The sequence below is a fragment of the Micromys minutus genome, assembly GCF_963924665.1.
Source record: "Micromys minutus genome assembly, chromosome: 9".
In the NCBI taxonomy this organism is placed as follows: Eukaryota; Metazoa; Chordata; class Mammalia; order Rodentia; family Muridae; genus Micromys; species Micromys minutus.
In genome coordinates this window covers 38,142,774-38,285,861 of record NC_137978.1, presented here as the reverse complement: position 1 = coordinate 38,285,861, position 143,088 = coordinate 38,142,774, and the positions used below count along the sequence as shown (strand labels likewise).

The 143,088-nt window shown below is 47.6% G+C and overlaps 4 protein-coding genes across 7 annotated transcripts in view; all 4 read right to left on the bottom strand.

The window, feature by feature from the left end:
* Positions 1-12,744, bottom strand: part of PABPC4 (poly(A) binding protein cytoplasmic 4) — a 14,948-nt gene extending 2,204 nt beyond the window's left edge. Inside the window, exons 1-12 of one of the 3 annotated variants that reach the window (XM_080921391.1) lie at positions 12,548-12,744; positions 9,395-9,588; positions 7,422-7,537; positions 6,198-6,337; positions 5,760-5,854; positions 4,872-5,009; positions 4,004-4,099; positions 2,430-2,702; positions 2,082-2,169; positions 1,838-1,957; positions 1,348-1,434; positions 1,127-1,254 (exon numbers count right to left, since the gene is read on the bottom strand). In XM_080921391.1, coding sequence (XP_080777517.1) covers positions 1,127-1,254; positions 1,348-1,434; positions 1,838-1,957; positions 2,082-2,169; positions 2,430-2,702; positions 4,004-4,099; positions 4,872-5,009; positions 5,760-5,854; positions 6,198-6,337; positions 7,422-7,537; positions 9,395-9,588; positions 12,548-12,740 — 1,668 coding nt within the window. In that variant the 5' untranslated portion in view covers positions 12,741-12,744. The remainder of the gene's footprint in view (positions 1-1,126; positions 1,255-1,347; positions 1,435-1,837; positions 1,958-2,081; positions 2,170-2,429; positions 2,703-4,003; positions 4,100-4,871; positions 5,010-5,759; positions 5,855-6,197; positions 6,338-7,421; positions 7,538-9,394; positions 9,589-12,547) is intronic. The other 2 variants (XM_080921392.1, XM_080921393.1) reach the window with 2 other exon arrangements.
* A 28,354-nt stretch (positions 12,745-41,098) lies between these two features.
* HEYL (hes related family bHLH transcription factor with YRPW motif like) lies at positions 41,099-57,104 on the bottom strand. Its single transcript, XM_080920823.1, has 5 exons — positions 56,981-57,104; positions 50,763-50,829; positions 49,605-49,688; positions 47,769-47,850; positions 41,099-44,952 (listed from the first exon to the last, which is right to left on the bottom strand). The coding sequence occupies exons 1-5, from the start codon at positions 57,058-57,060 to the stop codon at positions 44,288-44,290; spliced, it is 978 nt and encodes a 325-aa protein (XP_080776949.1). The 5' UTR covers positions 57,061-57,104; the 3' UTR covers positions 41,099-44,287.
* A 4,763-nt stretch (positions 57,105-61,867) lies between these two features.
* Positions 61,868-90,999, bottom strand: NT5C1A (5'-nucleotidase, cytosolic IA; the record flags this gene model as incomplete). Its single annotated transcript, XM_080921241.1, is given in 11 exon segments — positions 61,868-62,072; positions 74,389-74,479; positions 75,594-75,628; positions 77,414-77,487; positions 78,074-78,222; positions 78,225-78,549; positions 80,137-80,321; positions 81,983-82,105; positions 84,937-85,066; positions 85,434-85,601; positions 90,874-90,999. Coding segments are annotated over 11 exon segments (1,611 nt in total).
* Positions 91,000-101,265: 10,266 nt separating this feature from the next.
* HPCAL4 (hippocalcin like 4) lies at positions 101,266-104,094 on the bottom strand (the record flags this gene model as incomplete). Of its 2 annotated transcripts, XM_080921837.1 has the most annotated exons (4): positions 101,266-101,463; positions 103,240-103,455; positions 103,625-103,793; positions 104,066-104,094. In XM_080921837.1, the coding sequence occupies 4 exons, from the start codon at positions 104,092-104,094 to the stop codon at positions 101,266-101,268; spliced, it is 612 nt and encodes a 203-aa protein (XP_080777963.1). The 2 variants fall into 2 exon arrangements, with proteins under 2 accessions (XP_080777963.1, XP_080777964.1); XM_080921838.1 differs by lacking the exons at positions 103,240-103,455; positions 104,066-104,094 and having other exon boundaries at positions 103,625-103,786.
* Positions 104,095-143,088: the final 38,994 nt, after the last annotated feature.

Sequence of the window (143,088 nt, the reverse complement as noted above, 5' to 3'; positions counted from 1 at the left end):
TAACAAGTTCCAAGAAACCCCCACTGGAGAGAAGGTAGACAAGACCCCAAGGAATAATTCCCAATGCAGCTTAGTTAGACGCCTTAAGTTTTCTGGGCTACCAAGCTCTGAAACTGGTTGTGCTTTGGCTCACTTAAGCTCTGAACAATCTGTGAAGCCTTTCCTTTTGGGTGTTTGTGTGTATTTGACTACGTAGGGGAGGTCAACCTTGGGGCTTGTTCTTCAAGCACCACGGCACTAGCCTTTCTTAAGGGAGCATCTCTATGGTCTGGAATCTAGCCAGTAGGCAGGCTGGCTGGCCAGCACGTCTCAGGGATCCCTGTTTTTGCCTCCAATACTGACAAAGGTGCTTCCTGCTCCGTGTGTGGCATGTGTGCAGGTGTAGGCCAGGACAGCAGGTGTCTTCCTCTAACACTGCTTTTTTTTTTTTTTTTTTAATTTATGTAGGCTAGAAGTATATAAATAGAGTAATCCTCTCTATTTAGTCACTTCTCCTAGCCAGTTTCAATGTCCCAAAGCTTAATTAACAGAACAAGGAAGCTGCCCTGAACTGAACTCAACACTTTGGGTGGCATCTTCTTTTCTAAGACTTGGTCTCTCTCATGGGACCTAGAGCTCAGTCCTCCAGCCCCACTGGCCAGCCTGTCAACCCAAGGTTGTCTGTCTCTGGCCCCACAATACCAGCTCTTAAGGCGTGCTTCTGACCTGAACTCAGGTCTCTATGCTTACAGAACACGCACTTTATCCACTGCTCACTTCCCCGGCTCCCTTCACACAGGTTATGGGGATCCAAGTCTGAGCCTTTTACGGAGCCAGTCCCTAGGCCTGAGTCTTAGAAAGGCGAGGCTACCAAATGCCTGCAAAACAATTAACATCAATTAGGTCACTGGATGTGACACCAGAGTAAGCCCGGGAGTCAAAGGGATGAGAAGCCCCTGCTTCTCGATATTTCTGAACTGCTACTAATCAATCAGGCTTTTTAAGCCTGTTGCCCTCAGGGACAGTGCCCGAATCACCAAACAGAAGGGCAGGCATGTAACACCTGTTAAAAGAGGAATGGAAACAAGGCATCCTGAAATCCGAGCAGAGATCGGACAAAGGCCTTCACAGTTGCGGCGTGCCTCACCTGCAGCGGCTGAATGGCAGGGTGAGGGCTGCGGACACTGGAGGCATACTTGTACGGAGCCACAGCCCTCGGAGCGGATGCGGCAACTGTAGCCCGAGGCGCGAGGTTTGGCACAGCTGTGGGGACACCTTGGAGAGAACAAGTGTAATTTAAGCGCATTAGCCTGGGTAAAGGCCCGTCAAAACCCCAGCTTTCCCCCTTCTGTGTGCATCCAATACCACCTCCAGACTGGCAGCTGTCAGTCAGCCCTTGCTGGGCGGCACCAGCCCCACCAAAGTCCATAGCCAAGCGGTCCGGGCACTCAGACCCTACAACAGACCAGCAAACACACATCAGTGTTGGCAGCAGATGCCCAACTGGCCACGTCCCATGGAAGAATTCCAACACATGATCACACGTCCCTCACCGGGCCAAAGGACACCACAGAAGTCTTTGCACATTTAGAACCGCACATTCCAAAAGTTTCCATGTCCCCCACCCTCAACAGCGTGTTATCCAGACAGAATACTTCCAGTTGACCTTTCACACTGACACCAGATAAGCAAACAGTGTAACCAACACACCAGGACCCATATCATCACTGCTCCTGAACCTACTAAGAGCCTACTACCTAAGCACACAGCTAAGGACTCAGGAAAACCAGACCGACCAAGCCAGGCAGAGCTAGTCATCTGGATTGCCCCTCCCCGGCATACAGGCCAGTTTGCTCACCGACTCTCTGAGCGGTAGTAGGAAGGCCACGAGAGGCCGGAGCATTACCAGTTGGAGCCAGATGTCGAAGAGCTGGACGAGGCCCAGATTGCCGCAGGGCACTTGGCATTCCTTGGAAGCCTAGCAAAGAGACACGGGCGCTCATCACGGATAAGCCGGGATGGATCAGGTATTGGGCTGCAGAAGCAGGTGGAACCGGGACAGGCATAGCCTGGTGAGCGGAGCTCTGCTTCCTGCTACCTACCTTGAGGTCTCCCGCCTTGCTGCCAACGTGGATTAGGCCTCATCTGTGCTAACTGGTTAGGTGTGTAATATGGAGGTCTTCCCTGAGCCTGTGGGGGGGGGGGAAACACAAGTCTTAAGTACCTGAACCCAGAGTCTTATCATCCTCACCTCACCACTAGGTTAATTATTTGGGCAAGAGGTACTCAAAAGTCAAAGGATTGGTCAATGGACAGCTTACTCCACCTCGTTGACCATGTCAGGTGAATGATCACAGGCTAACCCATCCCTCTTACTTGAACACAAGTAGAATCCACCATCCCCCAACCCCCCCCCATCTCAGCTGTCACAATCACCCAAGCAAACCCACCTGCGGAACTGCAGGCACAAAGTAGCCACCAGCTGCAGGCTGGAACTGATTTAGAATGGCATTGGCAGGGAGGGCTCTCATCCCAGCCACACGCTGCATGTACTGGTTAGTCAGGTGAGCCTTCCGCTCCTCCTTCCTCTGGGCCAGGGCAACGTACAGCGGCTTGGAGCCCACGATGCGTCCGTTCATCTCCGTGACAGCTTTGGTTGCCTCTTCAGGAGAGGAGAAACAGACAAAGCCAAACCCTTTGCTTCTCCCGTCTTCTAGCATCACCTACAAAAACAGACCAGCTGCTAAGATCTGTGGTGAGGCAGGCACACCACTGAGAGCTAAAGCAAAAGCAAACAAAACCCGCTGGGCTAGGTCAGCGCTCAGGGGGCAGAGGGGCAGGAGGCTCCACTCAAGACCAGCTATGAAACCCACTGATTCTAATCATGGTCTAACCAGCCCTGAGCCCCAGTTCCCACATTCTGTAAGACAAGTCTGAATACATCCCAGCTGCCGATCCTCGTGGTCTTCTGAAGGGTTACTTCCTGCTTTCCTGTGACTTGTGTGTGTTGACCCCTTTAGCCCACACCCGGTCAGTGTGTTACTAGGTCAACAGTGTTTTTACCCATGGAACAGTGCCCTACCATCTGCTTGAAAATGGCACCTGGGACTTTAAGGTAATGACACCAATAGGGCCAGTTAAGTGGGTGGCACCAAGAGGAACCAGGAAGTTTGCTAGGGCTGTAAATAGAGTTACATATCACACCTCCACGGCCATTCTGGCTCCGCTCCCCAGGGTTTTTTGCCAGCACCCCAAAAGGTTTAAATAAAACACCCCACAGTAGGGCAGTGGCACACACCATCTTGCCAGCCATCCAGGAGGCAAGTAGATCTGAATTTTTAGGCCAACCTGGTTTACACAGTGAGTCCTAAAACAGTAGTAAGACCCTGCATGAAAAATACAACCAACGAAAAGCCCACACTAATACAATGGTAACAACACCTTACGCAGGTCTTCAAACCCTACCTAGCCTTTCTCACTACCTAAAGGCCTCTTGGTAGCTGCTGCATGCCCTGCCAAGCAGTAAATTGTGTAAGGTCATGACCCACTACTTCTAGACACCCATCTGTCACACTCCCTAAGTGCCAAGGACCTGCTGCAGACCATGTCCACATAACCACAGCTGCCCAGCCAAACCTTCCTGTCAAAGGCCCATTAAATCTTAAACAGACCAAACCCTCATTCTTATTCGAGTGTGGCAGAGTTGTAGAGACAGGACGCAGGACAGAAAGAAGCGACCCGTCTGGATTTCCTCTGCTCTACTATAGCACTGCCTGTCCCCAGACAGGCACCAAGCAGCAGGTCTGGGAAAGATTTGAGTGCTGAGAGAAACTGGCCAGACTCTGGCTCCAGTGTAAGTGGTCAACACATCACAAACCTGCTCTTCCAGAGCATGACTCTCAGGCATCTGAAGAGGGAGGAACATGCTAGGACAATCTTGTACTCTGGACCAAACACAATTAACCACCGCCATTAACCCAAACAAAAAATTGTTTCCAAACCCCACACTGGCACATGCTGTTACCTTCGCACTGGTGATTGATCCAAAAGGAGAAAACTCTTTCCTTAACTTCTCATCGTCAATGGTGTCATCCAAGTTTTTAATGTAGAGATTCACTCCCTGGAGAGAGGATTGCTGTTAATTACATCTCTATACAGTCACTTCCCAGCACATCTAGGAACCTGTCAAGTTACAACTCTTGCCAGGCAGTGGTTGGTGCACAAGTTTAATCCCAGCACTTGGGAGGCAGAGATAGGTGGATCTGTGAGTTTGAGGCCAGCCAGAGCTACACAGAAAAACCAAAACAAAAAACTCTTGCCTATAACCCCTGTACTCAGGAGGTGAAAGCAGGGGACTGTTGAGTGAGGCCAGACTAGGTTACAGAGCAAGACTCTACCTTAAAAACACAAAACCCAAACCCGTAGCACCAGAGTTGAGGGCCCCAACCTGTTTTGAGTAAGGTTGTTGAGAGTTCTAGGTCAGCTAAGGTACATAGCCTTCAGGCCACCCTTAATAGTAAAACTCTGCCTCAAAACAGAAAACACCCCACCACCCCCGTGCAGGATTCTGATGCACGCCCAAGGTGAGAAACTCCTGCCCTAAAGTCCTCAGAACAATGGAGGAAGCCACGTGTCATCTTTTCCATAAGTGCTCTGGCCAACTACTCAATCTACAGGATTCTTTTAGCTGCTACTCCTAATGGGGCATCAGTTCAGAGAAAATGAACCCACACAGAAAAGAGCAGTTAAGTGGACACTTTCAGAACACAGAAGCCGGAATCACTGTCCCTACACTGTAATGATTTGGTAGGTGACAACCTTTAAACCCGACAAGCTGCCCAGCCCCACCGAAGTCTACAATACCACATCCTCTAGAAGGCAGCCCACCTTACCTGGTACCGACTAATCCTCTCCTGCTTCAGCTGCTCAAATTTCCGCTTTAACTCAGCCTGACGCTCTACTTTTTTTTGTGCACGCCCTACAAATATGGCTTTCCCACTCATCTCTTTTCCATTCATTTCTTCCACAGCCTAGGGAGAAAAATGGAGACATATGTAATGGTTGTCTTCTGGAGCAGAGTCCAGTGCACCACGAAAAACATTCCTCACTGGACGGATGATCTGCTTTATCTGACCCCTGAAGCCTGCTACACTATAATCCCACATTCATGTGGTTAGCATCTAAGTGAGTTATTGGTCCAGACACATCTTTTGTTCTTAATTCCCACCCCTAGCTTCAGCATCTTCAAAACACCCTCATTCTCAGAGTGTGGCAGAGTTGTAGAGACAGGCCGCAGGACAGAAGAAGGAAGCTACCCGTCTGGATTTCCTCTGCTCTACTATAGCACTGCCTGTCCCCAGACAGGCACCAAGCAGCAGGCCTGGGAAAGATTTGAGTGCTGAGGGTGTGCAGGGTGTGTGTGTGTGGTGGTGGGGTGTGGGAGTGGTGGTCTCCAAGCCCAGTATTTATTTGTATCAATTTAGGCAAGGGCCATGAGTCTTGACTGATGATCTGGCAATGCTCAACTTTTCAGGTCCCTTTCTTTGTTAAGGGTCCAGCACATTGTTGTACCCAGTCAAAAGGACTCAGCGCAAGAATCTTCCAACAGTATCTGAGGTGACAGTTAACAGATACATTAACTGGACTGGCATTAGTGGTGATGCTGGGCAGAGCTGCACCACCACTACCCAGCCCGCTCTAGAGCTGCTCCTCCATGCACCAGGTACCCCCCACCCCGCACCCCCCACCCCGCCAGGTTCTTCCTGACCCACATCGCTCACCTTATTGGCATCCTCGTGTTTCTCGTAACTTACGAAGCCAAAGCCTTTGGATTTCCCGCTGGAGTCTCTCATCACCTTGACACTTAAGGTCTTACCTATCACCAAAGAATAGGACAGTTAGTCACGCCACGCCTACCACAGCTCAAGAGGACATCTCACTACTAACTCAGCTGAGACAAATCTCCCGCTGAGCCCAGATGGGTCTGAGACAGAAAGATACCACATCTGATTTAAAAAACTAACCAAATGTTTGGGATAACCTTACAAAGAAAAAAGCTAAAATAAAGCCACACACACACACACACACACACACACACACACACACACAGAGTTCCAACCATGAGGTTAAATGCCCTTGTTTCTTAAATAAAATAGATTATGTCTTAAAATGATGGGTCAGTGCAAGAGTAGACACTTGGGCTCCAGACCTCAACTTACCAAATTGGCTGAATAACTCTTTCAGATTCTCATCGTCCACCTCTTCTCCGAAGTTTTTGATATAAACATTGGTGAATTCCTTGGCCTTGGCTCCAAGCTCAGCTTCCCGCTCTTTGCGAGACTTAAATCTGCCCACAAACCTACAAAGAAACCAGGAATAACGGTGATTATTCCTCAGAAGGAACAAAACTCGATTTCCAGGAATGCAGATCAAAGACTGACAGGAGAGGTTAAAACATACAAAGGACCCCATCCACCACGAGAACAAGCTCAGATGCCCCAAGTCCCCAGCAGAAAAAGGAAAGAGGCAGGGACTGTCCTGCAAGGACCAGTCCCAGGGCTCCTGGGTCAGACCAGGGCCTCTCCTACCACATCACACTGCTTTCGTGAAGAAACCTGACGACCATGTTTTTAAAAGTTCATTTCTGTGCATCTATGTAAATGCATAGAAAACGTCTGGAAGGATACAAGCCAAACTGTTAACAGTGGTTAGTCCAGCAGCAAGCTGGCTGCAGTCAGGTAACCTTTGCTTCCCCGTCTAACATTTGGTAACCTCAACAGGAAAATATCTCCACATACCCGACACACAGACATAAAACACAGCCCTGCCTTCCACACCCCAAAGGACAGAAACGATTGTCGCTTGTAATAGACAAAACGCCTTTCCCCACATGGCTCTGCTATGTTCTGTCCCCAACCCCACAGTAGTGTCTCCATAAAGGGATGAACGTCTCACTGTACGACAGTGAAATGTCGCAGCTCAGAGGAAAGAAGAAACCAGGACAATTTGGTGCCAAAAACTAGCAAGAGCCCCACGGGCAGGAATGAGTCAAAGGAAAGCTGAGGTTATGTAGCTAAGATCCAGCTCCTGGTCAGCCCAGGGCCTCTCCACTCTGCCACTGGCCAAGACCCCTGCTCAGGGTGGGCTCAGAGCTGTCTTCTAGCCAGCCCCACTTGCTGATGCTCACAAAACCCACAGATGAATGCCTTAAGGGAGAGGCAGCAGGCAGGCCATGGCTCGGGCAGGGAGCCAACTGTGGCAAGTCAAAAGGGCTGCCATGGCTCGGGCAGGGAGACTCACCAGCCCTGGAGTGGAGAGGTAGGAGCAGGCCACACTTGGGCCGAGAGAACCAGTAGCCAGCCGCCTTGTGTGTGCCAGTTAATACCGAGGTGGGGCCATGGCTGGCTCATGCGATGGCTGTCGCTCCAGACTGGGACACTCACACTTTGCGGTCATTGAGGAGCATGCCATTCATCTTCTCGATGGCCTTGTCGGCAGCCTCTTGGGTCTCGAAGTGGACAAAAGCATAACCCTTAGAGCCATTCTCATCACAAACCACCTGTTGAAGAAAAGGCAGACCACCTGGGTGCCACCGGCCAGATGTACCAAATGGGACATCACACAGCACCTAGCACTACCAAGTACCCCAATGATTTCAAATGGCTGTCACAGTTTCTGTTTCTAGGTGGTGTTTTTGATACAGGTTTTCTCTAGACTGACAAACAAGCCCCAGGAATCCTGTTTCCTCTGCCTCCCCAACACTGGTATCATGCATGCATGGTCCCCATGCTGTCTTTAACGTGGATTCTAGGAATCGAACTCAGATCCTTTCCTGTGCAGCAAACACTTTACCAAATGAATTTCCTGCCTAACCCAGGGTTTTTGTTTTCAAAATGCTCTTTCATTAAAAAAAAAAAAAAATCTGGCTAAATTGGTGACAAGCTTGTAATACCAGCACTTGGGACAGGCAACAGCTTGTGATTTGAGGTTATCCACACAAGTGACATTTGAGGCCAGCCCAATAAGATCCTGCCTAAAGTGTTGTGTGTGTGTGTGTGTGTGTGTGTGTGTGTGTGTGTGTGTGTGTGTGTTGGTTAGGGGAAAGATGGTTCAATGAGTAAGTGTTTGTCTCCAAGCTCCAGGTTCATTTCCCGTGACCCACAGGCACACGGAGATACAATCTGTTCATAAATAAAAACTTAGTAAAAGAGAGGGAGCAAAGACGGGAGACTGTAGCCTAGTATTAGAGCATCTTCACAGCACTAGCAATGCCTTGGGTTCAATGTCAGCAAATAGGGAAAAACCAAACCCAGGAAAGAACAGGGTGCAGACTAAGGTGCTCAGAAGTGCTTTCCAAGAATTAAGAGTGGTGAATCTGTAAAACAGCCACCAAGCGAAGGCTACAGAGCACAGTTAACAAGATGGTTGAGTAAGGTTCCTGGAAACAATGAGCCTCTCCCTCCACCCTCCCCAATCCCAAATGAAAACTGTTCAAGCTTCCAGAAGCAGGTAACATGAAAGCACACAGAACACCTTACAATAGCTGAAGGTCATCTGGCAGACTGCTTGCCTGGAATGAAAACCCCGGGCTCAACCCCTGTACCATACAACCTGGGGATGGTAGCTCATCTGTAATCTTAGCATTTGGTAGCTAGAAGCACAAACATCAGAAGGTCTAAGTCACCTGGCATGGGGTCATGGAATCACACTTTAACCCCAGAGACAGGCCATCTGCGTGAATTGTGGGCTAGCACCACCTGCAGAGGTGGTTCTAGGACAACCAAGGCTACACAAAGAAACCTTGTCTGGAACACCCCCCAAAACAAACAAAAACAAAAAACCCCACTGGTTACACACAGGACCATGGCTACGTGTTCTGTGATGATTTCATCCCCAGAAATTAGTGAGTGAGTGAGCTAGTAACAGTTACTCAGGATGCTGAGACTTGGGACAAACACAAGTTCAAGGCACCTTGGTGAGATGTCTCAAAAGTAGAGAGGGCTTGGGGTAAAGCTCACTGAATCTCAGAGGCTTTACATAGCAATGGGGGAGGGGCTGTAAACACCCCTAATGAAATGCACTGGGTCAGGCACACAGACATACCATAATGAAACCACTATCACCAAAATGCTGATAGAAAACACTAGAACCAAGGCAAAGCACCCTCAGTGGTAGAATATTTGCCCAACACGCATGGGGCTGTGTTCACTCCCCAGGACTAAAAGAAAAAGAATTCATTTCCAGAATTTAAAAAGTTATCACACCCAATTGTCTCCCTTAGGTACTCTCCCCAGGCTGGCCTTGAACTCCCTAGATAGCTCCTATCTAGGCAGCCTTAAGAACTCACCACACCCAGTTACAGCAACTTATCTTGTTTTCAAGATGCAGTAATCTTTCCTACATGAAGCTCTCTTACCTTGCAGGACAGGATGTTTCCAAAGGCTGAGAAAGTGTCATACAGTGCCTTGTTGTCTATAGATTTGTCCAGGTTCTTGATGAAGACATTTCCCACACCAGACTTTCTCAAAGAGGGATCCCTCTGAGACCACATGATCCGGATTGGCTTTCCCTTAATCACGTCAAAGTTCATGGTGTCCAAGGCCCTCTCAGCTGTCAAGGAGGAACACACGTTAATTAAGAATGCCATTCTCAAGACAGATTGCTGAAGTATCAAGATGGCCTCAGGGAACCAAGATCTTCACCAAGGACTAAGTTCACCAACAGCTAGTTAGTACATAGGAACTAACTAGAGATCCCATCCCAAATTTTTAATCTCAGGTCTCTCTATAGCTTGTCCTAGAACCTATATTTAGACCACATTGGCCTTGAACTCAGGGCTCCTGCCTTTCAAACAGCCACACCTTTATCCCCAGGGCTCAGGCCTATGGCCCTGAGGGTCCTAGGCCTTTCAGAGGTTTAATTAGAATTCTTTGGAATCCTAGGAATTCAGCTACCTTTTCCTTCCAGTAGGTTGGGTTGCTCCTTGACTGCCCAACCAAGCCCACCAGGCACCAGAGACACTGTGAAGGACTAAGATTCCTGGTGCCACAATGACACACTTCATTTCAACAAAGATGTGACCAGTGACTTCACTGAAGCAATGAATGTCATGACCCAAGCACCCTCTATTGACAGTAAAACAGGTCAAAGGTACAGTGTGACACAAGCTTAAAACCACAGCACAGTTAGATTATAAGAGATGGTTCAGTGGTTAAGAGCACTAACTGCTCTTCCAGAGGTCCTGAGTTCAAATCCCAGAAACCACATGGTGGCTCACAACCATCTGTAATAAGATCTGATGCCCTCTTCTGGTGTGTCTGAAGACAGCTACAATGTACTTAAATATATATAAAAAATGGTCAGCTTGGGTGAGGTGACTGTCCAAAAAAAAAAAAAAAAAAAAAAATCAGACAGCTGGGCATGGGGCTCCTAATCCCATCATTGTGGTATAAACTTCCCAAGTTAAAACATTCCATCCTGAAGAAAGCTCCTTATTAAGCAGTAAGATAAAAACTGAAATCAGGAAGTTCCCGAAACTGACCAGATTCACTAGGGCCATCCCTGCTGATAGCCCCCTCAGAGGGAAGGAAACTGAGTTGCCAAGACTCTTGGGAGAAAAGCTGTTAAGACCAGAGCAGCCTTCCTGGAAAATGCAGAAAGGAGCCAAGCGACCTGGAAGAGAACTGAGGCACCTGGAAAGGTCACTCTCTAATCTGCTGAGTGGCCTGCAGCTGTGCACAGTGCTCCAGGTTTCCCAGCTTTCTGTAAGCAACCCCTCACCCACACTACGGCAAGTAACCCCAAATAAAACGCATTGGTTAATAAAGCTGGACTTTTGGTGGTGTCTGTCCTTTGGTCCATCATGGGCTCCATCTGCGATGAGTAGACATGTTGCATGTTGTATCTTCCTGAAGTTCTGTCATAGACAAGCCTAGGCAGGTAGATCTGAGTTCGAGGCCAGCCTGGTCTACTTTACATAGTGAGCAGCCAGTTACAAAGAGACCTTGTCTCAAAAAAACAAAACAAAACAAAAAAAAAAAAAAAAAACAAACAAAAAAAACACCAAAGTAGGTGTGCCTCATACCACAGTACTGCAGAGAGAGGGACAAGGACCAGCATATGCCTAGTATCAAGGTTAATAATTGCCCAATGTGCCTGAGACCCTGGGTTTAATCCCTAGCACTGCCAAGAAAGAAAAAAAAAGGCTCCCTAAAACTGCTCAAATTCAACTATCCAATCAGCCATGAGAATTTACACCCAACCTTTCCCATAGCACGGACGTGTGAGACACTGGCTAGGCAGAAGGGATGACAAGACAGATCAGGGAGAACCAGGTAGGAGCTTGCCTTTAAGTGGCAACAGGAGACAGTCTGCAAACTCTAACCAAACTATCCCATCCCATTAGCAGGAAGGAGCTCATCCCAACATAATTCCTGATCTATTTCAGACAGCATCAGAGTCAGCTTGGCTTGACAAACCAGGCCGCACTTATTTATAGCAGGGAGAAGTCTTACAGAGGTATGCGTTGGCAGACACACTGCCCAATAGCTTCTGCTATCTCTAAGAAGTCAAGAGAGCAGGCAACAGCTAAGGGACTCCATTGCACCCCTCTTATACCCTGGTGGCAAATACAACTAGGCTCTAAGTGCAGAACACCCAGCATCAACTAGACCAACTCTGGGCTGAGCCACAACTTGGGCAATAAGTAAGCTTCTGTCTCACGGAGAGTTAGTGAAGTGGGGACAGAGGCAGGGGACTAGAGAGACTTTGCTTGTGTCCTGCCCCCACCCTACAGTTTTTACAATTGGTCCCTTTTAATCTGGAGTCACGTGCAGCCCCCGGCTGGGTTTCTGCTGGGCAGGACGGCAGAACACTACTTGGCAGCCCAATCTGATGTAGTTCTTCGTCCTTCAAATGGGGTTTTGACAAGCACAGGTGAGCCAAATAACTGCCCAACATGTTTCAAGTGACACCTTCCTAGGCATCCTGAGTACAGTTCTGAGTTTCATGCAGTTGAGCATGTCAAAGCAACATAGCAAACTCCCTAGCCAAGGGCATAGGAGATGGGGGTTTGGAAGAAGCTGCTAGTTACACTAGCAACTCCCTCCAAGGCCACTACTGCATGAAATCGCTCTCCTTGCTTCCCACTGTCCTAAAGCCATCCCAAATCAACAGTCAGTCTAGGTTAGGGCAGTTTTGCAACCTACACTTTTGGAGGGTGTTGTTTCAATCCAGTTCATGCCAGGGTCTACAACACTTCTACTTGAATGGGGCTAGACACACTAGAATAGCCACGTTACTTTATTCGGATCCCAATTTACAGTCTTTTTGGAACCCCTGCTCCACCCCACCCCCACCCAGTAGCCCAAGGTCATCGGGTTAGCCAGCGGTGGACGACTGAAGCCGGGGTCATGACCACACGCCTGGCTCTCAACCTCTACATCTTACTTCCATCCAGGGCTTCTCTGGAAACACAGTTATGTTCCTCAGCCCTGGCAGTTTGGCCTCCGCCTACAGTACTCAAGGTCCCCAGAAATCTCCTAAACGTGTGCACACCGCTCCTACTCACCGTCAGCTGGCTGCTGGAAGTTGACGTAGGCATAACCCAGAGAGCGGCGGGTGATCATATCGCGGCAGACCCGGATGGACAGCACAGGCCCCGCAGGGCTGAACTTTTCATACAGCATGGCTTCGGTGACGTCCGAGTGCAGATCGCCCACGTATAAGGAGGCCATGGGGTAGCTGCTGGCCGCAGCGTTCATCTCCCCACCCCCCACCACCCCGAGCCCCGCCAGGAGGACTTCTTACAGGGCCTACTGCAGGACAAAAGGGGCTCCGAGGAGCCGTGGCACGCGCCGCAGCGCACAGGTGGCACCAGCGACGCCGGGAGAGGCTGGAGCTGGGAGGCTCCGAGGCGGGACCGGAGTGCGGGGCGACTTACACGGGACCGCAGAAGCCCCAAGACAAAAGGCTCTCAAAAAAACGAAAAACAAAAAACCCAATATGGCCCTCTCCTGGAGTTTGTAGTCTCCAGCTGTCCTGGCTTGGAGCTTTAAAAAAAAAAATTGAAGTAGGAAATCCCCTTGCAAAGGGGGCAAAAATTTTTTTTCAAGAGGCAGCCAGATGCTGCGCTCGCAGCGGCCTTGGAGACACGCGTTTGGCGATAAATATAGGCCCCGGGCTCCCGGCGGTTTACGATTACAGCGGCCCGGGAAGGGGGAAACCAAATCTTTGCGGGTGCCGGCAAAGGGCAGTGCGGACACGTGGTGTGGCCAGCCGGGCGCGGGGCTGCCACGCGGCGCAGAGGCGTGCAGGGGCGGGCCGGGCCTGGGGGGGACGGCTCACCACCGGACGGACGGACAGACAGACACGGACGGACAGGCAGGCCGGAAGCTGTGAAAGTCACTTCCCCGCAGGCTCCCAGCACAAGCTGTCTCGTTCTTTTTCTTCTTTCCCTTTTTCTTTTCTTTTTTTTTCCCCTCTTTTCTTCTTTTCCTTTTTTTTTTTAAGGTTTTTGAGGCTTTTTTGTATTTTTTTTAAGCTTTTTGTCTTTTTTGCTTCAGGCTTGCTGAGCCCAAACGCAGCACTAGCAACTGCGACCCGGGGCGGAGAGAGGCGGCTGAAGCAGCCACCGCTCCATTTATACCCTCCCGCCCCGGGCGCTGCTGGTCGAAGGGCGCCTCGCGACCTGGGCGCAGTCGTGCCCGCCCACTCTGCCCGGGGGCCCAAGGCGGGGCAGCCACGCGAGAGTGACCTGGAGCGGCTGCAAGGTGTCACAGCGACCCCTTGCGTTTGGAGGACTGACCGCTCGCACCTGTATGATTCTCCGCAATGTATGGATCGATCCCAACACCCACACACAGGTATAATGTTTAAAACATCCATGAAATGCCTACATCGACACAAAGCGATGCTAAACTACAGCCAACAGGTGGACCAATACATGGTTGAGCCGAATACGCAAGAGATATGAAAGTTTTAAGAACATGCAACCTTGAGGCTTGTGGAGGTTATTAGAAATGGTGGTATGTTGGGTGATGAGATTTTTCTGAAAAGATGAACACGTCTTGGCAAAGCTTTGATAAAACAAAACTCGACCATCCCCTCCGGTTTTGTTCTGGTGGCGCTCCTACAGCTTAGTTTGTGCTTTGCGTACGAAAGGAGGAGGAAGAGGGAAAGAATGGTGCCTTTGGGCTCAGGGTTCTTGTCTAAGGGAGCTCCATTTAGTGATGTCCTTACTGGGCATCTCATGGTAACTCGTGGCAAAACACAAAGACAATGCATCTGTGCATGTGTGTATGCATGTGAAACAATGTTTTTGTTACTATGTAAACACTGGTTAAGAGTTTAGGCTTAGATAAGGAAGGGTGACCCTTGACTTTTCACTCAAATGAAGGTTTCACTGATTGATCATTTGAAAGTCATGTCATGGGATTAAAGTGGAGTTGTGGCAGTATTTCCCTACCCCATAAGTGCCAGGAACCACTTCTTCTATCCTTATATCCATTCGAACCAGAAATTAGCAAAAGGTAGACAGATACCCACCTACTGGTTGAAGTAAAAAAAAATTGAGGGAGTATATGCATTTATTTATCAGTTCATTCCAATAAATGGCTAATCAGAGATTTCCCTGAACAGGTGTCATGGTTACCATGGTATAGAAGAAAGACTCCCTCCCTGCCTCACAGAGTAGCTTCGGGTGACTATATCAAATAAAGAAGCCGTGCTAGGCATATAGCGCCTCACACCTTTAGTCTCAGCACTTGGGAGATGGAGGCTCCCTCTGTGAATTTGCGGCCAACCAAATCTATATACCAAGTTCCAAGCCAACCTGGGATACAGAGTGGGACCCTGTCTTTAAAAAAACAAAAAAAAAAACAAAAACAAAAACAAAACTGGGTGGTGGTGGTGGTACAAACCTCCAATCCCAGCACTTGGGAGGCAAAGGCAGGAGGATTGTTACAAATTTGAAGTCAGCCACAGCTGGGTGCTGGTGGTGGCGGCTCATGCCTTTAATCCCAGCACTTGGGAGTCAAAGGCGGATGGGTCTATGAGTTTGAACCAGCCTGGTCTATAGATCTAGTTTTAGGACAGCCAGAAATACACAGAAAAACCATCTCCCCAAACCAAAAAAAAAAAAAAAAAAAAAAAACCAAAGTGTTTCTGTAGAATTTGACCCCCTCCTCAGAGACATCTTCCCAGACCACCCAGTCTCTGTGTAGCTTGCCAACGTTCAATCACATTTGAGTCATTCTATTTTCATTTCAGAGCGTTTATTATACCTAAGAATACACTGTCCAAACAAGTGCTGAGCGTCCAAAAGAATCCATGATCCCAAAAGTCCAAACTCTCCAGGTGTGGTGACACAGGACTATGCACAGGAGTGTGAGGCAGGAGGATTGAGAGTTTGAGAGTAGTGTGAGCTGAAGAAGGATTCTGTCGTGTGTGTGTGTGTGTGTGTGTGTGTGTGTGTGTGTGTGTGTGTGTGTGAAACTGGGAACCTCAGTCTGGATGTAGCTGTGTCTCACATGCATGAAGTTATTAAGTTAGAACTTCATACAAATGGGCATAGCGGCCATCATGGGTTATATATGAAATTTTAAAAAAATATAGAAAATGTAAGTGAATTTTTCATTAAGATTTGGGCTTTGGGGCTGGAGAAATGGCTCAGTTAAAAGCACTGTCTGCTCTTCCAGAGGTCCTGAGTTCAATTCCCAGCAACTACGTGGTGGCTCACAACCATCTGTAATGGATTCTGATTCCCTCTTTTGGTGTGTCTGAAGACAGCTGCAGTGTATTTATATACATAAAATAAATAAACAGTTCTTTAAAAAAAAATTGTGCTTTATCGCTAAGATATCTGCAAACATTCCCAAATCTAAAGAAGGGGAGTGAGGATTCAAAACCCTCTAGTCTCAAGAATTTTGCCTGTTTCTTCATTTAGTGTCTATCTCTCCTATACACAAGCTTCATGAGAACAAGAACTTAAAACGTCATCTATGATAACACAGGCTAAATGCTTAACACATGTTTGTTAAATAAAACACATGAATTCAAGGCATAGATAAGCCAAAGCCACATGCTTTTATGCTTATGACTGTCTAGTTAAGAGTTTCCTGCCTTCACAACTGTCACCAAGCTATTTTACATCTCTGAATTTTAATCTATAAGTAGCCTAATGAAGTCTATTAACACAAAGGAATGTAGAGATAGCTCAGGGGTCAAGAACACTTGCTGCTCTTACAGAGAAACTGGGTTTGATTCCCAGCATCCATGTGGCAGATCATAATCCCTTACAACTACAGATCCAGGAAATCTGATTCTCTCTTCAGGCCTTTGAAGGCACCAGGCAGAACTTAGTGCATATACATATGTATGTCTAAATGCACATAAAATAATTCTAAAAAATTCCTTTTTTTTTTTTTTTTTTTTTTTTTGCACGGGTATATAGGGTGTGGAGTTGTTGAGAAGCAGAAAAAGGATTTCTGGACGTTCAAGATCAGCCTAGTGTGGTTTTAAACCAGCTGGGTGTGGTGGTGCACACCTTTAATCCCAGCGCTCCCTTGGCAGAAGCAGGCTTATCTCTGCAAGGTCCAGGCCAGCCTGGTCTACATAGCAAGCGTCAGGGCAGGTAGGACTACATAGAGAGACCTCCATTGTTGGTCCCCCTGCAAATGTTTCAAATCACCCAGGACTATATAACTATATAGTGAGATCTTGTCTCAGGGGAAAATAAGTAAATAAACAAACAAACACATAAAAACACATAAATACTTGGCTAAAGAAATAGCTTGTCAGTTAGAAGCACGTGCTGTTCTTGCAGACGACCTGGGTTCAGTTCCTGGCACCTACATGGTACTAACAATCTTCTATAACTCCAGCTCCAAGAAATCTGACACCTTCTTTGGCTTCCTAAGCACTAGACACAATGTAGGCAAACGCCCATACCCATGAAATAAAAGACAAATTGATCTTTAACAAATAAGTAAATAAAAGTTATCACTATGAGGCTAAGCAAAGGGGAGAGTTCTAGAGCTAAGGAGCATCACATACAAGTAACTGGGCTCCTGCTGAGCCTATGGGACAGATGGCACTTGCTCTGTAAAGGCAGGATGAAATGGGGTACCTTGAACTTTATCCCCAAGATAGCTAAGGATTATTATATCATGGCTAAAACCATGTTAAGTGAAAGATAAAACAAGCAAGCTCTGACTTTGGAATGGAAAGGGTAGAGGATTAGAATTAGGGGTAGGTGACCCCTGAGAAACCAGGGAGATGATTTCCGTTTCATAGCTGCTGGTGGTGACAGTAATAGTGATGGTCTTTCTCCCTCCCTTTGTCCCTCCTCCCCCTTCCTCCCTCTGCCACCCCCCTTTATCCTCTCTCCCTCCCTTTCTCCTGGGTATTTAGTATATTTTTGTGTTCCCATATACACATGGAGCTCAGAGGTTAACATTAGGCATCTTCCTTGTTCTCTTTCTGCCTTTTAAAAAAATATTTATCTAGTTATGTGGGCACCACTGATGTTAGATCAAAGAACATCTTGCAGTTCTTTTGAACATCATCAATTCTTTCCTTCTACCATGTGGGGCTCAAGGACTGAACTCAGGGTTGGTGGCAAGTGCTTTTTCCTGATGAGCCTATGGCCTCATTTCTTTTGAGACAAGGTCTCTCCTTGAATCTGAAGCTTATAGATTTAGCTAGACTGGCTAGCTAGTGAGTTTCAGGGGTCTTAGGGACCAGAACACAGATCCTCAGATTTGCATTTTTGTAGCCACTTTGCCACTTGAGCCATTTCCCCTAGTCTCTTGAAATGTCATGATTAAAGATACACTTAAGCCAGGTCCGGCAGCTGTGTTCTCAGTGCTTGGGAAGCTGAAGCAGACAGACCCTCATGAGTTCAAGGTCAACTTGAAGTAAAAAGCAAGACTCTATTCTTTCTTTTTTTTCTTTTTGTAAAGATAATGTTTAGAGAATATAATTTGTGATTAATTTGCTCGTAGAAGAGAGGGAAGACTTAAGGATGGCTCCCAAGTTTATGAGAAATCTGAAAAGTTCAGATTCACTTATCTAAAAATATAGGATATCAGCTGGGTGTGGTGGTTTATATACCTTTATTCCAAGTCCTTGGGAAGCAGAGAAAGGATGATCTGTGCATCTGAGGTCAGCTTCATCTATATAGAGTGAATTCCAAGACTGGGAGGACTAGAGAGAGACCCTGCCTTAAAAAACAAAAATAAGATGGGTGTTGTCCCAGTACTTGGAAGGCAAAGGCAGGCAGATCTCTATTCTTGCTGAGTTCAAGGCCAGCCAGGTCTACAGACTGAGTTCCAGGCCTGTCAGAGCTACACAGAAAAATCCTGTCTTAAAAAAACAAACAAAAACAAAAAACAAAAAACAAAACAAACAAACAAAAAAAAAAAAAAAACCAAACAGCTAGAGAGATGGCTCAGTGGTTAAGAGCACTGATTGCTCTTCCAGAGGTCCTGAGTTCAATTCCCAGCAACACATGGTGGTTCACACCCATCTGCCTTCTTTTGGTGTGTCTGAAGTGTACTCCTATACATAAAATAAATAAATTAATCTTTAAAATAAAAAAAGCCCAAACAAGAAACCACAAGCTATCAATTAGTCAATTGGCTTTGAGGGGAGGGTGTGTGCCCCTATGATACTAGGTATGGCTTCATAAGAGTGGCAGGGACACTCAGGCTGCAAAAGAGAGGTAGGAAGAGACTGAATGAAGTACCAGGCCAGGGATCTGAAGGGAAGCCTGTGTACTTTCGTACAAATCTGTGGCTCTTACTGCGTTGGGAACAGGTTCTTTTTTTATTTGAGGCAGAACTCACATTTAGTGGATCTGTCCTTTACAGACAGTGCTGGTATATCTAAGAGAATATGTTCATGGATAAGAGAAGAGGGGGTTGGCTATATTCGGACCTTTGTGGGTGATGACTTTACGCAGAGAAGTATAAAGGCTTGGCCTTCTGGATTCATATGCTCATTTAGTCAACAGATTTTATGTGAAGCCTCTGTGCCGAGTGCGAGGCAAGAGCTTGAGCTGAACACTACTCACAGGGCAGCGTGCCTCCTGAGACAGAAGAAACAAGAACACGTGTGTATTCACATGTGCCGAGGATGCTAAGGATGCCTTCCTTCTGGAGAGCTCCAGACAGTGAGAGCCGCTAGCACTGCCTGCAGAAACCTTTGCTACCTGCAAAAGCTCCATTTCCTGTGGGCAACGATGGTTTTACCCATGGCCTGACTTTTGGAGATCCTCCAGGTTGGGTTCAGGCCGCACAGCTTTGGAGCATGTCACTAAGCTTCCTATCTATAGGACAGGCTCAGTTAGTCTCGGGAAGGTCCCTCCTCAGGAGAAGATGCTTCTCTTCTCGTCCTTCCTTCTGAGACCTGTGAATCTACTCGGCTTCTTGCTAGCCTTCCCAGTTAGAAAGTGCTTAGGAATGATCCATTTATTTTTCAGATCTGAAACTCAGATTAAATGTGGAGTATCACCAAGAACCAGACTATACATTTTTTTTTCTTTCTTTTCTATTTTTATTTTTTGAGACAGGGTTTCTCCCTGTAGTTGGCTATCCTGGAACTCAATCTGTAGACCAGGCTGGTCTTGAACTCACAGAGATCTGCCTCTACCTCCCAAGTGCTAGGATTAAAGACATGACCCGCCACTAGAACTGGACTATTAAAAGCTAGAACTAGTCTACAAAACCCAGCACGTATAGAGATCAAGGGTATAATGTAAAGGGACTCATTCATAACTGTTTTCCTGATGGAAGAGACCCAGGCTGGATCTAGACTATCCAAACAGATAAAACCATCACCCTTTCCTGGGAACACAATCTAGTGACAACAATATTGATCTGTCACCAAGGCTTATGGAATTAAGTGCCACAGATTGGGCCCTCTGGTAAAGGAAGGAGCAATCTACCCAGAAGTCATGACTGGAATAGGCTTCTCAGAAGAGGTGGTACCATAGCTGTACTTTCATGATTAAAATGTTTGTTTTATCAAAGGATCTCTTGTAGCCCAGGCTGGCCTTGAACTCATCATGCAGCCAAGGCTGGCCCTGTATTCTTGGATCTCCCTTTTATGCTGGAATTCCACAGGTCTGCACCATCACAACCACTTTTATTTACGCTAGAAACACAGCTCCACTATGAAAGCTCTTTCTAGTGGGTAGGAGGCTCTGGATGCACTTCAACATCATTAAAAAGTAATAAAACAAAGACATAAATAAAAGAAGAAATAAAAGGCTTAGCAGAGAGTGCTTGGCATGCAAACCTAATGACCTGAGTTAAATCCCTAGAGCCCACGGAAAGCTGGAAGGAAAGAACTAACTCCACAAAGCTGTCCTCTGACCTCCACACATGTGTGTACCCCCAATATACATCAATCATACAATGATGAATAACAATTCATAAATAATAAATGAAATAATTAAAATAAAGGAAAGCAGTATTTTAGGAGATAGAAATGAAGTGAGGGGTTGGAGCAGGGGATTAGTAGTTAAGAGCACTTGCTGCTCTTCCAAGAGACTGGGGTTCAATTCCCAGCATTCACATGGCTGCTCAAAACCATCTGTAACTCCAGTTCCAGGAGATCCCATATCCTCTTCTGACCACATGTAGGCAAAACCACTTGTGCATATGAAATGAGTAAATCTAAAAGAGGAAATGCCTATTAGGGCAATGAATTCTCCAAACAGATGTCTAGAGGAAACCTTGAAGCCATGTACAAACAGTGTAAGCCACTCCCTAGTTCTTGGCCTTGATTTCCTCAACAGTAAAGTGGAAATAAGATAAGAGACTATGGAAAAACCTCCACACGGTCCTGACAGCACACAGTAAGCATTCCTAGGACAGTGGTTGATGTTGGGTTATTACAATGTAACATTTTCAAGGATGCTGTGAGCAGAGAAATGAGCCTGGAACTTAGATGAGTCTGAGAGAGAACAGTGTGTGCCTCTGTATGTGTGTACAGACTGGCTGTGTATGTAGCGTTGTATGCCTGTGTGTGTGTGTGTTCCTATGTTGCAACAGAAAACTGCAAAGCAGAATTGAGACTTCATTGAGATCCTGGGACACCAGAAATCTAGTTACTATTACTTGAAAATAAGGACACAAATCTGTTACACAGTATAGTGCTGCTCACATGCTGAGCACTATTCTCAGTCTGGAACTTCACAGGCCAAGATCATCAGGAAAGCCAGCAAGAGTGGGCTGGGACTCAACTGTCTCCTTGCTCTCACTGTCAGGCTGCCTCCAGTGATGCTAACAATAACCATCACTGACATGTATCGAGCTTGTATGTATCACTTCCCTGGGCCCTCTCAACATGCACAGTGTGCTTAGTGACATCACTGCTGTGGGGGAGGTCTGGGTGCATGGGGTGGGGGTATAACTGGCCACAGATGGAAACTTGGCAGCACACTGCTCCTAATCCTTGTAAGATAACTTGCCACGGGCAGTGAACTTGATTGACAGCTGTCATTCCTTTTTGAGGACTGGCTGTGTCCTTGCTGAGGTTATACTTTCCCCCAGCCTGCTCCAGCCCATGCTGGAGTATAGTAGAGATAGGGATGGGGCTATTTCTTTACAGAATGGATCTCTTCTAAAGCTGTGCTCCCTTGTGGATTCCACATCTACCTAGCAGCAGTCTCAAGATCCAGTTAGATTTGGATGGACCCGATCCTTTCTTCCTGTTGTCTTGCTTAGCTCTCGGGTCTATATCAAGGTCATGATTTGAAGGCTCTCTGTCAACTTTCCTCTCCCTCCAGTCTCCATCCCTCCCAGCCATTTCTCCAAACAAATCTCATACATATCTAATCCTACCTGACTGACCAGCACACATGCCACATGCTGTGTGCTATGGTTTTAGCCATTCTGCTGCAACTGGACAGCCTTTAGGTTGGTAGCACATTTATACCCCGAAACTCGCTTCATGTCAAGAGAATGCCTGTTGGGAAACCTAATCCTAGACCTTGGGAATAGGAATTCTGGTCATAAAACTTTAAAAAAAAAAGATTTATTTTTATGTATATGAGTACACTGCAGCTGTCTTCAGACACACAGAAGGAAGAGGGCATCAGATCCCATTCCAGATGGCTGTGAGCCACCACGTGGTTTCTGGGAATCGAACTCAGGACCTCTAGAAGAGCAGTTAGTGCTCTTAACTGATTGCTGAGCTCTCTCTCCAGCCCATGAAAATCTAATGTCTATAAGCAGGGACATATTTTTCAGGAGGGAACAGGTGTGACTCTAGACCAGTGTTTCTCAATCTGTGGATCGCAACCCCTTTGGGGGTCAGATGGCCTTTTCACAGGGGCCACCTAAGACTGTCAAAAGCAGATATTCACATTACAATTCATTACAGTAACAAAATTAGCTATGAAGTAGTAATGAAGATAATTCCATGGTGGGGGGGGGGGTCACCACAACATGAGGAGCTGTATTAAGGGTTTGAAGTGTTAGGAAGGCTGAGAACCACGGCTCTAGAGAAAGGACTGCAGACTGAAGGCCTACTTTCCTGACCCATAGTCTGGCCCTGATCTGGAAAAGAGGTCCAGAGAAAAGAAAGTCTCAGTAGGCTCTGAAGGCTAAGCCAAATCAGCTCTCAAGAGTCAGAAAAGCTACTTTTACCAGCCTGGATTACATAGTAAGACTATGTCTCAAAATAGGAGGGAAAAGAACCTGTGTTTGCCTGTTTCTCTCTCTCTCTCTCTCTCTCTCTCTCTCTCTCTCTCTCTCTCTCTCTCTCTCTCTCTCTCTCCCCCACCCTGTGTAGTCCAGGGTTCTCTAGAGAAAACTTATGAATTGGAAAACACACACACACACACACACACACACTGCTAGAAGGCTTTGAGGCCATGGTATAACCAGTCCAACAATGGCTCTCTACTAATGGAAGGTCCAAGAATCCAGTAGCTGTTGGTCTATAGAGCTGGACGTCTCAGCTGGTTTTCAGTATATGCCAGAACCCCGGTAAGGTAGGTGTTAAGCTTTGTTCAGTTCCTAGTATTGTAATGCTAAATTCTATACCCAAGGATTAGTGGATTTTGAGTGAATTTTAAGTGCTGTGCAAACCTTGTTCCTTGATTTAAAACTATTAGTTAAATAAAAATGGCTACAGCCAATTACTGGAGGGATTAGAGGAAGGCAGGTTTTGAGTTACCTGCTTGGGGCTTACAGAGCCTGGTGAGAGAAGAAAAAACATGGAGGGAGGAGAAAGCAGCCATGAGAGGAGATGGCCCGTGAACACATGGTCAGGAGGAAGAGCAAGCAAGCATCTGGGGTACATGCTGAGGAGGCAGCCAAGCCAGCAGTTAGAAAAGTAGATTAGGGGTGACCCCCAGTTAATTGTCAAAGCCAAAAAAACAACCACAGGCTGAGTCCCACGCCTCTGTAAACTGGACTGGGATAGGATTAACTTGGTTTACAGTGCACTCTTGTGCCAGTGGAGAAACGGTCTTGGTAGCAAGAGTGAGAGAGCAGGAAAAGAGCAAGCCTCCTCCTTTACATAGGCTGTGGACAGAAGGTGTGGCCCAAACTGAAGGTGGCCTACCCACCTCACACTGTCTGGATTAAAAGTAGATCTTCTCACTTCAAATGGTTTAATAAAGAAAAGAATCCCAGCTGAGCATAGTGGTACACACCTTTAATCCCAGCACTGGGAGGCAGGTGGATCTCAGCTCTGGGCCAACTTAATCTATATAGTAGGTTCCAGGATAACCACAGCTACACAGTGATATCCCGTCAAACAAAACAAAACAAACCCAACAAAACAACAAAGAAAGAAGAGGGAGACAGAGAGATACAGAGAGAATGCTTGGATTTTAGTTAATCCCAGATGTAGTCAACTATACCAAGCTACCCTTGAACTCACAGAAGTATGCCTGCCTCTACTTCCAAGTGCAGAAATTAAAGGTGAGCACCACACCCAGAGCCTCTTCCTTCTTTATCTCCCAACAGAAACAAAAGTCTATAGCCAGCTCTTGACTTTAATCTCAGCGCTCAGAGGCCAGTACAGTCTGGGCTACACAGAGAGACTTTGTCTCAAAATAACAACAGCAATAGCAACATTATGTGTCAAAGAGAAAGATCATTAGGGCCTGTTTTTAAGATAAGCCTTACAAGGTCTGGAGAGATGCTTCCCCAGCTAGGAGCACTGGCTGCTTTTCCAAAGTTCAATTTCCAGCACCCACACGGTGACTCAAACTGTCACTCTAGTTCTAGGGGCTCTGGCGCCCTCTTCTGGCCTCCATGGGCACCAGGCATGCATGTGGTAAACATCCACGCAGAAACACCCATATATACAATAATAAATACATTTTAAAAAACCCAAATTTTTATTTTATTTTTTAAAAATGTATATAGAGAAAAAAGATCGTGTAGACTTTTAAAAATGCTATATTTGTGCTGGGTGGAGGTGGTGCACACCTCTTCTGGCAGAGGCAGGTAGATCTTTGAGTTAGAGGCCAGCCTGGTCTACAGAGTAAGTTTCAAGACAGCCAGGGCTACATAGAGCCCCACCCTCAACAATAACAACAAAAAGAAGCTATCTGTAAAGGCATCCCTCTCTGGGTCATGTATACCTACAGTTTGATGCGTTTTATTTGCTCTTTTAGCACTTCTTTCTCTTAACCTTATTCTTAAGCTACATGAAAATATCTCTGCTATACGAGTTACTACTAGAATTCCTTTCTGTGTCAAAGCCATGAATCCCAGTTTGACCTAAGTGGAGGTCACTAAAAATATAGGAGAATTTCTCGAGCTGCTTAAAGCTGACTGTGTGGAGTTCCGACCCTGTCCCTCACTGTTGACGTCTGTGAGGACTCACACTGGAGAGCATTATGACTCACTTCTCCACTGACCTACCCTGCATGTTACCTTGAGTTCCTTTGCTTATTTGTTTTTTTCTGGCCAGAGAACTACTTTGTGTTTGATAAATGCCACAAGTAACATAGGTTAAAAACCCCATAGACTTATCTGTACCCTTTCCTGGGTCAGGTGGAATGGCACATAGCTTTTCTGGAATACAACATTTTAAGGACTCGTCCCCCAGATGTTTTAAGCCAATCTCATGCTCCTTCCCAGACATGCAAGTGATCTGGCTCCAGAATATAACCCATCTTTTATCTCCGGTAAGTCTTTTGTTTTCACCCCGACAGAGGTCATTCTTAGCCGCGTAGTTTCAGGCTAGTCTTAAGCAAGCAGAGTTGGAAACCTCTTTACAGTTAACTGCTTAGCCCCCACCCCATTAACTTCCCCCAGTGTTTATGTAACTTTTGCAAGAACAAACAGACTCTATCCTGCAACTCACAGGGCTGTCAGGAGAGGACATTGCCATTTTGGTCTCTTTCCACTCTGGGTGCTGTTTATGCACTGGAAATATCATATCCAGAACTTTCCATCTCTCAGGCTGGTTCCCACAACCCCAAACCCAGCAGCAGCAGCAGCAGCAGCAGCAGCAGCAGGGAAATAGGTGTGGACCACTGTTGCAGAATATTTGATCACACTGTGAACCTTGAGATTGTGTTTTTTACTGAAAAATACCCGTTTCTAGTTGTAGTGTGGCTTAGCTCCTAGTACACACCGTTGATCTCAAACAATGAAAGTAAAGTTAGTTTGTAAAAGGAAGCACCAGTCTAGTCAAGTGGCAGAAACAGTGATGAATCTTAGATTTGACGGACTAGGGTATGCTCAACTCTCACAAGGGAAGAGGCAACATGGAGTTGTACTGGGGGGGGGATGGGCAGTTATACAGAGACAGGTTTCAGAGAGACAAGTTAAACACAGGAGAAGACAGAAGTTGAGTCCAAGCGCTGTAATGTAAGAGAAGACGAAAGAGAAGCCAGATTGGATCAGTCGGCATGAAGCGGGGTTTGAACAAGAGCTGAGCTGAGCCAGAGTTCAGAGAGAACTAGGAAGGGTGAGCTTCTTCAGCAGCAAGTCTCAGAGGCTGAAACCATTCTAGGCCTAGATTAGACTGTACGGAGGCTGGAAGCTTCCAGGGCCAGCCTAGAGGCAGTGAGCCCTGGACATGGAATTTACAGAGAACACAATTCTCTATTCTTTTTTTTTTTTTTTTTGTGAAAGATTATATAAGTGCACTGTAGCTGTCTTCAGACACACCAGAAAAGGGCACCAGGTCTTATTACAGATGGTTGTGAGTCCCATGTGGTTGCCGGGATTTGAACTCAAGGACCTCTGGAAGAGCAGTCAGCGCTCTAATCACTGAGCCATCTCTCCAGCCCCTTGATTCTCATTCTTTCAATGTTCCTTGGCCTTGGACAAATTGCAACAATTTAGTTTATCTATCTCCATGGGGTTTGCTCTTGGCCTTAGAATCAGACAATACTTTGTCCCTTAAAATAGTATTTGGGGCTGAACACAGTAGGTTGGTTTTGTAGACAAAAAAAGGGGCTGAGAGAAAGAAAGCACACTGGTTATTTCAAAGTAATTGTTCCTCATTGTGAGGCAGAGAGGAGACAGTGGGGGGGCGTGGGAGGAAGTGAGCTGATTGGTTAACATCAGTTTACCTCAATTATTTTGTGTAAGGATCAGCTACAGCAGCCCAGCTACTGAAACTGGCGTGTTTAGGACATTTGGCTGTTGGCCCTTTAAAGACAGTTTATTAGGCAGGAATGAAAGATTTTGTTTCAACTTGGGGATGTGGACCTTTAGTGTGAGTGGCCCATTTTTACATTTTTCCCAGACTGTTGGAGTCCACTGTAGGGGCTTATATCAAAATAATGGCCTTGCCTGTGCTTTTTGTGTATGTATGTGTCTGAGTGTGCACATGGGAGTGTATACATGTGGGGGTCAGAGGTCAGCCTTAGGGTATTGTCCACCTTGTTTTATAGACTTGAGCTTTATGATTAGGCTAGGCTAGCCAGGAAGCCACCCATCTTTACCTCCCCAGAGAGGGTCACAAACACAGGTCACCATGCTTAGGTCCTTTTACATCTGTTCTGGGGACCAAACTCTGTTACAGGCTATTTGAACCCCTTTCTAGTTAGGAAGTGGCTTAGCCCTTAGCACACACCTTTAATCCCTTTGGCTGGAATACAGACATGTCCTTAGAACTCACCTTGAACCCCAAACAATGAAGGTAAAGTTAGTTTTTAGAAGGGAGCACCCAAGTGTGAAATTGATGTCTGAGTGGCAGACGAAGTGAAAAAGAGAGATTGGCAGAATAGGGTACGCCCAACTTTTAGAAGACGGAGGGATGGGAAGCTGCGGAAGGACAGATGGACAGTACAGGAAGGAGAGAGCTCAGGGCAGGAAGACAGTAGAGTACATGGAGAACACGCAGCAGCGTTGGGAGTCAACTAGGGCAGCCCAGAGGAGGGTGGCAGTTTTACCTGGACAGTTAGACAGGTTGCAGAAAAGGAACAAACTAGACACAGGTAAAGACAGAAGGAGCCAGAGAATGAGAAGGACCCAGAAGATTAGAAAAGATTGCTAGAGTCAGTTTTAAGCCAATTCAGGGGCCAAGAGAAAAACCAGATTGAATAATCCTGTTGGGAGAGGAGTTTTGAGTCTGAAAAGCTGAGCTGAGCCAGAGTTCAGAGAGAACTAGGAAGGGTGAGCTTCTTCAGCAGCAAGTCTCAGAGGCTGAAACCATTCTAGGCCTAGATTAGACTGTACGGAGGCTGGAAGCTTCCAGGACCAGGCCTAGGTTAGCAGACAGAGGCAGTGAACCCTGGAGACAATTACAGCAGGAGAATAAAAGTTTCTTTTAGGGCTGGAGAGGTGGCTTAGAGGTTAAGAGCACTGACTGCTCTTCCAGAGGTCCTGAGTTCAATTCCCAGCACCCACATGGTGGCTCACAAGCATCTGTAATGGGATCTGATGCCCTCTTCTGGCTTGTGGGCATAAAGGCAGGCAGTAACATAACTGCCTTCTGACTAGCCAGATGAGGCTAGTATTGGAAAGACAATGGAGGCTGAAACAGCTGGAAACCCCGAGGAGTTCCAACCTCCTGGGGAGGATGGGAATTAAGCTATCCTACAGTTTACTTACAAGCTGCTCCTTCCTGCCCAGTCTGTCTTTTGCAGTGGCATTTCTTTCTAATGCAGTGCAGTTCCTCATGTTGTGGTGAACCACCAACCATAAAGTTATTCCATTGCTGCTTCAGAACTGCAGTTTTGCTACTGGTAGGAATGGTAAGGTAAATCTCTTTTTTAAAAAAAGTCATCTGACCCTCCGCTAAAGGGGTCTTACCCACAGGTTGAAAACCTCCATGTTCTTTAAACTGTGGTCACTGGGTCAGCCTATAATCACCAGGGAATGGTCAGAAATAAACCCACTGAGTTAGAAGTTGGGGACGGGGCACATGGAGCTGCACAGACCCTTCAGGTGATTCTATTTGCAGGCTGTTTCCCATAGGCCCTGGGTTTTGCTTTTCAACTCTGATCTCTCTCCACCTGGCCCGGATGAGCAGCCATGCTGATGATTTCATTCTCGAACTTACGCCCACCTGAAGGAGAGCAACCCACCCAGGATGAACCACAGGCCATCTCAAATTCATGAAGCCACCTGCTGACCCAGGCCTCTCCGTGCCTTTTTCCTGGGTCCCTGGCCTGGTGTATCCAACACTATAGGTGTTTCCTCTAGGTCCTTAGAATGACACCCAGACTCCTTGTCTGACGCTCTGATGGGGGAACCAGGCACAAAGGTGCATGTGTTTGATCCCAGCACTTGGGAAGCAAGAGGCAGGAGGATCAGGGGCAGCCAGAGCAACCAGAAACCCTGTCCTTGCCAAGCTACACTGGTTCTACACTGGAGGGGGAGGGGAGCTTTGCAGAGGTCTAGCCTCATTAGGCTTGTCCCCTGTCCTACAGTTCTCAGCTCCTGCATCTCCTCAGGATGCCACATTCCCAGGCACCCCCATGACTCCAGTGTGCTCCGCTCATTACAAACAAAGAAATTGGTCAGGTACTTCTTCATCTGGAGTGCAAGCTCTGTTAGGGGACCTGGTAGCTCTCATTCCTAGCTTCAGTTCCCAGCCTAGGGGAGATGCTCAGCAGCCCTCCCCACTCACCCAACTGCCCAAGCTAGAAGAACCTGGCATCTGCTTGTTTCTCATTCTGTGCAGCTGGTTTACTCGTTGATAGCTCCTGACCCTACCTGGCTGTACCCCCAGACCCCCATCCCCTATCATAATCGGCACTGGTGCCAGTTTATGTACCTGAGGTGTAAATCCAGTCCAGACTTTCCCTAGCTTAATACCTCCATGTCTTCTGTGTCCTTAATATTATACTGTTCTTCTGTGTTTTCTGCTTTTTGATATTCCGTCTTTTGTAGCCCAATTGACCCTGACCTTGAACTCCCGCTCCCCCCTTCTTATTGGAACTACAAGCATGTCTAAACATGTGTGGCTAATTTTTTTTCTCTTTTGAAAAAGACTCTGGGTGGTGGCGTATGCCTTTATTCCCAGAACTTGGGGGAAGGCAGAGTCAAGCAAATCTCTGAGTCTCAGGCCAACCTGGTCTACACAGGGAGTTCTAGGACAGCCTGACTACACAGAGAAACCCTGCCTTGAAAAATCAAACCAAACTCAACCAAACCAATCAACATAACAACAACAACAGCAAAAACAATCTGTAGGTGATGTGATGTGTATGCACCCCTCTGCACACATACTCGGAATAAATATATTTTTTTCTTTTTTTAAAGTAAAGGTCTCACTTACCTTTAGCTTGCTATGTAGCTGAGGGTGACCATGGACTTGGAATCTTCCTCTACCTTGCGGGTGCTGAGACTTCAGGTGTGCACAGCCACACTGTTTCAGAACAAAGTTTAAAGGTTTCCCCGGCAGCCTCTCTTTCCCCCTTTCTCCTCTCCCACAGCCCCTCCCACCACTTTCCAGTTCAGCTCTGCCATTTTGAGATCTTCAGTTTGCCATTTTTCTAGAAAGTTTTCTTGTTTTCCTGTGTGGACCCCAGAGCTGCCTCCTTCCCTACTTTCAGGAGGAAGCACGAGGCCAGGCGTTTTTAATTTAATTAGTTCATTAATGCGCTTTTCAGACAGGGTCTCACTATGTAGACCAGGCTCATCTTGAACTTACAGGGATCTGCTTGCCTCTGCCTCCGGAGAGCTGGGACTAAAGGCCTGTAGCCCCTCGCCTGGCCCAATTTATGTCAGATTAAAACCTTGCCATGCAGCTGTGGAAGCTGGCTTCAAACTAGAGTTCTTCCTGCCTCTGCCTCTGCCTCTGCCTCTGCGGTGCTGGGATTACAAGTATGTACCACCAAGTCCAGCTCAGGTGTCAGACTTTTGGTTTTTAAACTTTTTGAACTGTACTTCATCTTTTGTGTGTATGGGCATGCGGGCCATGACACACAAGCAGAGGTCAGAGGACAGCTTGCAGGAGTTGGAGGTCAGAGGTCAGAGGTCAGCTTGCTGGAGTCGGTTTGCTCCTTCCATCCTGTGGGTCCTGGGGATGAACCCCAGAGTGTCAGGCTTGGTATCGGGCATCTTACATACCAAGTCATTGCTCTCCACGTCAGTCTTACTTACCTTAGCAATTGAACTCCGGCATCTTGGAGCACGCCCTTCACTCAACTTTCCCGTCGTCATAGGGTCAGTGTCTTAAAGGAATAGAGTGGGCTTGTGGGAATTTTAAAGGGACAGAGTGTTAGAGCCAGAAGGGGTGCTGCGTGCTGGTAATTCCAGAATTTAGAAGGTTGAGGCAGGAAGATCCTGAGTCGGAGGCCACTCTGAGCCACCAAGACCTTTTCTCAAACAAAACAAGTTTGATGATACATACCTATACCTATAATCCCAGTACTCAGGGGAATCATGGGTTTACGGCTAGCCTGAGCTACATAGAGAAATCCTGTCACAAATACAAAAGCAACAGCAAAAACAACAGGGGTGGGGAGCCCCAGAGGAGTGGTAGTTAAGATATAATGAGAAGGAAGGGCCATTCCCCTGAGGGACAGAAGCCAGAACCCCTCAGGGGAAGCCACAGGGAAGGATACCAGCTTCTGGAAGGGAGTGTTGGGGGTGGGGCAGGCCACAGGGTGCCTGAAGCAGTCAACATGGACTTTGTGGCCTTGTCAGCAGCTGGGAGACTCAGCATCCAAGGCCCCACGCTGCTGTGTGCTGTGACTGGAAGACCAGGCTGGCCTGAAGCTCACAGAGATCCACCTGCCTCTGCCTCTTGAGTGCTGAGGTTAAAGGTGTGTGCCACCACACCAGGCCAGGGCAGGATTCTTGACTTTGAGGCAGCAAAGAACTCAGTCATGAGCTGGAATGAAGCACAGTTGGAGTTTATCAAGGAAAGATTTTACTAACGTGGATTTAAGCAGAGAATTAAGGTAAAGTTAACCAAAAGGGAGGAACTCAAGAGAGAATCACACTTAAATGTTTCTTTTTTTCCTATGTGCAGGTGTTTCACCTATATACACATATGTGAACCATATGTGTGCAGTGCCCCAGAGGCCAGAAGAAGGCATCTGATCCTACATGTGGGTGCTGTGAATGGATCAAGGGTTTTCTAAGAGAACAGCCCGCGCTCCTAACTACTGCGCCATCTCTCCAGCTTATTCAATGTCTTAACAACAGTCATATGGTGATTTTGGTGCCTCTCAATTTATATCTCAAAGAGTTGCTAAGACTTTTTGCCTCTTGAGTTTGGAGCATGGTTCAGATGATGGAGTTCTAGCAAGCGGAAGGTCCTACGCTGAGTTTCCAGCATTGCATAAATTGGCCATGGTGGTGTACACTGGAAATCCTAGTTTGGGAGACAAGGGCAGAAGGATCAGGGTTCAAGGTCATCCTCAGCTGTACAGCAAAGCTGTACACACGCGCGTCTGTCTTAGAAACAGCAACAGAATGTTTTCCCTGATTTTTTTTCCTTCTTTGGGTAAATGACATCCTAGGGAGGTCTCTGAGTTAAGGTGGTCAGGTTTAATATCTGATCAGATAAAACCACCGGTCACAAAGTTCGCACAAGAGGGTAAAGGAGACTTTTACTATAAATGGAGTTTATTGCTTTGCTTGTGACATTCCTAGAAAATTGCATGTTTACATCAGGGGGAGGGGAAAGACCACACTAGGTCCAACGTGCTCTGACTTTAGGCATGGCCAATCACTATTTCAACATTTTCACTTGAAATATAAGAGGCAGGTGTCTCCATGTGAGTAACCTTCATAGCAAGTGCTGTTAATTGGATTAGAATCCCTGGCCGGTGAGAGACTTCAATGAGACTCCATTGAAGAATTCTCTCCTTCCTACCCCCCACAATGTTTTCAGTCATTATCCCACCTCAGCCATACCAATGGGCAGGCCACCAGTGTTTAGGTGACAAGAATTACATGGCCTACTTAGTTCCTGACACAGGTAGTCAGTCACTGGAAGAAATGTCAGAGCCCAGTTGACTGGCATCCTGAAGTTCTCACTAATGTGGTCAGCCTAACTAGGCAGGCAGCTGTGTTCTCATGAGCAGGGGACACACTGTTCTGAGTCTGGGCAGCCTTGGGACTGATACTGAACAGGAGAATTGAAGGAGCTACATTTATCTGTAAGAGCTTGCATCAGCCCAGAGGAATAAAAGGAAGGGAAGCTTCCTGAAGGGCCGGACCTTTGCAGGCGCTGTTGGAAATCCACCAGCCTGAGTCAGAACAGCTGTCTATCCCCCACCCCCACCATGTGACTGCAACAGCCTCCCTGCCTTCCTGTGGCACTCCTGAACTCCAAAAGTGGCAGCCAGAGTCATTTATCAGAGATGTAAAGGAGACCCAACCACCAGCTGCCCCCAGCTGATCCAAGGTTAGAGGTTTCCCACAGCTCTGAAGATAGGAACTGGCGATGTGCCTTCAAACAGGTGGAGGAAGGAAGGGTTTCAGGTGTGGCCAGGAAGAAAGTTTTACAGCTCGAGTGTGGCTAGTAAATGCAAGCGGCACTAGGGCCATTTACTGCTACTGCTGCTAAATTTCTGTTTTTAAATGTAATTCAAAATGCAAAATTTTAATTTGTAATTGTATGTATGGTTCAGGTTGAGTGTGGAGGTCAGAGAAAGCTCCGTGGAGTCGGTTCTCCACCTCACCTTTCTGTGGGCTCCAGGGATTGAACTCAGGTTGGCATAGCAAGCATTTTACCTGTAGATTCCAAATCCCTTGCTCAGAAGAGGACCCAGAGAGAGAAATTAAAGTATGAAAGTTGAGGCAGTAGAGATGGCTCAGTGGTTAAGAGCACTTTCTGCTCTTGCAGAGGACCCACGTTCCGTTCCCAGCACTCATATGGTGGCCCACAGCCAACAGTAACTCTGGTTCCAGGGAACCTGACAACCTCTTTGGACCCCTGGGGACTCCAGAGTGTATATGGTGTATATAAACTCATAGAGATACACACATAAACACAGAAATAGAATAAATAAACAGGATGGAAAGAAGGAGGAAAGAAGGGAAGGAAGGGAGAGGGAGGGAGGGAAGGAGAAAGGGAGGGAAGGAAGAAGAAACGAAGGAGGGGAGACAGATGTTGGGGCATGTGTCTTCAATCCCAGCACCCAAAGAGGCAAAGTCAGGAGAAGGATCTCTGAGTTCAGGGCCATCCTGGTCTACATAGCTAGTTACAGGCCTGCCATAGCTGTACATTGAAACCTCGTCAAAAACAAGAAGAAAAGAAAAGTTACTGAAATAATTGTACTAGTGTGCCCCATACAGGAAGAACCTAAACAAGGCTCAGGACACTGGGTCTCTCTTCAATTTCACCTGGACTCTCTGCTTCTCCCTCTCTGGCTCAAAGCTGCACTGGCCTTGCAAGTTATTAAAAATACCGTATGATCCTCTGCTAGAATGTTCTCCCTCCCCGAACCCTAGACTACTTCCCCCATAGCTCAGTGCTCTGAGATGTGTTTCAAAGTCACTGTGGAGGAGTTACAGTCTCACGAGCCCTTTCTGCTCCCTCTTACTGCAATTGTATTTATGAGGACATGTGTGCCCACCCTGAAGGGCAGCTTCCGCAAGGTTGGCTGTGCCTTGCCTGTCACTCTATGTCCAGCATCTGCCTCAGGGCCAGGCGTGCACTAAGCAATCAGTTGAACAAATGAATTCCTGAAGGGATGAGCAAGCCACATCAGTGTCTAGCATAGGGTGTGTGTGTGTGTGTGTGTGTGTGTGTGGTGTAGATGTCCCCTGGAATCACTAGTTTCCAAGAGGCTCCAGCTGTCCATTTGAAGGATGACTTATCTGATCCTGGAGAGATGTTAGTATCAGATGAGCAGAGGGGAAAGTGATGGTGTGTGTGTGCATGTGTGTGTGTGTGTGTGTGTGTGTGTGTACGCATGTGTGTCCATATATATATATATATATATATATATATATATATATATGCTAGTTGTCTAGAATGTAATAATCAACTTTTAGCACGTTTGGTAATATGTATGTCTATATTTTTGTGTTTTGTTTGTTTGGTTGCTGTTTTCTTTTGTTTTTTAGGCAGGGTCTCATACTTTCCAAACTGGCCTCAAGTTTTTTATGGAGCCAAGGATGACCTTGAACTCCTGATGTTCCTCCTGAGTGCTGAGATTTACGATACACATCACCACATCTGGATTTTTTCTTTTTTCTTTAAAAATTACATTTTGTCTGTTTTTTTTTTTTTAATGTGTGGATGCTGGTTGGAGGAGAGCTGGTGGTAGGGGTCACCATGGTCAGAAGGGATTGAACTCAGGTCATCAGGTTTGACAGCGAGCATCCTTATTTGCCCAATCATCTTACTGGTCCTATTGGTTTTGGAACAGGATCTCAGTATGGAGCTCTGGCTGCCCTAGAACTTGCCATATGGACCACTAGATGTGTCTGGATCTTTCATCTGCCTCCTCTGCCTTCCAAGTTATTGTTTTGATTTGAAATCAGGGTCTTGTCAATCATCCTGCCTCGACTTCCCAAGCATTGGGATAATAGGAATGAACCACAACACCTGCTCAGATACACCTATCTATCCATTTATTCATCTATTTATTTACTTAGACCAGGGACTCTTTATGTGGCTCTGGCTGGCCTGGAATGGCTCTGTAGACCACACTGGTCTTGAACTCTCATGGAGATCCACCTGCCTCTATCTCCCAAGTGCTAGGATATGTGTATGAATGTTCTGTCTGCATCTATGTATGAATACCGAATGCGATCCTGGTGCCTGTGGAGGCCAGAAAAGAGCATCAGATTCCCTGGCACTGGAGTTCCAGGTGACTGAGCTTTGTGGGTGCTGGGAGCCTGGGCTGGTCCTCTGCAAGAGCAGCAAGTGTTCTTCTTAGCATAGCCATCTTTCCCCAGCTTCTTCAGATACATTCTTATACAAAATAAACAAAACTGATGTCTCTTTTGTTCCTCTGGCCAGCCCAGCCCACTCCCTTCAATTCCCAGGAGCAATTGTTGGTCAGATATGTATCCATCTAGTCTACTATCCAAAACAGATGTGTGCTCATGTTGGTGTTATTCATAAGAACTAAAAAAATGTAAAGCAACATTAATGTCTACATCAACAACCCGAAAGGTTGTAGACCTATAATCCCAGCATTTGAGACCCCGAGGCAGGAGGATCACAAGTTTAGGGCCAGTCTGGATCATGTATAACGCTATCTCAAAATAAAAATTCAAATGTTTTATGTTACACAATGGAATATTAGTAAACAAATAAAAATTGTTAGGACCTAGAGAGATGGCTCTGTGGATGGAGTGCTTGCTGTAATGGTAAGAGGACCTACAGTTGGGTCCCTAGCACCCAAAGGTCAGACAAGCACCGGACAGTCTGAGGTGGAGTAGGAGGGCATTTGCTGCCCCAAATGGCAAGTTCTAGGTTCAGAGAGAGACCCTGCTTCAAAACAATGAGGTAAAGGGCTAGCAAGAGGGCTCAGTGGGTAGAGGTACCTCTGACCTTAGTGTCCTCAGTTTCATCCCAGGGACCCACATGGTGACAAGAAAGAACTGGCTCCCATTAATTGTCCTCTGACTGCCACACTAGTGCTGTGGCACACATGCTTACACACATACAGAGACACACTAGTGCTGTGGCACACATGCTTACATACACAGACACCCTAGTGCTGTGGTACACATACTTACATACACAGACTCCCTAGTGCTGTGGTACACATGCTTACGTACACAGACACCCTAGTGCTGTGGTACACATGCTTCCACATACAGACACACAAATAAATAAGCGTAATGCTTTTTCTAATTGTTAAAGGATTTGCTTTTTAACTTTCATTGATGCTTTGAGGTTCAGCATTGTACACTCCAGTCCCCTCATATCTGCCCTTCACTCTTGTGACCTTCTCCCAAAATAAAGCACACACACAAAATACCCAAACAACAAACACAGGACACATGTCATCGTGGAAGCTGTAGTGTTACCACGTGTCCCCCAGTGCAGCCCTATAGCCACACGTCTATGTAGCCTTGGTCTAGCCTTGAACAGAGATCTGCCTTCCTCTGCCCCTGAGTACTGGGATCGAGGGTGTGTGACATCACACAGCAGCTTTGTTTATAAATGAAGCGTGCTGGTTGTCTCTGTTTTGTTCAGATGACTGCAAATCCTGTGTCTGCCGCTGATACATGAGAAAGTGCTACAACCATTTTTTAATACACATACACTTTTAAAATTTGGATTTTTGAAAATTTCAGCATCATTTTTTGCTTTGGTAAAAAAAAAAATCTCCCAGTTTACCATGGAGAGTTGACTTTTTGCAGAAATTAACACCCACATTGAACTAAAAATGTTAAACTTAATTTTCCTCTGTTTATATAGGGGAAACAGTATATTAAATATGTAAGGTGCCATCTACACAGGCTCGAACACAGAAACTAATAAAGTAGTTTCTTAGGTAAAAATATTTAGGGCTATTTCAGAAACTGTTGGAAATTCTATCCTAACCTCAGACCAAAGTTTATCCAATGTAGCTTGTTTCTGGTTTCTTTGTGAGTTTGTCTCTCTTCCTCCTTCTCTACCTTTTCTTTTTTTTAAATCTATTTTTATGTATATGAGTACACTGTAGCTGTCTTCAGACAAACCAGAAGAGGGCATGGAATCCCATTACAGATGGTTGTGAGCCACCATGTGGTTGCTGGGATTTGAACTCAGGACCTCTGGAAGAGCAGCCAGTGCTCTTAACCACTGAGACATCTCTCCAGTCCACCTTCTCCACCCTATCAACCCCCTAACCCTGGATAATAGAGAAAAAAGGACAGAGGGCAAAGGGGGCAATGTTACTGTTAGGCTACTTCCTGCTAAGTAGGGCCATTGACTCCTTGGGTCAAGCTTATCTTCGAAGTTAGACTGTCTTAATTTCTTCTTCCTTTACCCATGACTAAGTAAACCATGGCCATCAACAACTAACAGCAACCAACCAACAACCACCCCTTGGGGCTCTAGCATTTATGCACCCTCTAAAAAGTCTGAGAATTCCAAACATCACACAATCGCAGAGACTATCTGTAGCTGGAAAAATCACTCTCCTGCTAGAGCATGAGGCAGGTATCAGCTGCTGCGGACAGTCACAGTCGGAAGCAGCTCCACACCTCACACCGGTGATTAAAGCGAAGGCAGAGTCTTAAAATATTTCTGTGCTTCTAAAAGAACCCAAAATGCCAAAGCTGTCACTACAGTTGAACATGTTTGGTTTTGTTTTCAAAGGCAGGATTTCTTTGTGTAGCCCTGTCTGTCCTGAAACTAGCTCTGTAGACCAGGCTGGCCTGGAACTCACGGAGATCCACCTGCCTCTGGCTCCTGAGTACTGGGATTAGAGGTGTGAGTCACAACTACCTAGTCTTTTAAAGACTCTACCCAGCAGCTCAAACAACCATTGGTTTAAAAATATTATTTTTTAATTTTATTTATTTTTCACATTTATTTATTGTTTTTCGAGGGGTGATATGTGCATGTCACTGCACATGTGGAAGTCAGAGGCCAACTTGATGGAGTTGGTTCTATCTCCCAATGTGTAAGTCTTGCTGTTTGGCTTAGCAGCAGGCCCCTATAACTGCTGGGCCATCTCACCAGCCCCTCGTTTTATTTCTATATATTTTATAAGTGTATGTTTCCATGTGAATATGTGCCACATGTATGTGGGTGTCTGGAAGCCAGAGGTGGGCTAACCTGGTCTATATAGTTAGTCCCAGGACAGCCAGGGCTAAAGAGATTCTGTCTCAAAAAGCCAAACAAACAAACCCCTCTCAGACACACGCAGAATAGTTCCAGGACAGACATTCGGGTACCTCACCATAACGCAAAGCTGATATGAACTCAGTTAAAGCCGTGTTTGGAGTTTTTATCTCTTTATGAACAAACTGTATGTAGTCTGTTACTTGGGATGTTGACCAATAGCATGGAGCTGCAGCTACTAGTCACCCATTCAGCTGTGAGGGTGAACACAGAGCTCAGCAGTGTGCTAGCATCGGGCACGTTCAATGCGTTGATCAGGATAAATCAAGAGTGCCCATAAATTGGATAGCGATTGTGTTATTTTGATGGACCACTAGGGGGCAGTAATAGATAAAGAACAGGCACCCGAGCTGTAAGAAACGTTCCAGTCATTTAAAGGATTTGCTAAGCCACAGTTTGAGCCTTTACCCATTTTTATAACTTGTTATCAATAAACTATTTATTACTATTGCATGCTACTACAGTGTTCTATTACAGTTAGTAGTCATACACAAAGAATTCACTGGCTTTGGTGACTCATTGCATTCCCAGGGCTTGGGAGGCTGAGGCCTGAGGACAGGCAAACCTGGGTTACCCAGTAACTTTCAGGACAACCTGGGCTGCAGAGTGAGACACTGTCTTAAAAAAGCAGAATGACATGTGGGGCCATGGTAGTGCATGCCTTTAATCCCAGGACTCGGGAGGCAGAGGCAGGAGGATCTCTGTGAGTTCGAGGCCAGCCTGGCTTATAGAGTTAGTACCAGGACAGACAGAGCTATATACAAAGAAGCTCTGCCTTGAAAAACCAAACCAAAAGAACATTGAACACCCCCCCAAACCCCCCAGAACAACATAAGATAAAAAGGAAAAGAAAGGAAAAGAAAATTTTCTATCGCCTGAAGCATTCTAAGAAGAAAAACTGACAAATAAAAATCAGAACTTTTTAGGTTTTTATTTTATTGTTGTTTTGGCATTATTATTTGAGACAGTGTCTCTCTTTGTAGCCTCTTTTGGCCTGGGACTTCCTCTGTAGCTAGGTTTTGATATTGCAGTACTTTTCTTAGTATAGTCTTAGTAATGTTTGTATAGCATTCTTAGTAATATTTTAGTATATTCTGAGTATGCCCAAACTAGAGCATAGAAGACAGACAGCTGGGAATTCTGGGGCTTGAGGGAGTGTACACAAAAGCGGGCCTGTTAGAGAACCCTGTACCGAGCAGGCACTGAGGAGCATCCAAGGGAGATAGAGAAGCGGCGTGTGGACATCCAGGTGCCACATGGAGATCTAGAAGCAGATCTGTGGGAAGAGAAAGCCCAAAGGACCCACAATAGGATGTGTGCCTTCAAGGGACGGCAGAGGCCAGTGCCACAGATGCCAGAGCATTTCAAAGACAGAGTGAACAGAGTTTGCTGGCAGACTGGCTGTGGGCTGTAAGAAAACATGGTTCAGGAAGTTCGAGAGATGGCTCAGCAGTTAGGGGCAGATGCTGCTCTAGCCGGGGACCTGGGTTTGAGTCCCACTAGTCATGTGGCAGCTCAAGTGCTTGTAACTGTGGCTTTAGGGCATCCGATGTAGTCTCTGGCTTCTGCACTCACCAGCCATGTATGTGGTGCAATTATATGCAGGCAAATGCTCATACAAGTAAAATAAATCTGAGAAAGAGAGACAAAGACAGAGCTAGAAAGACAGGGGTGTTCAAGGGTCGACTCTAGGACGTTTATGCTTGAGCAACCGGAAGGACCAAAATGCTGCTTCCAAAAGCCCCGAAGGTCCGAAGATTGCATCAGCGGAACCAGATCTGAAGAGATCTGGAGTGTGGCTTTGGGCATGGTAGTTTGAGATGCCTCCGAGTTACTGGTCGTAGGAATCCAAGTCTGGGCTCGGGAGGCTGGGTACTAGGTAGGAGACATCAGGCCTAGCTTTGCCTCTGACCATGAGAAGTTACCAGGGCTCTGCCTAGGACTTTTGTGTTCCTCCACTTCAGGTGCTGGACTGTGTCCAAAGCCACCGTACAGCACCCCACGTGGAATCTCAATAGAAACCCTGTCTAAGGGACTGAGGCAACACGGGTGACACCCACGCAAGTCCCTGCTGGTCAAGGCATGGGGCCAGGCACTTCAGACCAGTTATTCACACACTACAGCAACAAAACCGGAAAGCCCCAAACCTGGTTACCCATGAACTCAGTCTTGAGTGAGAGCCAAACAGGGCTAGGAAGAGTCTGGAGAAAGCAAACGGGTTTTATCCCCTGTGCCAAATGATTAATCAACTTTGCTTCTGGGTTTTAGCTGTCTTAAGAAGAAACTAGGGTGGGCTGGTGAGGTGGCCCAGTGGGTAAAGTACTCACAGTGTAAACCGTGCAATGTGAGTTCCAACTCCTGGAACCCATGTAAAGAGCTGGGTTCGAGGTCCCAACTGTGATGCCAATGCTCCTGTGTGTGTGGGTGGGGCAGAGACGCAAGAACCGGCTGGTAGCTGCTCAGTACAAAGCAGTAGCACTGCCTGAGAGGCAAGGTGGGAGGAGAGGACTGATCCTGACCCCAAGAATGTGATGGCACACATGCACGAACACACACACATAGATGCACACACAGACACATACAGACACACACACACAGATGCACACAGACACACGCACAGACACATATAGGCACATACATACACACACACACACATAGACACATACACACAGACACACACAGACACACACACATAGACATACACACAGACACACACAGACACACACACATAGACACACACACAGACACACACATATAGACACACACACAGACACACACACAGACACTCACACACAGACACTCACACACAGACACTCACACACAGACACACAGACACACACACACCCTGTGGTGATTTGAATAAGAATGTCTCCCATAGGCTCATAGATTTGAATGCTTTTTGTTTATTGTTTATTTTGTTGTTTGAGATAAACCCACCATGCCAAGGCCGTGAACTCCCGATTCTCTTGCTTCACTTCGTGAGTGCCGAGTCTACAGACATGTGCCACCATGCTCAGCAGCATCAAGTTATTTTACTTAAAAAAAAATGATGACAGTTTTATTTAGTTGTGTGTGCACATGCACATGTGTGGGGAGAGCCATTGCTGCATCATAGCCATTTTACAGATGAAAACATTAAGTTCAAGAAGGGCAAAGAACTTGAAGAAAATGATTTTTCATTAACAAGTGTGTAACAAAGATTAGTCTCAGAGTCAGGCTAACTAACCCATCTTCCACACGTGTTCAGAAGCTGCTTCTGTCGCTCCTGGGTGAACCTCTGGATCTCCTCCCACATCCTGCCTAGCCAGAGATACGTACCCCACTCTTCAGCCCTCTGTTTTCTGCAGACTGTAGAAGATATACTGCCCTCTGAGTGACCGTGTGTCCGTTACTGTTGGCTCTGCCAGGCCTGGCTGGCACAGGGTAGATCTCCATGAATACTGGATTTGTTGGGAGCTAGATGTATTAAGGAGCCAGGCCAAGAGCGAAGAACAAACCCGCTGGCAGGCTCAGCTGACAGCGTTCACTCTGAGGCCAACACGCTTGCGTCTCTTCTGTCCAGACCATTCCGTCAGAACTCCCAGTCCTCTGGCCCTGGCTCTCCTGTCTCCTCTCAAAGTCAGCCAGTGGGGAGTATAGCTAATCAAGTAGACACTTAGGTAGGCATACGTCAGCTAACTCTCCAGGAAGGGAAACAACGGGATTTTTCAGACAAATGAGCTATTCAAGGAAGGCCTCCAGGAGGAGGTGACATAGAAGACAAGGCCGAGGGAGTGGGGAAGCATTCTGGGACCCTCATGTGAGAAGCTCTAAAATGAAAGTGCCAGTGTAGCATAGGCACGGTGTAAGATTGGGGCCAGCAAGAGAGAAGACTAGAGGTCAGGTTTGGGTTGTAAAAAGCGCTCTGGTTTTTCTCACCGGAACAGCAGGGTGTGGGGGTGTCTAGGTTTGCGGCTGGGTTGATGTGATTTGCTCTACATATGCCACATTCTCCCCAGTGGCTGTTCAGAACTGCTGGCACAGCAAGGAAGCTGGGGGACAATCTAGGGGAGAGGGGACGTTGCCAGACTAGCGGCTGTCGGTTCAGAGACTCCTGAAATACTTAGGATGTGGAAGCAGGTGGGATTGCCCAGAACTAAACGTCTTTATTGCTTGTCTGCGGCACCGTAGTGGGTGGGAGGAGTGTTGGGGCCACCAGAGATTTCAGCTGGCTGGGGCGGGAACAGGGTGGCCCGCCCAGTCTCCTGGGATAACAAACCCAAGAGCAGTCAGGATGGATGCTGAAAGGGTGCAGCCACTTCTGCCTTATTTCCACTGTGTCAAGAGACAGTTCTGAGTTCGAGGACCTGCAACATGGAATGGAGTGGACACTGGATCTCTGGCTGCAGGAGGTTGCCAAGCTACAGGTTGTCAGGGAGACCCAAATCTCCAGGGACTTCTATCACCTCCTCTCCCCACTTGCAGGAGCCTGCAGGACCATCCTGTCTTCTCAGGCGGCTGGTGACGTGCTCCACAGTGACGCCCTCAGATAGGTCCAATATGGCAGCAATGTTAAAAGAGCTTGTTTCGTTAGAGAGTAAAGGGAGCCTTTATCTCTTCTTGACCTATTCACGAGCACTCTCTGGGTCACTCAGGTGACCTCTGCCCTCTGTCCCACTTTTCTGAAAAGAAGATTCTTTTGCTCTATGGCGTTTACAAACTCTAATCTTGTGCCCACAACTGCTCTGGGGACTATGGTTTTATCAAAGTCTGAGGATGGGGTCTTTTGAGGGAGGGGGCTTTTCAGGGTGACCTTGAAAGCATTTCATGATCAGCAGGGTCCCAGCAGTAGTGAGTAATCAGTTCTAGGTTCCCACAGTCTTGGCTTTGCCAGGGATTAACCAGGGTGCTTTCCGATGGCATGCTGGGTGGTCCTGAGGGGGAATAGTGCGGAGCAGGTGTTCACCAAAGAGGATAGAAATGTTTCCACACGTTGTCCACCGACAGGACAACTGTAAGTGTTGGTTCTGTCTCTGTTGTTCCACTGGCCATTTATTTCCATTAGAAGCCAGGGGCCTGAGGTGGATCTGAGGAGTGAGCAGGCCTCTGAGAAGAACCAGCTGTGTGAAATCTGGGTGAGCGAGCTCTCAGGCCCTCGGCCCACTCCATGACCTTGAAGAGCCGCCTCTGAGGGTTTTCCCCCTCCTCCAAGTTATTTTTATCCAGCCTGACAGCCCTTGGCTGTGGCAGCAGTCTGGGCTCTGGGAGCCGGATGCAAACCAGGCCGCTCAGATGTCTGGTGCTGAATCCCAAGAGAATGCCTTTTTGGGGGTGCTACCATCAGGAACCCTGTGGGAAGGCCATAGTGCTGGAGGATGGTGTCTGAGAGGCAGGGAGCTGGGCTCTTCTGTTGCCCTCCTGGCCCTGGCTCCTGTCTGAAGCTCTGTGGAAGCCTGCTAGTCAGGGTGCACTGCCACAGCGCTTTGAGGCTGTGGAGAATCCTCTTGGCCTGGTTTGTCAAGCTAGTGAGTGGTCCTCTGGACATCAGAAGTTGGAATGATGGAAGCTTCAGGCCTTAGATGTACGGGACACCAGATCTGTTCTGTGTTTCACTGTTAACAGGGTGAGCCACAGAGACTTCTCAGTAGCCCATGGTTCGTTTCTGTCCTCAGGAAGCGAAGCAGACAGTACATTTCATCCTGTTGGCTTGGGGTGGCTGAATCCCACTAGTCATCATCCTGACTGAGGGAGGCGGAGCGTCCCACCTCTTCAGAGAAGCACCCTGGCTCTGCCCATGGAATCCTTGAAGTTAAAGCGTCAACCCAGACCCAGGGTCCATGTGTGTACTGGGTCCACAATACCTAGAGGCTCACGAGGCACCGTGTAATTCATCTGTGTGGGTGGGAAATGTGACTAAGGCTCTGAGCTCTCAAAAGGCTGCAGGGGAGCCAGGGAGGGACCAGGGTTCGTGATGAGGAGGGTGAGGGGCGAGGCTATGGAGGAGAGGTGCCTTTGCATTGAAGCCACTTGAGAAAGCTGAACAGGAAAGATGACATCATTTTTAGGGCTTCAGGGAGAGAAAATAAAGAACTTTCCTCATTCCTAGGGGGTAATTGTGTGTGTGTGTGTGGGGGTCGGCTCAGAAAGCCCCAATTTCAGTGATTTCTGAGACCCAGGAATGGTAAAACACGGCTCCCGCAGGCCTCCCAGTTGGCCCTGAAGGAGACAGACTGGAGATGGAACCAGCCACACTGTCGTCAGATTTCCCAGCTCCAGGGGCTGTTGGGGAGGAACATGGCAGGGTGGGGACTATGCTCCTGGTGGCCCTGACCCCAAGGGCTGGGGGTGGAGGGGCAGCCGGCCTCTCAGGAGGATGGGTTCTCTGGGTGGAAGTTGCCCCTCTGCTGGGCAACAAATTCCTCCGGGCTGGGGGGATGGTACCGGCAGCTCTGTGCACTGGTGACCGCAGGGCTGAGATAGGGTAAGGGGGAGAAGAGACATTGGGCAGGACAGGGCCGGGCATTCTTCCCAGGATGGCGAGCTGACTGCTCAGGGAAGGCAAGCCTGGACAGCTATGGAGGAAGGACCAGGGCCACACGGGAAAGGCCAGGGTACCAGTGGTTGTCGGTGGGGGCTCCATCTCTGCTGCATAGCTGTTGAGGTGGGAGAGGAGGCGAATCCGGACAGGGTCTGCATGACTGCTGGGTCCTTCCAGGACCCCCAGGTATCTTATGACCTCAGTGAGGCATTCCCGAAAACCAATGCTCCGGAAGTCAACGGCCAGGGCTCGGGCATCAAAGAACCCTGTAAAGTAAAGGACCATGAGAGCATGCCAGGAAAGGAAGCAGAGACCTGGGGGGAAGGGGAGGGAAACCCTATGTGACCTGTCCCACCTATATAGTCTACAATGATCAAGTGACCTTGGATTTGTCCCTTCTGAGTCCCAGACTCTCATTAAAAGGCACTAGAAGAGTTGGAGAGATGGCTCAGTAGTTAAGAGTTCTGATTGCTCCTCCAGAGGTCCTGAGTTCAATTCCCAGCCACCACATGGTGGCTCACAGCCATCGGATCATGGGATCTGATGGTCTCTTCTGATGTGTCTGAAGACAGCGACAGTGTACTCATATACCCTTAAATAAATAAATCTATTTTTTAAGTACTAGAAACACACTGCATTACAAAATTTATTGTCTTCACACTTCATGATTAATGTGAAGAAAACCTTTCGGCCAACATAATTTTTCCCTAAGCGGATTCCTGGGAAAAGACTGTGAACACAGAAGATGATAGAACCGCCCCGCCCGACAGGAGGCGGGTCTAAGTAGAGGGGAGAATGAGAACGGCCATCAGAGTAGAAGGCCACTTGAAGAAGGCTCAGTTTGTAGTGCTGGTGGCTTTGGAAGTTGGAATCACAGATCTGCCACTTAAACTGACCACCTGACCGTGGGCGAGCATCCCCAAGCCTCAGTTTCCTTAGCCTGGAAATGGAGGACTAGACTCTGCTGCCGTGAGAGAGAAGGTGAGATGAACTGGTACTCGGACACGCTCCATAGATGGACAGATAGCCCGGCAGCTGCTGCACCAGAATTCAACCTCCCACTCGGGACACAGTCTGGAATGTTCTGTGCCCCCACCCTCAGCTGCCATCAGGCAAGGGCTCTCTCTTGGCCTGATGTCACTGATGCCTGTCACCAGAGGCATCCGCCATCGCCACAGCCTCTATAGACCTTCCCTTTTCTCCAGCACCTTCTGGGCAGAGAAAGAGCAGCCAGCATTGGCTCCTGACTGTGGTAGCAAGTATCTTGTCCCTGGCTCATGGCTGGGGCCGCTCTGAGGGACAGGACAGCTCAGCAGGAGTGAGACTTGGCTCTGCTGTGTCCTGTTTTGTGTTTGCTGTACACTTTCATTTAAAGCATTTATTTCTTTATGTACTTTGAGACCCAGTTTCATGTAGTCCAGGCTGACCTTCTGCTCATTATGTAGTTGAACTTTGAACTTTTCTGATCCTCTCATCTCCACGCTCCAAATACTGGGATAGCAGGCCTGCGCCATCGCGCTTGGTTTAAACAGCACCGGGCTTTGGATGGTAGGCAAGCATTCTGCCATCTGAGCTACAGCCTCAGCCCCTGTTCATTCATTAATTAGTTAATGTCTAAGATAGCAATTCATGTAGTCCACACTAGAGCCTCCTATAAGCTTGAACTCCTGATCCTCCTGCCTCCACCGCCAGAGAACTGTGATTACCTGGGTGCACCACCATGCTGGGCTGTGTTGTTCTTTTTAAACAAATGTCTGCCGAGTTACTACACACTGCAGTATCTAATTGAATCCTCATAAACGCTCTTCTACCGTACCCACTGTATAGCTGAAGAAACTCAGGGGCAGAGAGGATAAACCAGTTGTCTTAAGTCACAGAGTTAAGAAGCAGCAGAACCGGGGGTCAAATTAAAAGCCTGACCAGGGTGGTGAGGACAGCCCACCCCCGCACCCCCTCCTTTCTAGTTCTTGTGAGAATGAAGTGAGATAAGGTGGCATTTTAAAGTGCAGCCCACATGCTAATCACTACTTTCCTTTTAATAGGAGGACCATGAATATAATTCGGAGCCACTGGATGCCACTGTTAGGAATGTGATCCTTTGGCAGACTTTTCAAAAGGAGCTCCCACATTAGAGTTAATTGGGTGCGTCTGCTAAACTTGAAAATTCCTACAATCCAATCCAGACTAATACTTTCTGGGGAGGGGTTGGGGGCATCCTGCAGTGCTGCCTGCCCTTAGAGGCCACTGTGAGGCCACTACACCAATTTGGACCACTTAAAATGTTACTGCTCTCTTCCAAAGTCAAGCTGCTCTTGGGATTTCCATCCTTGTAGCTAAAGCTTGTGGAGTAAGAAGACTTCCCCAGGTGAAATCACCAAACACACCTGGAAGCTTTGAGACATTTCTAGATAAATGTATCCAGTTATCTAGAAGGCTTTGAAAAGTTGTTGCACTAACTAAGGGATGGAATGATGTGTATCTTCCTATAATCCCACACTCAGGAGCATGTTTCCCAGCACTTCCAAGGGTACAACAGCAGTTCAGAAGCTTAGGCTGGTGGGTATAGACACTAATAAGATGTCTACGGGTAGCAATCTTCAGGCAGGTTCCTCCTTGGGTTCAGGATAGTGGAAGCCTAGGATTCTGGGGAGAATTTGCCTATCCGAGCTACACCTTAACCAGGTCTTGCTGGTGAGACTTTTTTTTTTTTTTTCCTGTTACACAGAACAGTCCTCTAAGACTGGGAGGAGTTGAACCGAGCAAAGGGATAGGACAAAAGGAGATCTAGGAAGTAGTGATGGAGACAGCATTAGAGAGACAGTTGAGGGTAGTGGCTCATGCCTGTAATCCCTGAATTCTCGAGGGTGAGGCTGGAAGATAAATGCATTTCAGGTCAACTTGGGCTATAAAGTGAGAACCTTTTCTCAAACAACAGTTTCCCTCAGTTCTCCTGCAGACTAAGAGCCAGAGGCCAGTTACAACCTACCTTGTGCACTAGTTTGAGCTCACCCTTTGGTCCCCAGGGCCCTGTGTCTAAGTACTTGCAATGTGAGTAACTCCCTAGGGAGCAGAGCACTGTTACCTGTGCCACCAGAGGCATGGAGCATCTTCAAGTGATCCACGGTCATCTGCAAGACCTCAGCTTTCTCCAGCTTGGAGGAGCCCTGTGGGGAGAGAAGGCAGAGCAAAGCCTGCAGTTGATAGACCTGATAGTTATTGCTTATTTCCCTCCTGTCCCTGACACCACCTCTGTTTCTTCCCACTCCCTTGACCACCTGATCTACTATGTTGTCCAAGCTCTCCAAGCTCTGAAAGATGGCCGCCAGTTCCCACCTCGGTCCCCTGTCTGCAGCTGCCTTGAAAAACCCTCCCCCGATTTGCTGGCCTCAGTTGAAACCTCCTCTTCTGTAGCATCATTTCTCCTTGTCTCTTGGGGGAGTCTGTCTTCTCAAACACCCCTGGTGAATGTCAGCCCTGCTCATTCTGTTTGCTCTCCCCACAAACCCTCATCTACCTCCATGGCTTCATCCACCATCACCAGACTCCACTTGCCCCTGTAGACCTGCTATCCTGGGCACCCAACTACAACTTTGTTATCCCCAAGTCCCAGCGCTTTATCTGAGCCGGAGATCCTTGCCCTTCCTCTGTACTCTCTTGGGAAATGTTTCCTAAACATCCAGGGAACCTTGGCTCCCACAGGAAGGGTTCCATTCTCCATACCAGTCCCTTACATACAGACACCAAGTCTAGTCCATGGCTGGTTCTGAGAAGGTTTTAATTAGCATCCATAGAATGGGTGACTCGCACTTACTGGCCTAAGGGAAGACGGTGTGTGACCTGAGCCTTGAGCATAGTGAAGAATCATTGAAGCAACTGCTTGTCTCGCCACTGTAGTCCCTGCCCGCTGTCACACTCAGTGACAGGTGCTCACCCTCCAAGTGGCCTGTTTCACTTTCAAAGAGTTCTGGAGATGTCAGGGGACAGGTGATACAGCCACATGCTCTGGTTCTGCTCAGACATTTACTATCTGTAAATGTGGTGTGATCTGTGTAATGTGGTAGATAGAACCACGTGACACTCCTGTCCTTAGCTTTTCTCACCTATACAATGTGCAGAGTAACCCCTGTCTCTCAGGATCACTTTTAGGATTTAATCCAAAGGAACACAAGTCAGGTATAAAGCCCGAGACACTTGCTAAATACAATTGTCCATTCCCCTTGTCCCCTGGCCAGTGATAACAAGATGTATTTGTGTGTGTGTGTGTGTGTGTGTGTGTGTGTGCATGTATGTGGCATATACATACCTTCTATATATGCATGTGTGTATGGTGCTCATGTGTACACATATGAAGGTCAGGAGACAATGTAAAGAATCTTTATTGCTTCCGATCTTGTTTTTTGTTAGATTTTTATTGTTTCCATGTAGTGAGTGTATCTGTGTGGATGCTTGTCCATGTGTGTACAGGTTTCTACAAAGTCTAGACGACGTCATCAGATCTCCTGGAGTTGGGGCCATATGGAGTAACAAGCTGCTGGCTGGGAATCTAGTCCCCTGAAGAGTGGCGTGTGCTTTTAACTGCTGGATCGTTTCTCCAGCCCTATATTTAAAAAACTGTGTGTGTACGTGCGTTCCCGTGTACATGCACACTCATGTACGTCAGAGGACAGCTTACTGGCGTCCATAGTGTGAGACCCAGATTGGGTTCAAGTCATCCCTGTTCCAGTTCCTAAAATCTGCCCGTCTCTGCCTCCCAACGTCGGTGCTACAGCTGTGCGCAGCCGTTTGGTCTCTTGTGTGTGGTTGCCGTGGGTTTGAACTCAGAGCACAATACTCTCTGTGCCATCTTCCTACAGGCAGTAGGAGACGCTGTGAGAACCACACTCTGCCTTCCTCTGGCACAACCAGCAATGCTACATACCTGTTTCTCAAAGGCCGTGGGGACCAATCGCCGCAATTCAGAAAGGCTGCTGTTGATGCGGTCTCGGCGCCGTTTCTCTATGATCTGAAAAGTAATGCAGAGCTGTTCTCCATAGGCATTCCCGCACACTTTCCAGTGTGCCCCGACAGACACTGAGTCATATTTTCCCTCAGGATATTTTTTTCTAGGCAGTAAATCTATCCTTTATTTATGGAGGACAAGAATGAGAGTTCAGAATGGCAACTGTTTGCTTAATGTAACACAGTATAAACTTAGAGCTGGGACCGTCACTCAGGCCTCTTGCACTGGTCTGTTAGGGACAATATTCACTGCCCATCAGAACAGGGGCACCCAGCCTCAGCAGTGGTGTAGCCCTGGGGAACTCTGCTAGGCCAGTTACTGGATCATGAGAACACCAGAGCTTGACTCTCCTCAGCCACAGAGGCCTCATTCACACTGTCTGACTCCCCCACAATTCTGGCAACAGAATCCTCATAGCTGGGCAGAAACTATAATCCTCCACTTTTTAGAGACAGAATATGAAGTTGGAAAAGACTGACCAAGTCTTCTGGTGAGTGGGTGAGTAAGTGACAGGCTCTGGCTGGATCCCAGGCCCCTGGATGCTCAGGAAAGGAGGGGCGGATTGAGATGGAGAACGGCTGCACACCTCCTGGCTCCACACTCAAAAGGAAGTTCTGGGTTCAGAGGAAAGCAGGGCAGAGGGCAGACTACAAGGAAAGTATCAGTGGGTTGCGCTCAGAGTTTATGGAGATGTACTGTCTTAGGAACAGCCCTTTGGAGGTTGGGGATGTAGCTCAGGCTTGAATTAACTAAGTCCTCAGTACTGTAAAAGCCGGGTGTGATGCTGGCCTGTAATCTCAGCACTTGGAAGGTGGAGACAGCAGGATTAGGAGTTCAAGGGTGTCCTCAACTACAAAGTGAATTCGAAGAACAAACAAGTTAGTCTTTTGGGGTAGGCGCCACCTGTCTCTCAAAGAAAGACGCAAGGGATTGGCAGGGAGGTGGCATGCCCAGCCTCCAGGAATCTAATTGGCAGAGCTTGGGTTTGAACCTGTGCAGTTGACTGGGATGATGGGCACGGCCTCCTGGGATTGAGTGAAAACCCCGCTTGAGCTCCTCACACTGTTGCACACTCACCCCTCTGCGCTTCTTCCGGGCTTGCATCTGCGAAGGGCTGGGGGTGGTCAGCGGCCTGGCCATCTGGCTGCAGGGAAAGAGAAAGGCTAGTTTCTCAGAGCTGAGGGATCATCTCCCTGGCCTAGGCTGACCTGGGAGGCCCAGCTGGCAGCAGGCCCGGAGGGAGTGGGGGAGTGGGGTGCGTAAGGGCGGGGCTCCCAGGTGGCCACCGTCTCCTTGGCCAGGAAGGGGTTCAGAACATGCAGGAGAGAAGTCACCCGCTCTCCCGTTGTCCCCGGAGACCCATTTCTTCAGGGCCAAGACTTCCGTGCTCTCCCAGCTTCCTGCCTGCAGGCCCCTGGTGGCCGCGGGTGGCTCGCTTAGTCCCTGCCCCTGTGGGCAGCAAGCCGTCGGGGAACCGCGAACCGAGATGCTCCCTCTCAGGTCTTGCAACCCGATCCCGGGGGCGGGCTGACTGAGGGCGCGGGCCAGCGGCGGCCGGGGCCGGGCCGGGCGGGTTAAATTTCAGAGCTAGCCGCTGAGAAGGAGCGTGGAAAGCGCAGATGCCGCCGCTTCCCACGGGCCCGGAGCGCCGCCGCCCGCCCTCCGCCCGGTCCGCAGCTGCCGCCTCCTCCCACGCGGCGCGGCCGGGGGCGAGGCGGAGGCGGCATCTGGGTCACAGTCTCCTCTCGCACGCTCGGGGGATATTGCTCTGGCCTCCCAGAAGGCACGGGTCAGGGTATCCTCGCTCTCCCTCCCATGACCGTGCCTTCCTCTGCAGCTCAGGCTGGATGATGCATGTTTGCTCCAACCCCAACAGTTGTTTTACAAAGACTCTAGCTGAGGGGTTTCCTACCCAGACTTTGACCAGAATAACCACCGCAATTACTTCCCCTCAGGATGGCTTTTTTGCTCTAGCTGTCCTGTCAGATGGCAGAGGTTCACTGGAGAGCAACTAGGATCCAACCCTACAGATGCTCAGCTCCACAGCCTTGGGCAAGGTGCCTCTCCTGCCATTTTGGACCGCCAACTAACATCTCCAACATGACCTTGTTCAACATCTAATCCTTGTCTACCCAGGTTCTTCATCTCAACAAAGATCCCCCCGCCCCCAGCTCCTAGTCCTCTGGCACGTTCTTTGATTCAACCTCTGTCTTCACCCACTTGGTTAAAACCTCCTATTCTACATCTATATCGTTTCTTCCCTCTCTTCTTGATCTACACGGTCCTGTATTGACTCTTACCCACAGGCTCACAAGAACTTTCTCCTGGGTCCCCTGCATTCTTTTGTAGCCGCTACAATGAAGTAGTGATCGTTTACATGCAAACTTGACCTTGTCCATCTTAAACCTCCTCTGTGGCTTCTCAGTGCCTTTACAATCTATCCTGTGGTTGATCCAGCTTCTGTTCTAATCGTCTCTTGCTCTGAATGCTGAGGTCTGTGAATGTACCATCTTACACTTGCATGCATGCATGTTCCGTGCTCTAGAAGTCTCTGGTTCAGCCCATCTCTTCACAAGTTTAACCTCAACTGTGCTTCAGATTGCCACCAAATGTCACCGTCTTTAGGAGCTCCTCCCTGCCCCCCTTTTTTAAGAATTGCTAGTCTGCTAGATGTCCCCAATGTTTACTTTCCCAGACTCCTGCACCCACCACATTTATGTTGCCTTATTGTTTTCCTCTCGCACGATTATTTGATTAACGTCCACCTCTCTCCAACAAGCCACGGGTGTGGAGCCTGTTTGACTCACTAGTATAACTCACGTCTTCAACGAGCATGGGGCACGCTTCCTCTCTTATCTTTACTGTCACATAGAACATAGACACCACAGAAATCTGTGTGTCTCTGTGGAATGGGGACATGTGCGGCTCACCAGGAGGGTCTCAGCCTGTGTGACTATCTTTGTGGCACCTGAGGTTGGGTCATTTTCATCAATGCCTCACAGAAAGGTGGCTGCAGGAGAGAGCACATCTGGAAAAAGGTATCTCTCACCCTCACATCTGGACAAACAGAGCTGCTCAGAGGCCTGTTGAGCTCTGAGAGAGCTCCCGGGAGGCAAGACCGTGTGAGCCAGAGCCTGAGATCTGTAGGGCAGCTTGTTTACAAAGCTTCTCTGGTTCACTGGGGACAAGCTCCAAGAGCCAAGGTACATAAGAAACACAGCCTTTGTTTCCTTGGCAGGATAAAGCGTCTCTCTGGGTATTGGGTTAGCCTTGTGCACGTCACTGCCTCTCAGTCTGATCCCTCCTCAGGGACCATCTGTCAGAGGCTGACACAACAACACTCAGCTTCAGGGCCAAGTGCACTTTCCCCCAAGTCCCACCTTGCCCCAGTCTCTTGGTCAGTTCGACCCTGCCACACGATCTGCCCCTTCCTCTAAATTTCCCAGGCGAATCTCACCTTACAGTTTGCTTGGCACCACTGTCAAGTATCTCTCCTCTGGGTTTTATAAAAGTCCATTTTCCAGATGAGGATGCCGAGCCTCGTGGGGGGGGGGGCCAAAGTGGCTTGTCCAGCTCACACAGCTGCTCAAGGGCAAAGCATCCTGGGAACTTAGCTTCTGGTTCCCAATTCAGCATTGTTTTTCTTCTTAAGTCTGACTTCCTGTCTGTCTGACTAGTCTTCCAATCCCCTTATCCTTAAGGCTCTCAGCCAGAGCTCACCACAGCCTGGGATCTGGTCCTGATTGTGAGAGGAGGTTTGGAAGATGCTCCTCTGAGGGTCTAGGGAGATCTTCATGGCCAGAAAGGAGATGGTGTGTTCCAGGATCTGTGAGGGCCTCCTGCAGCCCCTCAAAGGAATTCTGAGGCAGTCTCTTCAGGTAGTGTGGCTTTCTAAGTGTTCTGCCTGTCAGTCCTGAACTCTCAGTCCCAATTCCAACCCTACCTGGGAACTCCCCTGTGGGGGACCTGTGGAGGTGATTCCACTCCTTTAGTATCAAGCCAGGGCAGCCTTCAATGCTCTAACGATAGATAACCACACACAGAACTAAGACCATTTGTAAAATGAGCACTCAGAGAGGAAACTTTAGGCAGAGTTACATCTACTGTCTTATTAAAAAATCACTAGTTTATGTGTTCGGGTGTTTTGCCTGCATGTATGTTTGTATGTCATACATGTATGTATGATGGAATAATCCATTGGATCCCCTAAAACTTGGGTTACAGGCAGGCCTGAGCTGCCAAGTGGGTGGTGAGAGTCAATCCCAGAAGAGTCAGCCCGTGCTCTTAACCACTGAGCCATCCAGCCCCACACCTACTGGCTTTTAATTCAGCGTTCTTGCCAATGTAGCTCAAATATGCACCATCCCACCATGTCTGTCTTGTGGGCTGTACTTTCTGTTCTAGACAGCAGTACATATCCATTTGTCTCATACATTGCACAACAGATCTTAGGAAAAATACCCATTTTATGGGGAGGGATTCAGCAGATGCAGAGCTGAGAATCATGCCTAGTAATACAGCCTTACAGTCTCTAGTTTTTCCATCGACCTTTGCTGCCTCATGAATGTGGCACCCTTCCCATGGTGTGACAACACTTATCAGAACTTACCTTGTGCCAAAGCAAGAAGCTATGTGCTATATGCAGATAACAACCTCACACAAGCTTCACCCTCAGAGGCAGATACTTGCACACTCATCTTTTTTTTTTTTTTTTTTTTTTTTAAAGAAAACTTCAGTTTAGGAAAGGGGAAAAATGTCACTTACACAAGGAAAAGGTGGGGAGGGACTCAGGTCTCCCTGACTTTAAAGACTACCAGGTGCCTTAAATATTGAAGGAACAGCATGTAGGTCCCGACTCCCAGGCTGACATATGGGAGCTGTTCATGAAATACTTGAAGATGGGGTAAGGGAGAGACTGTATTCTGTGTAGATCCAGACTGTTTCAGGGGGCCAAGTTCACACGAGAGCTCTGTGGGTGAGTCCCATGGGGGCAACAGGATGCTCTTACCACCAGGCAGATGTCCTTGGCGACATCAGAACACACAGTGCCCCTGTGCTCTTGCAGCTCTGAGCGTGAAGGATTGTGCACTGCTTCTGACCCCCAGAGTCTGCCTGCCCTAACCCCGTGGCCCCTGCCACAGTTTATCTGGCTTTCTTTGTACATGAAACTCTTCTTCTCTGAGAATTCCCTGAGGGCAGAGGCTGGGCAGGATACATCTGGGCTTGGTCTAGGCCACAGCAGGCATGTTCAGTGTTCTCTGAATTGAAGCATTTATGTCTGCTGGGGGGAGGGCCCTTTGCAGAGTGCTACAAAGAGGCATCTATAAGTCAACCCACCAGATGTCCAGCTGCTTTACCTCCTTGGAGCAGGCTGATCTTCTAGACCAGACCCTCACAATGGGCTCTGGTTAAAATGACAAAAAATATACGGGGGGACATCCTTCAGTGAACCTTTACACCTTAGCTTTAATGCCACCACCATCAGGAAACCCTTAGCATCACTGTGGCTGTGAGTGGCAAGTGGCTTCTCCCACTTGGGGGCCCTCAGAGCCCACACTCTGACTCTTCCATTCTATTCGGAATCACTGTATCCCTTGGCAGCTACTGCCCTGGCTGTATACTCAGGAAGGATAGAAGTCGGCCTGATCTACCTCAGCTCTCTGGCATGGATTTGTACTCTGGTTCTTGAAGACCCAATGGCATTGAATTTGAGATCCTCTGTTCTCCATTACTGTGTGGTGCTGGGCCCCTACCTATACACAGAAGCAGGCTTTGAGAATTATTTCTCTAAATAGCAGTTTCTGCTAAGTAATTTTTAAAGGATTTACATAAGGAACTGTATTTTGCATCCCCAGACCTACAGACCTAACATGTAAGATTTGAGGATATGAGAGGGGGAGATTAGCACCCCTTTGCCCCTTTTAAGATAGGGTCCCACTAAGTCAAAAGGTAGCCCTGGCTATCTGTAGAGATCTGCCTGCCTCTGCTCCCTAAGTGCTGGTATTAAAGGCACATGTCCCCATGCCTAGTTGTATCCTTTTAAAACAATTAGCAGTATGATGGTGCACACACCTTTAATCCCAGCACTTGGGAGGCAGAGGTAGGTGGATCTCTGAGTATGAGGCCAGCCCAGTCTACAGATGATCACATCAAGAAAAATCAAAATGAACCAAAAAAAGTCATTCTATGGCTGTACACATGTGCCAGGGCATGTTCATGGTGGTCAGAGACAAATAAGGTTCAGTAGAGCAGGAGAGACAATTGCTTCAGGAACTGGTTCCTTTCCTTTCCACCCATATCCTATTCTCTATGTGGAAACAGGCCCAGGCAGGGGAACCAAAGGCTTGAAACTGCATGGTGACAGGGTACTTGGCTAGTGTGCACCAGGCTCAGGATCCAATCCCTAGCATTGAATGAGGAATAAGGGGAAGAAGGAAGAAGAGGAGGAGGAGGGGGAAGAAAGAATGGAAAAAAGAAAGGGAAGGAAAGGAAATGCTGTATGGTGAGTTGGTGGCAGCTGTGGGCTGGGTCTACTGCAAAGGCCTTGATGTTCTTCCGTTTGGTTTTCACACCCATTGTGAAGCTGGATTTATTATTTATACCCATTTTATAGATCAGAAACTGAAGCTTATGGAGTCACAGAGCTGAGAGGCAGCAAGGATTGTCTAAGTTCAGTTTGTTCCACAGGTTAGAAGTTAGATTATTTAACAAAAATAGAACAACACTGGCAACTTGGGTAGTTTGGCGGAAGTGGTAACAGAGATTGGAGTCTAGGCTATTGCAAGGTGACTGGTTTTTTTTTTTTTTTTTTTTTTTTTCAGCACCTAAACCCAAATTTCAGTGTGCTCAAAGGGAAAGTGACACACACACACACACACACACACACACACACACACACACACACAAATTCTTTTGAGAACTGCTCCCACAGAAGAGTGAAATCGGGGAAATGCAGATGTTTTCATAGTGGACAGATTATGGGCAAGTGGAACGCGGTACCTACGTCCATGAAGGATTCCTAAGGTCTGCAGGAAAACTTCTCAGGGTTCTCCCTGGGGTAGCCAAATGACATAATGTTCTCCAGCTCAACTGTCTTTCCATCCCAGCGCCCTGAACCATAATAGGTTCAGGGTATTAAGGGTCAGAGTACCTAGGAATCTGCCCGCACTGGTGCTTTGGACACACTGGAGTCGCTGCACACGCCCCTGCACCTGGACTGACACCTGCAGGCTGCGCACAAACCTGAGTGTGCTGGATTCTCTCACCCCGACGGCCCTCGCCCCACCCTGTCTTACCTAAGATCGGTTTCCTGACCCACGTCGATGGGTCCATCAGACTCGCCGTCGGAGCCACTGGGCGCCCTGGGCCGCTTCATGGCGAAGGCTGGCTGCAGGGTCCCGGTCCTGCGATCCGTGGAGTTGGTCCTTGGGCCCCGCCTCAGCTTCGCCCCGCCCCGGGAGCCGACGCCGCCCTTTCCCAGGGCCCTTTCCTGCACCGCAGCCCAGGGCGCCCCGGCGCCCCCTCGCCCCCGCGGTGACGCGCCACCGAACCGTGGGAAGGCCCCGGGCGGTCACCGCCCCCATCGGCCGCTGGGAGGTCCGGCTCCGCTCCACCGGCGCTGCTTGGGCTGGCGCGCTGGGTGGCCTTGGGCAGGTGCCCTGGGAGGCCCCATGGGGAAGCCCGGAGAATTAGGATCTGTCCCTAGTTCTGTGCGACAGACTTAGCTCTGCAGTGCCTCAGCTTTTTATAAGGGACAGACCTGCACCTTCCTGCTCTAGAGCGTCCAGGGGGTCCAGGGCGGGCAGATAGGTTTGGAAAGGTTACTGTGGGTGCCTGTGACCTCTTGGAAGCAATTCCTCAGTCACTCCTTCCATCAGGGACCAAAGTGTGTGTGTGGGGGGGGGGACACATGCCCTGTGGGATGCTCAGAACTTCGAAGTTCTTTGGTAAACCCCAAAAGGGGTGGCTGCTGCTTGCCAGCTGAGAAGCTGGAGGAGGGGGTCTCATAGAGCCCAAAGTGGCATCAAACTTGTGTAGCAGAAGATGATCTTGAACTACTGATTCCTGACCCTTCTGCCTCCGAATCCCGAGTGCTGACTTTACCGTGGCCAAGATCTTTGACCTTCCATCTTGTAGGAGGGAGCACAGGAAGGGAGAAGGTAGTTAGGGTGTGGTGGTTGGTGGGGTGTCCTTGGGACTCACCCCAGTTCATTTAATGACAGCTGTCCAGGCACACATCAGTCCCCTTCGGCTTCTCTTCCTGGGGGAGCCTGTCTGACAACAGACAAAACTATTTAGACAATGGAGAGTTCCTGTCCTAGAAATCCAGCTGCAGTCCTTCTGGGTCACAGTACTCAGAGATGTGCAGAAGGAAGCTGAGGGCAAATTCTCCAAGGTGAACTTCTTGCAGGGCATCGGGGAGATGGTGGAGGTGGGTGTGGTGGGCCGAGCCCCAGCAGAGTCCTTCCCCTTTGTCCTGCTCACTGGGGCAGGCACAGAAGAAAGCCAGCTTTTGGTGTAAGAAAGTGAGGTTGGTCACCTGAAGCTGTCTACACTTTCACCATAGTAACACCCGCTTGCAGACACTTCCTGATGGGAAAGAACAGGCCTCTTGCCATTCAGACCCACAGGTAACCACATGGCCACGCACAGAAACTCATGCACATAGATGACCAGATATGATTTGCATGAATGGCCTGTATCAGGAAATTCTGCTGGCCATTCCAGCCACACCCACCATTTCTCCTGTTCTAAATGCCCCCACCACTCACACAACTTCTGTGGGCACATGCCAAAGCGATGGGAACCTCAACCAGTACAGAGATTGCCCAATACATGCACTGGACTTTTCCTAGAAAGGCAGAGACTTGCTCCCTGGGTTTGGCTGAGATAGCATGGGTTGGCAGATTTGCAGGGGAAGGTAAGGGTTCTGTGGTGGGCATGTTCTTGAGAGAGGTCCCAGGTCCCCAAAATATACTGCATAGTTACCTAGGAAATGCGGGGTTCAGAAAAAGAGATCTACATTTGAAAGCCATTAAGTAATAAATGGTCTTTAAAGCTACGGGAGAAGACGGAAGGACGGAGAGGCGGAGCCTGTAATTTACTGTTTGGTGAGTACTTCTCACAGCAGCCGGAAAGGTCCAAAGTCAACCTTCCTAATGCTCTGACCCTTCAGTACAGTTCCTCACGTGGTGGTGACCCTCCAAACATAAGATGATTTTCCTCACTACTTCCTAACCGTCATTTCCCTACTGCTATGAATCATAATGCAAATATGTGTGTTTTTCTATGGTCTTAGGCAACCCTTGGAAAAAGGTCATTCAGTTCCCAAAAGGGTCCCGACCCGCACAAGGTTGAGAACTGCTGTCCTAAGTGTTCTGTAAGTTTTAATTCTTTCAACCCTTAACTGGCCAAATAGGAGATGGGAAGAGTAACCCAGGCAGAGGAAGAAGAGCTGGAATCTCACAGGCAAATAACTTGGCCTTATTGTTTTATAGAGCTCTCAGGCATTAGGCTGTGCAGTCTAGCACTAAACCCAGTGCCCTGTTGTGTGGCCTTCACACACACGCCTAAAGAACTTCAAACCACATTGGCTTGAACTTCTGATTGTAACACAACAGAATTTTTAAAAGTTGCATCTATTTGTTTATTGAGTCTGAACATGCGTATGCATGTATATATGCCTGTACACACACACACACACACACACACACACACACACACACACACACACGTGCAGTGTGCCAAGGCAGCTGAGAGAGCAGACGCTAGGAATTCATTTTTTCATCCCACCACTGAGGTCCGGGGTTTCAAATCAGGTTGTCAGGTTTGGTGGCATCTTTACTTGCTGAACCATCTCTTTACAATATATATATTTTAATTCACATCCAGTGCATTCAAATCCATATGTGTGTGTGTGTGTGTGTGCGTATAAATTTTAAATACATACATTTTAATTCAGCTATTTTCTTTTTCCCTTCCTTCCCACCCTCTTTTTCCTAATTTTTAAAAAAGATGTATTTATTTATTATATGTAAGTACACTGTACCCATCTCTAGTCTCCAGACACACCAGAAGACGGCATCAGATTTCATCACAGATGGTTGTGAGCCACCATGTAGCTGCTGGGATTTGAACTCAGGACCTCTGGAAGAGCAGTCAATGCTCTAAACCACTGATCCATCTCTCTAGCCCGTTTTTCCTAGTTTTAATGTCAGTATGTAGCCTAGGCCAATGTTGAACTCCAGGGCCTCTAGCCACAGCCTCCTGAGAGCCAAGATTACAGGTGTGAGCCATTATATCTTATGTTTTTGCTGCCTGCGCTGTGGCTCCTAGAACACTTTGATTGTATATACAGCTCCCATGATGTTCTTATGGGCTAGTGTTAACCCAGCACAGGTCTTCTTAACCTTTATACTACTAATATTTGGGGCTGGGTAACTGCTGCATGGGGCTATTCTGTGGCCTGGGTTTCCAGAAAATCTGCAGATAACAGATGACAAATGGGAAAAATTGCTCCCAGTTGACATGTACTGTTCAAAACAACTTACAGGCAAGTAAAACCTGCAGATCGTCGGCCACTTATACCCAACATGAAATTGAAAACTTACTTCAAGCGTTGGATTTTGCGTGTGCCTGTGTGTGTGTTTAAAGAGAAATATCAACAACTCGATTGCATAGTTTTTGAGTCCGAACCTTGTAGAAACAGTGTCATGTGGCGATGTAAAAGGCTGGACACACTTGGAGGGCTTGAGAGAAGACTGACCAGACCAGGTTGCTAGCAAGTAGCCTAGGAAAGGGAGAACACTCAGAAGGCTGAAGAACCAAGAATACTCAGCAGGAGCCCAAAGAATGCTTCCCCGGACTTGGGTGTGATCCTTTAAAATGCCACCAGAGCATGTCACCTCCTACTCAGCATCACCCACAGACTTCCCATCACATCCTAAACCAAATGATCCTAACACATCTACACGGGGCAAGTGTATAATTTATCACCCAGACCTCAGCATCTTTAAGATCGAAAGGAGACAATGCTAGTACACATCCCTGTACAGTCCAGGTTGTCTCTAGGCATCTCTCTAGGTATCTTCATCCTCATTCGGTTTCTGCCTCACTTCTGCGAGACCCCAGCCTTTCTGCCTTCCTCCCTGCTGGTGCTCCATGCTTGTCCCTGAGTCTGAGCCTTGGATGTGTTGACTTATCTTCCCAGGATCTTCTTTGGTGTCAGGTCTCACTCCATCCAGTATTCTGCTGTTCGCATCCCCAGAGAGGACTCTCCTGACTGTCCCAACGTAGCCACCAGCCCCCCATCAGTCTATGCCCCCATGTTCTCTTCCGCCTCACCCAACAACATAGTTTACATTATCTTATACATGTCTATTTATTTACTGTCCGTGCCCCGTGAGAAGGTAAACTGACTGACAACAGAGACATGTGTCTTGTATCTATTACTGAGTGTCCAGCATCTGGGACCATGTATGGCAGATAACAGGTATGTAATAAATGTGTGCTGTCAGAAGAAAGCAAGACTGGGACTTGTACACTAAGCCAGGGGAAGAGAAGGGTGGACTCTAGCTAGGGTCTGTTTTTTTTGCTTTGTTTTTAAGATGGGTGGGCATTTAAAAAAAAAAAAGGTTTCCAAGCTGAGCATGGTGGATCTCTAGGAATTCAAGGTCAGCCTAGTGTTGACAGCAAGTTCCAGGTCAACCAGCATAGTGACAAGGGAAGTGTGGAGGACAGTCTTTTCCCCGTCTCCCTCCTCTTAGACTGAGACTGTCCAATACTCAAAGCCCCGTCCCCATTTACCCTTCTGCTTGTTTCTGAGTCCTTGACCATTAGCCAACAGATGGCTCCGGCACAGGGTCAGACAGTCACTCTGGCCCTGAGCAAGTAGGAGATACTCAGGGACAGGTTTCAGCTCTGGTGGTACTTTCTCAACCTTCGAAGCCACACTAGGTCAGTTCCATCTTCTCCCAGATTACCAAACAGATGTGGCCCAAGCTCTCAATGGTTATGGCTAGCTTCCATGTGTGCTGCGCATGGAAGCAAGTTTCCAGAACCCTCTGCTGGGCTGACCACAGGGCTCACCACAGGGCTTCTCACGCTGTGGGGAGAACGGATCTCAGGGTGGGGTGTGAGAGATGCTCCGGCAGCAGCTGGTAAGTTAAGAATTGTGCAATAATTTACGTCTGTCTTGGGGACAGCTTTGGAATCCCCATAAAAGCAGGAACGGTGTCAGGCTTGTCGCTGTTAACTCCCACCGTCTGGCGGAGCCTGGCACATCGTAGGTGTTTGGTATAGGCTGGCTGAATGTCTAGTGATAAGACAGAGATGGGAGGGTCCCTGAAGGTGTCTATCTTTTCTGTGGATGCGGCAGTGCAGGGATCCCTGAGAAGACAGCATAATCAGAACCAGGACTATCCCTTTGTCGGGGGCTTCTTTGAGCCATGTGGCTTCTGTGCTTTGCTGCTCTGCTCCCTTTGTGTCTGAGGCATTGGGATCTCCAGAGGGGCAAGAGTACTTCTCAGTGCACACAGTGAAACTTTGGTTTTCACGTCTATAGAATGGGCTAATGATGCTCTTGCTGCTGTAGGCTTGTGGGGATAAAGTGACACACAGTGACTGGTTGAGAGGGTGCGCCTTGTGGTTGGCCTGTCTGTCCTCTCCCTAGGTGATTCTCTCACACCCATAGCTTCACATCCCATAAGCCATCCTCCGATTTGTGTCTCTTGTGAGGCCTGAGATTTAGGCCCGTGTGTCCCACTGTGTAGTCTCTCTCTTCTTACTCTCGCTAAGTCCTAATTAGGGCATCCTGGGGCTGCCCTGACCTCCCCCAGGCTCTCTGTGCCAAGACCCAGATGTGAGTTTCCTAGAGGCGGCTTTTCTGCTGTGTTTCAGTCTGAGAACACTCTGAGCTTTCTTGTCTCACCCCCTGACCCCTGCTCATCTCAGGCCCTTCCTGCCCTCCCCCTCCCTCCTGGGACCCATCAGAGCTCACTCCCCACCTTCACAGCTGCCACCACAGCTGGTCACTGACGGAATGTGCAGCTGCTGGGAGCCACATGTGTGGAACAGGCTTCCCCTGGGGATGGTGGGGATGAGAGTGAGACCATCTGTCTTTGTCTGTTTGTCTGTCTATAACATATACACATGAACAAAGACACACACACACACACACACACACACACACACACACACACACACACTGTCTCTGTGTAATGTGAGTGACAGTACAGGCTTGATCCTTTTTTCTTAGCCTTGGGCCATAGAGGTCATGATGGTCACTTTGCCCCTTGGGAGGGTTCCTGAGAGTGATCTGAAGCCCAGATGCTGGATGTTCAGCCACGTCCCCACTCCCACGTTGAAAGTACAAATCCTGAAATGGCTGCTTGGAGCTGGAACAGCCTTCAGAGTCTCCCCAGCTTTCCCAGGCCCTAAGGGACAGCCTCCTGAAGAGGAAGCCAGAGGCTCCAGACACATTCCAGAGCCCCCTTGGCAGCACCCAGGGGCTCTGGAGCAGTCTCAGCCTGGGGTAGTGCCAATAGCATCTGTCCTGGTTTCCCACACTCTGGGCCTGCTGGAATCTCACAGATTTCTCTTCCATGTGTGCATGATGTCACTGTGGGAGGCAGGGAAGGGCTTAACTTCCTGAAGTGAGATGGCCGTGGGAGTGGGGCAGGGGTAGAGGGAGAGCCTTGTCCTTACCATGCTCCCACATGATGAGAGACGGCTCAGTCTCTGGCTCTTGGATCTAACTGGTTCCCCCAAAACTGCCCAGCTCTCCTCAGACCTGGGCCTTGTCTGCAGTATGGGAGGGAAGTACCTTTCTGGGTACACACTATCTGGCATGGTCCTTTCCCTTCACCTCAGGATTTTGCTCTGGAGTTCAGACCAGCTTTAAACTTGTCATCTTTCCTTCTTAGCATCCCTGAGAGCTGGGATTATAGGTGTGTACCACCCCAATAATTAAGTCCTACCACCATAATTAAATCCTTTTTCTTTTGGGGGGATGGTGGTGGTAGAGGGTGCAGGGTCTCATGTAACCCAGGTTGGTCTTTAACTCTTGGTGTAGCTGAAGATGACTTTGAATTTACGATCCTCCTGCCTCTACTTCTCAAATATATTACAGGTGTGTACCACCATAACTTGTGTTACGCCAATGACCAAACCCAGGGCTTTACGAATGTCAGTTAAGCTCATACAAACTGAGCTCCATTCCCAGAGAGAGAGAGACAGAGAGAGAGAGAGAGAGAGAGAGAGAGAGAGAGAGAGAGAGAGAGAGAGAGAGAGAGAGAGAGAATGTTCAAGTGCACACGTGTGAAAGTGAAAGAAAAACTTGCAGTTGATTCTTTTCACCATACGAGTTCTGGGGATCAGGCTTGGCAACATGCTACATGCTAAGCTGTCTTGCTGGCCACAAATTAAATCATTTCTTAAGACCCCAAAACAGCCACTTCTGTCTTTGCCCACCAAGGTTCAGCCCTATTGGGCACATGGAGTAAAAACAGCCCAGGACATGAAAGTCAGCACCAGGGACTGGTTTAGGACCCAACCAAAGAGGCTCTTCCCTCTGCCTCCAAATTCCCTTTTTGATGCTTTTATATGGAGCCCAATGGTAGGAAGAGTCCAGGCCCTAGGACATAGCTGCTATGGTTGAAGTTGGAGCCTACCAGGTCCTTTGTGTTGTCAGGGAAACCACACTTCTACTTCACTTCTTAGTAATGATGGAGACCTTTAAAAATATAAGCCCCAGTCTGTGCTCTCCTGAGTGTAGCCAGACATGGGTCAACAGCCCAGGAAGGTCAATGTTAGCACTTCTAGGAGACAGAGGCTGAGTCTAGTCAAAGGGACAAGAGATTTCCTGAAGAACCAGCTTGGGAAAATAGATGGGAGGGAGACAGAGTGACTGGGGGAGTGTCCTGGAGCAGTTTCCATGAGATTAAAACCTTCCATCTTGGAGGGAAGCTTGTTTCAGACACAAGGTGTTCCAAGGGGAGGCAAAACAGTCCATTCTATGGGGAAGCGCTCCTTAGACAAGCTAAGCTGCCTAGAAGGGGCCAAGACCAGCCAAGCCACCTGGGAGAAACACACCATCTGAGCTCTCTGGAAGAGGCAGAGTCCAGCCCAGCTGCCTGGAAGACACTCAGACTAGACCAGCTGCCTGACAAAGTCGTCCCTCCCCCCATGCTGAGCTGCTTGCAGGGTGTGCAGTGTGTTCCAGGTTCCCAGCTTCCATGAGCTGTCACTCATGGTGGCTTTGGTGATGCAGCTGTTTTGAATCATTTCTGCTTCTGTAAGTCACCCCTCACCCACACTCCTGTAAATAACCCCAGTGAAGCTTATTGGTTCTCGAGGTTGGACTCTGATGGCATCCTTACTTTTTAGCCTGTCGCTGCTTCCCAATTTGGGGTGATAGATGTTTGTTCCAGTCTCCAGGGGATTGCGTGACACAACATGTGGCCTATGAAGAAAGGGGAGAGGAAGGCGGCTTTGTATAGTAAGAGCCACTGTTAATCTTTTGGTGGTCCAGAGTAGACAGGAGAGTCTTCCTTAGTGCAGAAGGAGCCATGTGATGGCTCAGTAGGTAAGTGTTCTTGTGGTGTCTGTGTCAGGCTCTAGGTTTCAATCCCCAGCACCCAGATAAGACGCTGGGCACAGTCACACACATTTGTAATCTGGGCCCTGGAGCTTTTTGACACTGAGCTGAGGTTCAGGGAGAGGTTCTGTCTTCAGGGAATAAGTCAGGGTGTGACAGAGAACACCTAACTACTTCCTTTGGGTTACTCTACATGCATGCTCAAGCATGAGAACTCACACCCACCACACACCCACCACACACCTACATCATACACACACACACTCCACACACACCCACTCCACACACCCCTGCCACACCCCACCACACACACATACACACACACACACACCACACACACACACCACACCACAAACCCACCACACACACACACACACCACACACACACACCACACACACACCTATATCACACACACATCCACCACCCCCACCCCCTGCACACCACAGTTATTTTTATTTAAAAGAAAAAAAAAGAAATTCCTGGCATTGTGTCCTTAGCATGCCCAGTAACCCTTGGCAATAATCTCAGGAAAAAGTATTTCACAGCAGATCTGAAAGTGTGAGCCCTACAGTTAATGAGCGGGGACACTGTCTCTGGAAGCAGGGTCTCCCTCTGGGAGCAGGGTCTCTCTCTGGGAGCAGGGTCTCTCTCTGGGAGCAGGGTCTCCTGGCAGCTGCAGAGGTGTGCTTTACTCAGTCATCCAGCAAGCAGGTGATAAGTTCACACCCTGAGTTGTGGCTGCATTATCCTCACGACGGGTGCGCTCTATACCACATGGAATGCCCAAGGCTTTAAAATAGGACTTTGCTGAAGCCCAGAGAGAACAAAGATTCCGACTTCTGTCATCTGAATTTCGGTGTCCACCCCTCCCCCAGTCCCTGTGGGAATTATGTTGGTCAGCTGTGAATAATATTAGACCGTGGAGTCTGTGAGAGGAAATGGCCCATGAGGGTCTGCTCTCATGAATGTGGTCAGTGTCTTTGGAGAAGAGAGCGAGACAGCCTCTTTGTCCCTCTACCACACAGTGAGGTGGCCTTCTATGAGACAGAAAGGGCACTCAGCAGACACCAACTGGCCAGATCCTTAATCTTGGATTTCAGCCCCCAGGAGTTTGAGAAATGAGGTTTTTCTTTTTTGTTGTTTGCTCATTCGTTTGTTCTTTGAAACAGAGTCTCTTTCTATAGTCCTGGCCATCTAGGAACTTGCTATGTAGACTGGGTGGCCTTGAACTCACAGAGCCCTCTTGCCTCTGACTGCTGAGGCTGGAGTTAAAGGCATGCACCACCGTGTCTGGCCTGAGAAATGCGTTTCTAAGCCGCCCAGTTTATGGTAGATCGCTGTAGCAGCTGAAGCAGACCAACACGTGCATGACATCAGCTGAAAATGGCAATTCAGCGGCGATGGCTCTGAATTTGGAGCAAGAGTTTAGTGTTCAATTTTCTTTCTGTATCAGACAAACTTTCCTTTTTTTTTCCCCTGCAAGATGTAAATAGAAAACCTCACTTCTACCTCCAACTCAGGAAAAAAAAAATAGTGGGGTAAAAGCAATCAGTATTTTTGTCTCTATACAGAGGGGCCTGCTTCTCTCAAATACCGTAGGAAACCACACACTTCTGCCCAGAGTCACTCAGATGAAGAGGAAGGCACCACTCCTGAGGTCTGGAGACACATTGTGCAAACTACGTTAATGGCAGCTCAAATTTTCTGAGGGTTTTAACATTTGTTTTTGTAGCTGGGTATTAGTGACCCACACCTTTAACCTCAGCAATCAGGAGGCAGAGGCAGGTGGAGTTCAAGACCAGCCTGGTCTGTGTAGGGGCATTTCCAGGCTAGTCAGGGATATGTACTAAGAACCTGTCAAGGAAGAGAGAGACAGAGACAGACAGACAGAGAGAGAGGGGGGGGGCAGGGCTTGTTTATTTTCTGGGAGAGCCTCTAGGTGTACTCCAGGCTGGTGTAAAACTTTGAAATTCTCTGCCTCAGGGAGTACAAGGAGTGCTCCATCGCACCTGCAGTTCTGCAAGTTTTATCTTTTAACATGTATATAAGAGACTGGAGCAATAGCTCAGAGGTTAAAAACACTGACTGCTCTTGTAGAAGACCCTGGTTCAATTCCCAGCACCTTCAGAGAAGCTCACAACTGGAACTCCAGTCCCAGGGGATTGATTGCCCTCTTCTGGCCTCCTTGGGTACTGCATGCAAGTGGTGCATAGACACACGCTGGAAAAACGCTCATACCGATAAACAAAACAAAACAATTAATAAGTAATAGTACATAAGACCTAGGTGTGGTGGTACAGCACCCAGGAAGCAGAGGCAGGTGGATCTCCATGAGTTTAAGGCCAGACTGACTTGATCTATTTGCCTCCCTTTCCTCCTTCCCTTCATTCCCCTCCTTCCTCTCTCCCTCTCCCCTCCTTTCTTTCTGCTCCCTTCTTTGGGGTCTCTCTGTGTAACCTAGGCTGGCTTTACGCTCCAGTTCCTCCTGCCTCAGCCTTGAGTGCCAGGACGGCAGATGTAAATCACCCCCCTGGATCCCGATGACAGGCTGACATTTAACTCTGCCGCTTGCAGCTTGGACCTTGAGTGAGTTATGTAGCCAATAAAGGGATGCTCAGAATAGCACCTACTTCACAGGATGGAATTAATTTACTTGTGTAAATTGTTGCTTTGGCTCACTGTTATTATGTGAAGTTGTAGTTATAATTATCAAATTACCCATTTGTGGAATTAAAAAAAAAAAAAAAAACCCTTGAGATAGAATCTCACTAAATAAACCTGGTTTGGAACTCATGTAGACAGCTGGCCCCAACTCACAGAGATCTGCTTACCTCTTGTCTCCTGAGTGCTATGATTAAAAATGTGTGCCTCAGTACTTGGCTAGAAATAATTTTTGTGGGAAAGTGAGACAGAATTTCTCGGTGTAGCTCTAAGTGCCACGGAACCCACTCTGTAGACCAGGCTGGCCTTGAACTCAGAGTTATAGAACCCACTCTGTAGACCAGGCTGGCCTTGAACTCAGAGTTATGGAACCTACCCTGTAGACCAGGCTGGCCTTGAACTCAGAGATCTTCTCCTTTACAAGTCCTGGGATTATGGAATTAAAGGTATTTGTCAGTACCTCTTGTCTTAGAAATAATGTTTTATTTGACCTATAAAGTTTTTCATATTTATCACGAACAACATGACAAAATACATGAAGTTTATATACACTGTGGGACAGTTTAACCTATTACAAATATACTACTGGGGCTGGAGAGATGGCTCAATTGTTAAGAGCACTGGCTGCTCTTCCAGAGGTCCTGAGTTCAAGTCCCACAACCACAGGTGGCTCACAACCACCTGTAAACAGATCCCAAGCCCTCTTCTAGTGTGTGTGAAGACAGTGACAGTGTGCTCATTTACATAAATTTTTTAACTCTAAAAAAAAAAGAAAAGAAAAGAAAAAAAGAAAATCGATAAACTCATAAAAACAAACAAACAAACAGATACACTACCTAGGCTTCGCATGGTGGTATATGCCTTTAAGCCCACCACTCAGGAAGCAAAAGGGGGCAAGTATCTGTGAGTTCAAGGTCTGTCTTACCTACATAGGGAGGGAGTTCTGGTGTACAAGTCAGACTCTATTTTGACAAACAAAAATCAAACAAACAAGATATTGCCTCCTACAGCTGTCATTCCTAAGGTAGAAACACCAAACATCTATTATCTTTGCGTTTTTCAATAATACAATATGGAAAGACATGATGATAATTCCAGGATCCAGGAGGCTAATTCAGGCTCATAACTCACAAGCTTGAAGTCAGCTCGGGTTCTAGGGCAGTTGAGTAGCACAAGGCCCTCCAAGGTCAGAAGAAGGCATGGAATCTCTTGGAACTGGAATTACAAATGGTTGTGAGTCACCATGTGGATGTTGAGCACCGAACCCGGGTCCCCCACAAGAGCAGCAAGTGCTCTTAACCACAGAGCCATCTGTTCAGTCCTAAACATATCTTCTAAAGAACACAGTGAATCCTCATGAACTATGGTCAAAGTTTCCAAAACTATCTGTGTTTTAAAAAGTGACCTACTGGGGACTTAAAGTCAGGCCAACAAGCGAAAGACAAGGAGACTTGTAACCCTTGGGTCACCCATGAGCCCCGAGCAAAAGAAGAGCAATGCTCAGGAACTGTCTACCCTGTTGCTCTCCCCTTTCCCCGCCTCCTGCTTCAAGCCACTGCCTCTGTCACAGGGCTTTTGTTCTCTAATTCAGTTCTGAGAGTATTTTGGAAAGCAGAGGGTTCAGTCATGGCAGCGCACCCACAAAATAGAAGGTCCCCTAGTCCAGCTGTTTCCCTTGCTGTGGACACGGTCCCTTGGCCATGAACAGCTGTGACTAGTTCCAGTATCACTAGCTGATGGACATTATTCAACTGTCTCGGTGTCATAAAGACATCTGAACACACACTTGCTGTGACATTGCTCAAGATGGAGGCTCTAAGGCTCCTGAAGGCACCTGCTGGACCTGAGACAAGAGGAAGGAAGTAGAAGACGGCAAGCCTCCCCATCCCTGAGACCAGGTATGTGTGTATGGGGGTGGGGTGGGGAGGATGAGCAGACTTAAGGTTGGGTCTAGCCTTTCGGTCAGAGGAGGTGCTTGCTACATCAGGAGGGCTCATAGAAGGTGGATGAAGTTTTCCTTGGATCCCTGCTCTGCCTGCAGGGATGGTGAGATAAAGAGGCTAAGGTACCAGGGGAAGGCTGATGGACGGGAATCAGCCCATCCATCCTCTTCCTTAATGTCATATCCTTTCCATCTCCTCTTCTCCCTTCCACTCCATCCTCACCCTTGGCAGTTCCAGAGCAACTTATAGTAGAAAGGTTTTGCTTTAGCTCGAGGTTCAAGGGTAAGGAGGCCATAATGGCAAGAAAGCCAAGACATCAGGTGGCAGTCAGGAAGCAGAGGGACAAATGCTTGTGTTCAGCTCCCATCCTTATACAGTCTGGGGCCCAACCTAGGGAATGGCGCTACTCACTTTTAGTGTGGGCTTCCCATCTCAACTTAATCAACTAATTCCACACAAGTATTTCCAGACTTTAGATGACATGTGTGTCTGGAGGCTGAGTTGTGGTAGCCAACCTACCAAATGGCCCCAGACTGCCTTGTTTCTGATAGTCACACCCTTACGTAGGATCGTCCCACACTGAAATGGGGTTGTGATTCAATGTAGATGATTCCAGATCCTGTCAAGTTGACAAGGGAAAGCTTGCCTTTCTGGAGCTCAGTCTACCATCCTCATAAAGCAGGGTCGAGAGAGAGAGAGAGAGAGAGAGAGAGAGAGAGAGAGAGAGAGAGAGAGAGAGAGAGAGAGAGAGAGAGAGCTCAGTCACTGGATTTTGAGCCAGATTTGGTGGCACATTGCTGAGATTCCAGAACTTAGAAAATTTGAGGCAGAAGGATTTTGAGTTTGAGGCTAGCCTGAGCTAAATGGCAAGACCTCGTTTTTCTTTCTGAAGTCTGAGGACAATTTTATTAAGATCTAAGAGAAAAACACCAGAGCAAGCAATCTGTAAACCCGACAGCTTTATATAGAAGATAGAAGAGGAAGAGAGAAAACTGAAAACCATGTCATGGTAGAAGGATTGGGGAGTGAGGAAGCCCAGAACATCAGGGAAAGCATGCATCACACTGTGGCCCTGACTGGTCTTAAACTTGCCATGTAGATCAGGATGGCCCCAAACTCACAAAGATCCACCTGCCTATACAAGGATTAAAGGCATAGTGGCCCAGCCTATACCTAGGTGTTGGAGGAAAATAAAAACAGAAAGAAAAAGAGCCGGGGTGGTAGGGTGGTGGTTTACACCTTTAATATCAGTGCTCAGAAGGCACAGGCAGGCAGATCTCCAAGTTCAAGGCCAGCCTGGTCTACAGAGCAAGTTCCAGAACGGCCAGGGTTATACAGGAAAAAAAAAAAAAAAAAAAAAACTGTCTTAAATAAAAAAAAAAAAACAAAATGAAGGCTGGAGAGATGACTCAGTGGTTAAGAGTACGGCTGCTTTTCCAGAGGTCCTGAGTTCAATTCTAGCAACCACGTGGTGGCTCACAACCATCTGTAATGGAATCTGATGCCCTCTTCTGGTGTGTTGGAAGAAAGCTACAGTGTACTCATATATATATATATATATATATATATATATATATATATATATATATATATATATTATACATAAATAAATCTTAAAAACAAAAGAACACTGAAAGAGAAAAAGAGAGGGATGGAGGGAGGGAGGGAGGGAGGGAGGGAGGGAGAGAGAGAGAGAGAGAGAGAGAGAGAGAGAGAGAGAGAAGTGCTAGAGAGATGGCTTGGAAGTTAAGTGCATTCTTTCAGACAATTCAGTTTCTATTCCCAGCACCCACATGGCAGCTCACAACTACCTGTAACTCCAATTCCAGGAGTGACTCAGGAAACTGTCCCACAGCGCTGGGCCATAACTTGGCAAGCACCTGTAAGACTTGTCTCAAAACGATGACAGAGCTAAATTTCTTTGGACTTATACCAACTTCTGGATTCACCTATAATGAACTTTAAAAGAAAAGAAAGAAAAGGAAGGAAGAAAGCAAGACAACATATGTATTTGAATGGCTATTTATTTGAATGGCTTTCAAGAAGCAAAAGCCCTTGTGAAACGAAGGCATAGGGTGAGCATGAGGGAAGGGGCTCACAGTAATAGGCATGCAGCATCCTTTGTCACAGGACCAGGACAGGAGTGGACATAGCAGTCCCCTCCCCCATGTACTGAGAGAAAGCTAAGGAGCAGTGTTAAAAAAGGTGTGTGTCCACTCTTGTCCCAAGTAAGGACGTCACACAACGGAGCACATGCACTCTAGCTCCCCAAGGAGGCACTTGGGGGTTTATGGCACACAGCAAGGCAGAGGGGTCAGGAGGTGCACAGGGCAGCAGAGACCAGGGACAAGCAGGGGGCTACTGTTCAGTGTGGGCTCTGTCCTTGATCTTGTTCCCAATGGAGGATACTCAGACACTGTTGAAAGAGGACATCAAATTGGAAGTTAAGTTTTAGGTGTGTTATTTTAAAACTAAATCTTGTGACCACTCATTCAGTCGGAACTCAGTTTGTAGACAAGACAGAGTAAGACCCAGGCTGGCCTAGAACTCAGAGATTCTCCTGCTTCTGCCTCCGGAGTGCTGGGATTAAAGGTGTGTCCACCACCATCCAGCTTGTTTTATTTTTAAAGCAGGGCCTCACTGTGTAGTGTTAACAATCCTGAAGCTTGCTACGTAGAACAGGCGGGCTTTGAACTCACAGAGATCCACCTACTTCTGTCTTGAGAGTACTGGGATTAAAGTATACCAGGAGGGAGCTGGAGAGGTGGCTCAGTGCTTAAAAGCACTGACTGCTCTGCCAGAGGTCCTGAGTTCAAATCCCAGCAACATGGTGGCTCACAACCATCTGTAATGAGATCCAATACCTTCTTCTGGTGTGTCTGAAGACAGCTGCAGTGTACTTATATATAATAAATAAACAAATAAATCTTTAAAAAAGTATGCTACAAACCATATCCATTATTATCCAGGTTTTAAAAATAGAGTCTTGATATGCAGACCAGGCTGGTCTTGAATTTAGCATCCCCTGCCTCAGTTTCTTTAGTGCTGGGATAACAAGTGTGTTCTTCCAAGCCCGGCTTGTACCCAAGCACTTAAAACACACCACGGATATTTTACATCATCTCTAAGGTCTCTTAAAGACCACAAGCTGTGATTCTGAGAGTAACGTTCCTTCTGTTCTCAGTAACTTGGGTCTAAAAGTCTCGGTTCACTGGGCTTTGGGTAGAAAGCAAACTGAGATTGGAGGGGTGGATTTGGCTAACAGCATAAGCTTCTCTTGGCCTATACAAAGTTTTCTAAACTTGAAATGGTGGCCAATAATTGAAAGTTCAGATTTCTAATTTCTCAGAGAACAAAGCAAAGCACAGCAAAACAAAACAAGATGGACCTTCGGGGTCCACCAGCCCAGATTCCTACGTGGCAGGGGTATACTGGATTCCCGATGATATTTTTCTTCTCAGGGTGTTGCCCAATGCCCTTTGTGTCTGTTTCCTGTGTGGCTCCCATAGACAGAGGGTTTGAGGCCCCTGACACACACAGTATGTTTGCAATGACCTTGGCAGCATTCTGATTAGTGTCGGCTACAAGCCTAGTCTTGAGTAGTGGCAGACAGCCATGGAGGCATATTCAGCCTTGGCCAGGAGTGTGAGACGCCGGTCTGCAGAGTTTTTGGTTTGCCTTAGAGAAGCTCTTATTTTGCAAACATGATTCATCCAATCTCTAAAGTCTCTGGGGTGGGGATGAGGTGGGGGGGGCATCAGGGAGACACTTCCAAGTCAAGGTCAAAGGTAAAGCATATCTGGCAAGAACGGGAGGCCCAGAAGGAAGTCAGCTTTCCTAGTGGTGGCGGTGAGATAGGTCACCATATTAACCCTGGCACTGCTGGGAAGAGGGAAGAGATGCGTGGGGATGGAGCCAGGTGGAGGCAGATTCTGCCCCCTCCTCCCCAAAATTGCAGAGCCACAGGGGTAGGAGACAGAGAAGTCAGAGGCAACAGAAGTGGAACAGCAACAGAAAGCTAGAGGACTCCCCTGAGAGGCCTGGCCTCAGGCCACGCTGGTCATCAGCATGCGGGGTCCAGGATCCTCAAATAACAGAACTGTCTGTACACACTCCAAGCTCGCAAGTGTGTGTGACACACAGAGACACGGACACACTTGCGTGCACAGAATCGTCAGCAGAGAAATACAGCTGTTACACCCACAAACATATACGCTCAGTCCGTACAGAGGCTCATATTCATAAATGTGTCTCCGCACACACCGTCACAGTGGTTTTCGGTGAGAGCCATCAGCTCATCATACAGAGATGTTTCGTGAACATCGTCAGAGCACCTGAAGTCCTCTTTGGCTGCTAGAGTCCGGCACAGTAATCAGTAACATAGGAGAAAAGTAAGCCATGTGCTACCCGCACAGCTGAGTGCGGCCTACAGTGCCACCTACTGGCCAGAGAGGTTTCTGCACCTTGCCTTAAGAGTAAAACCCGAGACACTGTCTCAGGTACCCTTTCCAGTGTAGTTGCCAGCCATGGGACCAATGGTCCTCCTCGTCCTCATCTTCATCTTCGTTGTCGTCCTCCTCCTTGTCCTCATATTCTGTTGGTGACAAGTGAGAAGCTGGCCTCCTTGGAGCTGCCCCACAGCATCAGAGAGAGGCCATCAAAGACCATGCCTGCCTGCTGGAAAGCAATGGTCCTCAAAGACAGTGAGCAAACCAGGTCCCAACTTTCATACCACCTCCAACTGGGACAGGCTGCCTGAAGACTCTGAGGCCAAGCCTGGGGGACTATCATGATGGGATTGTGACTTCAACCGTGACAGTAGATAGGACAGCTTGCCATGTTTATAGTGGATTCTGGAACATTCCGTCTTGACGGTGGCTTTGTTGTCCCAGCACTGACATCTGCTAGCTGGGTACCTTTGAGAAAGCTATGGTAGTTCCCTGAGTCTGTATGGTCAGGATACCTCAAGGGAGCAGACACGGGCCACAGTCTCATGCAGGCTGAATTTCCAGTGGTGGAGGGGTGTGGGCAGCTGACTTTATCAAGGGATATCCAGGGACTTGGGTGGAGCTATTTACCACATTTGATATTATGATCATTTCTTTGACTGCATAGATACACAGTAATTGAATAGAGGTGTAACATCAAGTCCATTTTGGATTTGAACGTCTTGCTAGCTTCTATTTTCTTTCCAGCGTATTCTGCTACGTTCCCACGAATGCAGTTGGACCATCAAGTAGGTGAAGGTTTGCTTTCTTCTTTTTGCGATGGGGTCTCAGGGAATCCAGACTGGCTGTGGACTGGCTGTGCAGCTGAGGGTCACCTTGACCTTCTGATCCCCCCTTTCTCCATCCCCTGGCGTTGGAACTATAGGTGTGCACCGTCACGCCTAACTTCTGCATTGCTGCGAGTTGAATCCAGGCTTTTGAATTCGGCAGGCAAGAACTCTGCTGACCGAGCCAGATGTCCAGCTACATCACTCTCCCCTGAAGGGAGTTCTGTAATAATCTTAGCGATCTCCACGCTTAATAACAAACAGAGCTACTGTTCTGCTGAGTGGCGGTTCTCCTGGGCCTGGAATTCTGTTGGCAAATACTTCCTAGGAGGAGTGTTCTGCCAGACCTGGGGCTGTGGTACTTCCAGCTGAAGGGGTCCAGTGTTCTGGGAGCGGTGGCTCCTCTACCCCAGTGCTGAGTCTGAGGCTTCACCTGGGGCTTTGGTGCTCAGCTGGTTTTTCAATCTCCTGGCAACACAAGAAATAAAGCTTCAAGCTGCCAGGCTCCTCTTCAGCTCTTGAGGGCTGTCCATCAGGGGGACTGGCTGGCTGCAGCTAGAGCCTGCCCCTGGGACTTCTGGCCTGTGAGACCGGCTTCCAAAGCCTCTGTCCAGGCCTCAGATGCTTGTCTGTGGTTTCAATAATAGAATTTGGAGCGTTCTACGCTGTCAAGTGCGGTCAGTATCTGGTAATGGTGGTTCCAGACGCAGCCCTTTCAGGCACCTTATCTTCCCATTTCTGGCATGGCACCATTCCTGTTTCCTGGGAAACCTGGGAGGGTTTGCAGCCTTATTGACAGGGTTCTGGGCACTAGACCTCATGCCAAATTCAGCAATGTCTGGTGCTGTTTTCACAGTACACACGTCTTTTCTGACTGGGCAACCTAAGGACAATCTGTGAGCCTCTGCTCCGCACATCCTTATAAGCTTCTTGTGACTATTGACTGTGAACCTCTGCTGAGACCCTTCAAGGGGGAGAGTGCCTTGAGGCTGAGCTTCCTCTCCAACCACAGTTTCCTTTCTTGGCAGGTGTTCTTAGGTCACACAGCATCTCTGGGCAGGAGTGGGGTACAAGTAGGTATCCCCTTACAGACTTTGTTCTAACCTCCGACCTCCTTCCTCTGATGTCCTGGTTATAATGATGAAAAAAAGATGAGCCTGTGTAAAGACACCTTCACCTCATGCCCTTCTGGCTGCATTAATGGCAGCAGCTCCATAAAGAAGCTGTGTGTGGTGGGTGTCAGCCTCACGTTCCTTCCAGGAATAGCATCTGCATGCCACAGACCCAGTAGCGCAAGCCTGACCTAGGGTTTCTCTTCTGGTCCAAGCCAGTGTTCATTTCTGGGAGTTCTTGCATCTTCTTTTTCCTCCTTTCTGCAGCTGTCACCCTGGGACACACTGCCCTACATACTCATTCAGATCCTGATTCAAATGCCTAGGACGGAGGTTAGAGTCCCCAGATGCCCTCTGCCCTACCTCTACGCTCCTCTCCTCTGGCCCTCCTCAGCTCCCAGTCTTCTGATGATGCTTCTGGGTTTCTTTGTTGCTGAAATCTCTGTGGGAGCCAGGCAATCATGTCTGCTTGCCCTTTTTTGTCTTCAAAGGGGGACCAACCATCCACTCTTCCACCCTTCCTCTGAGTGCCAGGGTTGCTTAGCCTTTGCTAAGGAGGTGGGCCATCACTCAACATGTGGAAAAGAGAGGGTCGTGGAGATTCATGTAAAGATGGAGTGATCGCTGGTACCTCTCAGGAAGGCCAGCTCACCTTAGAATCCTTTGCATAGCACCCCAATGGCAGCTTATGACTTCCAGAGCAGCTCTGACTGGCTCTGACTCACTCTCCACAGCAGAACCATGCTGGTGCACCTTCAGCTCATTCCTCTGTAAAGTATCACCTTCTTAGCATCTTTGGTTACAGAACAGACCTGACACATCTCACACCTCACTGTAGCACCTACAGCTCAGGCTCCACCTGGACAACAACTCATTTCAGGGCCTACACTTTCTCCACATTTGGGGCTAGAGGTCTTTCTCTGCTAGGAGAACTTTCTTTTGCATGACAGGTAGAAGTGACTGGCAGACCCAGGACTGAGATGAGGACACTGGCAGGCAGGACTAACTGAACTTTGCCTAAAAGTTGAAGGCCAGGGAAAACCCAGAGTTGGTTTCCAGGGAGAGCCGGCAGTGCCCCCTGCTGGCTAGAGGAGAATTTGCATGTGGGCAACATTTCTTCCCTTCAGTTCTTCAGACAAACCTTCCACATAGCAGCTCTCCGCGGCTCAGGAGAGCAAACCACAGCAAGCAAAAGGTCATCTTGTGCAGTGGTTTCTAAACATGAAAAAACATATACAGAGACTCTGTACCACACTGTGCTTATTTCCCATCCGATGGGCCTCAGGGTTGAGGATCTAAGGGCTGGAATCTAGCGTATGTCCTGGCTCAGGCCAGAGGAAGGGCCATTAGTTTTGTAATTCATTCACTTAGTGTCCTTTTGTAATCTACATAGGTACCGTAGGTACTAGCAGCCCCAGCACAGAATGATTAATTTAGTGCATAATCCTATAAAGCCAAGCTTCTTTGGCTAAAGAACAAATTGAAAGCCACCTAAAAGATGGAAGTACACTGAGGCTTATGAGAAAGAGGGACTTAAGTCATACAGGCCCATACCAGATCTGCTTCAGAAGCTAAATCTACCCATGTTCATACAATGTTCTTTGCACTACACAAGACCTTTTTCATCCCAAGCTCTTTGGCATCCTGACTTCTCTGACTACACTACTCTCTGTCCCACCAATTTGTCCCTGACATCCAGGATACCCTGCAGAGTCCTGCTTTCTAGCCAGGGTCATGGCAGTGTTTGCCCGGGAGGGATCTGGAGACTACTGGCTCTGTCTTTGTAACTTTCTAAGAGTACCTGGTCCGGGGGATAAAGATGGCACACGGAAGGATAGACAGTGGGAATCCAGAAAAGTTCACCAGATGAGGTTCGGAAGTGTGGCAGGAGGCCCGGAGCAAGGTAGCTCAGCTCCTGTGCACCTAGTGACTGCTTTGCGGGGGCTGCTGCCGGGGATTCTGAGCCACACCATAAGGCACATGCGCAGCCACAGTGCCCATCTCCTGAGCTCCAGCCACATGAAACATCTGGTCATCAAAGAAGATGTGTGGGCGAATCTTCTCAAGAAGGGGACCCTTGGGTGCTCCAGCTAGGAATAAGGCCTCGTCCGTCTCCAGGCCCCAGCTGCGCAGGGTCTTGAGAGCCCGCGCTCCAGAACTGGCTGCACTGCGCGCTGTCACCAGGTAAGTGCGAATCGGGCACTCCAGCCGCAGGCCTTTAGAGTAGAATTTCTTTTGCAGTCTACCTAGTGCTTCCAGGAAGCCCTTTAGGGGGCCCTGTCGTGAAAAGGAGACAGAGATGCCGATTAATTCACCCAAACATTTCCCCCTTCATCCTAGAGCATCAGTGATTGGCTGTTGGGGTGGGAAATCCCTAAATGCTTTGGTAGGTTTGGTCTGCCTGTTCTGGCTCCTGTGTGCATACAGGGCTGTAGGTACCTTAGTCTGGGGTCTGTCTTAATGTGATTGGGGCTGTGTAAGAATACCCATCACCAGGGCAACTGTTGCTATGGATATCCACTCATGTCTCCTGAAGCAATTCATCCTACAGATCTGTAAGTGTGGTCCTCTGTGCTCATCAGCAAAGAAACAATAGGAACGAGCTAGTGATGACAGCACAGGCGCCCGCCAATCAGAACAAACTATTCTGTCTGTGAACATCTGGGCCAGATGGGCCACTGTGTAATCACTGAAAATGAGCCTGCCTGTGGACAGAAGCAGAAGTGGCTCAGGATACTGGGCTCAAGTTCTCTGGGGTCCGGGAAAGTGCCCACTGAAAATATGTGAAGAAAGACTAGGATGGTGCAGAATGTGGCTCATTTTCAAATCAATTGGAAGCCAGGGAAGTAGGCTGCTAGTCTTGGGGATTTTCCTAGCCAAGTAACCTGGAGTCAACTGTGTTCTTCTGGGTCTCTATTAACCACCTAGTGGGAAAGTGTACTTCCCTGGCACCTAGATGTCTATAAAAGCTCAGGTTGGAGTTCCCAGCAGAGCTGGGGAACCCCATTACTCCACCTACATGGAATTTCTACCAAGCTCCAAGACACCAGAAGTAGAAGGGCAGGTGAGGGTCCCTGGGCCACTTAAGGCATAGCAAGAGGTGGCCCAAGAGAACCCACAGCCCTGACTCCCTATGATGGTGCAATAGTAAGTTCTTCTTGTCTCCCAGTGAAGGAAACAGGAGCTTCTGGCAGGATGGGGCCTTTCTCAGGAGGGTATCCCGAGAGAGGAGAGGAGCTGAGGATCACAGGGAAAGAACAATGGATCAAGAGGTGTGTGTGTGTGTGTGTGTGTGTGTGTGTGTGTACATGAGAGGGGGAGGGAGAAAGGGCGGGAGAGAGAGAGAGAGAGATTTGAGGAAAAGTGGGAACTTGGAACTTCAGAGAGGGCTCAAGATTCAGAATGGGGCATGGGGGCTTCTGAGACATGATGGAGACCTTAGACAAGGGTTTGGAGGAATCAAAACAGGGAGGCAGAAGAGGCTTCAGTGAGGTGCTTGGAGAGATGCTGGGCACCCAAGGGGTAAAAATGGCACTTGAGTGAGGAGGTAGGACCTAGTGAAGGGGTAGAGTCTCAGTGAAAGGAGCTAGAAGCCAAGTGAGAGAGGTGAGGTTTAAACCTCAGGAGGCAGAGGGAGGTGGATCTCTGAGTTCAAGGACAGTATGGTCTACAAAGCAAGTTCCAGGACAGCTGAGCCTACACAGTGAAACCTTGATTTGAAAAACAAAGGAGAGAGGAGGCTTGGTTCCTAGTAAGAGAGGGTCTGGTGGAGTGTGGATTTAGCCTGGGTTTGGCCCTGGATTCAGGCCAGTCTAGGTTCCGGGGAAAGAGGCGTTACTTGGGAGTTCTGGGAGTGTGTAGCACCTGTGCCAAAGGTTTGTTCTCATGGGTCTTCTCATGCTCAAAGAATCTGTCCAGCCCATGGGCCTTGACGATTCGCTCTGACTCATCGGAGAAGAGTACTGCATCCCCATCGAAGGCCACGCGGAGCTGACTCTGAGACACAACCACGTCCCTGCTAGGGCTGAAGATGGTGGCAGCTGCAATCCCTGGGAAGAGAGAGGTGAACGTAGTCTGAGCCTTGGCACAGAAGGTAGCCTGTGCTCTCCTTGTCCCACCAGGACTAATGGCAAACCTATCAAGGACTCCTTGAAAGCATTTATAAATTGGTAGTGCATGATTACTGGCCATAATAGATAGTGGCCATAGCTCTGAGGAAGTACTATGAGGACTATCAAGGTCTACCTCATTAATATCTTTGTGGAGAGCTCTAGAGGTGTCCTTGGGATGGACACCGAAGAGCTATTTATGTTAGCATGAGGAAATATGAATAACACTGAAGACCATGCTGGCGTGGAGCATCTAAACAACAGTCTTGGCTAAAGGACAGGACTCCCATGTCACTTTCTGTTGGCATCCCTCACCCTGTGTGGAGAGCAGACTGGGAAGCATGCCTGGAGGTGTGGTCACTCCCTCACAACTGATTCCAAGTTACACACCTCCCTCAGGACCAGAGTAAAACTAAGATTCTTCCGAGTCTGTATGAGGACGAGCTCTCAGACTGCAGGAGGGGTGGATGGATGTGGATATACTGTCTACAGCCACCAAGCATGCAGGTACATTGAAGTCACTGTGGCTTGGGCTGTGAGACAGTGTACTCGGTCCTGGGAGGCAACATAAGCTACGTGTGATCGTGAATGTAGGCTTTCTGCAATCGGGGTCCTTCTGGGATGCAAGAATGCCCACCAGGGACCGAGGCTCCAGAATTCAGTCAGGAGACTTCCCTCAATAGTCTTCATCTAAAGGCCACCTCTTTCCTGCTCCTTTGTAGGAATAGAGGGTCACAGAATTAGACTTCTGCAGAGCTCTGGGAAGAGTTAGCAGGACAGATATCAACAGCTTCACTGGCCTAAGGATGCCCAGGGTAGGACCAGGTCCTGAGTGCCAGACTACATACCTTCACAGTCCCATCGTCAACCTAATGCCAAGATGACCTGAGCCCCGCTACTCTGAGGCACACCTCTATGTTAGCTAGTCCCAAGATCTCAACCAAAGGGTGTGATGTGTTTAGGGAGATGCCTTCTGGGTCCTGGTTAAACAAAGCCTCACAAAGGGGCAACATGGATGGAAAAGAGGGCAGTTGACAGGAACCCTGAATGTTCAGCCTGAAAACACATGGGGAGCCAGTCTTTCCTCCTCTGTGGGCTCCTATTGGGAGAAGCTGTCACCCCAAACTACCCCTTGAATGGTGCACATAAAAATGGAATTCTCATTATCAGTAACTGAGCCCCCTGATCTTATCTTAGCACTGGCCGGCCCAGCTCTGGAAGATGACTGTTTGAAAGTTTATTTCTCATTGGTCCAGTGATGGGTGGAAGCTTCCTGGCCACACAGGAACCAGAACTCCCATCAGCCCAGAGGGATCTTAGAGAGCAGTAGCTTTCTGGTCTGGAAGGAAAGTTCCCATGGAAACAGAGGCTAGGTGGTGCTGATCAATGTGCACTGGAGGGCAGGAGAAGGCATGAGGATTAGGTAGGGCTTTGTTTTCACTTTACAAGACAGATCATAGGAACGTGTGCATAGATTTCCCTTGCTGTTACCTTGGTAACCCCAGTGTCTGTTCAAAGCTCCGTCAGCAGGCTTCTCACCACTGGGACCCCTTTATGAGTGGGGAGGTGTTCCCATATTTTCCCGCCTCATTCTGACTTACCCTCATCGATGGCTTCTCGAACTTTTTCTGCATCGGCTGACAAGTAAAGGTTGGTGTGGTAGGCCTTGAGGTAGCAGATGGGGCTATTCCCACCTGTCATGCAGAATCGCTCAATGAACAGGTCTGCGGAGGAAGACAGTCCCCAATGAAGCCAGGATCAAACTTCATACCTCATAATGGTCTCTCTGCTTGAACTGAGTGGTAAGGCATCAGAGCGACTCTGTTTCAGCCTAGCATCCCTCGTCCAAGCCTCTCCATCCTTCATCAGGGAAGTAAGATGAAAACGCCTGGCTCATAGTATCTCCACCTAGTCAGGGAACCATACAACCTCAAAAGATGGACCCGAGACCCTATCTTCCTAGTCATAGATGACTGGACAGGGGCAGACTCTCAACCCAGCTGAACCAGTCAGAGTCCAAGCTGGGTAGCTTCCTCGCAGATCTGCAAAAGCTCTGCAATTGTTTTGCTGGCTGACAAATGGCTGCTATCCTTACCGTCACTACATAAGTCCCTTAGGCAGGGTTGCTGCTCTCCCCACAGCCCACAACATACAGGGTCCCACTCAAGCATGGAGCCCTGCCTCTTTTTATTGCTCAGCACCCCTCCCCCAGGTGGTTAAATATTGTTAACATCAACTTCACATTCAGCTATTTGAAATTAGTGTTGTACAAAGCTAACTGGAGACTAAGAGTATATAGTTCAGTGATTGAACACACACACACACACACACACACACACACACACACACACACACACGGCCTATGGCGACCCTGGTTTCATTCCCAAAACTCAAAATAAAGAAATACATTTTTAAAGTAGTAAACAGGAGCTAGAGAGGTGGCTCAGGGGTTAAAAGCACCAGTTGCTTTCCCAGAGGATCCAAATTCAGTTCTCAGCATAGTAACTCAGAACTGTCTGTAACTGTAGCTCCAAATGATGTTTCTTCTGACCTTCGAAGGGCCCATGCAGAGGTGGTTTGTCTTACACACACAGACACATACATATGCTCACAAGTTAAAGTTTTGTTTCTTACAAAGGTAGTAAAGCCAAGTATCTTGGCCCATGTTTTTAATCCCAGCACTCAGGAGACAGGAACATGTCTGAAATGTCTGAAAGCCCAGTACTGAGAGGGTTAAGGCAAGAGGCTTTCAAGTCTGTGACTAGCCTGGCCTCAGGATCTACACAGTAAGATCCCATATCAAAATTAAGTAAACTGAAATACAATAAACGTGTAACTGAGTTGTTGGCTGCTTGGAAGGAGATCGTGTAAAGCTGTAAATGTGGATGGGTTGGAGTTGGTGGTTCCTCCTATTTAAAAGAAGATGACTTCATTACTTTTATTTTATGGTCGTTGGTGTTTGTATGAATGTATGTCTGTGTGAGGGTGTCAGATTTCCTGGAACAGGAGTTACACACAGTTGTGAGTTGCCACTGAGGTGTTGGGAAGTGAACGTATACATAGACCCTCTGCAAGAGCAGCCAGTGCTCTTAACTGCTGAGCCACCTCTCCAGTCCATGGAGTCCCCTTTTGTGTGTGTGTTTGGGAATTTTCCCGGCATGTGTATCTCTGTGACATGTGTGTACCTGGCTCCTATGGAAGCCAGAAGAGGGCCTAGGACTATTCAGACTTCCCAGAACAACAGCAAAGGACTAAGCTTTCTAAAGAAGGACAAGAGGTTGAGGGAGAATACAAGCCCGAGAGAGATGCCAAGGCTTGGATTCTGGCCTTTCTAGGTCCAATTTTCCTTTCTGTCCTGTGGTTCTGAGTTGTCCTGGAAACAAGAATGCACTCCCTTGGCTGGGGCTTGCTCTGAGGGGTTCAGTACTTTCCTTCATAGCTGGACTGAAAAGAGAAACATCCTTTCACCCTGATCTGCTCCCGAGTCTTCTGTTAGCCTTGTGAAGCCTGTTAGTCTCCTATAGGTAGGGAAACTGAGGCATAGAGGCAGTAAACACCGTTTCCAGTTACACAGGGAACAGGGCCTGTCCGGTGAGGGCTGCAGCTGGCTTGTGCTGGTTTATAAAGAGTCAGTTATTAAATGTTCAGGGATTTTATGAGCCAGTTATGTTGATCAACCATGGGTGGCCGGAAATCAGCCAGGGACGGCACCTCTAATACTGGCAGCATTTCAAATCAGCTTGGTTTGTTTTATTTTTACAGGTTTTTGTTGGTGTTTGTTTTTTTAGACAAGGTTTCTCTTTGTGTAGCCCTTGGATGTCCTGGAACTCACTTTATAAGGCAAACTTGCCTTGAACTCAGATGTCTACATATCTCTGCCTCTGGAGGGCTTGGATTAAAGCTATGACATCATGACACACAACATTACAGTCTTGTATATATGTACATATGTATGTATGTATGTATGTAAATATTTTGAGACAGGGTCACATGTATCTTAGACTACCTATTCCTCTTCCCCCACAGCACTGACCCCACCGTTCTGGGATTATAGGTTTTATATAACCATGCCTTTTTGCTATTTGTTTTTGAGTTCAGTGCTGGGGATCCAACCCAGGGCTTCATGTACACCAGGCAAGAACTCTACCAATTAAGCCACATCCCCAACTCTTTGTTTTTTTGTTTGTTTGCTGACAGATTCTCATACATCTCAGGCTGGCCTTGAACTCGCTGTGTAGCATAAGAAGGCTTTGAATTCCTGCCTCATCTCCCAAGTGAAGCTATTCCATGCATGTTCTAATAACGTAGCTAGTTTATTTGGTGTTGGAGATCGGAACCCAGGACTTTCTGCCTGCCAGGCAAGCACTCGATCAGCTGAACTACAGTCTCAGGCTTACTAGTTTTAAAAGACTGAGGTTAAAAATACAGTGCCAGGTTAGCAGCACATGGCTGGGGTTAGGATGGCAGTTGGGATCGCCCAACCCAGCCTGACCCTGCATCGGTCATGGGGAGTGCATATGGTAGGGCATCCCATGAGCACCTGCCTCACGCTTACCATAATGGTTGATACTGTTGATGAGACGAACTCCCACTTGAGCATGGTTGTTGGTCATGAGGACAATGTCAAAGATATCTTCGCTATCGGGATACAGCTCCCGCAGCCGCTTGTTCACAGCCTCCAGGGCCTGGAAAGGAGACAGCAAACCCCAGGTCAGCATCCCAATGATTGACGGGTGGAGACAGTGGCCAAGGACGCAGTGAGAAAGGAGAGGGGAGGCTAGAGACTGACTCCGTGGAATGAGATCTGTGCACTCCACCGCCTGCTATTTTCCACCATCAGACTGGTTGTTCACTACGCGGAGGCACTTCATTAAAGGTAGACGAAGGGGGATAGCTCCTCAAGTGGTTACCCATCCCGGGGCTCCATCAGTCCGGAGGAAGGTGGCCTCTTCCCTCCAAGGCTTAGTCCTTTAGCCATGGGACAATTGCCTCTACCAGACAGAGCTTCTGACAAAGGCGTTGTGTGGGTTGTTTCAGGAACTACCCTCTCACCTTCACAAAGGGGAAGGCGGGCCCGGGGCTGAAGGGTTCATTCTCATGGTCCAGCTGGTACTGGACATACTTCTCTACACCCTGCTCCGTGTAGATCCTCTGCTCCTCATCCATTCGAAACAAGGCTCTGGAGGACACCGCAATGGTGACCGCATTCTGAGGCTTTGGCTGTAAGAGGGACAGTAGGACAGTCACTCAGACTCATCCTGAGCCAGATTCACCTGTGCAAACTCCTCCTGCACCCTGGGGTGTGGGGAAGGCAGAGGCTCTGCTCGGGCAGAGGCATACTCTGGGATGGACCCTGCTGGAGACTGGCTCCCTATTTAGGAGTGTGATGGGAGGGAGGGGCATGCCCTCGGGGAGCTTGAGATATTGCTGGCCATCTGGACACCAGAGAAAAATGAGGACAATTTAGCCAAAGTATGGCCACATGGAGATGACTCCCAAATGCTTTCCATTATGAAAGAAGAGCTACATGCCCTCAGGAAAAAAAAATTAGAGCCCAGAAACACAGTAATTATATAAGAAAAAAAAATCTCTAGCCTGGATCTGTTTCCTGAGCTCCAGTCCTGCATATCTAACCACCCCAGTCAACCAACAGATACTCCAGCTTACAGTGCCTGGGGTTGAATTCCCTCACCCTCACCCCCAAACCCTGCCTCTTCCCCCTTTCCTCATCTTGTGCTCAGCTGCATCATCTATTCATCCAGATCACCACTTTGTAATCAGACAACCGAAGCCAGGAAGTAGACCTTCACTCCCTCCTCTGTCCCCATGTGCTTCCTCATCAACCAATGGTCTAAGCCACCCATGCTTGGAATCTCCCCACTTCTTACTTCTCCCCCACCGTCCAGTCCATCGTCACCCCTCACCCTCTTCAAATTGTCGAGGGTCCGTCTAAAGTGCAGACACAATCACAGCTCCCTTCTTCAGTGGTGCACAATCAAGCCAACAGCCTTTCCTACAGAGCAAGAAGTCCTTCGCAACAGACCTCAGCTTCCTCTTCCCCAGCTTTGCGCAACCTCACCTTGCCCACAGTTTTGCACATTGTCCCCTTGCCCTCAGACTCTTGAACATGATGCTCCCCTTGCTTATCGTGCATAGGAAATATCCTTACCCCTCTGTCCCTTTACCTCATGCTCTCGCTCTGGAACCCCACTTCAGTTGGCTCCTCTATGGAGTTTGCCCGCACCTATCTCTGCTGAGGAAGATATAACTCCTGTCCTCAACTCATCAGAAAGTGGGGGAGAAGACAAGCAAACAGAACTAAGCGGCAAAAGGATAGGCATCAGTGAAGGAAGGTGGAGGCAAGGTCTCGGTGACTGTCCTTCAAAAGAAGTCATTAGGGGAGAGGAAGTCATCAGCCTTTGAGGAAGACCTTGAAGAAAGAGGCCACAAGGATTGTTGAACAAAAACCAGAGTCTTCACAAAAGTGAGCAGAGGCAAGGGCAGAGGAGAGTGTAGAAGAGCCCAGAAGGATAGGTAGGGGCCCCTTGCAAGAGGGTCTTAACAATGCTTCTCAGCTGCTATACCTGAATGTATCCCCCCTCCAAATCTCATGGTGAACTCCAATCCTGAATGAGATAGCATTAAAGGGTACGGCCTTTGGGAGTGGTTAGGACTTTTCTTAGGAAAAGAGATACCAGAGTTTGCCTTGACTATTCTGCCATGTGATGACACGGTGAGAAACAGCCACCTTTAAGTGAGGAAGAGGACCCTAGTCTTTTGACTCCTTAATTTTGGACACCAAATCTCCCCAACTGCAAGAAAGAAATCTGTATTGTTTACAGTATAAATTGCCAAGTGTGTGGCACTTTGATACAATAACCCAAATGGACCAACATACCTGACTTACATAGGAGCAAGCCACCATGGATAGCGGCTGGACCCGGATTGATTTCTAGGGATTATCAGAATATGGTGTGCAACCACTTCTCTGTGAGTAGGACAATTCTAGCATCATAATCTCTAGCTTACAGGTGAGGAGAGAGGATCTCAAATTGAAGCCAAGACCTGTAAGTGGACCTAACATTCTGCTTGTTCATGATAATCTTGTAGATGATGTATTCAACCCATGGCTAGGCTCCAGTTGATTGGCAACATTGATTGATGCTAAGCTGGGGATGTTAGGAAGCAAGATAGGTTTGATTTCTGTCTCCAAAGAGCTTCTGGCTCCCCCATGCAGGTATTCATGATATCTTTGAGAAGATGGGGAAAGAAGCATGCCACCGAGGATGGCCACTGTCTTTCCTAGTCTCTGAGGAAATCAGAGTATGAGTATTCAGGGAACACATTGACAGCACTTCTCTGTGACCTGGGCAGTCCCAGAAGACAGGACTTTATGGAAATGCTCTATTAACTGTGCTCTGTGGCTGTGTGATAACTTCAGATGTGACTGGTGATGATGAAGATTTGAGTTTAATTTCACTTGTTAAAGAAAAAAAATGTGTGTATGTGTGAGGGCAGGTTTGTGTGTGGAACCCAGAAGTGGATGTCAGGTGTTTTCTTCTATTACACCCCATCATTATTTTTTGAGGTAGGGTCTCTCACTAAGCCTGGAGTACACTGACTGGTGGTACTGGCTGGTCACTGAGCTCTGAGCTCCAGAGATCTGTCTCTACAGGCTAGATCATGCACACCGTCACACATGGCTTTCACATGTTCGATCATGTACTCCGTCACACATGGCTTTCATGTAGCTGCTGGAGAGCCAAACTCAGGTTCCTTGTGCCTGTGTACACCCAAATCAGAAAGTCCATTCCTGGCTAGGGATGGGGTCAGAACAACTAAAGGTCTCAGCTTAGGAGTACCGAGTTGTAGAGAGCCACAGTCTTGCTAGCTCTCTGGGATTTAGGCTGATTACTGTAACTCGGGGCTGAGGGTGGAAGAATTAACAGAGGGCAACCCAGCCCCACTGGCCTGCCTGGGGAGCTCTCACTTAGACCAACAATCTGTCTATTGCACTCAAGATAGGAATGTAACCAAAGAAGCTGTTATTTCTGGAAGGACATAGGGATGTTGGGAGAGATGAGGACAGGATGGCTCTCAGTGAAGGCCTCCGACCCCAAGAGGTGAGGGTCTCTGATGGCCTTCACTAGGTTAAATACTTACTCAAGCTCTTGGGAATAAAAATGAGGCCAGGCCAGGCCCTGATGGGGCCCATGAGGCTTACAACCCCCAAAATAGCTGTGGGAGGAGGGGCTATGGCAGGAAAGACAGGAGCTGGGAACGTCACCTAATCAGACCAGGGTTCAAGGGCCTATGAAGGGTCATGGCTGGTTCTCTGATGCTCAGGGAGGAGGTGGAGTTTCGAACATTGAAGGTTCCCTCCTGTTTTCCAGCAGTCTCTCCTCCCCACCCTCGGGCCTAGACATTATTAGTTCAGCAGAGCAATCGCCTCAGCGTGACTGCTGCCAGACCCACCCTTTCCAATCCACCCAACAGACAGCCCAGTGTGTGTGTGTGTGATCTTTGTAAAATGAAAATGGAGCCAAGTTAATCCCCTCTTAAAAAAATAATGATAATAAAAAAGGGTCCTGCAACAGCTTCATGATGATGTTCATATTTTTAAAGGTAAATTGACCACTTAGTCAAATGAATTCTTAGGCAGAAGCCCCCCAACATGGGTAACCCAAATATTTAACTGCTGTAAGTGTATTTTACAATTCAGCTCTTCTATCTATGAATCTACATGCATGTATTTGTTACAAAACTAATCAATAAAACAACACTTTGGGAGTTGGAGAGATGGCTCAGTGGTTAAGAGCACTGGCTGCTCTTTCAGAGATCCTGAGTTCAATTCCCAGCAACCACATGGTGGCTCACAGCCATCTGTAATGGGATCCGACGCCCTCTTCTGGTGTGTCTGGAGAGAGCGACAGTGTATGCACATACATAAAATAAATAAATAAATCTTAAACAAGCAAAACAATGACAGCAACAAAACCCCAACAGTTTGGATAACAATACATTTGAAAGCAGGAATTAGGGTGCAACCACAGACGTAAGAAGCTTTGGTGTCCAGCCAATTTATTGCTATGTTTCCGCATAGTTCTGAGGGTCCAGTTTGCACCCCTTAATACTTGAACATGGAAAGAACTGCTTTTTCTCCCCAAATATTTAAAGTATTTTTCTAAGAAGAAAGAACTTGGGTTCACAGGTCTGAAGATTGCCTGAGACACGGGGTTCCACAGAACCCATCCTCAAAGCCCCACTAGATAAGGTTCAGGCCCTTTCAAAAGGAACTCAGCCAGAGCTGTCTCTGGGCAGGGAACCTTTTGAGTCCTTGTAACACTTTCCCACTGATTCTGAATTTCCCTCCCAGTATGAATTCTGAACAAAGTCTTGAGCTTCAAAGACAGCTCCTTGCTTTTCACTCAATCTCTCCCTCGCCCCCTTCCAGGAAGTCCTAACCAATAAAGCTTTAAGATGGGCTCAAAAGCCATTTCCGCAAAGTCTTCCTGGTGGCAGTCACCCCCTCCAGTGGTCTCACAGCGTGCAGGATCTTTTACCTGAGAATCCACCATCTCTAGAGCCTCTGTGGGCACACTCCAAACTCCTGAGACAGGCAGGCCATAGCTTAATAACTGTCACCAGGAAACGCCAAGGCCTAGAGGTGACTGCGGATGGGGTGGCCTCCTGGGTAGTCACTGTAGTAAAGCAGTGAGATGCTTTAGGCCCAGACTGGAGGTCCTTGTGTAATGCCTCTGGGTCAGCCTCTATTCTCAATCCCTGACCCAAGGTCCTGGGTCTAACTCGGAGAGGCGTGAACGACTCTAAGGTACCACGAACTTGCCTAATAGAGGAAGAGGAATGCTTGCCTCTGTGTGAAGTTGCAAAGGGTTGATGCCACCATTGAGATCAGAAGCAATGTCTCAGCCCAGCCTTGGGAGCTCAGAGCCTGGGATCGAAGCCCTAAGCCTGGAGCAAGTAACCGGTCCTTTAGGATGCTGGGAGAGCAACCAGATCACTCTGGGGGTTGCAGTTAAGATCGCAAACGCTGAGGCTAGGGTCTGGAAACTGAGCTGGCTGCACAGATGGAGAAGACCTGAGAGCCCAGAGAGCACCCCGGTTCCCAGAGTTGTTAAAGAGCCTACGGCGCTGCTGCCCGGGTTGCTGACCAGCTCTGCCAACAAGTTCAGTCCGTGCGTTCAGGCTGCCAGCGCCTAGAGGGGACAGGCCCCTGATGACAGCATGGGGGAGGGGTATTCTGGAGTAGAATCTGAGCCCGGGATGGGGGTGGAGGTGGGGGGGAAGACTGCCACTATAACAGAGCTCCCGAAATAAACTGGAGCCCTAGCCAACTGCCGAGCACATTCTGGGTCGGAGGAGCCGAGTCACCTTCGGGAAAGGCTCCACAAGTCCCTTCCCAGAGGGCTTGAGACCCCCTCCCTGGAAGTGTCCCTTCCCGCGTCCCTCCAAATCCAAGCCCTGCTTTTACCGATTTGGGTTTCTTCTTAGGCGAGAGGTTGTCATAGACCGTCTTGGCTTCCTGCCAGCGCGGCGCCGCGGTGGTCTCTGCCCCTGGCCCGGGTTCGCGGGCCTCCCGGAGCTGCCCTGGTTCCATGCTCCGGCCCGGATCCGATCCGGCCCGGAGGGAGAAGACAGCAGCGGAGACGCCGAGCTCCCGGGTCTGGGCTGAGGGAGGGAGGCGCGTCCCGGGTGGGAGAGGCAGGCGGGCAGGGCCGGGAGGGAGTGCGAGTGCGCCCGCCCCGCCCGCCGGGGGTGGGGGACCGTCAGGTCCAAGTCGCCTGCTTGGCGTTTAGGGGAACTCTGATTCCTCGACCGACCCAGGACTGAAGCAAATGCGGAACAGGTGCAGTCTGCTTTCTGGAGCAGGAGGAGTGGAGCCAGGCTTGTAGGGTACTGCGGATTCGGGGTTATGGGAATGAAGTTCAAGGGCACCGAGAGAGGAGGAAGCCTAGCATTTTCCCCTCCTAACACGGGAATCCTACAAACAAACAGGTTCCTCCCTCCCCCCATAGATGCCAGCATCGGATCCTGCGCGATCGGTTGCTTTTCTCCAAATTCAAGTCTATCTTTGGAGCGGGGAAGTGTTAGATGGACAGCTCCAGTCATCAACAGGGAGCCTCGTTACGTGTAGGGGGAAGTGTGGGACACAGTTCTTCCACACACAGGCGAAGGAGCTCTAGAATCTAAGGCGATGTTATGCTCGCCTAGTGGGCGACGCAGTCAAGAGTGATTTCAAGGGATTCTGACACCGGGTTCATGTCGGTCCCCCCGTTGACCAGCAGAGGGCGGGCATTTCCAAGTCCCGCATGCTGAATTTGGGGTGTTTACAGTTGTGAGTTAGCTGGAGGAAGGGGAGGAACCCAAAGAATTTTAGCCTAGCATTTTGGAATTTCAGGATATTATTCGCGTTGGTACAGAGCTTTGAACTATCTGCCTCAAGGGACAGCCATCTCTTAAACATGAATTGGAGATGCCTGAAAAACATTGGTTTAGCTGAGGGATTGGGGGGGGTAGTGGGTGGTGGTGGCGGTGGCAGGGGCGGTGGTGAGGGTTCTTTTTTTGGGACCTCGAACAAGGTAGAGCTCTGGCCAGCCTCCACCACGTCTAGAAGGAACCAAGTAAACTTTGTTCTGTAGGGATTTCCTCCCGATTGAAACATTCCCTCCTGGGAGGCTTTGGGGATCCAAGAAACTCACAAGCCCAGAGGATTTTAAAGACTTTGGGTCCCCTCCTAATTATATAAATATCAAAGTAACCAACCTCTGCTGAGATAGGAGGGCACCTTTGGTGGTGTAGCTGCCTGCAGGTCACAGGGGGATCTCCAAAGTTGCAGTTCTCCTGAGTCAGCACCCATGCTGGGCTTTTTGGTGATGTGGTTTCCAGAGTTGCTCAGATTCTCAGTAACCCTCACCACCCACAAATCTGTAAGTAACCCCAGTGAATTCACCGGCTCATTAAGCTTGGATGGGAATGACTTGGGTACCACCCTTTATCCGGAGTGAATGGAGATTCCTGTCTCCCCTACACCCACTGGAAGAGCAGTGAAGGGGGGGGGGGGGAGATTGGGGAAGTAAGTTCAGATGTAGCCTTTTCCAGATTTGGATGGATTGGTGTGTGTGTGTGTGTGTGTGTGTGTGTGTGTGTGTGTGTGATTCTCATAAAAGGAAATTCATTCTCAGTAATTTGGATCTGTGTGACTAGCTTGAAAAGATGACCTGGGAAAGTCAGATTTCCCTGTCTTTAGAATGTGGGGGTGGGTGGCCAGCCTCAGGCCTGCAGGAGGGTGCTATGAAACGTAGCTGTCTCCCTAAATGAGCCTCTGCAGAGTGGCTAGCCTCCATCTAAAACAGGAGAAATCATTGTGAGCAGACTGAGGTGACCGCCAGGTAGAAAATGGGGGAGAGTGGACAGAGGACCCCATGAGAGAAGCCTGCTGCCCGGAGGGAACTGCCTCTGGCCACAGCTCCTTAAGTCCTGGCTATCATGGCTCTCCGGATTTTCATGGCTCTCTAGTTTCAAAGATTCAAAGAGCAGGATTTGGTTGAGAAGTGGCTGATAACTCCTAGCAGCAGGGCTGGGGTCCTGAAAATGGGTTAGCTGAAGATCCCATGGGGTTCTTCTTGCTGTTCAACAGATGTTCCAGAGAAGAAAAGTTGGTAGCTGCTGTTGTGCTTGACGCCACTGCTTTCCTCAGCTACTTATGATAATAAGCCCCACCTGCCCAAGCATGGGTGAGCATGGGTCAACCATCTCCCTGGACTTACTGATGGAGGGATGAGGTTACCCTTTCTGGGCAGTCATATGGATGCTGGGAGATGTGTTTTACCCCTCCACCATTTTTGTTGTTCCGTTTGGTTTGGTAGTTTTTGTTTGCTTGGTTTTTGAACTAGTGTCTGTCTATGTCATCCTGGCTGTCCTGGATCTCCCTAAGTACACCAGGCTAACCTCAAACCCACAGACATCCTCCTGTCTCTACCTTCTGAGTGCTGGGATCAAAGGCATATGCTACCAGGCCTAGCTAACCCCTTGGGGTTTTAACTGCAGACAATTGTAAGCAGGAGAGCAGGCTTTCCCTGTGGGAGGTGAAGGAATACAGAGAAGCTTGTGTAGGTCAGTGAAGTTGGAGAGAGAGGGGAGGGAGAAGAGGGGAGGGAGAGGAAGTAGTGGGAGAGGGTATCACACTGAGCCTTAAGATCCAGTGAGACTGGAGCTTCCAACTGTGTGAGCCAAAAAGCCTTGTTCACTTAAGCTTGTTTAACTTGTGCTTCCTTCATGTTTTGTTTCTGTTTGTTTATTTTGAGACAGTGTTACATTGTAGCCAAAGCTGTCCTAGACTCACTATGTAGCCAAAGCTGTCCTTAAGACAGTCTTCTGGCCTTAGTCTCCTGAGCTCTGAGACTATGGGGGTGCATGCTTGTGCCTTGTATTTTCATCTGAAAGGGGAAGTCCTACCTAATTCATGTCTCTTTGCTCATGCTGACAGGACCGGTTGTCTGTCCCAAGCCACCAAAGGATCCTGTTTTGACTTATGTCCAGTCCCTTTCAGAACTTTTCCTAGACCCTGTGTGTGAAGGGTTAGAGAATTAATCACCAGCTGTCCTTTGAGCCTCTGTGTTTCTGACTGTTCTCCTGGCTTACATGGGTCTCCCTGAGATCATGGCTGTAAAGATTTCCTAGCTTTGCCCTTCTGCACTCCAAGTCCAGAGCCTCTTCAAATGATAAACTGCCAACAGACCTTCTGGGTCATTGGTTCTCAGCCTCCCTAATTCTGAGACCCTTTAATACAATTTCTCCTGTTGTGTGACCCACAACTCCAAAATTATTTTCCTTGCTGCTTTATAACTGTAATTTTGCTACTGTTATGAATCATAATCTAAATATCTGTGTTTTCTGATGGTCTTAGGTGACCCATATGTTGTTTGACCCACAAAGGGGTATAACCCATAGGTTAAGAATCAATGCTTTAGAACATCCACATATCCCAGCTGCTCTCCTGAGCATCCTGTCCCTGCAGACCAGGCCGCACTGGCTGGAATTTAGTGAGACCTGTGGCACCTGTCCTACCTCTCCATATAACCATCTCTCCCCTTGGATTTTTCCCTCTAACTATATCTCCACCCCTGATGTCCCCTTTTGCATTCTGATGTGTTTGCTCCCATAGCTGAGAGGTACAATTAAAAATGGCTTGGCTATCAACATATCTGAGTTCAAACCTCTGGTGTTCAACAGGAATTCTCTGAGTCTTCCTTTCCATCTGTGGAGGAAAGCGGATTGTATCAGTCACTTTTGTGTAGCTGTGACAAAATATCCGTCAGAAAGAAGTTAAAGGACTTAAGATTTTACTTTGGTTTACAGTTTTAGAGGACTCAATCGGACAGCTGCAACAAACACCTGTTGTCTCAGATTCCACAAAGAGGCAGGGTGTCCTGGTAGTGGGACGCTGTGCCCACAACAATCCGCCCCTAGTGATGTGCTGTCTCCAGCTAGCTCCCCACTTTATACCCGAGCCATAAGACTTAATTAAATGTGTTTGGCCTGGTTGCCAGGGAACCACAGGGAAGGTTTGCTGACCATGATGAACTGTGTAAAGAGGAGGGGCTGTTGTTGGAGGGTTGCGTGTCTTCACAAAGGTTGAGATGAGGGGAAAGAGCAATGCTCATATGAATACCTAGGCCTAAGAGAGCCCGGGGGAGGGGTTCGGGATGGCTCCAGTGCAGGCTGCACGAGGAAAATGGGAATTAAGATGAAGGCTTCTCAGGTCACTGGTGACAGATCACTCAGGGCCTTGAGGACTATTTATGCAACAGATCATGATGCAGGGGAAGCTGGCATGATATGTGCTCCAAAAAGGTCACCCTGTCTTGTAGGTGAGGCAGAAGGCAAGTCTGAAAGTAGGAGGTACAGCCACCTGCCTGGTGAGAGATTATGAGGCTTTTGGCAGGAAGGCAACCCAGGACCTTTGCATCTCCGGGAAGGTAGGACACGGGACTTCCCATCCCTGAAATGTGGCTTCTGCTGGGAAGAGCAACTTCAGGTTCTAGGGCTACTGAGTCAGACTTCCAAGCCGCCTCCTCTGGTTCATGGTTACCCCGAGGCCGGTCAGCTGCCTTCCTGTCCTAATTGCTTCCTGCCAAGAAAGCTGCCTTCTCCAGACGTCCTTGAGAAAACCCTTGAAAAAGCAACGGAGCGTCTTAGAAGGCAGCCAGCACGTCCACCTGCACTGCCCCCAACCCCCTCTGGCTGTTAAGGGGACATTCTGTAGAGAACCTTTCACCACTTCCTCACAGGCTGCCCCTACCACATCTGGGTCAGTTTAGGAGCTCTCAGGGATTAGAATGGGTTCCTGTGGATGGTGGGACAGGTTTATACTACAGTGAGTCTGACCAGCAGAGCAGGTGAGAGCTGAAATCCACCATGTATTCATTCTACTAATCAAACTGGGCACACAGGGGTGAGGGGGCTTAATTTGTGCAAAAGAGGAACTGTACTCTCTCTTTCACTCTTCCACCCCTCTTGTCCCCCTCCCCTCCCTATCCTGTCCCCTCCCCTTCCCCTCCTCTTCCTCCCCTCCTCTTCCTCCCCTCCTCTTCCTCCCTTCCTCTTCCTCCCCTCCCCCCCTTCTTCCCTAGGGTCTCACTATGTAGATTAGGCTGGTCTCTTAACTCACAAGATCTGCTTACCTCTGCCTCCTGAGTGCTGCCATTAAAGGTGTGCACCACCATGACTGGTCACATTTTTCTAATGAATTCAAGGCGCTGTTTGCTGCTTAGTTACATGCTTACTTCTGCTCAGAATTTCTTTTCTTGATTTGCACAGAAACAACATATGTACCATAGCCTGGCTCATTACCACCAACTACTGTCTATTCATGAATTCTTGGGATGCCAATGTCTCCTACCATCAGCATCCTTCTGGCCATGGTGAAACACTTCTGTAGTCCTAGAACTCAGGAGGCAGAGGATAAAGAGAGTAAGGCCAGCTTGGGCTACATAGTGGGATCCTCTCTCAAACAAACAAACAGAAAGCAACCACTACCCAGAGACATGAAGCCCAGGATCCCAGGGTTGAAAGGGAGAGGTCCAGTTGCCGGTTCTACAGTTCTAGTTTAGAGGCCCAGACCTCTCTCCTTTAAAAAAAAATTACCTATTTATGTATATGAATGCTCTATTTGTGTGTATTTTTACATGACAAAAGGGAGCATCAGATCCCATTACAGATGGTTTTGAGTCACCATGTGGTTGCTGGGCATTGAACTCAGGACCTCTGGGAGAGCAGCCAAGTGTTCTTAACCATTGATTTTGCCATCTCTCCAGCTCCAAACCTAGGTCTTATTTATTTTTGTTTTTTAGACAATGACTCATGTCTAAGGCTGGGGTTGAACTTACTAATGTAGCCTAGAACAACCTTGAACTCTTGATCCTCCTACCTCTACAACCCAAGGGCTGGGGTCATTGGCATGTGCCAACATATCCACCTATCTAATGCAGTGTGGAGAATCGCCCATGACTTTGTGCATGCTGAGCAAATATTCTACCAACTGAGCTATATCCCCATGTCCTGAATTGCCTATCATTGGGATCCTTTGCGATCTGTTTCCCTTTTTCTTTGAAGTTGCCTAAGGGTTTGAATGACTAGCATCCCTGCTGGTACTGGCTGATTTTGTGTGTCAACTTAATACAACCTGCAGTTATCACAGAGAAAGGATTGTCCCCTGAGGAGATCCAGCTGTATGGCATTTTCTCAATTAGTGATTAAATGGGGAGGGGCCCCTTGTGGGTGGTACCATCCCTGAGCTAGTGGTCTTGGGTTCTATAAGAAAGCAAGCTGAGCAAGTCAGGGGAAACAATCCAGTAAGCAGCACCCCTCCATGACCTCTGCACCCACTCCTGCCTCCAAGTTCCTACCCGGTGTGAGTTTCAGTCCTGACTTCCTTTGGTGATGAACAGCAATGTGGAAGTGTAAGCCGAATAAACCCTTTGTTCCCCCAGTTTGCTTCTTGATCATGATGTTTTGTGCAGGAATAGAAACCCTGACTAAGATAATGCCAGACCAAAGATCTAGCTTGATCCCCAAGGAGACTCCTGAGGTGCTCTTTCCCTTTGCCCCACCCTAGCCCCACCCAGCCCAGCTTAGCCAAGAACAAGAGCTTGTACAGTACACCTTTTATTCATTGTCAGTGGGGAAAACACACACCACGTGGCACAGGGTTGATCAGTGAAGATGGTTGCTGTGAACACAACTAGAAGCTGCATGTCTGGAGGGGACAGGGCTACACGGAGGCTCCCATAGTGAACTGCAATACACCTAGGCTTCCTCAGTGCTTAGAAGACCATGCGCCTGGACAGCCTCCACCAAGCAGAGGGACCCATGCATCCTGAGAGACCCTGTCCTACCCCACACTCTGACAAAGCTAAGAAGAGAAAATCCTGAAAAGTCTAGAAAAAGAAACCAAACAAACATGTTTTTCTGAGACTTTTAAATTGAGCACGTGAATTCTTTGCTTTCTTTGAGCACAATGAAAGAGCTAGGCAAGAAATGTATTCTTAGCCCTGTGGTGATTTCTAAAGCCAACAGCCTCACCCAGGGTGGATCTTCAGGAAATAACTTTTGCTTTAATAAATTTTTGTGTAAAAATATTTACAGTGTCTGCTCACTGCCCTGCCTAGGAAGACCAACTCGTTCTCTTGCTCCCACAACCTCCTGTGTAAAATGGATTTCTGCTTTTGGGGCTCTGCCATAGCTGGAGCAGAGAAAAATTAGTGCCTTTGCCGATGGGCTTGGTTTTCTCTTCATTTTAAAGGTACGCTGGTAATTATGCAGCTGCGGACGGCAGCGGCACACAAAGCAGCCTACGCTGAGGATTTTTAGGGATGAGAAATAAGGGGCTCATCACTTAGCCAGAAAGGATGAATGAGGAGAGCAGGCAAGATGAAGGCTAAATTTGGAACCGCTGGATTCGCAGACATGTTGTAAGAGGATACAGAACCTCAAAGGAGAATTTGATATGTCAGTATTTTAACTCCATTTATGATTTCATGTCTGCGCAAGTCACACACAGATCTCTGCTGACCTTGTGCTTCATGGTAAGTGCTTCTCAAGCTGGAGCAGAGATGGGAGACCTTTCCCTTCCCAAGACAGGGATGGGCGCTCTACCACATGATCTCCTGAGCATATTGAGTTTTAGACACCCAGGAGAATATGGGAGCAAGGCTTAACCTGCCTGTTGCTTCTCCCATCAGCAAGAGGGCAAAGCCAGTTCGGGGCCTGTTGGGCTGTCTGAAACCCTTGGCCTAAGTAGCAAATATTGCCCATGAGTGGGTGTCCAGAAGCCTGGAGTGATCTGTCTGATGGGTAGAACTTGCCTACCAGCTCGGAAAAAGAAAAGCAATTCTCTTAGGAAGGAAGAGAGTGGGGAAGACAATGCAAGATGCTTCCAGGATTCGGTCAGCAGCCTCCAAGAACAGCTTTGGTCCATGCAAAACTGCTCAGAAGCAACAAGAGGGTGTTTGAAAATGGAGAGACCTCAAGTTCCTCCTCCTTTTTGGAAGACTGTAGCCTCAGAAAGTCTGCGGCAGAAAACTTCTAAAAGGGCAAAAGTTGATTTGTTTTTGCAGTTAGCATCTAGACAAATCAGATGGAGCCAAGAAGAGACTCTCAGAGAGCCACGCATTCGAGTCTTGGCATTGTATGTCTCTCATACAAGAGACCTCTCATCCTCAACCCTTCGTCTTAGCTTTCAAGTCTGGGTAAAAGTACTGGAAACCCCTATCTCCCTGGGCTGTGAGGACAGAAATGAGATGCAGCTACATATAAACCTTTGAAAGCCAAGAAATTCTGTGTCAGTGTGAGTTGGGCTAGATAAACATTTGGGGGAAAGAAGGTTCAGGTCCCAGCTGAGCTAGACTGTCGAGCTTTTATGTATCTTGCACTGATGCCAGCAGAAGCCATGTTTAACAGGTGGTTGTGAGAGCTATGGAACAGCCCCACAAAGTGTCACCAGATAAACACCTGCCAGTATCACTTGGGGTTAAGAGTTCCTCAGCCTCACCACATGGCCTGGATAGGTAGGTCAGGAAGAAGGTGGCTTGCTCCCTCCAAAGGCTACAAGCAGGAACGTCTGACAGAACTTTGGACCACAGGTCAGAATCTACAAACATTTCTACCAGCAGGGAGGTGAGCACTCGGAAGTAAGTGGCAAATGGTGTGTCTTCCGAAGGGCAATCTCCCGCCACCACACGCCCCAGCTTTACAAGCGCTCTCTACTCCCACCCTGGCTGACAGCATCTCTGTACTAGACTGTTTGCACAGCAGTTCAAGAGGAAGCCAACTGTCATCGCACATCAAAGACAGCCTCTGATCACAAGGATGCGCAGGCGAAGTGAACTGAGGAGCTGGAAGAAGCACGTGGATTTTTCTGGAAGGCATGCAGTACAATAGTCAGCTCATAGACCTTAAAATTCAGAAAGCGAAGCTGGTGAGCTTGGAAGTTGACTACCTGGCAGATCTAGGGTGGAAGGGTTTAGGAAAAGCCTTTTGTATGGAGCAAGCCCAGCACATTCTTTAAGCATTTGGTCCATAAATAAGTACAGCCCAGAAGCCTGAACAGCAGCCGCGTGATCCCTTTCTTCTAGCTCCTCCTATCTTAGGCTGTGAAAGAATAAGCTGATCCCTGAAAAACCAACCCAAACTCAGAAACAAACTAGTGAGATGTGGGTATGAACTGCGCTGGCCCGTGGTAAGCTCGTTTCTTTCTCTGACGCCAGCACTCGGAAGTGGGGGACAGAAAAGTCACTTGTGGAGTTGAGCAAAAGTAATAAAGGGATGTCAGCAGAGACAGCAGGAACTGCTGGTGGTGAGAGTTCAGGTTCTCCAGGTCTGATGATAGCCCTACCGATTTTGCCTAAACATTTCCCCCACCTTGAACATTAGCATTTTTATATTCATTTAAATCTTTTTTTAAAGAAATCAAGTAATATAGAGTGTATTTTCATAAAATGATCTTATCTCTTCGAAAGGGCACTAAAAAAATAAATATTACATAAAATTTTGTTTTTCTTAAAATCTCCACCCACGTGGCACCTAAACTTCCACAGGCTTTTCAGTTGCTCTTTCTGCAGCTTTGGGTAGCACCAGCTGGAGGGCACCCTAGTTCTGACAACGCGCCACTGCCTCACACCCTCATCTCCGCTGCGTTCCACATCCTGATCTGAGACCTCAACCCTTGGAAGTTGTCTCATTACCCTGTGAGCTTCCAGGGGGCATGGAATGGGATTCTGTAAACAACCGTGTTCCTAGCACCTTCAGGTGCCGGGCATGGGCAAGTGCTCAGCAAGCATCAGCTGAAGAAAGGACTCATTGAACGTTCCAAAGGCTGGGGCCAGAGGAGCCAGGTAGAGAAGGGGGCTAGGGCAGAGACCACCTCTCAGGGAATCCGGATAGTCCAGGATAGACCCGGTCTGGCCCTTTCGCTGGGGGCCTGTGGGACCATGCTGTTTGTCTGGATCATAATCCTGGGAACAACAGGACTGCAAAGCAAGCCCTCAGCCACTCCTTAACCTCGCCTCTCGGGTCAAAAGCCAACTCTCCTAAGCCCAAAGGATGTTGGTTCTAGGCCAAGGCTAGAGGTGGAGCTAGTGACAGACTATCTGAGGACAGGCTACTTGAGAGGACCTGTCTCTTTTGCAGGATGAGGTGGTCACTTGTGGAACTTGACTGAGGAGAGAAAGGCCTGGGCAGAGGAATGGGTGAACCAGAGAGTGAGGCCGGGACGCCCCTCCCCTTGGGGATGGGCCAGCAGAGAGGACATCAGCTTGGGAGGTGCCATGCCTTTCCTGGCCAGGGGCCCTGCCCTCACCAGCCTCTACTTCTGCATATCACACTGCAACAGCAACACAATGGACGGGTCACTCTTGGCTGCCTCCTTGAACTCTTCCAGCGTAATCTGGTCATCCTTATCCTGGTCCATCTTCTTGAAGATCTTGTCCACACGCTGCTGGGGTGTGAGCCCATCCTGGTTCATTCGCATCATGATCACGGTGCCCACCATTTTATAGATAGCCTGGTGGGGCACAGACGGAGGTGTGAGCACCTGACTGGCAGGGAGGACTGAGGATGCATACAAGGGATCTGGGGTGGAGGAAGGTGGAGACACTAGAAAGAGACCATGACCACTAAGACTGGCTTTTTAGGGCTGGATGGATGGCTCAGCTGGTACAGGTGCTCGCTCCACAAGCCCAATGACCTGTGTGTTTGGTCTCCAGAGCCCACATAAAGGTGGAAAGAAAGAACCGACTCCACAAAGTTGTTCTCTGACCTCACACGAACACTGTAGTAATGTACCCCCATCGTGTACACACACACACACACACACACACACTCCAATTATGCAACTCGGAGTGGCCTGGAACTCGCTATGTAGACAAGACTGTCTTTGACCTCACTATACAGACCAGCTGGCTTTGAATTCACAAAGATCTACCTGTCTCTGCCTAACTGAGTGTTGGGATAAAAGGCATGCACTACCACACCCAAACAACAACAACAAAAAACAATAATAATAATTTTAAAAAAGGCAACTTAATAAGCACTTTAAACAAATCATGCCTCAATCTCAACTCTTTAACCCACTTCCCAATTGCTGTGCCTCTAGAATTCCCTGTCTCAACAAGTAAGAACTTATTCTGCTAGATTTCAAAATAAAATAAAACAACAATAAACAAAACCCCAAGCCATCCTCTGAGACAATGTTTCTTATCTGTAGCCCAGGCTGGCTTGGAATTCATTATGTTGCTCAGCCTAGCCTTGAACTCACGATCCCTGTGCCTCAGCGTCCTGAGTGTTGGGATTACAGGAGTGTACCACCGTGCTTAATTCTCATGTTTTCTCCCACATACATCCAATTCTTCGCCTCTTAGCAGGTCAACTCTAATTCTGTGGTGGGCCCTGTGTAGAATGCTTTCCACCATTTCCACTGTCTGTGCATGAAGGCAGCCTCCACCAGCTCCTGACTGGGCTTCTGCAGGAGTCTTTGAACCGGTTTCCAGGCCTCTGCTGCCAACACGCTTAATCGTTACACTCTCAATAGCCCGAGGATCAATGCCTCTGACCTAGCCTGAGCTACTGATGGAACTCCCTGCTCTCTTGCCACCTTTCTTCCCTCTGCTCACCTCTCCCCTTCTGCCCTGGCCTCCTACCACACTTTGAGCCATGCAAACCCAGCTTCACCTGTGCAAGTGGTTCACTCTGCAGACTGATCAATGGAGTTAGGGCCTCCCCATTTCCCTCCATCACTCTCCCTTCCCTTACTCATTTTTCATACCATTTACTGCCTGGCACGACCCAAATTAATTATTGATTTACTAAAAGGAATCTCCTATGAAAGCACATAGCAGGACTCGGTATTTTTTTAAAAAGCAAAACAACAACAAAAAAATCTATAAACCAAACATTTTGTGTGTGTGTGTGTGTGTGTGTGTGTGTGTGTACATGGACCAGAACAAGAATCATGGTATGTCTGTGGAGGATAATATGTAGAAATTGGTTTTCTCCTTTTACTATGTGGGGTCCCAGGAGCAAACTTAAATAGCAAACACCCTTCCATGCTGAGCCATCTCTCCAAACCTCAATACTTACTTCTTGAAACAGCAGATGAATTAACTTGGCTACCCTAGGTTTGATTCACTGATGACTGCCACAGGCTACCTTTTGTTCATCTGGGAAAATGGGGTATCACCATCCACCCCACAGGTTAAGGGAACAGAAGAACTGTGATGGAGGAAGGCTGGGGAATAGATAGGCTCAGGAACACTGCACGCGCACCCTGCCCCAGCCGTACCTCGATGATCTCCAGCATCTCCAGTCGTGTGATGCGCCCATCGCCGTCTAGGTCGTACATCTCAAAGGCCCAGTTGAGCTTCTGCTCAAAGCTGCCACGGGAGGTGACAGAAAGGGCGCAGATAAACTCCCGGAAGTCGATGGTGCCATCGCCGTTCTTGTCGAAAGTGCGGAAAGCATGCTGTGCAAACTTGGAGGCGTCTCCGTAAGGGAAGAACTGAGGCAGGGGTGCAGGTTATTGGGGTGCAACCACTTCACCCTCCCCACCTACTCCAACCTGCCTTGTTAGCTCTGCCAGCTTTCGGGTCCCCAGTGTCTGTTCACCCCGCCCCGCCATGCCACCCCACGCCACGCCCGACCACGCCACGCCACGCCACGCCCTGCACCTTGATGTAGAGTTGCTGAAACTCCTCCAGGTTGAGGATACCGCTAGGGCAGTCCTTCAGGAAACCTTTATACCACTGCTTTAGCTCCTGTTCGCTGAACTCCGTGTTCTGGACCAGATCTTCCAGCACCTCGGGGGCCAGCTTACTGTTGTTCTTCCCCATGGTGGACCTGGAGGACAAAAAGCATCTTCAACATAGCCCAGGGTAGGATCCCGTCTGGGTAAAGTGGCTCTCCAACCTCATCCAATGTGGACCCTTCTTTCATACGCCCTGCCCTATAAGGAGCCCTTCTTCCTAAAGTCAGTATCTCTCCCTCCTCATTTCCCTGGCTACCCATTCAGCGAACTCCCTTCAAAATGCTCACCTTCCCCTCGCCTCTTCTCACATACAGGCCACTCTCTGGACAGTGGGCTTTCTCTCCCCTTCCATAACACCCCGTACCCCAGAGCAGACCTCTCCTGTAAGGACATACCCAGTCTTTCTAGGTGGCAACTAATCCCCTGAATGACCCGGGGTAGAATATGGCCCCATCTTCATCCTTTCCTTCCCATTATTTATAGTTCCCTAGGTCCATGTCGTAAAATTTCAACTCAACTTCCTGCTAGCAAGGGCTGTCTGTGTTCAGCACCCTCCCTCCTGGGTAGGCTCCTCTCCTACCAATGTCCCCCAGGAACCATTTCCCTAGTTCTTCCTCCAGGCCTTCCTGGGAGCCCCACACAGGAAGCATCTCTCCTTCCTTCCTCTGTACAAATATAAGTCCCAGCCTGGAGCAGACTTGACCCTGATTAAATTTTGCTTTTCCTTAACCCATTCACTCCCTGAGGACTTGTTGAGGGTCTGGACAGGACGTGAATATAAAGGTAAGACAAGCCAGCTTTCAGTAGCTCACAAGAGGTTTCTAGAGATAGATGACACCCTGTAGATGGCCTTTGATTCATGCCAACCTGGAGGTGTTAGAGCGAGGGTTTGCAAGATAACATTCGTTCCATAACATGGGATGCTTACAATATGTCAGGTCCCGGAATGCTAGAGCCTTTTTAAAAAATTTCCCTTTGGTTGCAGTGTGCAGGATGACTTGAGGCTGGAAAGATGGCTTCATGATTAAGAACACTTGCTGGTCTTCCAGAGGACCCAAGTTTGGCTCCCAGCACCCATGCCAAGTACGGCCATCGGTAACACCAGCTCCAGGGCATCTGACACCTCTGGCCTCAAAGGGCACCTGCACTCCTGTGCACACACCCTCAGGTAGAAACACACTCCTACACATCATTGCAAATAATAAAAACAAATCTTTAATAACAGACGACTTGACGCACAGAGGAGGGAGGAGTACAAAGAGGGACTTGGCACACAGTTCAGCTCCTGTGGATGGGCTGGAAGGTCCTAAGGAGGGAGCATTGTTAGCTCTTGCTGACTGGATTTAGGACTGAGATGAACACAGAAATCAGGCATGTGGTCCACTGTTAGTTATAGCATATCTCTGAACCTCAGGATTCTCTTCTGTGTCATGAGATTAAGGAGCAGTGAAGGCGGCAACAGCCTTCTCTAGCTACTAATCTCCCAGTCCAGAAAATGAGGGATTCTACAGGAGCTTGGGAGAGGGAAGCATGCTATCTTCAGGAGCTTGGGATTGCACCAGTGCCAGAGTCACGGGAGCTTCTGAACCACCCATAGGTGGAATTGAGGGACCATTCTCAGCCACCTCCTTCCCACAGAACTGTGTAAGCTCAAGGAAGTTGAAGAACAGAAGAACAAAGATGTCTGATGGGGGAGGCAGAACTTCTTCCCCATGGTTCTTGTAGGATGTGCCTGAAATTCTGCATGAGGGGCTGGGTCTATGTGTAGGAGGGTGTCAACGTATGAGGCTGCAAATCTGTCAGAGCACACACACATCTCTGTGTCATGGTGTCTGTGTGGTCCTCACCTTCTGCTCCCCTTCTCTCTTTTGTGCTACCTCCCTTTCCATCTTCGGGGTCCTTTCTGTGCCCTGCCCCTACGGCTCTAGACCCACTGAGGACCAGAGATATTCAAAATAGACAGCATCTTATTTTGATGCTGAGAGAGAGAGAGAGAGAGAGAGAGAGAGAGAGAGAGAGAGAGAGAGAGAGAGAAGTCAGTAGTCAGTAGAGAGGTTCCAATGAGCATCCAGGCTGAATCCCTACGACCTGCTTGAGCCATCTTCTCTACAGCATGGCTGTTCTTTCTCAGCACACTTTCTCCACCCCACCCCCATCTGCCTTCTAGGGAAACACCCATGGTCCTGTGGTCTCAGTGGGATCATTTTGCCTGAGTTGCAGCCCATGATCTCTGACTGACAGAAACTATATATCCACCCCAGTGGATGCCCACAAGCACCTTGGCTACAGCCAGATTCACCCTCAATTTAAACAATTCACACACACACACACACACACATACACACACACACACACACACACACACACACACAGCCTCTCTCTCTCTTACCCCTGGATCTGGGGTTCAAGGAAAAGCAACAAAGAACCTATGAATTATTTCAGATTTTCTCCCCTTTTCTTCAGGTCCAGTTGGTCCATGGTCACTGGGCTTACCTGCCCCACATGAAGATTTGTCCTTCTGATAGTTACAATGTATGGTATAGGTGACCCACTGAAACTTCAAAATATTCTAGAATCTCAGCTCAAGGTTAGGATAGAGATATGTACACACACACACACACACACACACACTCATGACCAGACTCTGAAACTTCAAAAATTATCTAGAATCTTGTTTCAAGCTGCCCACCTGTTGATCTTCACCCTCCGCTGCTCTACCGTTCATCCACCCTTCTCCTGAGCCAGGCATCTCTCAGCCCGACCCCACCTCACCTATGTGCTTAAATAGTTTCTCTGCCTTCGCCCTGCTCTGGGATGACACACGCTGCAAGCTGCTTTCATTCCTTCACTGAAACGTTCTTCCTTGCAATCAGCCCATTCCAAGATGAGCCGTGGTCAGGCAGCAGAATGAACTCAGCACTGTAGGCACAGGCAGACCTTGTGAAGCTATGGTGTGGAACCTTCACCCATGCACTGTCTTCTGACCCTTATCGAATGATCTAGGACTCTAAGGGAGAGTCCCCAGGTCTTTCTGCCTTAAAGTAAGCTTTTCTTCTTCCAACAGTACTTAGACTATTTCTGAGCATCTTGGACAGGGAGAAAGGTACCTGTTTGTTTGTTCCTAAGTCTGTCTTCTGGAAGTTTCCCCCTTGTGCCTGCATATGAGCATCCTGTAGAAGCTTGAAGGCAGAGCCTAGGATATAGTCATGCTTGGTGAATGTCACTTAGATTATGAGAGAAGAGCAACATGCCCTTCCTCTTGGTACAATGTCACACTTCTGTTTGTCTGTGATCTCCTATCAAGCCTACTTCAGAGACAATAGAACCCAGAGTCATGGAAAGAAAAGGTTCACCCAGGGTCAACTGGAGCCCATCAGCTGCAAAGCAAAGACCAGAGCCTAACTAGGTAGATGTTCTGTTGAAGTGGTGGCTTCTGAAGAGCTGTCCTCCAGTTGAGGAGGCACTCCTTGCTCAAAAGTCTCTGCCCCCTCATGCTTAGTGGCTTCTTCTAAAGGGTTCGGGGTTAGGGGGTTCAAGTGGAGAGGTGGCAGTACAAAGTAGGAGGGACTGAAGGAGGCAATAATCCCACACCCTCCTCTAGCTTCAGAGGAGCTGGTGCTGAGGCGGTTGCCATGGTGACAACAGCTCCCTGGTCAGGAGATTTTCTCTTTCCCTCTCCTCCCTTTGCTCTTCTACAAGCAACAGCAATGGCAGTAACAACCAGGTCTTGTTCCTCCCCTTCATAATAAAAGGCAAAAGTGACTCATACAAGGTGAGCTGTGTTGACCACCTTCAATTTGGAGCTTTCTTTCCAGGGTGTCTGGTGATCTGGTGGTCTAGAAAAGACCCCTAAGAGAATGAGCCTACAGGATATGTAGGAGGGAGTAGCCTGAACCTTGGCCTGAGTAAAAAGGATGTCCCTACAGTGATGGCTGGGGCCTCTCTGGTCTCTCTGAGAAATATTCTAATGGTTTAAACGGGGCTTTGTTCTCCTGTAATCAGCTGTGGAACCAGATTGTGTCAGAATTGGAAGGTTGTTCAAGACCATCTCATCAAACCCTCCTCTGCCCCACTCTTTGCCCATCTCATGAAGAATCTGAGAGGGGAAAAACTTGGCTAAAGTCAAGCAGAGATTGAGGCAAAAGCAGGGTTTACACTCTCTCGCTTCCATGTTCAGATGTAGGGAAAGGAGAAAATGAATCTACATGGATCTCTGGTTTCATCTCTACAAACAAGAAGCCGAGAGAGGGAGCAACAGGCACAAAAGGGACAGAGAAGAACAGCTTACAGAGAGGACCTGGTGCATTCTGTGTGTGGGGGTAGGGTATAAAGACTAGAACTATGGTGTGGGTTCCTGGGAGGAGCATCCCTGGTTTATGCTCCAGGCAAGATAAAGGAGTCAGTGTGGGGACCTCTGTCTAGCTTGGGGACTATTAGAGAGGAAATGCTGAATGTGTCTGGAGTAGGACACTCGGGGGGTCTTCATCCTTCCCTTGGGTATGCTGTGGGCTGTCCGCATAAAGGGCAGAGATAGTGATAGTCAGAGAATGAATTTGCTATAGAAATCTTTTGGGGAACAGGACCCTGAGATGTGAATGACAGTGAACTATTGGTGTAGGTATGGGCTTCCTCCAAGAAGAGGTTTCCATGAGGCTTGGCAAACCACTGTCTCTAGAGGCAAGAGAAGACAGGGTGACTGGAGACTCTCTTCTAGCACCAGTGACACCACACCCCCCAAGTGTGTGTGTGTGTGTGTGTGTGTGTGTGTGTGTTTGCACTGGAGCCAGAGGAATGGTTGTTCTTACCTGAGCTGGGGTAAGGAGGCAGCCGTACCTCCTTGAACTGGGGCTTGAAGTGAAAGTCCCTGACCCAAGGCGGGCTCTCCAGATGGTTGTCCACCTATGACAGACCCAGGGTTAGAAAGATGGATCTGAGCAGAAGAGGAGGGGAGGGGAACGCGGAGGAGGAGGGGCTCAGGGCCTCCGCCCCGCGAGGTTGCATCGAGGACCCGGCCCCACCCGCATTACCTGAGGCCACTCGCCGAGTCGTTAGATGGCTCCAAGACTGGGCGGCCGCGGGGGACAAAGCTGGCTCTCAGGCGGACTCCAAGGCTCTGTAGGGTCCGCGTCGGAGCCGCCTCCCCAGTTCTTGTATCACTATTTGCTTCTCGAAGGCGACACGATTTGCATAAGACCCGCCTCCACTCAGCAACTTTGGACATCGATTGGTTCAGCTGGCACCGAGTGACAGGCGGGGTTTCAGGTGGGGATGGGGTGGCCTGTGAGTCTAGGCTACCACAAGAGCGCGCCCCACCCGCCCGCCCGCCCGCGCTGACCTTCCCGGAGTCGCCGGGATTGTAGAGGGCTGTACCCCCATCTGTTCCTCAACCCTGAGGCTCAGAGCCTGGGTCACAGTTTGGAGCGAAAAGTACGGATGATTAAAGTGGATTCGCAAAAACAACCGCACCGTTGCTATGGGAACAAGAAGAACCATAGTTGAATCTCTAAGCCTGCTCTTCCTGGGCCCCAGCGGGGGTGGGGGTAAGATAGAGGGTGATTCACAAGATGCGACCCTGTCCCGTGTCCCGCCCGAACCCGAAGAAGCTGCAGAGTGGCAAGGTGGAGAAGGGAAGAGATGGAGTGGTCAAGAACTCTCGCCTTTGCACCCGTGCCCCTCCACACCCATTCCCCTCCCGCCGTGTAGCAAAGGGAAGGGTGGGTGCAGCACGAACTGGGTGGGTGTGGAGGTATCCTTTACCTAGACACACGAGGGTGTGGGCTCCCGCCAGTCACCCCTACAACCTTAAGTCAGATCTCTTATCAGGCTCTATTCTTATTTCTCGAGGACCCCTAAAAAGACTCGTTGGTTCTCCTCCAAAAGGAGCCTTTTGGTACGCTAAGCATTGCTCCATTCCTCACCCTCCCGCATTCCCGTTGCTTAGATGGAACCGGTTCCCAGCCGCCGCCAGTCTCCGGCCTCGGATGTTGACACAAACCGGAGGCGGTTTACACTGAACGGGTCTGGAAGGTTTCAGGGAGGCGAAAACACCTCCTTCCCGCACTTGGGGGTCTCGCCACAGCCCGCTCAGTCGCCACGGATGTACTGGTGTCTGAGAGCTCACAAGCCAAGGTGGTGGAAAAGATCTCTCTAACGCCAAACTCGGGGCGAAAGGGGAGCAGAGATCCCCGGGCTGAGCCACGTGCAGAGGAGGGACTCGAAGGGATCTACCAAAAGTGGGGGCGGGGCATGTGGGGGGTTGGTTAAATGGGATTGCAGATGCTAAAGAGGCAGGATTTCTGTCCGAGCAGCAAATGGTAGAGATGTGCAGTGTTTTGGGGAAAAGGGACAGGACTATCCCCAGCAAAGGGCTAGCTTTGGAGTTTTGGGTCTTAGAAACTCAAAAACCAAGCACACTGAAGGGAAACCAGTGGGACCTGCATCTTCCTTATGACTTCTCCATTTCCTCAGTTGCGCTGTCCTGTTCTCCTAGCAGCTGGGCATGCCTTCTCTCCGGGGCTGTAGCATGCGGCTGGGAGCTCCATCATTCGAGCCAAAGAGGAGATACATCCCTGACGTCTTTGGAAGTTCCTTAAAAGCCGTAAGTCCTTCCCAGGCATCTTCTGTGCATCAAGCGCCAGAGTAGTAGTGCTTGGTTACAGTTAACCATAAGCCAACGAGTAGGGACGTGAGGAGAATGTGGGTTGCTGGAAGTGATACCTGAAAACCTAAAATGGAGTCTGGATGGTTCTGGGGACCCTTGCACGATTTCAAGCAAGCCCTCTCAGCCATGACCTCTCCGTCTGTAAAACATGAGAGCTGGTACCAGAGACTCAGTGGAGCAGTGGAAGACATGCAGAATGAAGAGCGTGCCACTGTTGTGGAATTATAGGGACATGTACCTGAGGCTTTACTTAGACTCCAGAGCCCCTAACAATAGCTTACTCTGTGTTACAACTTCACAGTAGCACATCCTTATTTGTGGCTTCTATAATTTCCACTACCTTCTATCAATCACAGTCCCCAAACACCAAATGAAACATTTCAGAAATACAGAATCCGTAAGCTTTAAGCGGTGGGCTATCCTAATTACTGTCATGAAATCTCTGCCATTCCTTTCTAGCCTTCTGTCCTGTTGGACTGTCCTCTTGTTCAGCATATCCACTCTGTATACACCCTTAGTCCCTGAGATCAGCCACGCTAGTGAGTATGCTTAAGTCAGTATGCTTCATTTATTAGCTCCAGAACAGCAATGCTGGCTATTCGGATGCCCCAAAGAGAAGCTGTAAAAGAAGTCTTCCTGTAAGTGAAAAATGGGAGTTCTGGACTTAGTGGGGGCAAGTAATGTCAATAGTGGAGAGCTCCAGGAAGAACAAACCCATGGAATTATGACAAAGAAAAAAGAACCGTGTGCTAGCATTGCTTCTGTGCACTATACTGAAAAAGCCATGCTTTGGTTAGAACAAAAAGAGGCACTGTACCACAGGGGTCGAGCCAAGTGTGGTGGTCCACGTGTGTAATGGAGGTACTCAGGAGGCAGAGAGGCAGGGGGGCAGCTGAGGAGCTGGCCTGGTTTTCATAATGAGTTCTCAGTCAGAGTTACCTGGCACAAAACAAAACCCAGTCATCAACAGCAAATTACAGTTTGGGACTGTCTGAAGTCAAGGTGTCCACTGCATGTCTTGACACATCTTCCAGGAATGAAGGGAAAGTACTGTATGCATCACCTAACTTACCCTGGTAAGAACTCTACAGATACCATACTGTTATTACTCACGTTTGAGAACCGAGGAAATGAGGTGCTGGGTGATGTGATGAGCACAGTTCACGTAGCAAGGACATCTACCATTTCTGGAGCAGTCTGACTCCAGAGCCCACTCCTTGCCAGTCGGGTTAGCTTCCCATGGCTGTGACAAAGTGCCGAAGACAAACCACTTAGTTGGAGGAAAGATCTCTTCTGTCTCACCATTTCAGATGTCACACACCGAGATTATTGTTTGGGGCCTATTCGAGACAGAACACTATGGTGTGGATCAGGGTAAAGCAAAGATGCTTAGTGCATCTTTAACAAGGCCTTGCCTCAGAAACCCACCAAGTTGTGAATGGATGGATCCGCCCGTGAGCCATTCATCTTCCACCTGTGAGCACAACTGCACTGGGGACCACACCTGCAGCACACAAGCTTCCCTGGGACATTTTCAATCCAAACCATAACCCATGATACCAGTACGCAGCCCTGCCTTCAAGTCCTTCAAGTCCCAAAGGGAAGCAACCTAGTTTTGTTTTTGTATTTGTTTCTGTTTTGTTATGTTTTGTTTCTGAGACAGAATCCTAGACCAGGCTGGCCTCAAACTCACAGAGATCCTCCTGCCTCTGCCTCCAAAGTGCTGGGATTAAAAGTGAGCATCACCACAGCCAAACACAACCTAGGTTTGTTTTGTTTTTAATTTATTGCCAAGACAAAACATCTGACATAAACAACTTCAAAGAAGGGGTGGGTGTTTAGTTTGGTTTGATGTTTCAGCCCATGGCCACTTGCCCCATTGCTCTGGACCTGAGACAAATCTAAACATCATGACATACAGTGCATCATGGACAAAGCTGATGAGTAGCCAAAAAGCAGAGAGAGGTGGGAGGTGGGAACTAAACACACACTTCAGAGGCACTTTTCCAGGGGTGTTCTTCTACAATTCCCATCTTCTCTCAAGAATCCATTCAGTTAAGAATCTATCTCTGGGCTGGAGAGATGGCTCAGTAATTGAGAGCACTGTCTGTTCTTCCAATGGACCTAAGTTCAGTTCCCAGCACCCACAGGACAGCTCACAACTGCCTATAACTCCAGTTCCAGGGGAACTAACCTCTCTTCTGTTCTCCTCGGGCATTGCACATACATGGTAAACTCAGGTACACACACACACACACACACACACACACACACACACACACACACTAAATCTTTCCAAAAAAAACTACAGACAATAATCCATCAGTGAATCCATCAATTAGGTTAAAGCCTTCAAGATACAATTACTCCCTCAAAGTCCTACCTCTAAACATGGCATTGGGGAGCAAGCCTTCAATTCATAACCCTTTGGGGAGATATTTCATGTCCAAGTATAATGCAAACTTAGATTAGAATTTTGCTTTTTGAAAGGCAATGTCTACTAGGAGAAGCTTCTATGTCTTAAGAAATGAGACATCTCAGCACTGCAGAAGAAATGGCAATAATGTGTCCTTTTTAACTGTGAAGGGGCTAGTATGTGGCTGTCTTGATTATAGATCAGACTGCCTAGGTATCCTTGCCCCAAAACCAACCTTCTCAGGACCTGTACTGTTTCTAAACTGCCAGTCCCAACCCACTTGCTCACAGTGCTTGACCCTGAACTCATGTCCCCTGAGTTTTGATGTTAAAATAGTAACAGCTGACATGTACTGACTCTGCCATTCTTTACACGACGCATCTTAATATCAAAGATGACTACTCAGGGATGATAATAAAAAAACACAACAACTCAATTAGGTTCTTACATTACCAGTGTGCTGGCTTATGTTTTATTAACTTGACACAAACAAGTCATTTGGGAAGAGGGAACTTCAGCTGAAACATGTGCTCGCTCCATTGGCCTCTTGGTAAGCTTTTAGGAGCATTCCCTTGATTGATGTGGGAAGGTCCAGCTTACTGTTGGTGGGGCTGTGCCTAGGTGGGAGGTCCTGGGTGGTATAAGAAAGTAGACTGAGCAAGCCTTGGGGAGCAAGATGGTAGGAGAGTCTCTCCATGGCTTCTGCTTCAGTTCCTGCTTCCGGTTCCTGCCTTGGCATCAGTGATGAGCAAGACCTGGGAGTTACTCTAACTAAGACAACCAACAATGGTAGAGGCTGGCCTTTGGGTTAGATTAAGGTCTCAACTCTGTTCTACCAAGAGTTAACACGACTTATTGGAACAAGCGAGGACAGGCAAAAGAGAAGTAAGTGTTCTGGGATGCCCAAGGCTCTGGCTATCTGTTTACTAATTGACTTGGAAGTAGTTTGATGTTTTCCACAACCACTTGAACTACAGTGGTGGCTAGGTAACAGGCCCAGGTATCATTTCTTCATGGTATCAAATGAAGGCTCAAAGGTATGGGGAGGATAGACAGCCTGTCCATTGTTACATAGCTCATTAGCAACAAAGTTAGGATTCCAACCTTTGTTTCAGCTCAGATTCCCCTCTTGCCAAGGCTGGCTCTTTTGTGTACCTGGAAGGAGTGTGGTCCCTTGTTGGGTTGGAGTCTACTGTTAAGCAGCTGTAGACCAACCAGAGAGTATTTCAATTTAAATTCTGAAGCTTAGAACTTCAAAGATGGATCAGTCAGTAAAGTGAAAAAATCCAGGTGGGTGGCATGTGTCTGTGATCTCAGTGCTGGGAAGGCAACAGTAAATGGGTCCCTGAGACTCGCTAACTGGCTGTCACTAGCTCTGGGGCAGCAAGAGACACTGCCATTAGATAGATGGATAGACAGGCTGACAGACAGACAGACATAGAGCCAGAGATACAGCTCATCAATTAAGAAATTGCTCATTCTCATCTAAAGGACCTGAGTTTGGTTCCCAGTGAATGTCAGGTGAATGACAACTGCCTGTAACTTCTTGTTCCTCTGTAGGCACCTGCACTCACGTGTGCAAACTCACACACCAACCCATAACTAAATATAAGAAAAACCTCCGAGCATGCTGGTGCACACCCAGCACTCAGGAGACAGAGACAGGTGGATCTCTGCCTTTGTTGCCAGCCTGGTCTACACAGGATGTTCTGGGCCAGCCAGAGCTATGAGATCCTGTCAGTGATAACAGCAACAGCAACAACAATATAAAAGTCCTTTTAAAAATAAGATTGAGATTATCTGAAGAAAGCACTCAACATTGACTTCCGACCTCTACATGCAAAATATACACATGTACACACACCTGTATACATACAAACAAGCACACACACACATACACGGGGTTGGGGGAAGGAAGGAGAGAGTCAAAAGTTCTGGAGCCTGGAATCTTTCCAGACACTCGAGATGTCGAAGCAAGGATGTGGTAGGTCCTCCAGATCGAAATTCCAATTTCCCTGGGTCTTCTGTGATCAGCTGTGCTGACAACGCAGGAACCAAAACCTTGTCTGTCATCTCTGTGGAGGGAATCAAGGGACGGCTGAGCAGACTTCCTGCTGCTAGTGTGGGTGACATGGTGACAGTCACAGTTAAGAACGGCAAATCAGAACTCAAAGAACCTGTCAGTGGCAGTGGTCATTTGACAGTGAAAGTCATGTCAAAGAAAAGATGGGCGTTCCTTTATTTTGAAGATAATACGGGGGTCATAGTAAACAATAAAGGCGAGATGAAAGGTTCTGCTGTCACAGGTCCAGTTGCAAAGGAGTGTGCAGACTTGGGGCCCAGGATTGCATCCAATGCAGGAAGCATTGCACGATTCTCGGTGCATTTGTGAAATATATTCATTAAAAAGTCTTTGCTCTGAGAAAAAAAAAATCCTGGGGCTTTGTCATGACTCTGCTGTTCTCAGCCTTGCACTTTGGCAGACACCTGTTCTGTGAGGAAGGAGGAGGGGGCAGAACAAGCTGTGTGGAAGAACATCATGGCTTGCGGGAAGCTCTCAAACGGCCGAGGAGCCTGCAAGGGCCGAGGAGCCTGCAAGGGTTCGGAGAGGAGAGAGCGCTGCCCACTTCAGTCGACTTCACTAAACGGCTGTCATTCCTCTCCCTTTTGGTCCCGAACGGTGCCCATATGATAGATAATGCCTCTCTGATTCTCTGGGTCTTCTCCACAGTGCCTAGTTCGACCTGGTGACAGCTGGAATTCCCCTGGGTCCTAGATATTTCACTGTCTCTTTTGTGTCTGGGAGAAAATGAGGTCAGCAGAGCTGAGTTCCTTCCTTTCCCCGCGTTTGCTAAGCATGACTTCGTTTTTAATTTCTCAAGTAAATCAATCATGGTGTATCTCTGTCCTCTGTGTCCCTGCCCCTATCTGCCCATAGCATCCCTCCCTGCTTACGAACTGAATCCCCAGCAAAGTCTTTGGGTGGCAGTTGGTCAGTATTGGCTTATTCCAATGGGAGCAGTGCCCTAAAGCCACTGTCTGCTTATTCCTGTTGTCTGAATCTCCCGGAACCACCGTACCACCTGTCCTTCCCCGAGCCTGCGCTTTCTGCCTTCCTTTTAATTTCTTGCCAAAACAAAACCCCAAAAACCTCCCCCTACAACATACGCCATTGATTAGATAGAAGTGGTTTGTGTTTACTTGCAAAGAACATATGAGTTTGTAATATTTCTCTATCCGTTATCGTGCTTGGTTGCAAGTGGCAAAAAACAAAACAAACAAACAAACAACCCCCCCAAAACAGATTGCTGTGGGTTAGACAAAAGGGGACTGTAATAGCTCAGGGTGAGAAAAACAAAACAAAAAAACAGGAGTAGACAGGACTTCAGGGATTGATGGGTGTATTGGCTGGTTTTGTGTCAACTTGACACAAGCTGGAGTTATTACAGAGAAAGGAGCCTCAGCTGAGGAAATGCCTCCATGAGATTCAGCTGTAAGGCATTTTCTCAACTAGTGATCAAGGTGGGAGGGCCCAGCCCACTGTGGGTGGTGCCAACCCTAGGCTGGTGGAACTGGGTTCTGTAAGAAAGCAGGCTGAGCAAGCCAGGGGAAGTAAGCTAGGAAGTAACATCCCTCCATGACCTCTGCATCAGCTCCTGCTTCCTGACCTGCTTGGGTTCCAGTCCTGACTTCCTTTGGTGATGAACAGCGATATGGAAGTGTAAGCTGAGTAAACCCTTTCCTCCACAACTTGCTCCTTGGTCATGATGTTTTGTGCAGGAATAGATACCCTGAGTAGGACAATGGGCCTAGGGGCTTTCTCAATATGAATAATGTTTAACTGAGACTGCTTTGTCTTCTGAGGATCACCTTCTTTCATGGAATCAGCAGATACAATATCTCCAGCATCTTGCATCTCTTTCCCTGTGCTATCACTCAGCATCCTGACTGGGACTTGTGCTAACCTCAGAGTCCATCACTGAAGCCCAGGGATTCATCACTCTGATTGGCCAGGATGAAGCTTTTGCCCTGTCCCAGATGTTTCTAAGAACACAAATATGTTGTACTGTCTGGGTACTGATTGCAAACAGCACTCAAAGGACTCTTCCAGTTGCTTCTCACACAGCTGTGATACAGAACTCTGATGAAAGCAACTTAAGAGAGAAAAGGTGGGGCTACAGAGATGGCTCAGTGGTTAAGCGCACTGGCTGCTCTTCCAGAGGATCAGGGTTCAATTCCCAGCAACCACATGGCAGCTCACAACCTTCTATAACTCTGGATCCAGGGAATCTGACATCCTCACACAGACATACATGCAGGCAAAGCATCAATGCACATACAAAAACAATAATAAAAATTTTAAATGTAAAAATAAAAGGCTTATTGTGGTTTACAGTACAGGGTAGGGAATGGCTGGAGCTCAAGGAATCTGGTCACACTGCATATGTCGTCAGGAAGCAGAGAGCACTGAATACTTTATTCTGCTAATGTCTTTTTTATGATTTCTAGGACCCCAGCCCATGGAATAGTACTACCCCACCTCAATTAACTTTGCCAAGAAAAACCTCAGACATGCCCAAAATCTCACCTACTCTAAATAGTCCATGCCTAGGTGTGCTTGGAAACTTGTCTCCTAGGTGAATTCCTAATGCTGTAATCCTTCATTTAATATAGTTCCTCGTGTTGTGATAACCCCAACCATAAAATTATTTTCATTGCTACTTCATAACTGTAATTCTGCTACTATTATGGGTTGTAATGTAAATACCTATTTTCTGATGGTCTTAGTTGACCCCTGTGAAGGGTTTGTTTGACACTCAGAAGGACTCAAGACCCACAGGTTGAAAACTGTCGAACCAGAGCCTGTCAAACTGGTAATCAACGCCATCCTTAGCGAGGGCCAGTGAGATAAGTTAGTGGGGGAAACTCCTTACACAGGTGCATTCGGTTGGGAGAAATTAACAAAATCTTGTCGATCACCCTAGGCCATTACCAGGGAGCTGCTGCCGTTCCAGATGGCTTTCCAACAGGAGCTGTGGCCTTTGGCCAAGGAACACAGCTGGTTCTATCGGGTGTCTGATAGGGAGCTTGGAGCGGATGGAATAAAACCTCCATGTCCTCTGTGTGTTTCTCCTCCTTGTCTCCTACTGGCCAAACCTAAGGGACAGTCAAGAGTGCAGAGTCAGGGGATGCAAACCAAGCAGCCTCCTGCAGAGCAGGGGAAGCAGAGTACTGTCAGCAGAAAGAGCTCCAAGCACGTGTGCTTTCAAGTCAACTGAACCTTGGACGAGGTACGTAATCTCTCCGGCATTTTTTGTCCTAGTTCCTAATGAATGGGACCCACTTGCCCTGTGAAGAAGATTCAGTGAGGATAAAGCACTTAGCAGAGCCTGCCATTAGGAAGCACTGCATTCCCATGAATGTATTAATCTCAGTTGTCATCCTAGCAGAGGCTCAGCCACTATAACAAATAGACCCGCTGTTAGCATGATCCAGAGGCAGTAGATGAATTTAGTTCTTAATTGTGTGCAGTCAACGGTCAGTGTCGGGCTGATGAATGGTTCTCCATCCAGTCGGGATTCACAGACCTTGGCTCCTGCTCCCTTTGTAGTTGTACCATCCCCAGGGTCTCTAGCCAGCAAAAAACAGGAGAAGGAGGGAGGAAGGAAGAGGCAGACCTGCCACTGAAGGTCTTGCTGGGGAAGCTGTGTCCTCACTTCCTCTTGCATTCCAAAACAAAAACAAAACCCCAAAATCCATTCTAGAATTTTGGAGAAGGGATGTAATAACTAGGGACTGGACATAAATGTTCATAGAGCTGGGGGAGGAAGTTCAGATCCTGGGGTTGCCCAGAGACATCTGACTTCTAGGGTGCTGGAGGAGCAAAACAAACAAACGAATGACTGACCAACTGACCGAATGAATGAATGAATGAGCGAATGAACGATGCTCTCCAGAGCCCACATATGGCCTTTGTAAGTGCGGCTCTGGCTACTGCCCTACGGGTACCAGGAGTTCACGCTCTTGCTGAGGCTGCAGTATAGGTGTGCGGAGGTGGCTGCTGCTGCCGCCACTGCCGCTGCTGTCACAACCAGAGCTAGAGTCCAAGAATGCCATGCTACTGGGGCTACTGGGGTGTCTGCAGTCACCGTCACTACTGTGAGAGCTCAGAGAGCCTGCACCCACCTCGGTGGTTTTGCTTCCATGTCAGTTCTTTCTCCTTCCTCCCTGTGAAAAGAAATAAAGGTGTCTCCTCCCCCACTATCCAGACCCTGCCAGTGTGACCCATTACAATAACCCAACAGTGACTCAGCTGATAAAGGCTTCCAGACATTTGGGGCAGGGGATGTGTTGAATGTGGAGACCCCACATAATAGGTTGAGGATCTGGATGAAATAACACTACAGGAGGGAAAGGAAGAAACTAGCTAATGCAGACATGCTGTCTGCTCCTTGACCAGCACAAAGTGAGCAGCCTCTGTCACATGGTTTTACTGTCATAATGTTCTGCCTGGACTTAAGGTTGAAGCAATAGATTCAGTCAGTCTTGGACTTTTGATATCATGAAAATAAAGTTCTCCTTTAGTTTAGTCTCCAAGTTTCTCTTGGGTATTTTTCACAGCATTGAGAAGTCTAAAATGGGACATCAAAGGACTAGCGTGTGATGTTTTGGCATATTCTCAAAAAGAGCAGTGTAATTCACTTCCCAGTTGTATCTCAGCTGACCCGTAGGTGTGTGGACCTGTCATGGTGATTCTGATCCTGGGCATATTGGCAGTCAAGAGTAATCGGCACACTGGCCATTCAAGGACACAGCCTCCATTCTGACACTCCCACTGCATCTTTGTTCCCTCTTCACCTCATCCTCATCCCACCCCTGCACTTGCAGATGTGCCCAGGGAAGTATTTGCTTACTGAGTGAGTCAGTAAGTCTTCAGTGTCTTAACAGGAAGCGTGGCTCCTGGGGTTCGGAGACTAAAGATTAGGAGCTGCGAGCTTACTGGGAACCATGTCATGATGCCAGTTGGTCACCTGCAGAAAAGGAAGCTGCATTTCACGGTCCATCAGTACCTGAGAGAATGGCTTGGAATAGTATCCCTCACCTGGGGCTTCACTGATGAGAGTAGAGATGGTGAATTGGGTTAATATGGGATGGAAGGCTGAGTCCACACCAGAACATCCATGTTGATAGTTAGCACACAGAATCACTTCTGTATCACTGGATCTGCTAGAGAGCCACTTCCTACAGGCTGTCACATGTGCTACCTAGTGGAGTTTCTATTTTGCTTTCCCTCCAGCCTGGCGTAGCGTAGAACTCTGAGGAAACTGCTTAGAGATTGGTCAGTGTCTTCTGATGGTGCCAACTAGCCGTTCCATGTCGGGAACAGCATTCTTGGTTATAGATACTTCCATGGCCCTCTGACAGTTCATGACCAAATACACAGGGTCCAGGCTAGCTTGAGCTAGCCCAAGCTATGCCCTGACAGTCTAGAACTTTGAATGGACAGACACAGGGATCTTTTGTTAGAGTTGAGTTACCTGGATAAGGATGTTGGACAACAGTCACATGTCACATGATCTCTAGTCGTGAGTTGGGACTGAAACCTGCCCTTTCTCTCTGTGATAAGTTTTTGGCTGTTTAACCCTTCTTTTAGTGCCTGAGAGACCCCATAATCCTTCTAATGCATCCCTGGCTGTCCCTACCTCTTCTCCCCTATCTTCATCCTCTACGTCCCCCCCTTCCCGAATCTCTTTTCCCCTTAAGATAGCTAGAGCTGGTTGTTGTGGCTTGCAGCCAGAGAGGCATCTCAACTCATAGAGGCTGTTCAAGGTCAGAGAGAGCCTGTAGTGAAGAGCAGTTACCAGCAGAGGGGACTGTGGAGTCCCTTTGAAGGGGTTTTGAGTCGCCCTAAAGGGTTTTTTAAGGGGGTGGAAGAGACAGGCAGTGAGAAAAGGGTTCATCCTCACAGCATTTTAGCCCAGCAAAGGCAGGAAAGGCAGAGAGGAATACAAATCCCGTCACAACTACATCATGACTCCTTCCACATGTGACCTTCTTGGGGCAAGTCATCTAACCTTCCCATTTTGCTCATTTCTAACCAGAGCCTCCTTTACAAAATGCTGCAAGGAGCCAGGTGGGTGGTGGTAGGACACAAGTTTGATCCCAGCGCTCAGGAGGCAGAGGCAGGCAGATCTCTGAGTTCTAGACCAGCCTGAACTACATAGTGAGTTTCTGGAGCCACACGGAGAAATCCTGTCTCAAAAAACAAAACAAAGAAACAAAACCACAACATGCTGCAAGGCTTGAATGAAGTAATACCTCCTCTTAGGTATTTAAGTACCACTGAGAACATCGTCTGGCATATCTATTGCTAACCCATTTTTCTGTCTCTTTTTGTGCTGTGGTGGCTAGAACCCAGGACCTCATGTATCCTAGTCAAGTGCCTTACCACTGAGCTGTATGTCCAGCCTTTGTTTCTCTTGTTCTTACTCTCATATCACTTGAGCACAGAACCAGGATATTCCAGATGGAGACCCCAGAGAGCACACACACATACCTCAGACCACAGGGCTCTTTCAGACTAAACGGGTGGTTCCAAAGGTGGGTAGGTGGGGTGGCTTATCACATTCCTGGAAGAGTTTGTGGTAGACCTGGAAATAGAAAGTCCTAAGATCAGAACATGAGGATAGCCCATTCCTAAAACTTAGGTTGGACTAATGCAGTCCAGACTCCATGTGAAGCATCCACCTCGTGGTGTTTATGGCCTCCAGAGAAGGGCTCTTTGCTGTAAAGACCAGGGATAGTCTGATTGACAAACAGGAGCCAGGTCCAGAATGAATGAGTATTTAGAGACATGTGTTGGTGGCCATGAGGAAGCTAAAAGTTTATACCCAGGTAGGAGAATTGGTCTTTGTACTAGCTGTTTAGATGTCATGATATATACTCCAGGGACTGCCACACACTGGATTGTGAGCCTGTGAGATTAGAATAGTAGCTGAAATCAAAGATCCAGCTGATCAAACAGCATCCTCCAGATTGGGCCCCTCTGATCCTATTTCCTTAACATTAAAAATAGTTCTAATACAGTGTCTTCACTATCAGGCTACTGTAAGGATTTTTAATGCATTAGCCATACAAAACAGTTAAAATCAGGTACATAGTCAACGTTCAGCCAACATCGAGTGGCTCAGCACTATAGCTCAGCACTATAGCTTGGTGGCTCACTGGTCAGCACTATAGCTCGATATAACTGCAGGTAGGATTCCTTCCATTTTCAAGATGGGGTACCTATTTCAGATGTCAGCTTCTTTCCTTCTGATTAGACTGGACCAGAGCTGTGAGTTCCCACAGCTATTCACAACCCAGACAGACCCCTGCATAGAGCTGGCTTCAGGGGTATACAAATTGCCGCCACACAAGAGCCCCAACATTGATTCTGTGTTGGGCTGTTGCCATTTTGAAATTCTTTTATTTTTTTTTAATAAGTTTTGCTTTCACTGGGTTCTTGGTGTTGGAAAATGTTTCCTGTCTCTGTTTAATATGCACGTGCACATGCATGCGCACACACACACACACACACACACACACACACACACACACACACATGCGTGCGCATGCACTGTCAACGTAATGATGTCATTATTAATAAAATATAAAACACATTAACTTTTTGGTATCTGTTGGCTTAGATTGTGTTTCTGTTTTTTATCTGACTGCCTGCCCATCCAAAACTACACTGTGGGGTAAAAATGCCTGCTGTCAATCCTGGGGTCATACACGATAGAGAGCGAGGACTGACTGTCACAAGTTGTCCCCTGATCACTTAGGCACCATGACTCTAATACACTCACTACATAAAATGTAGTGAAACTGTAAATAGACACACTTAGCTCATGAATTGCTCTTGTAATTAGAAATACAGAGAAAGAATGAACAAAGGAAAGGAAGAAAGGAAAAGTGGCATTAGCTTTTAAAATTTCAATCAAAGTTTAAATGTAAAAACGAAACAAAAAAACTAATGTGTAGCAAAGTTATTGTGACGCTATGAATCAGTTTCATGCTTTGGAGAGCAATGTGTTTTCAGTAATGTGTTAGACATGGATAAGCAGATAGACAATTGATAGGTTTGTTTTTTAGGTAGAATGTTACTATGTAGCCCAGCACTCAGCAGTTCAGGCTGACCTCAAACCCATGATCCTTCAGTCTTAGCCTCCCTAGTGTTGAAATTACCAATCTATGATATCACCTGGGCTTATGCATACTCTTTTAAGTTATTACATTTATTTGTTTGTTTATTATGTGGGGAGTGGGTTTATGAATGCCACAATACTTGTGTGGTGGTCAGAGGACAAGGTATGGGGGTCATTTTATTCTTCCTACTAGTTGAGTCTCAGGCCACCTGTCTTGGAGGTAAGTGCCTTTACCTGCCGAGCCATCTCTCTGGCCCTGTTATATATTATTTAAATTTGATCTTCCTATGCATTTTGGTTATCTTTCCAAAAAGAGATGTATTGCTATTAATAACACATTTTTCTATAAAGTCATTTTAAGGTCCATGTTTTCTATTCTGTGTGTGTTCTTGTGTGGGAGTTGCAAATGGTGGTGCAGGTATTCATACATGTGCACATGTGTACCTATGTGCAGAGGCCAGAGGTTGACATTGGGCAATTAGGTGTACTTCTCAGTCTGTAAAAATAACTATTTGCCAGATGTAATTGTCATCTCCAGGGTTTACTGCTGGATAAACTCACCCTTTTCTAGCTCTTTCTGAACTTTGGCTGGCAGGTTCAACTCAGCTGTTCTGAGTCCTCTCAAAGTCCTCTCCAAACTGACTGATTCAAACTGGCTTCTCTTGGATTCTAACCGAATTGCTCTGCTTGGAAAGACTGCCTCTGAACTCCACTGAACTGCACTCATGGAACTGCCCTCCATTCTGGACTCACTCTGCACTGCTCTAAAGTAGCTTCTCTTTCTTGTCTGTTCTCCTGAGAGTTTGACATATCCTATCTCTGACTCATTCTGTCAAATCTTTCTCTGATTCATCACTTTGCCTTTCAACTAGACATTACTTTTAAACATGGTTGCTTCCTTCTATAAACTAACCTTACCTACAGTGTTTGAGATTAAAAATGTGCACTAAAGGCATGTTTGTACTCCAGATGGATCACACAGACCTAGGTTTTGGAATGTGATCCGTGACAGAGTAGCCAGTGTTGCTGGATTAAAATTCCTCTACAATCTCCACTCTTGCTTGTTTATTTATTTTGATTTTTGAGACAGGGTCTCACTATATAAAACCTTGGCTGTCATGGAATTCACTATGTAAACCAGGTTGGCCTCAAACTCACAGAGGTCTGCCTGCCTTTGTCTCCTTGAATCTTAGTTTTGTTGGTTTTGTGTTTTGTTTTGGTTTATTCAAGACAGGGTTTCTCTGTATAGTCCTGGCTGTCCTAAAACTCACTCTGTAGACCAGGCTGGTCTTGAACTCAAAGATCTGACTGTCTCTGCCTCTTGAGTGCTGGGATTAAAGGCGTGCAGCTTAGATTTTTGAGTCAAGGCTTCTTACTCAACTTGGAACTCACAGATTCCATTTGTCTGTCTGGTTTGTGAGCTCCAGAAATCTCTGTCCACTCCCCCAGTGCTGTGGTTACATCCTGTACCACTATGATGTCTGAGGGTCCTGACTTAGGTCCTCAGACCTGCGCAGCAGGTGCTTTGCCGACAGTCATCCTCCACCATCTCCACTATCCATGCACTGTAGTTCTTTTAGAGAGTTTGCTCTTGTTAGATTCTGAGGTATTGCTTACAGCTCTCTGCTATTATAAATCATGGTGCAAAGAACATTCTTACGGCTAGACATTAGCTAATGTCTGTGATTTTTCCTCAGTACAAAGTCTAGAAATATAAAGTATTTTTATGAACTCTGTGAAATATATCCTCATGGTTAAAATCCAATATTCAAACATGAGCACACACGATATATATATATATATATATATATATATATGCTTTCCTGTATAGATCCCAGCCGTCCACTTCCCTTTATAAATCCCAGACATTTGTCCCCTTTCTCTGCCCAAGTGTAATCAGTTCCTAGGAAGAGAAGACATCAAATTGTTCCCTGGAGCCTCTGAGACTGCACCTGGAAAACAAATCAGATGTCTCCCCTGATCTCTCTCCATGGTCTCCCCCTGGACTGGAGATCATGAATTGGCTAGACTGTTTAGCCAAGGACACCACCACCACCGACAGATCCTCTTCTCACCGCCTCTCAGTGCTGAGATTACAGGCACACAACTGCAACCACATACTCCGTGTTTTACCTAGGCTGGGGAACCAACTCAGGTCGTCATGTTTCCTCAGCAAGCTCTTTTGCTACTACCAAGCCATTCCCCAACCCTCAGCTTAGTGATATTTTTTTTACCTTTAAATGTTTACTTAAAAATTCAAAGTCTCTCTTTTTTCCTTGAAAAAGACATTTCTTTATGTGTTTTGTGTTTGTGTGTATGTGTGTGTGTGTGTGTGTGTGTGTGTGTGTGTGTGTGTATGGTTTTTTTTTGGGGGGGGTGAGTTGTTTTTTTCTCAAATGTATACAACTGCATGAATGCAATGCCCAGGGAAGCCAGAGAGAGGCATCAAAATCCCCGAACTGGAATTGGAGGTGTCTGTGAGCACCATTTGGGGGCTGGAAACTAATGCCCAGATCTCTACAAAAACAGCATCTGCTCTTAACTACTGAACCATTTCTCTGAACCTTTATTTTGTTATTGAGTCAGAGTTTCTAGCCCAGGCTATTCTAGAACACACCAGATAGTCCAGGCTGATCCTAAACTCACTGCAATCCTGCCCTAGCCTTTTGAGTTCTGGGATTGTAAGCATGAGGCACCATGCCCAGATTTCTTTCTTTGTTCTTTAGTTACAAGAGTAACTCATGATTGACGTGTGGTGGTGCACCCTGTAATTACAGTATTTGGAGGCTATGGCAGGATTACAAGTCTAAAATCAGTTTATACTTCATAATGAGATCTGAACCCAAAGCAGAGAGAGAGAGAGAGAGAGAGAGAGAGAGAGAGAGAGAGAGAGAGAGAGAGAGAACAAACAGTTCAGGTTCAAACAGTAAAAGACACAGAACAAAGGGTGAGTCTCTACTTTCTACTCTGTCCTGCAGCTTCTACAGGGCCATATTTAGGTAAGCTTGATGTCACCATTTCACTTGCAAGCCATCCAGCCCTCTACATACCATACACATATCATATATACCACACATATTACACACACCCCATATACCACACACATACCACATATTACACACATATACCACACAGACCACACAATACTATACATACTACACATAGTGATCACATACAACACAGACCACATAGACCACAAACACAAATTACATATACATACACATACATACCACACCACATCCACATACATATCACACACACAAATATATAACACATGTGTACACCACACATACATACCACATAACACACACACACACATGCACACACCACACATACATACTATATCACACACACATACATATACATGTCACACACTCATACATATCATACCACACACACCTAACACATAACTCTCCACACACATACATAACACACACACATTTTGAATTAACTTGCTTGTAATTCATTTAATCATTCTTCTATTGGCGAATATTGCTTTAGTTTGAGCATGTCCCCAAGGATTTATATGTTGAAACTTAATCCACATTGTGAGCTATTAGGAGGGTAGAGATTGACTCTCATTGATGTTTAGAAATAGGGCTTTGGGGAGTGATTAGGGTTATATAAGGTCTCTGGTGAGGATTCCCCAATGATTGATTGAATCCCAGTGGCTTCCTAAGAAGAATGGGAGAGACCAGAAGAAATGCACACATACTCATGTGTGTTTCCTGTGTCTTGTCCTGTGGTAGAACTATTTGGGAAGGATTAGGATGTGTGGCGTTGTTGGAGGAGGAGGCAAATTTTGAGGTTTTAAAAGATTTATGAGATTCCCAATGCACCTCTCTTTCTGCCTCCTACTGAGAGACTATCAGACAGACAGGGAGAGGGGCTGCAGCTGGGTGATAAAGGTGGCAAATTTCCAAGATGGAGGATTTTTTCCTCACCCTCCTGCCTGGAAGCTTAAAACAAAGGTCCTGTATGCTTTTGCCTCTCACCAACAGCAGCCCCTCTGCCCAGTGGACTGTCTCAATAAGTCCCAGGCTAGGCCAGGACACACTCCACATTAATTGTGAGTCAACCAACCATCTTTACTATTTTCAAATTGACTAACCCTAAATTAGGGGGAAAAAACTCTTTAGACACTTGAGTAGAGACTTGATTGGGGGGAGGGTTCCCTGAGCTCCCTTCTGCTCTTTGGGGTCTTTTTCTCTGTGTGTCTGCTACATGTGTGTTTCCTTGACCCCAGAAAATTCCTTTCAACTGCTGGTTCTGACTGCTCCTGCCTATGGAGTTAGAGGTTTCTCCCCTGCTACCTGCTGCCCTTGAGATTTTTCTCTGCCTTTTAATTCTTTAACTGGCAGGGAAAACAAACCCAATCAAGACCTCTAGGCTACATTACTACTTTCAGGACAGCTACAGCTACAGGTGAGAATTTAAACAAACACTATACCAAACAAACATATACTGCTACTGCTACTACTACTACTACTGCTAATAATAATAATAATAATAATAATAATAATAATAATAATAATAATAATAATAATAAATGAATAAATAAAACTAAAGTTAGAACCAGTCAAACTTGCAGCAGAGAGGAGAATTTGCCTGCGAGCAGAGCCCTCTCAGTGCAGGGCTGGTGAGATGGCTCAATAGTAAACGCTGCCACCACCAAGCCTGGTGACCTGAGTTCCAGTCCTCACTGCAGAAGGAGGGAAACAACTTCTCCAGGCTGTTCTCTGACCTCTACATGTGTCCCACGGCACAGATACACACAAAGGAACAAAGAAATATAATACAATTTTTTTTTTTACTTTTTACAACTTTATTTTTAAAAAAACATAAAATACAATTTTTGATTGAAAAAAAAATCTCTAGTTCTGACAACCTCCCCCATAACCCCACAGTGCCTGTCACTGCGGGAGGCAGGGCTAGAGGCAGGTAAGAGTGACTAGGAATCAAAATACTGATGTGCTCCCTGGCCATTGCACATAGTAACTGCCGAGGAAGAACAAAATAAACTCTTTACAAGTTATAAACTCATTAGAGCACCATCGTGACCATTGATAAATGAGCCTCCCAAAATAGCCACCCCTGAGAATCAACAGCAGCCTCTGCCGCTTCGCCCACGGTTCGGCTGTCGGCACGCACCGCATTGCTCATTGCTGTAAGAAGTCACTGGTTTATCTTTATCCGGAATTACTCACTTGTCAGTGCCGCAGCAAGCCAACCTTCGCCTCGGCTTTCTATTTTATCTTATTTAGGAAGGATAGTTTGTGGGATACGCTGAAAGAGGGCAGCGCTCTGACCAGTAACTACAGTCCCACCTACCCGTGTTAGCTTCGTTGTTTGTGCCTTGTAATAAGTGTGGGGATGCTTCTGTTAAAAGCTCCAGAATCCAAAGACAGATGCCTGGTATAAAGAGACAATGGCCGGGGCTGGAGAGATGGCTCAGTTGTAAAGAGCACTGACTGCTCTTCCAGAGGGCCTGGGTTCAATTGTCCGTTCCATGTTCAACACTGTTACTAGAGGTTGGAAGAGGTTCTATCTTCTACTGGTACCAGGCATATATACGGTTCACAAGCAGACATGCAGGCAAAACACCCACACATGAAAAATAACATTTAAAAACAGAGGAGGCAGAGGCAGGGAGATCTCTGTGTGTTCAAAGCCAGCCTGACCGACAGAGTGAATTCCAGGCCAGCTAGGGCTACATAGTGAGGGTCTGTCTTGAGGGGTGGGGGTGGGGTCAGCTTTCTCATCTCTTGTGACAGCTGCTGTCACTTGTCTGGAGATTAGGAACAGCCTCGGAAGTGGGTTGCCTTCCTCCACAACAGTCTAAACAGACAGATCTTTCAAAAGCAAAACCTGTTCTTGCAGTTTCCTGCCGCACGCAGGGCCCATTTCTCAGATCTCATAGGCTTATCTTAATGTAGTTCAGAGAAACAGTCAATGGGATGTGTTGGGACCTGCAGCCTTGGTGGGAGCTGGCTCGTGTGATAGGGCGTCAGGAGAGTCCAAGACAGGCTGGCTGACAGGTCAGGCATCTGTGCAGAAAAGAAAGAAAGGATAAGCAGAATTTCTAAACTGAGGTCTGGAGGCAGAATTCTTCCTCAGGGAACTGTAACTTTAGGGCTATTGACTGAATGAGACCAACCCACACTAGGGAGGACAGTCCGCTTTACTCGAGATTTACTGATATAAGTATTGATCGGACCCCAAGGTAATACAGTAGCAGCAGCTAGACCAAACAGCTGAGTACCGTAGCCAGGCTATGTCAACGATGACATCGGTATCACACAGCCTCCTTGCCATTCTTGAGGGTTGATACATGCCTCACCTCAGGGTCTCTCTACTTCCCTCTTCTAGCCTAAGGCTCTGCTCCCTGACATCCATGTAGCCGTAAGATACCCGTACAATGCTTGTCGTCTCCTTTGGGTTGTGTCTGTATGGCAGTCCTCTCTAACAGCCATTGTCAACATCCTCTACCCTCCCCAGCCCGTGCCTGTCTCTGCAAGCCTTCCTATGCATAGTTTCCTCAAGTGTGGCACGCCTTTGAAATGCATTTTCTGCTCTGCTCTGTCATAAACAGTTTGCCACGCACTATAAGCGCCTTAATAGTTTGGGGCCTTATCTAACTTAAGCACTGTGCCCAGTGATTAAGCTGTTATCCTTCTGCTCCCCACCCCCACTGCTCCCCTAATCTGCTTTGTAAGGCTGGGGTTGGGCTCTGGGAACCACATTTGTGCTCTGCAAACTGGCTTCCTGTTAGGCTGAGTGGGAATGTTTAAATCAGAGGCAGTGGGAAAACACAAAAATAACTGTGAGGAAAGGAGAAGTGTCTCCTAGGTTTCTGGAAACCTGAGGCTCAGCGCTGCAGAGCTGAGCTGGGAGCACACCGAGACTCTGAGCACGGAGATCAGCTGGGAGCACCCAGGTAAACACGGCGCTGTGTCTTCCACTAGGAAAACCGAGCGAGGCAGGGCTATCAGTCTGAAGATTGGCTGGACTGAATAACTTCAGCAGGCTTTGGGGGTACAGGGGCTCTCCTTAGGTGTCTGGAACGTGGTCTTTGTGATTAGAGCAGGTAGAACCCTCCTCCTCCCTAGAGCCTAATAGAGCCAGAGTTAGGATATAAACACTGCTTTGTTTAACTTATGTGCACATGAAAGGTAGGTTCTAGGGTGGGTTGTCATCTAGGTGGGTTTATTATGGTTCTCTAAAGAAACAGAGCCAGTTTTGGTAGAGAAACCTCACCTCACTGTAGACAGGGGTAACTCAGAGGCTCATATCTGACCCAAGTGCTGAGAGACTGTTCCATGCTCAGCCATAACTGGAGCAACTGTATCATTCCCTGGAAGACGAGACAGAAGAAAGAGTCTATATGTCCAAGGAGGGGGTGGAGTATTGTGAAACAGACTCCTGCCCAGCATCCCATGGCTGCATGAGGCTGTCAACGCCCTGCATGGAAAGGAGAGTCTCAGAGGCTCCACCTCTCCCTGAAGATTTATAGGCATTTGATGGTTACTGGGGAAGGGAGAGGCTATTTCTTCAGTGGTGTAGCCACTAGTAAGGTACCTGTGCTCCCGTAAATAACCTGTAATCACCACCCCTAGTGAAACTCACTGAGTCACTGAATAAATAGATAACATACATGAAGTTAGAAAGAGACCAGTTGTTAGGAGGAAGAAGCTCTGTGGGAGGGAGAGGGTCTAGAGAGGGTCACAGGGAGTGAATACGAACAAAATACCATATATACATGTACAAGGGTATCATAATGGAACTCATTACCTTATGTAATTAATAAGTGATAATGAACATTAAAAACAGGCATGGACAATAACAGGTATTTTAGATTGGCTTACATAACTGGAGGCTGGATAGTCCAAACATGAAGATTAGTGCAAGAAGCTGGCACTGCCCATAGCTGGAAGTACTAGACTGTGAACATTGGTGATGTAGCTCCAGTTTGGGGCAGACAGCATGAACGTCCTGGAGAGTTACTGGTGTGAGCCCATATTGAATGGCTGGAGTAGCTGGAATCTGCTGTGTGCCAGCTTTGGCACCAGCAGGAAGAGCACATCTTGGCTGTTCTGGCCTCCTTCCTCTACCAGGAGTGTACTTTACTAACCTCCAAGATGGCTCTCAGTTCAACCAAGCTGACAGTCAAGATAACTCCTCAACCAGGAAGACCCAAAGAGCATCAGATGAGGACAATCAGAAGATCTGCATTGTGAGAGCCTACGAGGAAGGGTTGGTGACTCGTGGCTGTTAGATCACAGGTCCTCTAGCTGCTATGAAGAACCTCACAGATCCAGCCACAAGGCCCCACAGTCTTTCTTTCCACTTTGGAAGGTCTCAGAAGAACCAATCTCACTGTCTGTCCTCCTGGGATCCAAACAGAAAAGGGTAACAGACAGAACTCACTCGTTATATATGAACTAGGGCCTCTGGTCTTCAATATGTTCTTTGAGATGTCCCTGATCCAGGAATGGTCTTAGGAGCATTGAAATGCCTATTTTGGCCAGAAATATAAGAAAGTACAATGTCTGTAAGTCAGGGAAGGCAAACCTACCTTAGTGCCCACATTTTCCCCCTCCCTACCTCTCATAACTGACAGCTCTCCCTGAGCAGATGGAAACCTTTCTGTGGCTCTGGTAGCCTGTTCCACTAAGTCCTTTGCCTAAAGACAGATATGGCTCCGGGATTCTTCTCCCAGATAGAACAACTCCCTCTGTTGTTTGTGAACTTCCCATGGGCTCCCTAACGGCTCACAATAATGTCCCCTCTCCTCCCAGCTCCTCCTGGTTTAAATGTGAATGTCCCCCATAGGCTCTGGCTTGTGACAACTTGGTTTCCAGGCAGTGGCAGTGTTTGGGGAGGCTTAGGAGGTACTTTTGGAGAAAGTATGCCATTGCCAGTTAGCTTCCTGCTGGAAGTTCACGATGTGAGTTCTCAGTAGTTTCTGTAGTTGCTGCAGCCATGCCTGTTCCCGTAGGCGATGAGGAACTGTAAACCCAACAAACCCTTCCTTCTATAAGTCGCCTTGGTCATGATGTTTTATCACAGCAATTAAAAAAAAAAAAACTGCTGAAACCATCTTTCTCTTTCCATTTGAGACCATATTATTCTGTGGCCCAGCCCAACCTTGAACTCACTGTGTAGCCCGGGATGACTAGAAACTCATGGGATACTGCTGCCTCAGCCTTCCGAATGCTGGAATTACAGACATACTCCAGCAGGCCCAACTGCGCTCACAGTTCCTATGACCACATCTAAAAATGCTTCTAATCTACTTTCTGGCAATAGCAGTGTCTCCTGCAGCAGCCACAGAAGCTGGCTTGCCCATCAGTCTCCTCAGTGGCACTAGCTGCCATTCACCAGCCCCAGCAAGCCCAACCCCATGCAACCCTAACCTTTTACAGGCTCAGAGATACAGTTAGCATTTATTTATACTGGATTATCCCTCTTCAAGTCACTGGTAAGATTCTGTCTGCTGATTTTGTCCTGATGGCCAGAATCCATGCCAGAAGTGGACACAAAAACCAGAGCCTTAGAGCGGGGGTTTGAGAGAGAAGACACTGAATTGATTTTGTTCTTGGCTGAAAACCAGTGCTGAACTCCGTGATCACAGAAATTCGGATACTCGCAATCTGCGACATCACAATCAAATGATCACCCGTAGGTTGATTGGATGGTGTGCCTACTCAAAGTTCCCTGGGGGACAAAGCGGTGCCCCACTCTATCATTATGATGGTCATGATATCTGTGGTATGGGACATATTCTTTGGAATGGATGAGATCGCTTACAGGAAGACACAGAAGCTTCAGTGGTAAGGCAGTTAGGAAACTCTGCATTCAATCCCCAACATCAAGAAACTGGCCACAGTGGCCCATGGCTGTAATCCAAACCTTCTTTGGGATTTGGAGGTAGAAGCAGGAAGATAAGAAGTTCAAGATTGTCTTTTGCTAGATATATTAAATTTTTCTAGTGTGAGTTTTGTCAGAGAGAGAGAGAGAGAGAGAGAGAGAGAGAGAGAGAGAGAGAGGTGTTTGTTTGAAGTTATGATCAAATTTGACAGATAATTAATGTCTTATTTGGGGTTTCTACTGTTGTCACAAAACACCATGACCAAAAAGCAAGTAGGGGAGGAAAGGTTTATTGGGCTTATACTTTCATATTGTAGTTCATCACTAAAGGAAGTCAGGACAGGAACTCAAACAGGACAGAAACCTGAACACGGGAGCTGATACAGAAGCCATGGAGGAGTGCTGCTTACTGGCTTGCTCCATACAGCTTGCTCAGCCTGCTTCGTTACAGAACCCAGGACCACTGGACCAGGGATAGCACCACCCACAATGGGTTGGCCCCCTTCCCCCATTAGTAATAATGAAGAAAGTGTTTTACAGCTGGATCTTACGGATATATTTTCTCAATTAAGGTTCCCTCCTTACAGATAATTTTAGTTTCTGGGTCAAGTTGACATCAGACTAGCCAGCATGATTAACGCACCAGAGAAGAGGATGATATGAATGTCTCCCAAAAAGAGTATGAAAACTTTGTGTTTCCCTTTTGAGATGAGGATTCGGTGCTCTTATCTGAAGGAGTGAATGTCTGTTCTATTTTGTTAGACAGAAAGACAGCAAGAAGAATACCCAAGAAAAGTCTGAAGACAAGGCCAAGATACCAGATCAGGGTGGTCTGGGAGAACACTGGTGTGCTGAAGGCTTGGTCCCTAACTCTTCTTCAAAGATAAGGCCTTTGGGAGGTGACTGGATCTTGAGGGGCTTCATCTCAGGACTAGAGTAACATTGTTTATGGACTCGTGGCTTAATGGTTCTGAAGGATCTGATACCTTCTTCTGGCCTTTCTGGCCACTGCGTGCATATGGTACACAGACATAGATGTGCATGCACAACACCCGCACACATACAATCAAAGTAAAGGCTGGTTTCTTCTACTTCCTGTCCAGCATAATGTGAGCAGTTTCCTTCTCCCACGTGCTTCCTGCCACGGTGTTGTGCCTTACCAGGGACCCAAGTCAGCATGGGTTTAAACCTCTAATGCTGTGAGTCAAAATATGTTCTCTTTAAGTTGATTTTCTCTGGTATTTTGAAACAGCAACCGAAAGCAGCCCCAGGAAAGAAGACTGCAAATTCTCATCATACATACCTAGGTACCTTGCATGTTATTTTCCCCCTATGGATTATCTTGAATATTCCTAGTCACGTCTTTGCTCTTTCTTATGAATCTTGGGTTCTATGAGTTGCACATTAAATCTTTGTTAAGTTTGGGTTTTTTTTTTTTATTAGCCTTTGTTTTTACTTCATGTGTGTAGATGTTCTGGCCGCATGCATGTCTGTGACCACATGCATGTGGTGCCTGCAGATGCCAGAAGAAGGTATCAGATTCTTCATAACTGGAGTTAGAGACGATTGTGAAGACAGGCAGATCTTTGTAAGTTTGAGGCCAGCCTAGTCTATATAGCGAGTTCCAGGACAGCTAGGGCTATGTAGAAAGACCCTGTCTCAAAAAAAACCAACCCAAACGAAAACAACAAGAATTGAATTTGAAGATTTATCTAGGTAGACAAATGACAAGTGGCAACATTATTATTATTATTATTATTATTATTATTATTATTATTATTATTATTATTATTATTATTATTTTGCTGAGTTTTGGGAGTTAAATGTGTGAAGAAAAGGTGCAAGTAGCTGAGCACACAAAGCAATGTGTTGCGCTAATTCTTATTTAGCTCCAGACCACCCGTGTCTACTCTGCCAACGCAGGCGCACCGTTGTGAGTGCATAGGAGGAGAATGGAGAGGAAGAGGGGGCTGCATCCTCCCCTCGGGTTGTCTGAGTTTATGAACATCACCCAGCAATCCTTCTCCGCCCTGGGCACACAGATGCTTCCTGTGGCTGTCTGAAGACAGCAGCTTTCCTATTCTTGCCGACCGACTCCATCCGTCTTCATTTACAAATTACAAGGGGCTGAGAAGTGCCCCTTCTTGGAACTGAGCTACACTCCACAGGGCTCCTTAGTTAAGCTTGAGTTTCGATCATTTAAATACCTTGCCTTGGCTCTCCCATCCCTAGCTCCTGGAATCGCTGTTTCTAAGCTACTGTGACATCCTTTCCTTGCCTGCATTTATCGAGGCTCAAGACCATGCAGTGGCTATGTCTGTCTGCACATGCTCGAGGCCCGGCCAGAATTTCTGTCATTTTATTGATATAGATAAGGAACCTGGCCCACAAAGCAATTAAGTCACCTTCCGTTGGTCACGGAGCTGGTGACAGACTTTCATAGATATAATAAGTAATCTATTCTTCTTATGATTCAGTTTCCTGTTGTAGTCACACTCTGCAGGTATGTGAATGGGCCAAGCCTTTAGTCTAGCAGGTTGTTTCGAAGGCAGGGCGTTTAGCATTGTGGTATTCTGCTTTTATGGGGAAGGAAGAATGAACGGAGGGAAGGAAGGTGGGGGAGGGAGAGAAATATTTGCATATTGTTAAGGCTGGACTTTGGTGGCAGACAGATCTTGAGCAATATCTCATAATTACCTTTTACTACTCACAACTTGCACCAGCCAAGTAGATTACCCTGCTTTTGTTAGATTCCACTTATTCTCCGGCTATCTGTGCAATATAATTTTTTAAAAATGATAAGACATCAATTTGTGGTCTATTACTGCCCCCTAGAGGCAACATTAAAATACTGCTCCATGTCTGTGTTAAAATCTTAGAACTGTCCAGCCCAAAGACCAGCAATTTCTGCAAATCTGACAGCATATTGGTTGATAATTAGTCACCAGGGCTTCTGCACTCTTTGAATGGCAAGTCTATGCTTCATCGTGGAGATTAATAAGAGTTAGAGGTCTGGGAATGTCAGCCAGGTAGTAAAATCCTGTCCTGAAAGCACAGGGTCTGAGTTCACTCCCTAGAAGCCATGTTTTAAAAACAAAACAAAAACAAACAAACAAACAAAAAACCAGGTATGTTTTGGGGCATGGTAGCACACACCATTAATCCCAGCACTTGGGAGGCAGAGGCAGTCAGATCTCTGAGTCTGAGGCCAACTTGGTCTACAGACTAGTTACATGAGAGCCAGGGATACATGGACAAACCCTGCTCTGAAAACCCAAACCAAACTGAACCAACCAACCAAACAAACAAGCAAGCAGGTGTTCTGGTAATCAGCGTGGGCAGAGACAGGACAATCCCTGGAATTCACAGGACAGCCAGTCTAGACTATTTGGTAAGCTCCATATCAGTGGGATACCCTGTCTCATAACTAAGTAGATGGTACCTGAGTAACAACACTGAGGTTGATCACACACGCACACACACACACACACACACACATACACACACAGGAGTGAGGGCATGCACACAGAGGTATGTACACATGCATGAATATGCTTGTGCTTAAATTTGCTAGTGTGGGTATAGGCAGACAGAAGAGCCCTAAAGAACCAAGTCCCATGATTTATCCACCACCAAAACAATAACCAGGCTTTAAAGAAACAGACTACCCCTGGGTTATGCAAACTACAGCAAGCAGCCAACTAAACAAACAGAAACCCAAAGGAATATGACCCCATGCATCTTCTTAGGCTAAAATAGGTCTACAGTTCTTCATCCTGAATGCATATGAGTTTGGGAGACTAGAGAGATAGGTCAGTGTCTAAGGGCCCACACTACTCTTGCAGAGGACCCAAGTTCAAGTCTCAGCATCTGTGTTTGATGGCTCACAATTACCGGTAACTCCAGGCATCCTCTCTGCACATATGCACACACACTTGTGTGAACACAAATGCACACAGGTTCACACAGTATATATCTTTACATTTATGAGTTTAGGAGTTTAGAAGGTGTTTATGTTGGACTTCATAACAATAGAGTACAGTTGGACTAGCCTCAAACAGTCAGGTGTCCCAGTGACAAAATGTATTAAGTAGATACTTAGAAGTTTAAGGATGTCCCAGAAGCCCACACTAAGTTTTAATGCCCATAGGTTTACTCAAAATCTTTCTCTACCTCCAACAAACAAACAAATGCATCTGCTTCTAGTTTTCAAAAAACTTTGGAATTACCGATAAGGATTTTCGACCTATACAACCAATGCCCAACTAAACCCAGGATGGTATGAGAAAAGAAAATTCAGTCCAGGGCTGGGGAAATGACTCATTGGTTAAGAGCACTGACGGCTCTTCCACAGGTCCTGAGTTCAAATTCCAGCAACCACATGGCTCACAACCATCTGTGATGAGATCAGATGCCCTCTTCTGGAGTGTCTCACTGTACTTATATATAATAAATAAATAAATCTTAAAAATAATAAAAAAAGAAAATTCAATCCAAATTCAGCTGTGAATATACTGGCAGAAAAACTAAAGTAAACACTAAAAAATATATATATATAGAATCTGGCACTGTATAAAATCAACACATTCTGGGGCTGGGGACACGGCTCAGTTTGCAAAGCGTTTACAATACAAGCGTGAGGACCTGAGTCCTGGGTCCCAGAACCTAGTGCAGTGACTTTGAGCACCTATGAGGTGGAAACAGGAGGGTTCCTGGAGCTCAGTAGCCAGCTAGCCCAGCAGAGTTAGCCAGCTCCATGTTTGGTGAGAGACCTGCCAGCGACCTCTGGCTTCTACATGCATGTACACCCATGCACACACATACACCCTAATCCTGTATACATGGACAAATGAACAAATACCCCACACACACATGCACACACACACACTGATCATTGGAATTGGTGTGCAACGTCGTGGTGACATTATGACTTCAAGCTCACTGCAGGTCCCAAGAGACGTGGGAGATGAGACATATCCATCTTGCTGAGAGGCCCAGCAGCTGTCCAAGGCCCAAGCCCGGCTGCCACTACATCCACAGGAACCATGCAGCTGCTGGGGACAGTGAATCATAGGGGATCACTCTGGCTCATGGTGCTAGCCTGCATCTCTCACTGTTTCCCACAGTTCTCGTTGTGTGAGCAGATGGCCTGCTCGCCCACTGGCAACACCTCCAAGCCCACACAGCAAGGGCTGCACACACAATGCCCTCATTTATCTTCCCTTTGCCGTTTCCAAGGAAACCGCAGAGTCGAAGACCAAGGTCAGTGCCATTCGAGCTTTCAGACTAATATTCATTTTCCCTTTATTCTCAAATTGACAGTTTGAAGTTAGGAATGGGAAATCTGTCACTCTGGATGCCAGTTAGATGGTAAAGGGGGGAGAGATGACATAGGTTTTCTCAAAAATACAGAAGTAGCACTGAAAAAGTTAGACTTATTATTATTATTATTATTATTATTATTATCGTTATCATTATTGTCATTATTATAGTTGTTAGCAAGGGCTGGAGAGATGACTCAATTATTAAGAACATTTGCTACTCTTGCAGAGGACCTGGGGTTTGCTTCACAGCACAGGTTTGGTAGTTTACAACCACCAACCTGTACTCCAGGTTTGGTGCCCTCTTCTGGCTTCCAGGGGTACTGCATGCACATGGTGACCTAACGCTCAGGAAAACACATGTATACTTATAGAAATATAAATAAATTTAAAAAATTAAACTTGACAACAAATTAAGAATGGAAGGCAGGATCTAGTCATAGTGGCATGTCCTCTAATTCCAGAGGCAAAAGCCGGTAGATCTCTGTGATTTGAAGGCCAGCCTGGTCTACAAAGTAAATTCCAGGACAGCCAGGGCTACATAGTGAGATGCTGTCTCAACAAAACAAAACAAACAAACCAACCAGAGAGAATAAGGCAGCACTATCTCTCCATGCAGATGATACTCCTGACAACTCAGAAAAAAAATTCAGAGAAAAACTAATTGACGTAATAGGAGAGAGTTCCACAGAACGGCTAAGAATGCGTGCGATCGATAACAACCGCCAAATCCAGTATATGAGTATTTAAAAGAATAGAAAAGCCAGAAAGCGCGATGAATGAAAGGATTCTGACCCAGAGCTCACCCACCAGACTAGGCTGGCTAGCGGTCCAGAGCACCCCAGGCTGGCTAGAGGTCCAGCGAGCCCCAGGCTGGCTAGCGGTCCAGAGTACCCCAGGCTGGCTAGAGGTCCAGCGAGCCCCAGGGACCCACTTCTCTCTACCTTCCCAGTGCTCGGATCATAAGTGTGCACCACAGGGGTTTCAGCACCAGACTCAGTCCTGCTCGTGTGCCAAGCACTTTACTGACAGCACTGCCTCCGGGCCTGACAGGTTTCTTTTTCTTTTCTTTTTCTTAAACCTATGTGAGTGTGCACACATGCACAGCGCAGTGCCCATGTGGAGGTCAGAGAACAGCTCTCTGAATTGGTTCTCTTCTTCCACCAGGTGGGTTCAGGGATGAAACTTTGGTTGTCAGGCTTGGAGGTAATTGCACTGACCCACGAAGTCATCCAGTCATGTTAGCATTGTGTGTGTGTGTGTGTGTGTGTGTGTGTGTGTGTGTGTGTGTGTGTGTTTGGGGTTGGGTGGTTCATAAAATTTTATATAGTTTTTTTTATGACGGTAAACTATCAGTCTTACTTGTTTTCTATCCCAGAGCTCCCATTCAGCTGCCTGTAACAGGAATACCTGTAGCCACTTTCCCAGATCTTGACTTAAATGCTAGTTGTTGAACACACAGAGCAGCCCAACTTCAGTTAAAAACAGATATCAAGCTGGATAAAATGTAGCAATTTCACTCTCTATGTTGGTTTGGTTTGCTTTTGGAGACAAGGTTTCTCCATGTAGCCCTGGCTGTTCTTGGAAATCATTCTGTAGACCAGGCTGGCCTAGAACTCAGGGATGTCTTCATGCCTCTGCCTCCTGAGTGCTGGCATTAAGGACCTGCGCCACCATTGCCCAACTATACTTGTGTTTCTTAGCATCTCCTTTGGGTTATTGTTATTACTATATCTGCTATGTCTATAGATTCTAAAACACAATATAAAACTTTATTGTGTACCTTGACAAGAGAAGGGCTTTGCACATGCCGAACAAATCTATTGATTTGTACCTTCTAGCTAAATATTTTTTCAATTGCGATAAAACATATCTAATATAAAAAAAATGTCATATTAACCATTTTGAAGTGCATGATTCAGGGACTCTGATGTTCCTTCCAAAAGCATCGTCTATATGTAGTGCACAAATATACAAGCAGGGGAAACACCTGTGTACACACGATAATAATTTATAAAACCCTGAAGTGGCATTGTGTACACTTGTCTCTTAGGTTCAGTCACAGCATCATGAAGCCACCACCACTATGTAAGTATGTGCAGAAGGTCTTCATGTCTTCAAAAGAAAACTGTATTCAGTAAATAGTCAGGCCCCATCCTCTGCTTCCCAGACCCTGAGACCGATACCCTCCTTTCTCACTATGGATTTACCCATCCAGATGTTTCATATGATAGAATTACATAGTTCGAGGTGGTGTTGTCTTTTTCATCTCATACGGTATTCTCAAGGTTCACCATGCTTTGTCTTTTAAGACGTATCTATTTTATGTGTATTAGTAATTCACCTTGGATGTATTTATATGCAGCACATGCATGCCCAGTGCCCTCGGAGGTCAGAAGACAGCTCTGGATCTCCCAGGACCAGACTCAAATATGGTGAGCCATCGTGTGGGTGCTGGGGATGGAACTCATGTCCTCTAGGAAAAAAAAAAAATCAAATGCTGTTAACTGCTGAGCCACCTCCCTAGCACCAGCTCATTTCCTTTTAGTATGTGTGAGTGCTTTGCTCCTTTGGGGGCTGCCGATACTCCACTACTGATCATATGCCATCTAAAATACAGCTATTTGTTTCCACATTTAGCTATTGTGCATAGGAAAGATTCCATCCTAGAACATCTGTAAACGAGCCACAGAGACATCTGCTTCTGAGGATGGGAGCCAGAGTGAATATTCTTGGGGATGTGGTCATTCTGTGCTAATTTTTTTTTTTGAAGAAGAGCCCAATTATTGACTTACCATTGCCAATTCCCATTAGCAATGTCCAGGTGTTCCAAGGTCTCCACACTGGTCATTAATAACCAGTGACCAATGGTTATTACTGACCTTGTTTACGATATAGCCATCATAGAAGATATGAGGTGGGTTTCATTTGTATATTTTTTGTTAGTATTATTATTTGGGTTTTTAAGACAGGGTCTCACTCTGTAGGCTTGATTGGCCTGGAGCTCCCTATGTACACCGAGCTAGCTTTGAACTCAGAGAGATCTGCATGCCTCTATCTCCCCTGTGCTGGAATTAAAGGGGTACACCACCACACCTGACTGTGGTTTTCATTTATGTTTTCCTAACATAATGACTAACAGTGATCTTGTCATGCACGTGTGGACTATATGTCTGACTTCTTCAAAGAAATGTCTAATCAAGCATTTTTGCCCATTTTTAGATTCAGTTTTTTATCTTTTCCTCATTGAGTTTTAAGAATTCTTTATATATTCTGGATAGTAGATTCTCACTAGCTATTACTTATAAATGTCCTCTGCCTTTCAGTAGGGTGTTTCTTGATAGGGTCCATTGGTGTATAATGATGTAAGTCTAACTTATCTATTTTTATTGTTGCTGTTAAGTCTTATACTTTTGATATTTAGTAAGGAAACCACTGCCAAAACCCCAAAATTTTAAATTGCATTTTATTGATTGAAGGGTTATTCAGAATATCTCTCTCTCTCTCTCTCTCTCTCTCTCTCTCTCTCTCTCTCTCTCTCTGTGTGTGTGTGTGTGTGTGTGTGTGTGTGTGTGTGTGTGTGTGTGAGTGTGTGTGCATGCCACAGCACAAATATGGAGATCAGAGACAACTTTTGGGATGGAATTGGCTCTCTCCTTCCACCATGTGGTCCCAAGGATTGGACTTAGATCGTCAGGTTCAGAGGCCTTTTACCTGCTGAGCCCTCCGTGGGCATTTTAAGAAGTTATTAGTTTGTTTTTATTTATGTGTGTGTACCTGCTTATATATGTGCACCTGCCTGAGGCCAGAAGATGGAAGTAGTTAGTTATCCAGGATGAATGTGGGAACTAAAACATGGCTTTTTACAAAAGCTTCAACTGCTCTTAACCTCTGAGCCATTTCTCCAGGTCCTCCATAGGTTTTGTGTGTGTGTGTGTGTGTGTGTGTGTGTGTGTGTGTGTGTTTATTGGTTATTTTATTTATTTACATTTCAAATGTTATCCCTTTCCCAGTTTCCCCTCCCCAAATCCCATCCCATCCCGTCCCTCCCCCCACCCGGCTTCTACTCTATAGGTATTTTTAAAGTTTAATATCTTATGCACCGAGACAGTGGTGGTTCCAATAAGAATGGCCCCATAGGCTCATGTTTGAGTACTTGGTCCCCAATTTGTGCAATGGATTGGGAAGGATTAGGAGGTTTTGTTGGAGGAGATGGGCTTTGAGGTTTTAGAAGTTTGAGGTCTGACGTTACTCTTGCGTGTTCTCACCCTCTATTTGTGAATCGAGACTCAGTTCTCAGCTACTCCTGCTGCTGTGCCTTTGTTCTGCCATCACGGACTCTAACCCTCTGAACTAGTAAAGCCCAATTGCACTAGCTGGTTTTGTGTGTCAACTTGACACAGCTGAAGTCATCAGAGAGAAAGGAGTCTCAGATGAGGAAATGCCTCCGTGAGATCCAGCTTTAGGGCATTTTCTCAACTAGTGATCAAGAGGGGAGGGCCCAGCCCATTGTGGGTGGTGCCATCGCTGGGTTTGTGGACTTAGGTTCTATAAGAAAGCAAGCTGAGCAAGCTAGGGGAAGCAAGCCAGTAAATAGCATTCTTCCATGGCCTCTGCATCAGCTCCTGCCTCCAGTATCTTGCCTTGTTTGAGTTCCTGTCCTGAATTCATTCAGTGACCAATGGCAATGTGAAAGTGGAAGCCAAACAAACCCTTTCAGCCATAGTGTTTTATTACAGCAAGAGAAAGTAAATGAGACAGACGCCAGGGGCTCAGTCCTTAGCACCGATAAAACAAAAGGAAATAAATGTTAAGGGGTCTGAAGAGATGTCTCCATGGTGAAGAACACTGGCTGCTCTTCCAGGGAACCTGGGCTCAATTCCCAGCATTCACACCGCAGCTTACAACCATATATAACTCTGGCTAAAA

Excerpts from the sequence above, each read along its gene's own strand:
- HEYL (XM_080920823.1), bottom strand. The coding sequence starts at position 57,060 with ATGAAGCGGCCCAGGGCGCCCAGTGGCTCCGACGGCGAGTCTGATGGA. Across the intron at positions 47,851-49,604 it reads CCACGGCCTTTGAGAAACAG|GGCTCCTCCAAGCTGGAGAA; the intron begins GTATGTAGCATT and ends CTCTCCCCACAG. Across the intron at positions 44,953-47,768 it reads CCATGCCTCTGGTGGCACAG|GGTTCTTTGATGCCCGAGCC; the intron begins GTAACAGTGCTC and ends TTTACTTTACAG.